Raw genomic sequence first — 144,179 nt, forward strand, 5'->3', positions numbered from 1 at the left:
GGATGGATTCCTGGGCTATTGGCAGACAAAATTAGCATAAATCAGGACTGACTTGGGGTGAGAGTAAGGGAGGGGTAGGTTTCAAGGATTCTGGACAGGTGTTATGCTTGTCACTGAGATAAGGGGAAAAGATGATGAGTTCAGCTTTAGAGGTGTTGAATTTAAGGTTTTATTGAATCTTGAAAGTGGAAATGTCATATAGATAGTGCAATATGCCCATTTTTGCAGCTCAGAGGAGGGATAAATATCTGATACAAATCTGAAAATTATCAACAGTTGAAAGCTGGCGAGGAGAAGGATAAAAGCAGACAGAGAAATAGTGCCAACGGGCTGCTGTGTACTGAATCCAAACCTATTGTTCTGTCTTTATCTGCTTTATCTCTACAATCAGCAGTCCATACCAGTGGCTGCTATCTGAAACACTTTTTCTTCCTCCTGTCCCTCCTAAGCATTCATGTCCACCAAATTTAGTTCAGCATTTTTACCTGCTCTGCTCACCACTGAAATGCTAGTATTCCACACAGTTACAAGCCTGGCCTCTGCCTTGTTCCCACATGTGATGGCGTCCAGACCACCAGCAACACACCTGTCGTTAATCAAATCTGAGTTTATTGGTTTACTTCCATCAGGAGAGAGCACACCTTGAGAACCATGAAATGCTGCAGTAAGAGCATGTAATAGGGGCTTATTATAGGATTTGGGCTTGTGTTGGGCAATTTGGGGTAGAACTCAAAGAATGCACTGAATTGGGCACTGTTGACAGCAGGAGAAATTCCATGATTGCTGTCTCCATAATTCTACCTACAGAGCAGAAGGAACCGAGCAGGGCTGAAGTGGTGAGGAAGCGATAGTTGGTAATATGAGGTAGGAAAGGGGGATGTTTGGCCATCCTGTGGTTTGGCTGGCAGTAGTCTTTTTCTATCCTTACCACAGTGGCCTTGCCCGTGCTGGTGTCGAGTCCTGTCCTGTTAGAACCAGCACAGCCCCAGGCTGACAGAGCACAGGGCTGCGTTTTCTCTCACACATGCATCATTGCTCAGGACTGGTCCACTCGTTGCATGGCTTAACAGCCATCTGTGCCGCAAGCGCCACGTCAAATCCACATGGTCTGTCCAACTCCACATTTGTGACTGCGCCACCCTGCTGAATGCGCTGAGTTATCAGTCCCAGAGAGAGCTAATCATGGCCCGCAGCTACTCCCTGTTGCAGTTCCTGTGACATGACACTCAATACTGCATGAGGGCAGCCACAGCTTCCTGAGAGTGATCTGCACTTTTAAGACTCTAGGCTATTACACCAGCCTGTCCTGTCTGGAATGCTTTCTCCTGGCCTCGGTGCCTGAAACACCTCTGCTCATTTTCCACAGCCCAGGCCACCGTACTCCGCACACACAGTTTCCTGAACACCCCATCAGAGTCCAGAACTCCCCCCAGACCCCAGCTCCCAGGGCCCAGCCTGCATGCTGCTCGCGAAGCTTTACTGTAGGCTGTTGGCCTGACAGCCTCTGCCCTGAGAATGGGAGCCCAGGAGGGCAGGGCTGCCTCATGTCTCTGCTTTCTTCCACTTAGAAAGTTCCCCAGATCGTGGAAGGTGCTGAAGGAAATAACAAAAATGTTTCCAACCCAGCAGGGTTTTCTCATCTGGGATGTTCAGTCTGTGAATTCGTGCCCTGTGCCCCAGTGAATCCCAACCTGACCTTGGAAGCTTCCAGCAGCCTGAACTCTTGGGGTTGGTTTTCAAGCTCCTCTATGCATTTGCCCCAACCTATCTTTCTGGTTCTATTCCCAACGACTTCCCTATGTGCACCCACTTTTCAGGTAATTTGAGCCCCCCTTAATTTAAAACTCTCCAATCTGCTCATGACGTCCACCACCGGGATCCTCACCTGCCAACCCGGCCCTCTGCTCCATGCATCCATGCCCAGGTCCAATGCCATGGTCCTCGTGAAGCCTGTCTGGCCGGGTGCTGATGTGTGAGCACACCCGTGCTGATTACTGAAGGCACTTTCTATGTAGCACCATCTTGGAGTGTGCCTCAACTTCCCTGACTTCCTCTCGTTCCTCTCTTCTAAACAATGAGGAAATAGACTGTGTCTAGTGAGTTCTTTTATCTTTTACAATATTTAACTGTGGCATTTAAAACACAATAAGCACCCAGTAAACACAATGCTTTACATTAAAGACCTTTCAATACATCAAATGCCACTTTCTTATAATACTTTTTACCCTGTTTTATGATAATCGAGTTTCATAATGATGATCTTGAGTCTACTGGAAGACGCTGAAGTTCTTTCTCAATCATCAATAAATTGCTGTTATGGTCAATATAATTGTGATTTTTTTTTAGTATATTTTTTGATACATTGTATGTTTACATTCTTAGAAAAATTAATTAAGGCCACACACTTTGGGACTGGGATTAGATTTTTCTGGAAGCTAAATAAAATCTAAAAGTTAATTTTTTAAGTGTCCTGAGCCAGCAGATGGCAGTAGTTTCATACAGTTTTGGCATAAAGGCTGCTGTTCATATTTGTGATCAGATCTGAGTTGAAGCTGCCTTTTTCCAGAAAGCTTCAACTTTATGTGTACTGCAGTTAATTTTCCTAATGTAGCTGGGTAGCAATAAACTATAGACAAGCACCAGGCAAACGACATGGTTGGTCGTTATTTGTTTAATTTCCATTATCTGGGAACAAAATTAAATGATTAAAACCTACTTATGTCCTAACTTCGCAATATTTATCATTAGTGTCTGCATGAAATCACATTATCTACCAAAGTAAGCAACTGGACTTATACACAACAGTGCATACCAGGGTTGGTTCCAAATCCACTTTTTCTGCTAAGGGAGTTTGTAAGCGATTCAGCCGTATATTATGTAAAATTGGGGAAAATAATTATAAACAAATATATGTGTCTTGTGCATTCCAAGAGATCTGGATGGTCTTGTTGTGATCATTTATCCTATTACTGATGTCTTAATTCTCAAATAATCTCAACCCAGTGTAACATATAACAGAGCAGTTAATAAATATTTTAAAAATATTTAGTACTAATGGCGATGCCAGATTCTTATAGAACTTGCCGCATTTGAGTCGTGAAATCACAAAATCAGAAAGTGGAGCTCTAGCCCTTCACCACGGACGCTATATTTTTCCCTAAACTGTGGGAGCTGTAGGCAGACAATTCTGTCCAGTTCTTCACTCTTCTCGATTGCCTGGAACAGCACCCACTCACCCTGTAAATGTTGGTGTCACCACAGGACCAGGAACAGAATTTGTAGGCCCAAAATACGCCTCTTTGGCATAAGAATTACTTTAGGCTGATTGTTTTCAAGAAATAGCAGACACAGAGGAAAACTCTGAAAACCTAATAGAAGTTACCCATTTGTGAGGGAAATTTGTGTTTATAAAAGAAATCTCCATTTGTAAGGGTGCCAGGAAGGAGAGGAAGAAGAAATCTCTAGAAACTGCCCTCAACAGAAAAGGCAGTGCCTAGAATCTGCACAGCTTTGCCCTTGTTTACTGTGCAGGCTTCATCTCAGCAGCAGAATGTTGAGACTATTTTTCAGGGGCAGAGTCAGCCAGAAGCATGCTCAGAAGAGACAATTTTCATCTGCCAATCAAAACTCATCCCGCTGGTGACTCCGAGTACCAGCCTGCTCTCCCTGATCCCTTAAACCCTACCCTAAGGGCCAGACAGAAGTGAGAGCTGGCCTCCCTTCTGCTTGCCAATGGATTGCGTAATAAACTTTCTTCCTCAAAGACCAACATGCACAGTATCAGCTTCTGTGCACGTGGGTGGAGAGAGCCCTTGCTTAGGTAACATTGGCACTTATAAACCTTTCATTCTAGGCTCGATTTTCTCCTCATCTGTGTGCCTTCCCTGGTAGATTTTATTTACTCTTCTAGCTTGGTTAGCAGCTTAACTTGAACTGAAAAAAACAATTTGTTTTTTAATTTTCCAAATATTTCTTTCCTGCAGTTAGGCGTATTTTGTTTGGCTAGGGGTTTCTCCCACCTCTAGTTGCTATATGGCCAGATGCAGAAAATTATATTATTTTTAACCTGTCCATCTGATTAGAGATATACCTAACCTAATTGTCTTAATTTTACATTTCTTTGTCTATATGGAACTTTGACATTTTTCCTTGTGCTTACTGAGCCCGTATCTGTTTAAATGCATGTATATGTAAATATATCTTTGTCACACTGAAATTAAAGCAAAACTGATGGATGGTTAAGCAGAACAGAGAAGTAGTGAAAGAGAAGACAAATCTGAATATGTTTCTAAGATCACAACACAAAAGAAAATAGATAGGGGAAGGGATATAAAATTGAGGTCCAAAGATATGGAGGACAGAGCTGGAAGGTCTCACACACGTTTTTCAAAGTTCCCATGGGGGCTAATGGAGAAAATGAGAGAGAGGTAACATTTAAAAGACGAAGGTTGACAGTATTCCAAAAGTACTAGAAATATTAATTTTCAAATTTATTCAAGATCCTACCTAGCTTGATAAAGCAAAAGAAATCTACAACTGCAACACTTGAAACTTCAGAAGGCACCAAACAAAGAGTAAAGATGGCAATAGCAGCTTGAAAGAAAAGACAGTTTTCCTTGAGAACAGCAAGCAGAGAAGTAAGTCCACAGTGTAACAGCATCTTTAAGACACTGAGAGAAAGTAACTGTTGACCTACAGTTCTAAATCCAAAGAGAAAGGATGACAAAGCAAGGGTGAAATGAACATATTCTCAGGCTACAAAAATGGAGACAGTTTGATGCCATAAAACACTATAGAAATTTTAGATCTTATCCTCCAGTAAAAAGAAAAATGAGCCCAGGCAGAAGTCTGAGACAGAAGGAATGTGAGCAAAGAAGGAGAAAAACTTGTGGGCAAACAAAACCAGGTGCAAATGTGTGGTGGCATTTTTCGTCTGTCACATGGACTAGAAATTGCTGCTGACAGTAAGTGTCCTGTGCTCAGAATGCTAAACGTTCTCCTGCTGCAAATCATGCCACCACTTCTCACAATCATGAGTGTCAAGATTCACTTGTTGAAGCCAAGGAGCCTGAGCCAACAGACCCACGGATGTTTAACTAGTGAGACAAAAACAAAACTCATACTCCACCAGAAAGTGTGTCTATCAGGGGAGCTAGCTTATTCAAGGCTATCTCAGGTCTCTATTTGGGAGAAGAGAAAAGATACTTTACCATAGAGGAAAAGTCAGCTACCATCTTTGTACAATCTTCTTCCCTACAAGGTTCCAAGATCAATTCTGTCAGAGACAGGCAGTCATGGGAGATATGGAATGACTAATACAAGTGGGATGCCTTTTCTTTGATTAGTATATCATTCATTCTTCTGAAATTTCAACAGATCTGTGTCCTTATGTCTTAGATATGTATGCTCTAAACAATAAAAAATGTATTTTTTATCTGTGTGTGTGGTTTAATTAAACCATACACTGTAGCCTCTGGTCCATTCTAATTCATTCTGGTTTTGGATAAATATGGACTTGTTTCTACGTTCCTATATTGTGCTTGTAGAAGAGGAAGATAAGTCCTCCACCCTCTAGGTCCTTCTGGCTGGTCTACAAATTAAGGGGACGTGAGATAGAATAACCAGAGAAAATCAAACAAAGCTTTGTAACACGTACACATGGGAGAGACCCGGGAAAGCTGAGCAACTCCCCAGAATGGCCACAGCCGCCACCTTAAATACCATCTTCAGCCAAAGACAAAGGATGGGGTTGGAGCAGGGAGAGTCAGTTATGGGAGATTACTAGAAAAAGCACAGTAAACAAGAGTAAAGTTATTACGTAGATTTAAGTTCTTGCCTGCCACATTGATAAGTGTTTCTAGAGATAAGGTCATCCCCCTCTTCTTGGTACAGAGAGGGAGACATCTTTACAGATGGAAATTTCCCTTACAGATGTAAATATCTCTTACAAAGGGTAACTTCTACTTGGTTTTCAGAGCTTTTCCCCTGTCTGCAGTTTCTTAAAAGTAAGCAGCCCCAAATAATCCTTATGCCAAAGTGTCACACTGTGGGGTGGCCAATTTTGATCTCCCACAAGCTCTATATTTGTCCCACGTTATATTTCTTTTTGTTCTCATCATTTGCCTTTTTTTGAATTGATTAGTTATCTTATTCCTTTTTCTACCATTCAGGTTTGAAGGTTATATACTGCATTTGTTTTATTTGAAAAATATATTGTGTAATTTCCCCTTACATGAGATTTTCTTTAATTGATCATGGCTCTCCTCCTGAAAATAAAATAATTTAATCACCTCATCCTGACGTGCACGTCATTGCTGGTATTTCAGTTCTGTCCTTTTAAAAGTATAACAGAGTAGGGCTGGCCCATGGCACAGTGGTTAAGTGCGCATGTTCCACTTCAGTGGCCTGGGGTTCGCCGGTTCGGATCCCTGGTGCGGACATGGCACGACTTGGCATGCCCTGCTGTGGTAGGCATCCCACATATAAAGTAGAGGAAGATGGGCATGGATGTTAGCTCAGGGCCAGTCTTCCTCAGCGAAAAGAGGAAGATTAGCAGCAGTTAGCTCAGGGCTGATCTTCCTCAGAAAAATTATATATATATATATATATATATATATATATATATATACACACATATATATATATAACAGAGTAGGCAGTACTGTTATTTAACATAGAAAATGTTTGTTTGGTTTATTTATTTACCAATTTCCTGTCTCACCATTTTTTCTTGCATCTCAGATCTCTGTACTAGCATCAGTTTCTTTTTCAAGTATTTTCTTTAGAAATTACTTTAGAAAATATTTCTTTTCGTAAACTTAGTTTTTGTTGAGTTCCAAACACTTTTTGCTAACATTCCAAGCTCTGATTTCCACTTATTTCTGTCGCTAAGTCTGCCAAAAATTTTATTGTCAGTCTTTTGCAAGTGTTCTCTATTTCCTCTCTAGCTGTTGTAAAGTTCTGTTTTTGTCATTAGTACTAAGAGATTTCACTAGAATGTGTATAGATTTGGATTTATTTTATCTTCTTTGGTGTAAACTGTGCTCTCTCTGTTTTAGTAGCTTTCATAAATTCTCAGCCATAATCCCCTTAAACGTTGTCACTCCGCATTCTCTCTTTTCTTCTGTGATATTAAGTAAGTTTTGTCACTCCGCATTCTCTCTTTTCTTCTGTGACATTAAGTAAGTTTTTGCTAGATCCTCTCTCCCTTTTCTCCGTGTGACTTCATCTCTTTTCTCTTTCCCATCATGTCATGTATCTGTGCTATACTTTCATTTTAGGTCAGTGATTTATATCTTACTCCTCCCCTCAATTAAGTCTCTATTTTCTACTTTGCCTAATATGTTTTCATCGTGTTTTTAATTTCAGTAAGTGTGTTTTGAATATTGTATAACTGTATTTCATCATTTATAAAATTTTATTTCATTTTTTTCTGATCTTCTGGCTTAGCTCCTGTATTGCTGTCTCTTGATCATTTTACGGATTCCATCTTTTATTTCTTTAGATATTTTTACACAATTACTTTATAGTTTCTAACTGCAAATCTAATAACTGAAGTTCTTGAGGATAAATTTGATGTCTGCCATTTGTTTTTTAGGGCTGTTGGGTCTATTCCTGGTGTTCAATGATCTTTTATTTATTCTGTGCCCCTAAAGAGACTATTAGGGATGTTTTCCTGCAGAGTGGACTTACGTTTGCTTCTACTGGACCACAGTGGCAATACCAACCACAGGACGTTTTGGTCCTATTAGTCTGGGCTGATGGGGTTCTCATTTCAGTGCCCTCCTGACTTAGTCTTGACATTGCCACACTTTTATTTCCATTTGTCCAGCAGAATAAACCTGTCTTTGCTTTGACTGGCTCAGTTTCAGGTCATAAGCTTCTTATGTTGTTTTGTGGGTGGTTCTATTTTGGAGATTTCCCTCACCTCTGTGGGTCCAGCGATTCATTAAACATTCTCATTTCTAAGACCTGGTCTTCCTCATTGCTGAAAGGGAATAAGTCTCTTAGCTACTCACGGCCTTCGATTCTTTCATGTAAGTTTTAGAATATGCAGATTCAGTTTCCCTCTTTGTGAAGTTTATTCTTGAAATTCTTCATTGAACATCTGAGCACAATAAAATATTTCAATTTATATCTGAAAATGTCTATTTTTACCCTCGAAGTAAAAATAAAGTGTTATTTTGAATAATGTGTTGTCTAGAATAAGAGTTGTTTTTTCACAAGCATTGGGACACACCTTTTCTGTTTTTTATGGCCTTGTTGCATTTAAGAAGTCTTATTGCTCAATTGTCATTCCTTTGTAATTATATGTCTTTTCTCATTATGTATTACCTGAATGTGAATTTATTTTTATTCCTGTTTCTTGGTTTTCATTATGCTTTCTGTGTTGTTGATATCACATTTTCCATCAATTCTAGAAAATTCTCAAGGACTTTTTCCCACATTCAGACCCTTCTTTCCTTCTGATACTGTCATCAAATTAGTTGTGGGTCTTTCCCTTTATGATCATCATTGCTCTTAAACTCTCTCTCACGTTTTAGCCTCTCAATAGTCACACACTGCATTGTGGGCTGTCTTTGTCCATGGAGGCTGCTATGACAAATACCACACTGGGTGGCTTAGACAACAGAATTTATTTCTCACAGTTGTGGAAGATGGAAGTCCAAGATCAAGGTGCTGGCCTATTTGGTTTCTGGCGAGGATTCTCTACCTGCTTGTAGACGGCCTCCTTCAAGGTGCGTCTTCACACGTGTGTGTGCGTGTGGAGAGAGCTCTGTGTTTCCTCCTCTTCTTAAAGGGCACTAATCCCACCATGGGGGCCGCACTCTCATGACCTCATCTAAACCTGATTGCTCCTCAAAGGCCCCATCCCCAGACACCATCACAGTGGGAGTTGGGCGTGACAAATAAAAATGGCAAGTAATAGGATATTGGAGTATATGAGGAAGCCATTCTGTGTAAACCTAATTCGGCCTGACCTTGTCTTTCCAGAAGGGCCTGACCAAGGCCATTGAGCATGCATTGTATGTCTGCTTTAGAGATTCCCTATGGCAAGAACAAAGGCCCTTGAGATAAAGGTGCAACTTCCCTCCCCCTCCCAACGTTGGCATCTCCTTAAGGATTAAGTGTCTTTCCTTAGGCTAGAAACTGATTGCTGCACTCACCTGTGACCACCCAGCTTAAGACAATAGACTTGCCTCCCTTCGAGAGAGAGCAGACCCACTATCTGCTGTGTCCATCAAGTGCTGTGCCGACAGGGCAATCTTGTGACTATTGTGGGAGGGACATTTCAATCATATGTGAAACACCCTGTTTGGGGGTATATAACCACTCTGTGCACCCCACTTCTTTGGTGCCCTTTCTTCCTTCGGGAAGAAAGGCCCCGGGCCATGGTCCTGAGATTTCAGCTCAGAATAAACTCACCCAAATTTTCATTTATAGATTGGCTATGGATTATTTTGGTCAACAGGCGTCAGCAGGGGAATTTAGGGGGGACACAGACATTAAGTCTGTAACCCCCCAGCTTCCTTAGTCTCCTCCATCTCCCTGATCACCTCTTCAGACAGTTTCTAACTGATATTTTACTCATTCATTGGGTTTTTCATTTTAGTGACTATATTTATTTATTCCTAGAAGATTTTCTCTTAAGGTTGTGTGTGGTGCGTGCGTGTGTGTGTGTGTGGTGCACACAAGACACGATTTTTCTCACACAAAGCCCTGTTTTCCTGTCTTCCTGTCGATGGACAGGTATTTTCTTCGATTCCACACTTAAACCAGGAGTTCACAGGCAAGAGTGGAGGACTCAGTTCCATAGGTTCTAATTACGCACGCACATGGGCTCCAGTCTGGGGCTGTTATTACAGCATGGGCTATAAAGCCTAAGCCTTTGGTCACCACTTCTGCAGCTGCCACCCCTGCACCCTCCCTGCTGCCACAGGCTCGTGCCCTGCAGTGTGGTTGGAGCAGAGGAGCAGCTCGTTCCGTCCTCAGTTCCTTCTGCTTTTGCCTTCTAGGGATGTCTTCCTATTTACCTGCATACCAAAATATGGCTTTAAATTTGTATTTTAGTTATTATTTCTAAATATTTCTAATAGAAAGTAACATATTACAGTGGATTTTAAGAGTTGACCTTGCTCTGTAATAAGAAATTGTGGGGGATCAGAATTGGCCACCCCAAAATGCATCTCTTTGCCTTGCCTTGACTATTTTTAAGAACTAAAGACTCTGAAAAAAACTTTGAACTTCCCCCTAACTGCCTAAAAGAAATTTAAGATAAAGGCCTGTCCCAGGACAGGCCAGCTCTATAGATGACTCTGGGAATCTAGTAGACTGGGATGGTCCTAGCTAAGCCCACTTATCAAAGTTCTGTTTACCAAACATCGGCTTTGCCATTTCCGTGTGGGTTGCCTTCCTCCCCTTTGAAGTCCCAAACCAACCCCTCCAACATCCTCCTTTGTCTTTAGCTGAAGATGGTATTTAAGACGAGAGCCTCTGCCATTTTCTTGAGTTACTCAGCTCTCCCAGGTCTCTCCCATGTATGCACGTTATAAAGCCTTGTTTGACTTTCTCCTGTTATTCGGTCTCATGTCAATTTAATTCATAGCCCGGCTAGAAGGATCCAGTGGGTAGAGGAAATGTCCTACCTCCTCTACAAAATACATTTTTAAAGTATAGTTCAAGACAAACACATACACAAGATTTCACATAGATGATACATTCTGACATTTTATAATCTCTCCTCCTTCATTTTTAATAATATGGTTGCTGCCATATGGTTTTAATAATATGGTTGCTGCTGATTTTGTGACCCATTAATGGTTCTTGATCCACAAATTGAAAAACGCTCATCTCTCTCTCTGTTTTTCTGGCATTGTTCTAAGGTAATTAGAGAGTTTGTTTATCGCAAAATGGAGGCTCTACAAGGAGCAATGGAAAATGGTGGTAAGGAAGCATCACTCAATATGGGGATCGATGTGTAGGAGAATATGGGGAAAGCCTTGCTTTGGGAGTCTTAGGGAAGTTGACCAGGACAGGAAGCAAAGGAGGTTGAATTCTCAGGTTTCAGGCCAGTGTGGCTTGAGGCTCAGAGGCCACGAAGCTTGCAGCTGATATCGTTGGTGATTAACCTTTTACCTTCATTCAGGTTTAAATAATAAAAGTAGAAGAAAAGTATAATTCTTTTTTTTTTAAGATTTGCCCTGAGCTAACATCTGTTACCAATGTTTTTTTTCTTTTCCTTCTTCTCTCCAAAGCCCCCCCAGTGCATAGCTGTATACTCTAGTCGTAGATCCTTCTAGTTCTGCTGTGTGGGATGCCACCTCAGCATAGCCTGATGAACTGTGCTAGGCCAGTGCCCAAGATCCAAACCCGTGAACCCTGGGCCCCTGAAGTGGAGTGCACGGACTTAACCACACAGCCATGCGGCCAGCCCCAGAAAAGTAGAATTCTGACTAGGTCTTTCCAATAGTTGAGATCCAGCATTTGTTAACAGAGGACTAGACGTAAGAATAAATAGGACTTTGACTGACTTAGAGCATTTGTCTTCACTTAGTAGATGACATACATTGGCTCCCCTGTGCCACAGGACCTTTGATCTTATGGCACATATACAAAATGATCATATTCATAGGAGGCACTGGAATAGCTAGAAGAGACTGCTCCAAGTAGCAGGAGATCAGTGCACGGTTTCTGGTAGCCCCAGTCACAACTCACTTGCCATAAGAGCTGATAAACTGCATATCCATTCAATTGAAGCACATTCGAGACTATGCTGTATTGGTTGGGATGTTCTAATTAGACTTCTAAGCGCCAGCCTTCTCAAGTCATCCCGACCTAATATTTGGGGAATGTGTTTTTCTTGTTCTGATGTTAATGAAAATAATTATAATATATAATTAAGTGCTATTGTGCGTCAGTCTATTCTAAGTGCTTTATTTGCATTCCTCTATTTAATGTTTATTAAATATGTCCTATGAGGCAGTTACCGCTATCTCCCTATTTTTATAGGTAGAGGAACCTTAAGGGTAAAGAACTTAAGTTTAAAAGATTCCAAATGGTAAACATGGGGTTAAAATTCAGGTAGTCAGGTCCTTAGAACATAAACTGAATCCTAGGCCAGCTACCTCTGATGATGCACAGTTTTGGATCAAAAAGTTCATGCTGGAAACTTGACCTTATACATTCAGGAATTTAGACATACTCGACTAAAGAAGGTGTTTTCAACAGATGCCTTCAAGGATGCGCTGAATGGAAGTGAAATGGCCTGCAGCCGCTCCCAGGCGCTGAGCCCTGAGTGCCCTCTCCTGGGTGTCTGGGAAGAGAGTTAGGTGAGTCTGGGGACCCTAAACTTAGGGTGGAGCCAGCACCTCCCGCAGCTGCCAGGGGGCTCTGCCTTCGGTGGGGCCCGAGATGGGCTACAGTGGCTGCATGTGCTCTGGCCCCACCAAGACAGAGGTATCCATGAGATTATACAGAACCGGGGTCCCAACAGAAGACTCAAACTTGGAGGAGGACAGAGCTTTGTCAGCTTGGCAGTTTTGGAAAGGAAGTGACAGAAGTCAGCTATCCTACCAATGCAGAACTCACGTGCCCTTTTTTTGTTTTATTTTTGTTTTAAATGGTTGTCTGTTTCTTTTTAGCATTTTATGTGGCTTAGTGTAATGGTGCCTTAGAGCTATTAAGACAGTCATTTGTGTCTAGATGTGAGGGAACATGGCATTATCATTTCACAGATGAGAAATCTATGATAGAAAAAAATGTGATTTGCCTAAGGTCACAAACCAAACCACAGCTCGAGCCTGAAGGAGCTCATGTACACTTGTCACAGAAGCAACGTCCATGTTATGGAAAATGGAAGAACGCGCATTAGAGTTCCTTGAACTGACTCAAAAATATATTCAAATGCTCATGCTTAGCCAAATCTGTAGCTTGGGGAAAGGAATGGGCGATTTGCAGGGTTCTGTGTTATGAAAGTAATGAGTTTGAATCTCATTTTCCTGGTGTTATTCTTCTTTATGTCAAGTTGGTTACCCATTTTTGTGCTAATCATCTCAAAATGTTCTTCATTTAGGAAGAACTTTAGTTTTGATGAGAAAAAAATTCCAATGTCTAACGCTTTAGAAATTTCTGGAGTTTCTTTTCAAAATGTAGCAAAACTTTGCAGTATTGATATTTTGGAAATAGAGTACAAGTTGAAACTCTGTTTTCATATCAACCGTTGTTTAGTTTTCACTGTTGAAGGGAGAGAAGTTAGTATCAGGGTGTTAAAATTACCATATATTTGAAACCTAAGTGTTTCATCTTCCAGCACTCCACGTTCATCCTAGCCTACAACCCCTGCCCCACGTCAAGAATGAGTTACATAAATGTCAGTTCCACATGGATGATGTGGCAGGATTAATCTCCAACTTCTATTCTGTCTCTTATCTTGATTCTAGCAGGGAGAAAAATAAACAGTGTAAGAGTCAAGGGGAATGTCGTGAGCAGGCAAAAGCCATAAGTAACTTGTCACTGAAACACTGAGCTCACCGTACATATGTGCATTTGGTATGTTCCAGTCATGAAGGTGGACAACATCAAAACTTCTGTTACATCACATTTTTTAGGATTAATAAACTCAAAATCATTTCTAAACAACTTTAGTAAAATAAAAAATGTGCATTACATCCTTCTATTTTCCAATTATGGTCCCAACCTGATGAAATGAACACAAATAAACTATTTCCCTGAAGTGTTTATGAGCGTTAATTCAAGTGTCTCAAAATTTTAAAGTCTTCGGAGGATATATTTGTTACAAAAAACAAATAGGATATAACAATGGATTCGAAATTACTCTTTTCCCATTTGTCATGGTCTAAGATGCTGTCTTCACCGTTACGTCGAATAGTACCCTCACTCTAAAACACATACAGTCATTCCTTCTGGATCAAAATCTGAAAAAATAAGCATTTACATTTATTAGGAAGTGTTTTCACATTGCTGAATCAAAAGATGCACATGCAAATATTGTTTTCATTTGTACCAGAGAGTGAATCTCCATAGAATTTTGGCATCTTTTCCCCACATTTTGTATCCAATCCATGAGGGAACATTGTTGCTCTACCTTCAGACTACCCAGAGCCTCTCCTCTGGCCGTGGCCACTGCAGAGGCTGCAGTTACAGCCATCTTCCCTGGGCTACTGCAACCGTCTTAGCAGTTCCCTCCTTTAATCCTTATTCTCCTACCATCTATTCTCACAAGAACAGCCAGAAAGTTTCCTGTAAAATGTGAGCCCAATTGCAACGCTCCTCTGCTCTCCATCTCAGAGGAAGAACAAATTCCTCCTGTTGAACAGATCCCCAAATGGGACCTGGTCCCTGACCTCTCTAACCTCCTTTCCCGTATCCCTGCCATCATTCTTCTCCAGACAAAATGCCTGCTTTGCCATTTCTCAGAAGTGCCAAGCACATTCCCCTCTTAGCGCTCTCTTTCTAATGACTTCCTTCTGCTGAAACACTCATTGCTCAAGTATTCATTTGGCTAACTCCTCCTCTTAAGTTTTAGCTCAAATGTAACGTTCTGGGTCAAGATCTTGTCCTATTGCATTCACCGGTGTGTCATAAGGCCAAAGAACAAGTAGGCATTCAAGCATTATTTGTTTAATAGGCGAATGGAATGCATGTTAGAATAGTTAGTAAAAAAATCAATAGTTTTTGGCAAGATCAAACCAGATTGTAGGACATAAGGTTCCACAGATTTGCTATAGTTCATAGCTTTCATTTCTAAAGAGCATTTAAGATCGAACTTCAAACAGCAAAGTTTGAGAGAGATAGTAAAACATGTCATTCTCAATCTCTTCATGACAATTACAGTAACGAGTTTCAGAGGTTTTTCTGTGGTGTTCTCTAATGAAAACTAAGTGCAAAACAGGTAGAAAAAATATTAATCCATAATTGATTTATGCAAAAGGTTATTAATTGCCACTTAATTTTATTGTAGCAAAAGATTGGAAACAACCCAGATGTCCATCAATGGGAGACAATGAAACGCTGTACAGCAGTCAAAAAGGAATGGGAGAAATCTCTTTTCACTGATTGAGAATGATCTGCAAGATATACTGCTAAAGGACAAAAACAAGGAGCTGAAAGATTACCAATATCTATATGCATATCAATATTTATTTCTATCTTGCACCATACACACAAAAGTAATTACCTAAATAAATGGGCAGAGAGAGACAATTCTTTATTTACACATTTGTTCGAATCTGAATAAATAACGTTAGGAAGAAAAACCAAACCTATACAAAGTTTTGCCTGTAAGGAAAGAAAAGAAATAGTGGACAAGAACAGAAACCTTTGTATATATATTAATATTTGGAAGCATAGAAATGATTTACACGTTAGAAAACTATAATTAAGTCAAAGTGAAAATGAGCAAACCCTAAAATTTGAAATTAAACCTAAACAAATGAAGCAGTCTATCAAGTTGGTGACATAGCAACAGCCACAACACAGGAATTATTTCCAATGACTTTAGAACCTGATGTTCTGAGTGTCCATCCACAGAGGAATACATTCCAAAGTCAAATAAAGTTACAAATAAGCTTAAGCTTCATATAGTCATTCTTATTGTTTATAGCAATACTGGTAATATATTTCAAAGCTCTTGTATTTATTTTGAGCAAGAAAATTAATATGAATTTATTATAATACATTATGTCAGGAACCAAGATACTCTCAGTAAAGTATAGATTTCTACAATATCATGGAAGAACCAACATTTAAAATTTGCATCTCATGGTTAATGCCATTCACAACTCTTGGGACGTTAGCAAAACTCTTGACTTTGCTGTTACGCTTCATTTCCTTTCACAGTGACCCCCAAGACAACTCACCCTTCCGCCTCTTCTAAGGCAGAATTTGGTCCTAAATTTTTTAAAAACTTTTCCCATACTTTTTTCAGTACTCCTTTTAGAAGAGTAGAAAATCAAATAACTACATATATTGTGTTTTTCGCTTTATTGTGACAGAGCATCCAGCACATGAATATTGGAACGACACACAGGAGCTGTCACAATCATTGCCCTTTTGGGGCAATTTCTCCTCTACTCAATAGCAACCCTTCCTCTACACCCCAGGGAATACTTCCAGGATTTCTCCAAGGAGAGCACTTGTCTCTCTGTTGGCCTTATTTTTAAATTTTATATGCTTAAATGGCTTTCCTTCTAACAAGATAGGTTCAAAAATAGTTGTCTTCTACAAAGTTGAGCAAATGATTTAAGTACAACTTCCCTAGAGTGCAACATTGGGCCACTGCCTCAATTCATCAGAGTGAGAGCCAGTGCAGTCAAACCGTGGGGCCATTATCCCAAAGAGATACTGGGTTCCAGTGAACGCTTGTTGTTAAAGCAAGAATCACAGTTTAAAGTCTGTCTGAAATTTTTAATGAGGTCTGAGGTACACAATACATGTTAAATAGATTACATTAATATCATGTGTCAGTGGGAAATCAAAATCTAAAATTTATAGATAAATTATCTTTACGGGGCTTTCTTTGAGGTCTGAATAAAACCCACCTAAAATATAATTACAGTTTTAAAAAATAATCATATTACAAAGTGCCACAAGTTAAAATATTTAAAAGACATCCCAGATCATTTAAATTTTTCAGTCCTGTTGCATTTTAGGCAGATTTGTAAATGAATCCACGATTACACTCTCTTATGTTTTTAGTAATAGTTAAAAACTTATTTTTTCTGTCCAATAAACCAAAATTAAATAGGAATAAATGTCATCAGGAGAATTGAAGTAATGCTTTTTCAGAATTAAATATGAATTTTCAGTGGTAATGGGAAAATTATCAAGCTGGAAGCAAAGACAGCTGTAGACGTTTGCAGGTTGACCACAATCAGCCACAAATCTAAATGGATTGACAGCTTGTGCACGAAGCTCTCCTCGGTCACCCATTTAGACACTTCATGCCTGGTGTTGGTGGCAACACAGGAGGGCAGCACCAGATGAAGAGACTTCCCAGCAGCTCTGGAAGGATTAGACATGTGTCCCTGGTAAACATTTCAATTTCCTCCCGCTAAGTAAAGTTTATGACTGAGTGTTAAATTGGTACAGAAAGATGCCCCCCGTCGCTGGCTTGTTTTTTTTTTTGTTTGTTTGTTTGTTTTTTTTATCATTTCCAGCAGATCTGCTCTCTAGAAAGCTCCAATTAACCATCCGTTCTCTTCTAAGCAGCCCAAGAGCAGATGTGAACTTTTCTCTTATTTTCTCTTCATTTACCTATTAAGGGACACTGAGCCTGGTGCTTTTGTAGACATGTCACTAAGCAAAGACTAAACCGCTGCGGTTCCCTGAGGGTAAGGCTTCCACCTCTCACACACTGACGTCAAGTACAGAAGCTTGCTGGCAAACGCACCCTCAAAATTGAAAACACTTAATGCAGTCAAAGTGTCTGAAGGATATTGTACAAATTCAGCGTGTTCTAGGGAGATTCACGTCAACATTTCACTAAATGTATTAAAACGCTGTGTCTGTGCCGAGAGCCATGTTTGTTGCTGACAGCTTCTTTGAAGTTATATAAAAATCCTTTCTCTGAATAATATTTTCTGTTAAAATAAGTATATGCTTAATTTCAGAAAATTTAGAAAGATTAGAAAAACGTAAAGAAGAAAAATACAAGGCGAAAAATTTCACTATCGATTAATAACCATTATTATCATTTTTATTTTCTTCTAATCTCCTCTTTTCCGTGCAAATATATACATATCTTAGAGAGTGTGATTCTGAGATACAATAGTGAATCGTACGTTTTCATTTAACATGTCCTGAGTATTTTGTATGGTTACTAGAAAGAATTTTTAATGACTGTTTAATATATTAGTATAAGATAAAAGACTTGCTTCTTTTATTGTGTTATATATAATGATGGTGTGGTAATTCAAGCTTCAAAGTTCTTATTAGTCACAGATTCATATTGGAGAAATATTTAGAGGTGAAATGACACAACAGATTTGCTTGAAAAAACACAACAAAGTGGAAGTATTGATGAACAAATTTGCCAAAGTGTTTATAATTGTTGAAGCTAAAAGATTAACCCACATTCTCTGCAGATCTATGTTTTGTGTGGTATTTATGTAAAAGTGAGACTCCAACCTTATCTGTAAATACAGTAAATTATACTCACGCTTTTGAGAATAATATTCTATTTCTTCACATCTAGGTCCCCTTAATAATGCGCTAAATCCTTCATATTCTGAAGTTACTTTAGATTCTCTAATTGACTCCATTCAACTAAACTATGTTTGTATCAGTGCTGCTCTCTGTAATGATTGCAGCTGTGTGTGTGTGTGTGTGTGTGTGTGTGTGTGTAAGATTAGCTCTGAGCTAACATCTGCTGCCAATCCTCCTCTTTTTGCTGAGGAAGACTGGCCCTGAGCTAACATCCATGCCCATCTTCCTCTACTTTATATGTGGGACACCTGCCACAGCATGGCTTGCCAAGCAGTGCATAGGTATGCACCCAGGACCCCAACCCATAAACCCAGGGCCACTGAAGCGGAGTGTGTGAACTTAACCACTACAACACTGGGATGACCCCATGATTACAGCTTTTAATTAACGTTAATCTGATAATAATAATCAGCTGTCATCATCGTCAACTGTCATTTGCCGTCTTATTTAGTCTGCGTGTAATATGTTGGGGTCTTGCCTCTCAGCTACTTTTCTCAGTAAAGGTTTCTGCTCCCATTTCCTGTGGGTCATACCCCACCATCTGTGGTGTGACTGACAGAGCCTTGTTGAAAAAGCCCTCTGCTGAGCGCAGTCGGTCATCTCCCATCCCTAGTTTTCTTCCATGCCTTTCAGAGGTGTTGCTTTTTCTTCTCGACAGTAAGCTTGGTTGAACATTGCTTGTGTTCTGTGTGCTCAGGGTTGAACAAGGGGCGCTCTCCACCTGCCCTGCACGCGCTGAACAGCAATATCCCTAGCGGTGCCTGGTCTAACCCTTCCAACACCAGGGCACCCAGAGACCTCTCTCTCTGCCTCTCACAGGCAGCCTGCCAACTTGAGCTGCTCTCCAATTAATCCTACATCCTCGAGGGTCTTTTATGGCACTTCTTCTGGACCAAGAAGAGATAATCCTGCTTCCCACTCCCTGGCTCTTTGTCACTTGGCAGTAATGAACTGTATCATGAAAAATCAAATCCCCCAGACTCAGGATCCCCGCTCTCTGCTGCAGAGCGTGTTGAAGGAGATCACCATCTCCAACAGTCTGAGAGCATCCAGGCACCATCCACCCACCTTTGTCCTATCGGTTTCTGGGAGTTTCAGTTTTCAGTGGGATTGTATTAGTTTTCTTTTGTTGTATAACTGATTGTCACACATTTAGCAGTTTATGACAGTACCATTAATGAGCTCACGCTTCAGTAGGACATCTGTCCAGCTGGGTTCTCTGATCAGAGTACTGCAAGCTTGAAATGGAAATGTTAGCCAGGGCTGCGGGTCTCTTCCAAACTCATTCTTGTTGCAAGAATTCATCCTTTATGGTTGTAGAACTAACATCCCCCTTTCCTTGCTGCTGCTAGGAAGAAGTTGCTCCCACACCCCTTGCCACATGGCCCCTCCGTCTTCAAGTCAGGCACATGGATCCTTCCCACACTTTGCATCTCTTACTTCCTCTTCTGCAACTTTTCTCCTAAGTGACTGCTGTGAATAGGTCAGGCCCACCTAGATAATCTCATTTTTGTGGACAACTGTGCCTCAAAATATAACTTGATCATGGGAGTAAACCCCATTGGTATTCCGAGTAACAGCAACTTTATGCAGGATGTGTACAGCACGGAGCACAAAACCTTGGGGAAATCTTAGAATTCTGCCTACAAAAGGCATGGAGAAAAAAGTTCCGATAGGGTATTGGCTGGTGCAATAAGCTGTTATTGTGGGTTTTGCTGGGTTTTCACATCTTCAGAAAGAGTTAGAGAAAAGCTGTGTAGTGGTATAAATGTATGCTGTGCAAGAAATATTTACTTTTTTTATCTTTTTATTTTGAGCATATTGCTGGTTCACATGCAGTTGTAAGAAATTATACAGACAAACCTCCCCCTACACACACCCCATCCTGGTAAGACATTACAGAACTTTGTGGTCCATATCATAACCAGGACATGGACACTGATTCAGTCCAGATCCAGAACATTTCCATCACCACAAGGATGTCCTTTTATAGCCATACTTGCTTTTCTCCTACCTCTGCCCCTTCTGGAACCCCTGGTAACTGCTGATCTGTTCCCATATCTATAATTTGGTCATTTCAAGATGTTATGTAAATGGAATCATACGATGTTAATCTTCCTGGTTGGTTTTTTTCTCTCAGCATAATTGTCTAGAGATTCATCCAGCTTCTTGAAGGCATCAATAATTTGTTTCTGTTTGTTGCTGAGCTGTATGCAATAAATATTTATTTTTATAAGTCAACTTTTTTTCACTCAAGTGCCAAGTTGGCCATGCAGGTAGTCAACACCACATTGTTTATTCGTAGTCTCAGGGAAACCTATGTCTCCCACAGGCTCCTGACCAAGGCACTCGTGTATGCTTTAATCTCCTTCATGTAGGACCAGGCTTTTGGAGAACGAATGCCAAAAGCCTTGCCATTCTTGTTTGCAGCCTGCCACATATTAACCTGGGGCGAGAAACACAGAGGCTGCACAAATGGAGGGGCAGCTAGGAAAAGAGAAAAGTCAAACACAAGGAGAAAAGCACATCCCAAATAAGACCTTGCCACAGCTGCATGGGGTGGCTTGCCAAATGTCAATTTAAACCATCAGCTCCAGTCCTATGCTAGGCCACAAGGTCACACAGGCCTTGTGCAGTTTGCATCAACCATGAGGCACCTTGGGCACAGTCAGCGCTGGCTGTTTAGGGAGAAGGAGTTGAGCGTAACTGTGTGTGTTGTAACAGTGCATTCGTACATCAGCACAGTTTCCGAGGCACGGCCACGGAACAGCTCATTTGAAGCTCCCAATCTGCTGTAAGATGGAGTATGAGATAATTTTTCTCATTTTAAACATGATAAAAATTCAATTTAATGATTTACACTGTAAATTTGTGTGAGATAAGAAGATATGGAATAATACAAAAAATAGTATAGAGAAATCTTCTATTTAGCTCAGTATTTATTTTTCCACTACAGCAACTTACCTACCCCAAATTTTATTGTCCTATATAATATTCTGAAAGTAAATAATTATCTTTTCTATGGAAAATTAAAGAACAATTACTAGATGTGGTATTTTGGATGGGAAAAAAGTAAACATATAGTTCTCTGGAATGAAAAAGAAAGAATAAGAAAGTAAGATAAATAGAAAAAATAAGAAAAGCAACATTAAGTAAAACACTCATGATTATCCTATGAGTGTAGGGGCCCTGTCTGTCTTTTGTCACTGCAATATCTCCAGGGCTATCACAGTGTCTTACCAGGTATACAGGTGCGTATTAATACAAGTATACAGGGTGACTAGAGAAAGAAATGGAAAAGTTGGAGAATAAATTCTAATAACTACATATTACAGATCTAATTAAAATACCAGGTAAGTGCATAGAATTGTCTCAATAAAATACATGAATTTAACAATATTATATTCCACAGTTATCATGTTGAATTCTATTCTGTTCTTTTTCTAATTAAAAAGAATAAAATCCAATATAGAAAGCGCATTAAAGATCTTGTCCTCTTCAAATCTAATATATTAAGGGAAGAGCTTATTCTTTTATATTTTTGGTTGACCTTTTGGACACAAAGTTCAATAAATACTTAATTATTAATCGTTTTAAACGTATGGATTGTCAGTGTCAAATTCTGACCTCTGATTTGTATTTTGTCTTACCCTGAAAGCATATCGAGTGATGGGCTCACCAGCCTGGTCATGTCAGGCCTCCTCACAAAGGATATTGATCCCCATTGACACGGCCAGCGTGAAGAGCTGGACTCTGCCACGGGCCATTCATCTGGGCTCTGAGAAATGACCTTCAGATAAACTTGGGAGACTGACAGTTGGCTACTTACAATCATCATTCTTCAGAAGAATTTAAGGACACACCTCTGTCAGTTCCCACTGAAAAAGTCGTGTATTTTTTTTTAAATTTCAGAAAGTCCTACTGTCCATTTCTTTTTCCATCACACACTACAGGTAAAATCTAAAAACTATTAGTTGTTTTCATAACTGTGGAACATATGCCTTTTTAAAAACACATAAAGCCTTTCCCTGTGAAGTCCCGGAAACTTAGCTCGCTCTTTACCCTCATCTCTATCACGTTTTGCTAATGCCTGGGTACCTTCCTGTGCATGGCACACGGCATATTTAAGAGAGAGAGCAAGATAGAGAAAACGCCAGCACCATTACAATTAAAACACAGATTATTAGGGAGGGATTGATTTTCTTCTCAAGAATCCTGCATATGACAGAGTATGTCCTTTCATCACTGGCTACGAGCTACTAATCCATTGTCAACAGCTAAAACTACAACCTATACAAAATAAATGCCCCATACTAACTCATTTTATTTAGTTGATATAATATTTCTCAGCCCAATTATAGGACATTCTTGAAAATATCTGAACTTGCCCCAAGAAAACAATCCACCTGGCTAATACATTGTTTGCTTCTTTATTTACTTATCCTGTGTTTACTCACAAGGCACTGAGACAAAGGCTTTAAACCAGAAAGACAGTTCCCTGTGTAGACTTGGGAATGAGTCAGGGAATGAGGGTGACAATGTGCAAGTAAACAAACAATAAAACAAGTTTGTAAACGAGCACTGTAACTTCAGATGTTGTTAGATCCTGTGGAGGGTGAAGAGTGCATTGTTTGACATTGTGTGGGCAACGCCTTCCCTTCTGAGAAGCAAAGACAGAGCTGAAACATAAATGTCAAAGCAGGAAGGAGGTAGAGATGTCACATAGAACCCTGGGGCACAGGAGACAAGTGTGGCTGCCCATGGCAGACATGAGCTTGGTGTGTTTGGGGAAAACGAAAGCCAAGGTGGCTAAGTCACTGAGAAGCAAGAAGGTGGTCCAGGATGAAGGCAGAAAGGTGGGAAGGGGCTGCATCACAGGACTCAAAGCTTTTAAATCGTTTGGATTTTGTACTAAGAGTGGTGGAAAGTGCTTGGGTCTCTGGGAATTTCTAAGTGCACAAGTTACAGGGTTTTGTTGAAAAGGATATCTGATTGCTGCATGGAGATAGGATGGCATGGGACATGAACGGCGGCAGAGGCCAGTATTTGTTTGGACCTGAAGAGATTGGGACTTGAGCTAGGGTAGGGGGTAGAGGAGATGGAGTCATGTCAATGGTGTTGATATGTTTTGGGGGCAAAAGTTGGTTGAAATTGTCAATGGATTACATGGGGCAGTTGAGGGACAGACAGGACCCAAGGTGACTCCTGGTTTCTCCATGGATGATGAGGAAATGGCAAGGCCTATGCTGAGATCTTGACAAGTTTCATTTAAGGACAGGTAGCCTATCCAACCACAGTGCCTGGACTGTCGTCTCCATCTGAGAGAGGATATACGTTACAGACAAGGGATGCACCTTTGACTGATTCCTCTTAAAAATTGCCCCCTATATTTCTGGCCAGTACGTGGGTACCAAACAGCCTTCTGTGTAAAATGGTGTTTGTCAGAGCAGAGAAAATGCTCTCTAATCTCCTTGTAGTTGAAGATTAAACACAGCTGAGTAACATAAGATAAATACACACATTAAGCCACAGTAAAAGCCATCCAACTAGTTAGAGAAAGTAATTGAAAACCAATGCTTCTTGTAAAGAAGAACATACCCATGAAGAACGTTACACTAAATGATTTTGGAGAGAAAGTTAATGGAAACATTTTTTTATATGAGTGTGAATTTCCAAGAACACTTGCAGGCGCCTTGAAAGTCTGACCCAAATTGGTCATTTCTCCAGTGACAGAAGCGGAACATGTTAATAATCAGGGCAACCTCTCAGCTCTTTTTTTCTATTCATATCCTTCAAGAAGATACTTCAGGGTTTAAGACATCTGAGTATCAATAATTTTCAAAGATTAAATTACATTCCACAACTAGAATAGGAAGCGTTTCAGGTTAACTAGTAATAGAGATGCCAGTACCTGCCACGTTGGAGAGTTTGCTTGTCTGGGAGGGCTGGCCTGAGTTCATTGACTTCACGGTAACCCTGGAGGTAAGCATTGCTATCTCCATCCTATAGGGAGGAAACTGAGGCTTACAGAGTCCATTGTGACTCTAAAATCTTTGTGATTTCCTTGGCTCAGCGATTTCAGTATGAACCTCATCTCCCCTTTTTTTCATATCATTTCTATTTACTCGGTGGGGTGGAGGAATGTTTTAAATGGGAAAACGATTATCAAGGAGGCTTTAAAGTATATTGCTCTTTGCTAGTGCACATCCATTCTCTCAAGAAACTATAAAATCTCACTGGAGCCATTTTCCTTTTTACTTTCATGAGGTGTTGGGAGCACATGGGAAATTTTCTCACATCTGTTGATGGCCAGTACCTTAAAAATGTAGGGAAAACAAAAACAGCTGAGAACAGGGGCCAGCTCGGTGGTGCGGTGGTTGAGTTCACACGTTCCACTTTGGCAGCCCGGGGTTCACTGGTTTGGATCCTGGGTGCGGACCTACGCACTGCTCATCAAGCCATGCTGTGGTAGGCGTCCCACACAGAAAGTAGAGAAAGATGGGCACGAATGTTAGCTCAGGGCCAGTCTTCCTCAGCAAAAAAGAGGAGGATTGGCGGCAGACATTAGCTCAGGGCTAATCTTCCTCAAAAAAAATACAAAAACAACTGAAAATAATCATTCTGCCCTGAGGAAGGGATCCATGACAACCATGCTCCCCAGTGAGGAAAGAGCATAGGCACTTTGTGCAAAATCTCACAAAAAACAACATTTATGGGAAAAGAGGATCAGGAGCACGGCACTCAAAGCCTGAGGGCCTCTGTGACCAGAGTCTTGGAGGACATCATAGCAAGGTGCCCACAGTGACTCTCGGCATCTCCCAGAGCATCACAGCAGTCATTGCAGACTTACACCCGAGGGCTGTGCATCCTACTTTCTCTTGTAATTCTCATGGCATCTGCTTCCAATAGAGATCAAGTTTGTCAAAACTGAAATTCTAATCCAGGTCGGACATCCTTCATCAATGTTGCCTTAATCAACGGAAAACGTCCTTGCTGTTTGCATTTGTTTCCTGTGGCTCTCGTAACAAATTACCATAAACCCGGTGGATTAAAACAACAGAAATTTATTCTCTCACAGTTCTGGAGGCCAGAAGTTTGAAATCCAGGTGCTGGCAGGGCCACACTCCCTCTGAAGGCTCAAGGAAGGATCCTTCCTGATATCTTCCGGCATCTGGTGGCTCTTGGCAATCCTTAGGGTCTCTTGGCTTGTGGACATGTCACTCCAGTCTCTGCCTCCATCAGCACATGGCCTTCCCCTCTGTGTCTCTGTCTCTGTGTCCCAAATTTCCAGTGACATCAGTCTTTGCATTGGGGCCCACCGTTGCTACTCCAGTATGACTTCATCTCAACTCGATTACATGTGCAAAGGTCCTACTTCCAAATAAGATTACATTCACGGGTTCTGGGCCTTAAACATGGACACAACTTTTGGGGGACAAGGTTCTCACCCACCCACTGCATCTTGGTCTGTAGTCGAAGCTTTACCAGGTTACTTAACATAGTGCAAAGTAGTGGTTTTTGAAGACACTGCACTTTCATGAAACCACCTAACACTTCCACGAAACAGGGAGGGCTTGCAATTCATCATCCAAACTTCTGAGTGAAAAAAGGCACTTCTGAAGATTACAAATAGATGAAGCGTGCAAACCAGGACTGCCCCAGGCAGACGGGATGTGTAGTCATCTTAGTCAAGAAGAAAGGTCTTTAGAGTTTCAGCTTTTTTCTTAAGGTTTTCTCATATTGCTAAAATGTTTTATTTATATTTGAGAAAGTTTGCCTCTAGTCAAGATTAAACATTCCCATGCTGGTAAAAATTGCACATGAACAGTTCTAGTTGTCTGTCGCTCTGTAATAAACCTCTCCAAATGCAGTGAAGCAAAAGAACGTCATGCTTTATCATCATCTCTGTTGGGTCCAGGGTGTGATCTGGGCTCGGCTAGCAGCTTCCCTCTCAGGGTCTCATGTGGACCCAGTGATGTGGCTGACCATCTCCAAGACTTTCTCACTCACATGTCTGGACCTGGCCTAGGGAGATCCAAACAGCTGGAGCTGGAGCAGCCGGAGTCGCTGGGGTGTCTCTCTGTCTCTCTCTGTGTCTCTGTGTCTCTCTGCCTCTCTCCTTCCTCTTGTTTTTCTCCTCTTGTTCCTTCTTCTATCTGCCTGGTTTTCCAAAATATGGGCTCAAGGAAGCTGTAATTCTTAGCTGGCCTCTGAAGGCTCCCAGAGAGAGCTCCCAAGAGAAGCCTGCAGGAGCAGCACGAGCTTTTCTAAGGAAGCCTGCACTCCCCATATTGGATCCCTCTGGCATTACCTAGGTCCGAGGACAGGGGCTTAGACTCTGTCATGTAGAGGGAGCAGTGTCAGAGAGTTTGCAGACATGTTTTAAACCTCTATGATCCAGCGTGACTCCCATACGATGCTGACATCATTTCCCTATTTACCAACTGCATGTGAGATGATTTGTGTAAAAAACATGTGTGTGGCGGGGCAGATTGTACCATGTGATTCTGGGCCTGAAGCCAAGGGTGCCTTGTAGTCTCTGAGCGAAGGGGTGGGAGGCTGGAGCTTCCTCCTGGGAGCTGGTCTGCTCTGCACATGAGGACAGACCCACCCAAAGCAGTCGCCTATCTCAGGTGAGTCAGCCCTGCAGAGAAGACTGCTCTCCAGCAGCTGAGGGCAAAGCTGTTCACTCCTGGAACAGACTGATCATCCGTTGGTGAGACAGAAGGCACACACTGCTCCTCCAAGTGCCCATCACGGGGCATCCATCGCTCGCTGGGGAGGAGAGCATTCACCCAGAGTGTGTCTTGGCCGGGGCAGGGTCCCACCCTCAGCTCTTCACCTCTGTGAGGAAGTCGGATCTGTAATCACGCTCACGCATGATACATAGAAGTCTCTGGAAATAAGGGTTTTCCAGGTATGACTTTACACAAAGAAAAGTGGTAATAAATTTACAGAAAAATGAAAGTATCTGCACTAAAAACAATCAAAAGACAAATGACAAATGTGAAATTACATTCAGTATGTAGGACGGACAAAGGCTATCATTAATAAATATACATTTATTATATTTATATAATACTCTGTGCTATATTTTATTTACATATTTATATTAATTATTATAAATATAGAATATAACGTTACATAATATATTTATACATACAAAATGCATACACATGCTTGGTGATCAGTAGGAAGAGATGAACGATCGAACGGGAGAATTAACCAGGACAAGGTGGGAAGGAAACACACAGAGACAGACTTTCTGGAAACCCCCAACTCAGGTGGCTGAGCTGCAGACCTGATGGCACCACGCGGGTCCCAAGAAAGGGAGCAGGAACAGCACAGGTCTGGCTGGCTTCTCCCTGCCCCTCGGTTCTCTCTGGCCACAGCTGCCAGTGGCAATGGTCACCCAGTTAGGATCCTGCCAGAATAGAGACAGCTGCCTGTGAGTTCTCAGGTTCCCAGGACAATCCTGAAGAACGAAGTCTAGCGATCTCTTCACTTCCGCTCAAAGGGCTGCTTTTCTGTTCGTTGAACCCAGCTCAGTGTCTGCAAGAGCATGTCCTCTGAAGGATGACAGCAGAATCAGTGTCCAGGGACCCCATGTCTCCATCTCCAGCCCACCAGGGTCCCAGGCAACCATCCTCCCTGAAAATGCAAACAAGGAATTCGTAGAAGAAGAAGAGGTAATGAGCAATAAGCCCATGGAGTGACTCGATACAATCCCTAAGGAGACACCCGCATTAAATCACAGTGAGGTCCCTTGTTTTACAGCAATGGCAAGTTTTTAAAGAAATAATTTAAAACTTTGTAAACAGTGTAAGACAATTATTTATTTTAACCCCTGTTGGCAGGACTTATGTACAAGGATGAAAATATCGGGAGAACAATTCCAATAGTTCCTTTATTAGCCAAGATAGGCTCTCTGCTAGAAAACTGATTTCCCAAATCTCAATGGCTAAACCCAACACAGGTTTGATTTCTAGCTCACATCCAGTTAATTAAGTTCCAGGGAAGAAGTGAAAGAGGGGCATTCTCCACCCACCCCCTCAGGGTTCCTTTCACTCCGTGACTTCACCGTCCAGGAGGCCAGTCCTGAGTCCTCCAATGGACTCTTTGCATCCGGCAGGTCAGGAGAAAGAGAAGATGCAGAGGATCCAGCAGGAGGTTCTAGTGGCATCGAGGCCAGGCTGACAAAGAGACATTCCATTGTCCAGAACTCAGTTACACAGCTCTGTCCACGGCACAGGACACCTGACAACCATCTAGCTCTATGACTCAGAGAGCCAGGAAACCACATGAAATTAAAAGATTTAGTGAGTAGGGATTTTTGAGGTACATATCTTCCTGGACTTAGGATGGGGTAGCATCCTAAGCAACCCCATCCTAAGTATAAATATCATAAGTCAAAAGTGCAGTTAATACACCTAACCCACCGAACATCCTAGTTAGCCTCGCCTACCTTAAACGTGCTCAGAACACTGACATTAGCCCACAATTGGGCAAAATCATCTAACGCAAATCCTATTTTATAGTAAAGTGTTGAATATCTCATGTAATTTATTGAATGCTGTATTGAAATTGAAAAACAGAATGGCTGTGTTGGAAGAATGGTTGTAAGTATATTGGGTGTTCACTCTCGTGACGGCATGGCTGACTGGGAGCTACAGACCGCTGCCTCTGCCCAGCATCACAAGATTATACCACATATTGCTAGCCCGGTGAAAGAGCACAATTCAAAATTTGAAGTGTGGTTTCTACTGCATGCATCTTGCTTTCACACCATCGTAAAGTAAAAAAATGGTAAGTGGAAGCATCATAAGTAGGGGACTGCCTGCGTATATTTTCTAATGAAGGGATTGGGATAACCATTCTTCAGCAATTCGCTTACCCTTTCTAAGACTTATTTTCTTGCCTCTGTCTTGTAAGACTCAGCGTGTCTACTTCACAGGACTGTTATGAAGGCAAGCCAATCTGACATGTGCAAGACACCCAGCATGGGGCCTTTCTCAACGTTGACTCACAGTAAATGGAGCTGCCATCATTTTCATCACCATCCTTTTTAAAATCTAGTCCCTTTCCACAGCTTCTAAGTGTGTGGATTGTGCCTCATTCTTTACCGCCATGTTAGGTCACTCTTTCCTTCCATCCCTGCCCTCCAGCCACACTGGCCTTCCTTTTGTCCATTGAACATTCCAAGCCTGGTTCTATCTCAGGAACTTTTTCAGAGCACTTTCTCCCCATCTTCTCTTACGTGCCTATTTCATATCACTCAGGACTCAGCTCAGATATCTGCTCCACAGAGTCAATTCCCCTCATCACCCAGTCTAAAGTAAACCTCTGCCCTCACAGCTGTATTACAGCACTTCTCACTAGTCAGATCTTTTACTTACTTGTCTAAATTCATGAAAGTGTAAGTTCCATGGAGCATTTCTTGTCACCATCACTGTGTCGCCAACAACTGGGACTATAGGCATTCTGCAAGGGGTACCACTTCTAGGACATAAACAATTCCTCCACATGACCCATCTTATCCACAAGTTTTCTTGATACATAACTTCTTTTCCTTCCTGTTTATTCCATTTTAGTGAATAAAAGAGATTTTCGCTTGAAACATTCATTCAGTTGACTAATTTCGGTTCTTCCCTCTTTGTTCAGTCTGATGAAAATTATAAGGTTAAAAATCAGGAACACATTTTGATTAATGATTCATTGAGAACATATCATGATATTTAAGATTAAATTTATGACAATTGACACAGTAAATCTGGAGCCATTACATAAAGCCTTTAAAAGTTAAGGGATTTTTATAGACTAATTTATGCATCTACTACTAAATTGTCTTAAAAAATAAGAATTTTAGAAAAAATAATGATAAAAGAAACCCTTAAAATAATACTCAAAAATCATCTAAGAAAATAAAAATATTTATGAGTATTACATGCACATTCTATGTTTCCTCTCTTAAAGATGAACTAGTCTACGCAGTTGTAAATATCATTGAGTCACTTCTAATGTCACTGATTAAAGCAGATTATTTATAATGCAGCTATTTAATGGCAGTAATTGAAAAGCTGATTGGATTTATCCCTTGGTCCTGCAGGTAATAGCGGTGTCTTAGAGCTTAGGGAATGCTGGAATAGGATTACTCTTTCTCTTTTTCTTCAGGTATTAATGGCCTCTTGGCTATCTGTCTAAGTATTTCTTCTGAAACTTTGTATGGATGGGGAGTACGGACAGGGAGATAACGTTTAAAGAATGTATCTGTGAATGCCCAATTATTGTGTCTGATAAAATAGATTGGTAATCATGGGGCACATTGTTCTCACTTAAACAAGAGACCATTACAGTTTCCTTTAGAACAGGATACTCTATGGTCACATTCATTTGTCATGAAAACACCCAAATAAACATGAATTGAGATGACTTTTTGTTTACTTTCATAAGGAGTGATGTACTAAACCCTTTCCGTCAATATTTATTTATTGCACATGTTACAGTCTTTGTAATTAGAAAACGCATTGGACCTAGTCTTCAAGAATGGCTGCTGCACTTTATTTGTGAGGCAACTTCGAATCCCATCCTTTCAGCACATGAGGGATGTTTTTTCAGGGTGTCTGATTTTGACTGTTCCAATCTTTACACCATATTTAAAATAGCTTTTGTCTGTTATCTAGCACTCAGTGGTAATTCAGGAAAAACAAAATTTCTCCCTGCCTATTATGAGCAAGATGCTTCCAGGCACTTTCTGCGCTGCCCAATTTTCAGTTTTAAAAAATGTCAATCATTTAGTTATTGTTATCACCATTTTACAAATAAAGAAAACAAGGATTAGCGAGACAGAATCATTTGTTCTGAGTTGTTCAGCCAAAAGACTTTGTAGGAATCACACTTTTCCATGTGGTCTGTCTCTGTCCCCCAGGGGCAGCACACAGTCAAAACCAGAGCATGCACAACATTTGCTCCTTGACCCATGACAGGTAGGGAAGACGGTGAGGGACACGAGCCCAGTTCTTCTAGGGACAAGACAAAGGTCGTATGCATCACTCTGTTCACACCCCAGTGAGGGTAATTTAGTCACAAGGACAGTCTTGGCAGCAAGGACGACGCTGCAGAGATCACTACGCCTGGGTGGATGTCTTTTACGTAACTTCTAAGAATAAAATGGATATTAAAGTGTGTTCGCTTCTGCAATACAAATAGATCATGACTAAAGTTGATACTAGTCCTGCAAGCTGTCCAACTATTTTTATTGGGCAGAGAAGTAAACATCTACCTTTTTTCAACAAATAGGGGTTGTCGATGAAATGATATTGGCGAAATATTGGTAATTATTAAAGATGGGTGATTGATTTACAGGTTTTGTCATACTCTTCTCTCTACTCTTTGTTATTCAAACATTGCACAATAAAACTTTGAAGAATCGACCCCCTGGTCAGTGTGCACTGCCTCCCTCTTCTGTCCTTAGCTTGTCCTGACTTTGTGGTGCTTCACAGGAAACTTCCAGCCAAGTGGCAATTGTATCCACCCAGACTCTTGTGTGCTTTCCTCTAAATCCTTCACTCTCTGTGAAAAGGTCTTGAAATTGACCCTGACCTAGTCTACTGGCTCAATAGTTATGAAGTCATCCTGTGATTAGAATATTTTCTGATCGATTACTTCATGTTGTGATAATGAATTTCGTTCGTTGACATAACTGAATTTCTACACTGTAGCAAGGTGAATTAGCTGTTTGTCCATACTGTTTTCAGCAAGGCAGTCATTTGGAATATGTAACAGAGGTTAAGGGAATATGTTTGGTGCAGATGGACATTTGCGCCAGTCTCAGCTTTATCACTTACAGCTACATGGCCTAAAGCAAGGCACTGGATCTCGCTGTGTTTCAATATCCTTGTCTTCATAACCAGGACAGCAATTCCAGCTCTGAGTAAACGGCCTCTGCTTCTCATCCACGTGGTCTTCGTATTTCCACAAGCTAAAGCCTTAACTCGTTCTTTTAGTTTGATGAACATATTCACATTAATGCCTTCTCGCTTCTGTATTATAATTCTAAGATAGCTGGCTATATGATGGATAGATGATTACGTAGATTAATTGATAGATAGATTGGCATACCTATCAATCTACCTATCGATAGATAAGGCACTAACCTTGCTGTGAGTTTCTGGCACAGATCAAAATCACGTTTGCTCAGGATTTCTCACTCTAGCTAGTCTTGATTTTACTCTCTTGACTCTCCTCTGGGAAGAGTTCCTTCTGGAATCGTTCCTTTGGATGGTTTCCTGGAGGCATGTATGTGTGGGCTAACATTTGATCATGAGAGCCAGGATGCCTTTCCTTTCTGAAGTGACAGGAGAGTGATTCTAAAAGAAATGGGAAAATTGGACAAGGGACTAAGGACTCTCAGGCAGATTGGTCTTTGGAAAGAGTTCACTCTGAAAGGTGAGGGCTTTAAGCTGGTTCCCAAAAGCCACCCATAGCTTGTGCTTCCTAGAAAGTCGTCCTGTGCTCACTGACCCCTATTCCAGAAAGACACCATTAGAGGCAGGGAGAAGTATCATAAGGCCACTTTAGAAGTATGAGGACTGAAAGGATGGTGGCATAGTCCAGGGTTTGCGGTGGGGGTGGTCAAGAGCAATGGGATTCAGACAGTACTGTGCAGTTAGAGCTAAAATGGACTCCCTAGGGATTGATACGGGGTAAGGTAAAAAGGGTTCAAAGATTGTTTATTGTCCGGGAAAGTGGGTGTGTGGTGCTGCCATTTATTGGCTGGGACGGTGACACACAGAAAATGTCGTTGGGTTAAATCAGTAGTTGTGCTTTGGTAATGTTAAGTTTGAGGGGTTTACTTATTGTCCAAAAATTGGGGCAGTTGGATATGTGTGTCCAGAACTCAGGGGAGTGATGATCCATTCTGGATATGTACATTTCAGAGTCAATCGGTGCACAGCTAATATTTAAAATCCAGTGGCTGAATGATCGCAGCAAGAAGAGAGAGGGGCTGGATACTAAGCACCCAATCCCTGCAGCACATGTTGTCAGAGGGAAGAGGGGGCGGCAAAGACGTAAGACCAGCTGGTCCTGAGGCAGAAGGGGACGAGGTGAGGTTGTACCCTGGGAGCTGAGAGAAGTCCCACAGACATGGTGAATGCTGACTCAAATTGAAAAATTCGTGTACGTGGAAAACGCCGTGTGACATATTCTGAGCTTATGAAGGTGAAGAACAGTTTGTCTAGTTTGTTCCCACCCTTCAAGGAATCGCAGCCTAGTGGAGAGATGGGCATGCATGCAATTAAGCCTCATGTTCCTGACTCCACGGAAGTGTTACACCGAAGTTCCAAGTAGTCAGTGAGGGAAACATTAATTTCCACTCCCCGTGGGCTCGTTAGAGCAATTTGGATATACACTTCCTTGGAAACCTGGGTGGGAAACTTCAGGGGGCTGATTTACAGAGACACATGTTTACGGGGAAGACCAGAGAAGTCAGAAGCACGGACACAGGAGGTGCAGCAAAGAAAACGCCAGATTGACCAGCGATGTTGGAGGGGCAGATGTAAGAGGACAGTGGGAGATGAGGCTGCAGACAGTATCAAAGATCATCTTATTCGAAATGTCACAAAGGCAGAGCCGGTGGAGCGGCTCCTCCACCCCTAACCTGTGTGACTGTCACAGCCATGAGACTCAGTCTCAGTCCTGACAGCACCAGGGCCTGGCTAAGAACACTGGGCACTTCCTCACTGGCTAATTGTTCATAACGTCTGCCTCACTTGCCTCTGAGTGACGCTCAGAGCCTGCACGCAGCGGCTGAGACGTCTGTCCCAGGCACTGTGCACGTGCATGGCGCCACCTCCACAGCCTTCGCATTCTTTGAGTAAAGTGAAAGGAGGCTTAAAGTACTTTAGCTGCATATTTGGATATACATTCTTTTCTCTAGCTGTTCATAATTTCAATGAATAACAGGAATCAAGCAAAATATGGTGCTATCAGTAGATCTTAATTAATAAAGACATGACATCATTTAAATAATTATTCTAAAGTTTAAACCATGAATAAAAATCTGTTTTTCTTAAAAGACGTTTGAGAAAATGACAATGACCTAGTCTTTAAAATTGAGCTGAGTCCTCCAAGTCCAGTTTTCAAGCATAGAATATTCTTAAGACAGAGATTATTACTGTCATAATTAAATCACAGTTTGGCAGGAAAACCTGTAGCTCTATCTAAAGGAATTGTTTCAGGCATCTCAGAGGGGACTGATAAGTCTGTGTTGATCATAAGAAGTATCTCGAGATTTATCCAGGGACAACTATGGCTTATGACAATTCCAGAGAAATGTATGGAAAGATGCATGAGAATGAACAAAGAGAAAAGATGAGCAACCATACAGCACGTGTCAAATGGCCTGATGGTCAGACAGGCCCAAGAACAGATGCAGGGTTCTGGGGTCTGCACTGACCACTACAGCAACACCAATGTCGTGTGTGTTCGTTGTGTACGTAGGACGGTGTAGGTCAGCAGCTGAGGCTGATGGATTAGTGCCCAAATTCTCCACCTCTTCCGATTCCATGACCTCTGACATGTGACCTTGCAATTCCTCCATCTGAGAAGAGGAAGGCGTTTCTCCATTTGTTAACTTTGTGCTTGGCCAGCAATTTGCTTTGCCAATAGAATGCTAGTGGGAGAGACAAGACCGAGGGCTGGAAAAGCACTTGCAGCTGAGTCTGCTTTCTACGCCTTGGCCTTCACCTAGAGGAGAACATGCTCTACTGGCCTACTGAACCCAGGGAGACCCTCATCTGACCCCTGATGCTTGAGCCTGAGCAAAGTTCAGAGTTCAGCCCAGATCAGCAGTCCAGCGACTCAGAAACCCATGGAGTGATTATTAATTCACACATTAGGTGTCTGGGGAAGTTTGTTTTGCCACATTTGAAGCAACAGATAAGTGACACAATGCCAAAGAATCAAAATATGCTTTTAGATATGAAGATAAAGTCAGCCAGGAGATGTAGTCAAGAATCAGGTAGTGTGTGTTTCTATGTCAGTTTAATTACAGAAATTTGTAAATTCTTATAATTCAGGATTACAAATTTAAATTTCCAAAGGCTTCAAGAATAATCAAGTTTTGAATCTACGTAAGCTCTGTGGGAGTCAGAGTACATTTATTTCAACACTCATCGATATTTATGGATGTACAATAGAATTCATGTCAGCATTACAGAAAATCTTTTTGTAGGTTTAACTGACTATAAGCATAGGGCAGATCTCCTGGGAGAATAGCAGTGAAAGCAAGCATGGTCACTTGCTCTGTCTTCCATCCCACCAGCTGCCTACCATGGGACAACATGACAGTATTTTGTGTTACTGTCATCACAATTGGCAGGAGAAAGGACAAGCACTTTCTTATTACTACTAGAACAGGATCCAAAGTCCCATAGGCATCAGTGGATGAACTTTAGGTGGCCTGTGAATACCTCAAAATTGTACACACCATTTTTGGAGTTGGTTGCATTCATTTCTCTAGAGTAGGAATCAATCAGCTTTTTCTGTAATGAGCCAGATAGCAAACATTTTTGGCTTTGTAAGTGTCTTAGTCTCCTCAGGCTGCCATAACAAAACACCATGGACTGTGTGGCCCAAGTAACAGAAATTTATTTTATCACAGTTCTAGAAACTGGAAACCCAAGACAAAGGTGCCAGCTGGGTTGGCTTCTGGTGAGAGCTCTCTCCCGGGTTTCAGAAGGCTGCCTTCTCGCTGGTGCTCCCACGGCCTGTCCACAGTGCGGGCACACAGAGAGAGAGTGAGCCCTTTGGTGTCTCTTCTTATAAGGACACTAATCCTATTGGATCAGGCCCCACTCTCGTGATATCCTTTAACCTTAATCACCTCCCTAGAGGCCCCTTCTCCAAATACAGCTAGGGCCTCAACGTGTGAAGCCTGCGGGGGACACAAACAGTCAGTCCGTAACAGCAAGCACACAGTCTCTGTCCTGAGGACTCAACTCTGCCGTTGCATCATGAAAGCCCTGTTGACAATATGGAAACAAATGATCATGACTTTGTTTCAATAAAGCTCTATTTACAAAGACAGACATTGGCGGAATGGGGCCCCGGGCTGCCGTTAGCTGACCCACCTCCAGGGTGAAAATCCGGTTCTGTGAGATTCTCAGAGCTGTTTGACCTTGTACATGTAGCCATTGTGAAAGGATTCCCCCAGCTAGTTAACTTCACATTCATAATTTCACATTTTTATCTTTTTTGGGGTGGGCGGGTTGTCAAGAAAATTTAAGTCCTACTCTCTTAGCAAATTTCAATTATACAATACAGTGTTATTAACTATATTCATCACGTTTTTTTGTCAATAACACCTCAACAAAGCTGAAATGAAAAAGAAAAAGAAAACATAGAATATAACTACTGCAAAAAAAGAGAGAGAGAGGTTTGACCTTGTAAACAGGTTGAGAATTATCATGAAGGCTTCAAGCAGCCTCTCGAGTTCCCTAGACTTTTCCAAGAGCTCCGCCGAGAGCACTGTCTGAGTGCGCCAGCCTGTCTCCCCTGCACGAGCTCCATGCAGGGGCCTCTGTTGTGTCTCTGATGCCCGTGCTCCCCTGTCTGCAGTCTGCTGCACCAAGAGCCACAGAGAGCAGAGAAGCAAACCCAACCTTTCTCCATTAAAAAAGACGAGGGCTCTCATCTAGTGTGGTGAGCAAGACTCTTAATACACAAACTTGGGTGTATTTATTTATTTATCCATTTTTCTTTACTCGAACTAATTTCTCCTTAAGTCTAAATTCTACCATGTGGCTGAATCTGAATCACACTAAATCATAATGCCCCCATCTCTGCTGCCACCTCAGTCACCTGAATAACTTTGTCCAAATTCAGGTAGAGCTAAGCTACTGTGAAAATGCCAACTGGTTCCTGAATCACTCATCTGCACAGGTCATCCTTCGTGCAGGTGTCACTCCACCTGACCCCAGGTGCAGGCCACTCAAGATGCTGGTGAGATTCTGGTGGCTCCCCCAAGAATGGCCTCTTCATGCCTTTTGTTCTCAACATAGCAAAGTGCTGGAGGCAACCCAAACAGCCACTGAGAGGAGCATGGTTGCGTAAACCATGGGACATCCACACAACGAATTTTAAACAAAGAAGAGAAATGCCCTTATATGCTACGAAGGAGTGGTCTCCAGGAAATAATGTTAAATGGAAAAGAAGTGAATGTGGAAAAAGCATGTAAGAACACTATATTTTTAAAAAGGTAGAAGAAACAATTTTTTTAATATTAAAAACATTATGTAGGGATAAAATTTTTAAATGAAATGAGGAATAGAGTGGAAGGGGCAGGCACAGAGCGAGAATTCTTTAAATATGCCATGTTTTGTGGATTTGACTTTGGAATAACATAAATACTTTAAATATAAATCAAAGTTAAATAAAACAATAAGCAATTTTTAAAATTTGTAAGTAAAATCAAACAAATAAACCTAAATATTTATTCTATTGGTGGCATAATCCCATAGAGATGATTCCAGTTAATTTTAAAACCCAATAAATCAACTGTTTTCAATAATCGTGCTGCTGGTGGTAGTGTTGTTATTGTTTTTCTACTATTGACGCCTGTCTAGGGTGGGATAAAACAGACACTAATTACGTCAGAGTCAGAATGTGGCTGAAAATCAGTATTTTTGTCTTGGGAGAAAGGAGATATAGAAATGGAAAACTGGTGTGTTAAATAACAACCTTGTAGTCCTGAAGTGAATTGTGTCAGTTTAAATTTAAGCTGTGTTTTATCCTCAAAGGAAAGATATATGTTTCCCAGCTCTGTCCACTAAACAAACTAGGAACATAACCAACCTAGCTAAAATAAGTTCTCTTAGCACCCAAATTGTCTTTTGAAATATCCTATTAAAAACCCAGTGCTCCCTGGAAATGGATGATCCCCAGTTTGGGATGGGAAATGGGCAGCATGAGCTCCAAACATCCTGTCATGTCAGAAAGCGAGGACCTCAGGGTTGTGCCATTGACACAGAAGCCAACTTGAAAACTTTCCCAATGGCCAGAGGTGGGACAACTTGAGCATGAATAACTGCACTAGATAGAACCATGCCCAAAACACCTAAATCCATGAGCTTTTAATAACACCAAAACAAACTGAACTCCTTCATCACCTCTGGCTATTGCTAGAAAAACAACAGAGGTTTTGGGAATCTAATAAGTGAAGAGAGAGAATCAAGCATCAGTTCTGCCCTTACTATAAAAACCGAACCTGAAGGTATGCAAACAGTTGATGTGACAACTTTTCTCTTTACAGCTGATAAAGGAAGAAGAAAGAACAGAACCACAATGTCACCATTTTGCAATCCCTAAGGAAGTCGCAGATCTAGGCAACGATCACCCATGGCTATTAGTATAACAAAAAGATAGAAAACCAAACATCATGAGCCTCTCAATGAAAGGACAGAACACCACCACAAGCTGATTTACCAAAAAATTGATCCAAAGTACTTCATTCCTGGAGCTGGAAAGCAAGGCTTTGACTGATAAACCAAATTCAATGGAGGGTCTACCTGGACCACGACAAAGACTAGATGCTGACCACCACTTGCAGCTGGCAGATTACCCCATTGCCGAGAGGAATTGTTCCTGTTAGCTAAGGCAGTGTCACACTGGCTGACCCGTGCATGGAGACCAAGGCTGAATGCTGCCAGGGGATTGTGCCAAAATGCTGCAGGAGTGGCCGAGACAGAAGCAGAGAAATAAAGAACATGGAAGGAATGACTAAGAGGCCAGCTTTGGCGATTAAATTGTCCATGTTCTCAGGGACTGTAACTTGGGTGCTACCTGCCCAGTGTCTAGAGATGTTGATGACTCGGCTTTCAGACCATTTCTTAGAAGGCAAGTTTATAAAAAGGTGTCTGTGTATCTGCAGCAACTAGAAACCCTGAGAGGAGGGCTTTAGACAGGAAGCTGAGCCTGGATCGGAACTGGAGAGGCTGCGGCCGCCCAGTGCTTTATTCTGAGCACAGCTTGCATGAAGCTGCTCACTCTCAGTTCCTTCTGGCTACAGAAGCTGGTAAAGAAACAGAAAGGAAAAGAAGCAATTTTTCACCTTTAGGAAGAAAATCATATGGCAAAGAGCCCATCTCAGTCTCCAACAGCTTCTGCAGATGACGCGCTGTGGCGCTGTGGTCATCACCCAGGTTCACATTTAGGACCAAGACAGGAATTCCCCCAGCTGCCAGGGGTAGGGGGCTGCAGATGATGTGACAGAGTCCCTCTCTAGGACTTGCCCCTGTATGCACACTGCCTCCGACGGTTGGTCCATGTGAGGTGTAAACGGTTGGCCCTGTGCCTCAGATCGGGCCATCTCTGAGAGCCACGGAATGAGGCCCCTGTTGTGTGACAGTCCACTCTTCCTCTGCCTCCTCCTGTTTCCCTCACTCCTCAAGAGCGCTCCTCAGTAAACTTCCATCTCGGGGCCTGTTTCTTGGGAGCCCAGATGAGGGCGGGTGTGGTAATAAGTCAACAGGCTTGGCTGCATCTCTACCAGCATGTTGAGGATGCAAGGCTGTGGAGAGCCAGTAGCTCAGTGCAACTGCCTTTGAAGGACACAGGACAATTCCTTTTCATCTGCTATGATTTTGCTTATATATTTCGCGTGCAGAAAGACTATCTTAAGGAAGGCATCCCAACCTTCATACCTTGCAGATGAGGATCCGCTGAAGAAGGTCAAGAAGAGAATTGGCCTGTGCCATTAGCCATCTCCAGCAGAGCATGTCCCACTAGGAGAGCTGGCAGCTGCTGAACTCCCGGCCTCGGGAGCTTAATGCCAGCTGACCCTGCAGCTGTGGTGGGTGCTCTGATGCGTGCCCACCCTGCAGAAAGTGTCTCCCAGCTCCCCTAGAGCTGCCTCCCTCAATGTTCCTTCCTGGGGGCTCCCACCAGCCCTCAGCTCACACCCTCCCTGTGCCTGATATGTGGGCACTCCCAGGTCCTCCGCACCCAGAAGCCCATTGTGAGGCCATCAGCCCATGTACTTTCATCTCCCAGTATTCAACTGTTGCTCCTGCCTCCAGCTGGCCATGGCACAGGCAGAAAGAGTGCTTCCGGAGGGGTCTGAAGCCATCTTGAGACATTTCCTGGGGAAACCGCCTCCACGTGATGTTCTTGGGTTTCAACGTGTACACTGCAATTCTTCACAAAGCCTCCCTCAGGAGCAGAGGATGGAGAGGAGGACCCCGGCTTCTGTGTGCCTCGCCTCCACTCCATCCATCTTTGCTACATTCCTTGGGCCTGAAAGGCAGGCTGTTCATTGCTTTCTTCTCTCTTCCTAGATGTGCTTTCCTTGTGTAACATTATTTCCTCCTTATAAGAGTATATCCTGTTCCTTCCAGAAACCAGCCCCATGGCTTAGTATTAAAGATAGAAAAGGGCAGGAAAAAGCTTACAGTTAAAGGAGCAAAATTCTATAGTTATTTCAAAATCAATGCCTGTTGATGTCAAAACCGATACCCACTCTACCCATATTCAATGTGCAGGAGACAAGAAAATATAACAGATTACAACACCACCTCCTCCCATCCCCTATCCTGGACTTATTCTGCTTCCATCCTCAAATTAAATAGCAAAGTTTCTATTTCGGGCAATCCTCAATCTGAAAGAGTGGAAAGAGAAAATAATAAGAAACTCCCCACCAAGAGGATTATTTTCTCTCTGTCAATGGGTCATGCTTGGCACGTGCAGTGTGAAATGGAGCTCCATGGCATTGACTCTTTTGAAAAGATCTAGAAATTACATTTTCTGAAATGGTACACTTACAGGAACACACTGAAGAGCCTGTGATTAAGAGAATAATCTGAGTCATGCAGATCCTGTGCTGAACTCCGTTCCCAGGACTGTAAGAAACCAGGTAATGCAGATCGACTATGCGCAGAACAGTACACACAACTAGACCAAGACCCAAAGTTCAGGACAGCTCACCCCATTTTAGGGATTCAGGGGTCACTAGTGCTCTGTTTGAAGAGTGGTCCTTCCTTCATGTGTGAAAAACTGGTGAAGACGAAGAAGATTCCCATCCTAGGTTCTGTGGGATTTATACATTTGAAAAGAGCTCCAGGCTCTCTCAGCAGGTGCGCATCTCTCAGAGGATGATGGAAGGTAATTGGGGCCTGAATTGTCCCAATGCATGCAACTACTTAGATGATACATTTGGTGCTAGGGAACCTGGGCAGAGCTTGAAAGATGAGTCTTTGAAGACAGACCGTTTTGAATTTGTGCCTTGATAAATACCAACTCCTCTGAACCTCTATAAAAAGTGGATTATATTGTGTAAAACAGATGAGAATAGACTCTAGATGTTACAAAACTGGGGCATCCCCAAAGCAGAGTGGGCCTGCAAAGCAATGGAAGCCCATGCTTCCCCCGCCCCAGACCCTAACTCTTTAGAAGGCTCATGGAAGATGACCTGTGAACTGGTGCTCACGGCCCCCATGGCGGATCAGGGGAGGTCCCTGGCACAGTGCCTTTGTTTGGCTCTTCTCAGGATTATGTTTTACACACAAATTCAAGTTTTGATGATCTATGGATACAGGATGATATAATATCTGGACCATAATGGAAAGGAACTTGAGCTTTGCTGGAAGGAAACTGTCCGATACTGAGGATATAAATTGCTCATCATATAGAATTTCTGGTCCTAAAGTTGTTGATCACTGAAAGGTCCTGAGAATATTCTTTATATATACTGAATTCACTTCTGCCTTATTTCTCTTTTGTACTTTGTTTCACTTAAAATACACCAATTGCATTTTCCATGTGATAAAATAATCCTCACAAACATTACTTTAATGGCTGCATAATGTTCTCCTGATGCTCTGTTGAATGGATGTAAATACTATTACTTCCAATTTACTGATGAAAATAACTCAAAGAGGCCAATTAGCTGGTCAAGGGTCACCTGGCCAGACCATGACTGATGGGGATCCGCCTTCTCAAAGCTTGGCCACTTCCGTCCCTGTTTCTCTTGACCCTATTCTGTCGTCCCAAACTTCCATGGATGGCGGCAATTACTTAAAGCCATTACCTGAGGTTTCTCTTAATAATATCCTTGTAATGCAATATTTTAGGGGTAAATCAATTTGGACTTGGCATCCTCTATCTACGTTCCTGTTATTATCTTTTCAGAGGGAAAATTCACATACTATTCCTAGAAAACTGATTATAGTGCTTATTCTGATATCCAACTCTAACCCAGAGGTATGCTTAGGCAGGATGAGGCTGAGCAAGCAGGGTTATTAATTTTTTAAATAATAGGGATATACTATTTTTTAAGGAGTTACTGTGCCCCTAAAAGTATACTGCTTATTTGTGTGTCATCTCCTTTATGCATGAGGTGATTCAGATGGCACCTTCTAGTTGCTTGCAAAATTAAAAACTGCCAGGACTGTTTCGTAGCTTCTCTAAGCAGAATCTGAAATCTGGAGTAACTTTTTGTTGTTGTCACTTTTTGCCTAGTCCTGACCTTCTTCCGTATTTTCCAGACCACCCAGGAATTTCCCCCCTTCCCTGCCTAGGGCACCTGGCCTGACCAAGTGATGATGGCATAAACTAATAACTGAATACATTGATAGTGGATATTAGCTAAGATTTACTGATTATGGAGTACTTCCAGGCTGTTTACATGTCTGATGTCATTTAATCCTCACACAGACCCCACAAGGTAGTACTTCTTACTATCGTCTCTGTGTCACAGGCGGGGAAGTAGGGCTCAGAGGGAAGAAGCATCTTCTCCAGCTTCAGTGACGGGACAACAGAGCAATCCAGGCAGGTGTGTCTGGTGCCAAATCCCATGTTCCTAACTATGGCCTCATATTGCTTTTTGCAACCAATTCTTATGCAAGTTTTTGATTAAAAAGGTAAAAAAGCAAATATAAGCCAAAGTCATTTTCAGTATTCCTTAATAAAAGGTTAAAAAAGAAAAGCCTAAATCCCCACTCAGTCTGTATACAGCTCTCACTAAATTATGTAGCTGTAAATCACGGAGAAAGATCTCAGGTGCTAGCCTTTCAGGAAGTATAAATACGGAGACCTCTGCCTGGGGATTTTCTTTTCACCAGCAGTGGAGCAAAGGGAAGCATTCCAGGTTCCAGGGAAGAGCAGCAGGGGGCAGAGCTGACCTGGGAGGAGAGAGGATGCCCGTACGGCATCTCCCACTGCGCTTCCTCAGATGCTTAACCAAGCATCCTGTACATGTCAGGTACAGTCAGTGGGTGATCTCGACACAAAGGGGTTGGAAAATCAAGTAAACGACTTAATTTTCCAAAAAAAAAGTTTCTCACTCTCTCTATATAAATTCAGAGATATTACTATATATACATATCTAGATAGATGATAGATATGTATGTCTTTCTATATAGAGATATAAATGTAGACAGATGGATAGAGACTGATAGATCGAAAGATAGAGCAGTAATAGATGGAACAGCCATTACATTAGGGGACTATTTTAAGACTTCTTTTAGAGATGGTAATTTAAATCAACATTTTAAATTAATATAGGAACTTTTGAGTTGTATTGCATAGTTAATTTTTATCATTTCACTTTTTCCTACCTTCCCCCCAAAAAATTCTCATGAAAATTCAGAAAATAATGTAAAGCTATAAGACTACTGGAAGTCAGCAATATCAGTTAATGATTATCCAGGCTCAATGACACAATTCCACCCACCAAAGCTGAGACAATGCCCTGGGGCAGAACATCATGGCTGATAGCGAAACACTATGACTGCCTACCTCCCACTGATGGGAAGGAGAGCTCCCCGCAGCCCACAGGTGACATTCTGGTCTCTCAGCTGACCAGAGATTTCCCATCTAATCCTGAAGCCATGCTTGCCTGCCAACAACAAAGTAGATAAGAGTCATCCAGTCATCCGTTGCATTTTAAGGTGGCCAGGGCAAAGAACTATGACTCCAGGCTGTGTGTCCGGATCTCTGCCTTTACACCCAAATGTGAGGTTCCAACAACCGCCACGTAGACAGCAGCTCAGGAATCGCACTCACTCACTCGGTTTGTAGACAACAGTGCACACAGCTCCTGGCTCAAAAACCAGTTAACGGAAAAAACAGTAAGAACGCACAGAGAGAGCGGTAGCAGAAATAAAGGAGAACTGGAGCAGAAATGAACAGAATTCATTTGAAAAACGTGTTCAATGAAATACAAATTCAGTTTCATTCAACAAAATTTAATTCCACAAATGTTGCTTAAGGAACTACCCCGTGCCTGGCACTATTCAGGGCAAGGAATAAAGAGGTCACGAAAGATGAGGTTCCGGCTCTTAGGGACCTTGAATTCTAGTGGAGGAGCCGCTTTCTCTCTCTGTCTTCGTATCTCTCTATCTGCATCTCTCTCCGTATCTCTCTCAATCTCTATCTCATCTGTATCTCTGTCTCTGTCTCTGCTCTCCATCTCTCTCTATCTGTATCTCTGTTTCTCTGGTTATATCTCTCTCTGTCTCTATCTCTATATGTCTGTATCTCTCTCTCTGTCTCTCTCTTCCTGTATCACTGTCTCTGTATCTCTCTGTCTCTGTCTCTCCACATGTTTATATCTCTCTCTCCCTCCTCTTTCTCTCTGTCTCTCTCACCACACGGCTGAGCATTCACACAGTGGACGAGAGCTGAGCTGGTGGGCTGAGCAAAGGATTGAGGGGCAGTAGGAAGGAGTTCACATACACTGGGGGCGTGCAAGGTTTCAACATCCGAGGGGACGGACGGGTTTCCACAGCAGCTTGCTCAGGTGTGGGGCAGGCAGGGAAGAGGGGCGAGTCTAAAAGCTCAAAGGTCAACCGCCGCAAATGGAGTCAGTCTCTAATAGATTCAGGAAGAACTTGTTCCAAGAAAAAAATCAAGTGTATATTGTTTCATCAAATAATCCTCAAAGCCAACCTAAATCCAGCAAAAAAGAATAATAAATAAATTTAAATAGAAAAGTTCTAGTATAATAAGTATATTTGTGACCTCAAAATTAACTAAATATCAAACAAGGGAAAATAAAAATTGTAACTCTGATTATAAAATAAATAAATATAAGTATACTCATCAAAGGGGGAAATATAGTATAAACATAATAATCTAATTGTTATAACTTGGATCTCAAATCCCAATTTTCAGTAACAAGCATAGGAATTGTATACAGATGGAAAAATATGTTAGTTTTTCATCTTATCTGGAGGGCTATGGGGATGGCCGCTCTTGAGGTTGATTATTAGAAACACATACATGGGGTGTGTGTCCAGAGCCTCTGGAAGAATGGCCTCGGAACAGAGAGGAGCAGAGTGAGCCAGCGCTGGTCTACTGCCTGCCCCAGCTCCACCTGCAGGCGGGGTTGTGTCAAGACAGGATGGCATTGGTCCCCCAGATTAGAGGGAAGGGCCCGGGGCATGTGACGTTATTTCTTCCTGCCCCCACTAGTTTAGATGACTTTGTGGTAATAATACCAATGTGAACTTTGGTAAAATGAAGTTTCATGGTGAAAACAACGTTCTTGCTAAAACAGCAATCTATGAATTAGAATCTCACTTGGAACTGTTGTCAGATATACAATTTTTAAGTGTGTCCAAACAAGTTGTAGTTGTCAAAATTACACACACACACACACACACATAGTAACTGGTTCCTGATATTCTGGGAAGCTGATGTTGACATCAAAAACAAAGACTTTTGCATTGCACTGGTGCTTTCTCTCTTTGTTGCTCATCATCAGACAGATTTTAGAAATGTTTGAGCTTTTGAACAATTTACCCTGTAAATCAACCCAAGTGTCCTGTGGCGATTTGGAACACTTTGTGAATGAGTCCTCTAAGTGTTGCTGTCATTTTGTTCAAGTTAGTTGAAAACCGTCCGTGGAGTATTCAAGAAATGATCTTCCAAAAGCCTTCTCCACGGAAACTAGAACACAATGAAGCATATCCTGCAGTAACAATGGAGAAACTGAACAAACTAAATGATGACATCTCCAACTGTGGACGAGATTTAATTTTGAAATTCTTTAATTGAGCTTTGGAATATGCCAATGCAGAAGAATCTTCTGCTGGAGCTCCCATTTTTAATTGGAAAAATTAAATTGGGCATATGTCAAGTCTGAACTCAGTGGAATAATATTGAGAAGGCCTATGATTTTGCAATATCAAAGTTTAACGAAACATTAAAAAATCATAACTAGAGACAAATCATCTGACGCATTTTGCCTTATAAAAATTGACAGCAAAAAGGGGTACATTTAATGAGGGCAAAATATTTGGCCACTGAATATTAGGCTAAAATATTTACATGTCTTAATATGAAAAAATATAGAATTTAAAAAGTCCTGCTTTAGTATCTTGGCTCCAACTAGGCTGGTATCTCAGCACCCATAACAAGAGTAATTTTTTTTTAAATTATAGTCAATTGAAAATGTCAAAACGTGTAGCTGTAATATGTAATCTTGAAAAAGAATCAGATGTTTTATGAAGAAAAAATTATAAGATGAAATTACAAAAAGTATAGTTTCTTTTAGAAAATATGAATGACACAGCGCTAGTGTGGATACAGCCAAGAACTTTTAAAATTAAGTGAATATGTAACAAGAATAATAGTTCTGCTTGTATTTTTTAATATTCAGACAATAATATAAAAACATTTTTATGTTGCTTTAATGTAGAGGAATACATAATATTTTTCTTTCTTAAACAAATACTTCAAATTATATAATTTTTGAGTTTCTTTTCCTCTAGGTTTGGCTGTGCCAGTGAGGATAATGAATTACACAGTTGCCGTGGTTACTGGGCATTAACCCAGCAACGAGTGAAGCAGTGCTCTTTAATGTTTATACTTCCGTGCTCAGGTGGAAGCAGTGACTGGGCAGAGGCCTGGTTTGGGCATTTCTGGCCCTTCAGCCATAAATCTGTTAGGAACCCCAATTCTTAAGGGATAGAAATACAATTTAAAAAAGAAATGAGGGGATTTCCCTACTGGGAAGATGGAAGAGACATACATTTTTCTATTCTTCCCACTAAGTACAACTTATAACCTTGAAAGTAATAGGTAAAAACAAAACAAGAAGACTTAGAAGAAAGGAGACAGGCTCAGGACCTTAAGACCTAAGGGATGGCACAAGGTGGTTCCCTGTATTTTCCAGGCTTAGAGCAGAAGGGTCGGGTAACCCATCAGCACCAGCAAGAAAGCCCCAACAGAAGCCACTCTCTCCAGTTAAAGGACCAGGAAAGGGCAGCCCACTGAGACACAACACTCATAGAGAGCACCACTGCTCCAGCCACACCACATGAAAATTCCCCCAACCCCATCGACAGGGGCTGAGCACGAACCAGACCTTCACCTCGCCTAGGAGTTACAAGGCAACAGCCCCTTCCACTGCCAAATTAGTACCAAGGAAGCCAGTTAAGACAGGTTTAAATAAGACAAATAAGATCCAGATTCTTATATAATAATACTAAAAATGTCCAGCTGTCAATCAATCATCACTCATCATACTAAGAGGCAGGAAGATCTCAAAGTGAATGAAAAGTAGATGCCAACACCAAGAATAGAGATGCTAGAATTATCTGACAAAGATTTTAAAGCAGCCATCATAAACATATTTCAGGGAGCAATTACAAACCTGATTGAAAAAAATGAAAAAAAATAGGAAGCCTCAGCAAAGAAATTATAATCCTCAGAGAAGAAAGAGAAGATATAAGGGACCAAATGGAAATCTTAGAACCAAAAAATTGACCAAAGTACGTTAGTGTTTGAGCGCACAATAACACAGTCAAGAACTGAGGAGTCTGTTTAACTCAATTCCGTGCTATGAAAGTACAAAAGGGGAAACCAATACATAAGCCCATCCATCTTTGAATTCCACAAAAGTAAATTTCTAGAAAAGTATTTTTTAAACTTCCACATTGGGGAAAATCATTTCAGATTCTCCTCCCAATAAGAAGCGTGTTATTTGGTGGGATCAGAGCAGAACTGCCAGCTCCGGTTGAGGTTACATTTCATTTTGTACACACGCCAAAACGCATCAACACGTAATCAGAAGGCTCCCGACTTGCTTTCACACTTTCCCAACGCTAATATTTCACCCACATAACTTCAATTCCACATCTTTGATTCTTGCACTAACACATTTAGCGCTTGTGAGCATACAAAATCAGGCTTTAAAAAAATGTTTGCTTCCTGTTATGCATTACTGAATATTATAATAGCTTTTTAACTCCTTTCTGCCTTTCCAAAAGAAATCCCCTCATATTTACCCAGCACTGATTTGAACATGAAATCCTCCTATTTAAATACTATTGGTGTCTCAGTTTCCATACGATAAATACTTTACATGTGTTCGTACTTTCTGGTTTTTAAAGCATCTTTCGTGGGCATTGTCTCACTTTACTGTCACTAACACTCCTGGAGGGGCATTATCATATATCCATCATCAGGCGAAGATATTGAGTTAAAATTTGTATCTGCCCCTGGTTGGCCGCGTGTCTGACAATGTCAGAAGCAGCCCAGAAAGTCATTATTTCAAGTTTGGGCCGGTGCTTTTTCCACATTTCTACCCATCCTTCCAGTTCCTTAGACAAACAAGCAAAGGAGTCTGTTTTCTGCTCCTTACTTGATCTGCCCGCTTCACAGCATGATCCCAAAGGGGTTTCTGCCCTGTAAACGTGCCTGGCTCTTTCTCACCTCTGCCCACGCACACCCGCCCTGTCAGCTGCTGAGCGCTGCTCTGCCTTCTCTGTGTCTCCTTAAACTCTGCCTCTCAAAGCTCAAGTTCCAGTCCTACTTCCTTCAGAAAGTCTTCTGGAGCCTGCATAGGACCTCCTGATGTGAACAATGTCACAGGAATTAATCTGGCAGTGAGTTTAAAAAAGGATGCTGGGGCCGGCCTGGTGGCCAAGTGGTTGAGTTCCCACGCTCGGCTTCCGCAGCCCAGGGTTTCGCCGGTTCAGATCCTGGGAGCAGACATGGGACCACTCATCAGGCCATGCTGAGGCAGCGTCCCACATGCCACAACCAGAGGGACTCACAACAAGAATATACAGCTATTTACTAGGGGGCTTTGGGGAGAAAAAGAAGAAAAAACAAAAACATTGGTAAGAGTTGTTAGCTCAGGTGACAATCTTTAAAAAAAAAAAGACATTGAGGTATTTTATTTTACTCATGACGTATTTGTATCTTGTTTCTTAGAATTGATCCTGAGGTTTTGTTCAGCAGGGATTTTCTTGAATTTTCTTTGAATTTTCATAATGACTACAATACATAATATATAATAAAGGCACAGGGAAGGTGTTCAATAAATCTTTGTTGATGTTATTTGACATTGAAATGAGATATTCTCACTGGAAATACAATTTATTAATAAAATGTTATCATGCTCTGATTTTAAAAATACGTTTCTTCTTAAATTTTCAGAGGATAGATGATAATTTTGATGCAATTATCTAGAAGAGAAAAGAAATTATTTCCTTTCAAAAGTGTAATAACAAGTATAGCTAACCTTTGTACCCAAAATACCACTATGAGAAATTGAGCCATAGATCATCTTACACATAGTTATTGTGGGTTGGAATTTTCCAGTAGATGGTGCTCAGCAAATCAACAAATAAGACAAAATGAAGGTGCATGGGACTAAAATGTTATCTTTATTACAGATAAAGGCTACTCAGGAGGATGAAGCTTAGCATGAGAGCAAAGTGGGGGTCCTGTGAGCGCCCCCAAACTCGTCAGATCCTCCAGCGGCCACAGGACCTCCCACGGGATTCTTTTCTGTGCTAAATAACCAAGTAAGTGAACTTGTTTTGTTAATAACATAGATATTATATCCACTGTGTTCGTAAAAAAAAGAACAATGAGCATCAGAAGCAGCGACTCTGTTTTGGCTTCCCTCTCATTTGTTTCTGTCAATATCACCTCTATGGGAAAATTGCTTCTAGGGATCTGAAGCAGCTTTCATTTGCAAGCACTGCACAGGCTGCCAATGGGCAGTCGAAATGCCTGCAGTGACCAGAAAATCAGGACAGAGATGGAACCCACCCAGCCGCTCGGTTCTGCCAGGAGCAACCACAAACACTCAGTGAATGTAGACAGACTAATGACAGACTTGGCCAGAATTCGCCTCTTAAAGAGGCACCTTCCCGCTCGTACACCAACAGAAGGTGATTCTTCATCCAAAAAACAATTCCTCTGGGAGACACACTCACTGGGGAATTTCTCTTTTAGATGTAATTCATATTGAACTCCTCTTAAATATAAAAAAGAAGATTATTCACAAATGTGTCTTGCTGAGCAATCCACACTACAGCCTTTCTCTCAACTATGACTGAAAACTTCATGCTGGTCTGCCAACTTCCTCTGCACTCTTCACCTTGGGAACTGCGCCAAGCCAGCGGGATTGAAACCAAGTGTTTGCCAAGAAACACTGCCCCAGGTAGGCAGCGGCGGCTGTTATACAGTTACATCCTTGAACATTCTCTAGATCTCATGAGCAGCCCGCAGATGAGGAAGGGTATCGTGGTGTGTGAGCAAACGCTAGGAAGCCTTGGCTGATGTTCTCAGGAACTCCTCCAGCCACCACGGGAAAATCAAGAAAAAGCTGGGTCTCCTGGGAGCCCCCTTTGCAGTCTTTGTATATTAAATTAAATTCCTTCATTCTGCATTTCTCAGGGCTATCTCCTGCTCTCCTTTCAGTAGTACTAATGACATGTAAAGTAGACATGTATTTCTTGTGCAGTTACAATGGGCTTGTTCAAATGTGTCAACTTTAATAAAAAGATAATTTGAATTGAGGGCAGAATAACAGAAATCCTGAGAGGTTGTTTATGACAACTGAATTGAGCATTCCAAAATTTAAAAAAAAAAAAAAACAGAAAGAAAAAAATCTTGTCTTATCCAGGGAAGGACAATCTAGTGTTTTCTAAGCGAAGGAAAAACTAAGCCATAAACGCCAGTTTCACTTAGAGACCCTGTTCATGCTTCTTGTTCATCATAGAAATCTGGAGGAAGAAGGAAATGCTCATTGCAGAATTTCTAAGTATATATTTTGCATCTAATGGTCTCTGGAGATAATATAAAATAATATAAAGTGTGAACTTAAAAAGGAGATTCATTAACCTGTTTACTGTTTATATTATTAGTATGGTTTGTTATTGTTAGAGTTGCAAGCATTATGCATACTTTATACTATGATGCACTGAACAGAGTGAGTCGGTGACAGTCTAGCGTGGAAATTACCAACCCACTCTAGTTCAGGAAGACGTATTTGAAATTCCAGCCTGGTTACTTACAAGCTGTGAACATGGTACTTAAATATTCTCAGCCTCATTTTCCTCGTGAGTACAATAGGGTTGACAATAACTACCTATTATAAAGAATGACTTAGATAATAATAATAGTCAACAATGATACTTGTGTGCAGCCAAGGAGACACTCTCCAAACTCCTCAAGTGTTCCTGCCTGGCAGCTTAAAGGACCTCTTCATGACCCATGGGTCGGTGCAAATAATTGTTTCTCTTGGCTTCGACTCGACACCGATTCCTCCCACCTGTCAGTGGAGCCCAAAAGTCTCCCTGAGAATTGCTTAAATTAGTAACTGTCAAATGTGGCAGAGAGGGCGGAGGGTGGCAGAGAGCCCAGAGGTGGTCGATGACCTTCGGGGAATGGAAGCATGGAGAACAGAGACTGGAGTCTAGTGTCCAAAGATCAGACGGAAGGACAGACCCCTCCTGGCTCCTCCGACATCCAGTCAAAGCCTCCTTAATTCCTTCAGTTAGCCGGAAGTGACAGATGAGGAAATAATGAAGTCCAGCAGTCATCCCTCTCACTACATCCTCACAAAGATTCCGACGATGCTAACGGAGCACCATCGTCTTTGGAAGCTGTGGACAAAGCTTGCAGGTGCTCGTGTGTCAGGACAGAGGAAGAAGGGCCTGGATGTGATTCCGTGAGCAAATCCGTGATGCACAAATGCAGTTAAAGGACGGTGATCCTGAGCTCTCAAACCAGCACGTGAGCACACCATGACGTTCTTTGCTGAACTAGAAGTTAAAAAGAAAGAGAAAGAAGCTAGAGAAATGCAAGAGAAGAAGGGACAATGGGAAGGAGAGGTTGAAGCTCGAGAAAAAGTCAAGCAAGAAAGGAGGTGGCAGAGAGACTCTGAGGAAAGTCAAGATGGTCCTTTGGACAGCTGGCAAAGCTGCGGGCACACACAAAGGGGAAAAAGAGGTGAAACGCTGGTATTCCTGGCTCCAACAGACACACAAATGGAGCAGTGTGAGGGACCACTTTGTATGCTGGGCAGAATCCCCCTCCCTCTGTCCCCCGTCCCATGTGACAGTCACTCTCTTCCTGCCCCACCCAACACTCAGTAGCATTTGCTCCTGGTTCCATTTTGTTTTCAAAGCAACATCATGGCTCTCAGTTTCCTTCAGAAATCAAAATGAGAGGCTCAGTTAAAAAGTGACTTCTCCCTCCTTACCCCCAGAGCAACAAAGAGTGGAAGGGTCCCACTGTGGCCCCTTCTGCTCCCACGGCCTGTAAGTGGGATGGATCACGATGGTTCTGCACTGTGGGCACAGTCTGTGGATGGCGTCCTGTTAAACAGGGGGTTGCAACTGGTGTGAGGGGACACTGGAGAAAATCCTGGCCCATCTGAAGAAGCTCCTTTCCTTCAGCTGCATGCTTCTGGGGGCAGCATCCTTCCAAGCCCCAGATCAGATGGGAGACGGTGAGGACAGGGGGTCATCACTTTATGCCCTGATCCCCGATGGCGTCTGCATGTGCTCTCCCTTTGAACCAAGCTCTGAGCACCACTCTGTGCATTTTCCAAAGAGCTCTGCCCCCATCACGTGACCTGGCCTGTCTGCGCTCGCAATGGGAGTGTTCCAGATGTGTAACACATTCTTATACTCACTCCCAAAAATGAAGGCAATTTCTGTTAAAACAAGAAGGGCTAAATCATTCACCAAACTCCTACTAGTACGTGAACACACATCTCTTTTTATCTGTCTACTTTTAAAAATTTATGACCCACCTTATTCCAAAAACAGATTTGAGATGACTGCTCTCTTACTTAATCCTCACAACAGAGGATTGTAAAGAAATTTGTAAAGAATTCAATTGTAAAGAAATTTGGTTATCTACATTTTACAGATGGGGTTTGTTAATATGAATTCATTTGTCTAAAGTCAGTTGACATTGATATAGTAAATGGGGACCCAGGCTCAAATCTGGGGCTAAAATCCACGTTAATAACTACAAATTATTTTCGCATAGAAAAATATAAGATACTACTATAACTTCATTTTTTGAGTTTAAGGAAAGGGAATGAATAATCAATTCTCAGTCAAATGTACTTTTACTGAAAAAAGTTCAATTTGTTGCAACAGTTACGTTTAAAGAAATTTCTTTAGAAACGTTATCTCATTTAATCTATACCTGAGAAAAAAAATTAACACAACTTATTCACCCGAAACCATGTTCTGAGCTCAAAGCATTTTACTTACCATTCCCTTTTTTAATCTCTAAGAAACTCTAATACGTCTGTCAGAATGGTAGTGACTGTGAAGTTGATATAAAGAGATCAACATCTTCAAATAGACAGCTATTAGCAAATATCTTCAACCATTCCCAAAGCAACATGCCTGTTACACATTTGCCTGTTATTTTTATGTATGGCTAGAAATATTAGAACAAAGTTCACACCTTGTTTATCTTCTTAATGCATGGGTACATAACTAAATTTAATCAAACAGATACATCTGCTAAATCGTCTACGAACAGTTCTTCGTATATTAACAAGCGCCACTCAACACTTCTGCATTTGCAGAGTAACAAAACTCTTCCTAAACTTCCTAGAGATAATTCCAGAAATCTGTCCTGTGTCACAGGACGGTGATTTTAGAGGGCTAGGGCTTTTACGATAGGAGTCAACCAATGTCCAATTAAGCCATGGGTTCAATCCTAGGGCTCAGGTTGGGGGAATTTTCTTCTAAGCGCTTCATTGGCTTTCTTTCAGCATTTCGTTCTTTTAAAGTATTTCCGACTCCAGCGGCCTCCTCAGCCTTGCGCGTCTGCTGCATCTTGGAGAGCTTTCTCGTCTTCTTCTGTCCCACACAAGGGCTTTGCTCACGATTTCTTCCTGACGTGGTTCCTGGAAAGCTACACTCAAGACGGACAAGATGTGGCTGTGGGAGCACCGCACCCTCTCCTCCCCCATGATGTGGAAGCTCAGAAAGAAAAATCCATCCCATCTTCCGCCAAAGCCGCCCTCTGGCAGCGCGCAGCCTCGTTACTGAGTAACTGCAGTCCGTTCTTTCCTCTTCGCCGTTTGGTTACCTACACACAGGATTTCAAATCCCTGGGAAGGAGGACATTTTCTTTCCTTATCTCATCATGTGTATAATTGCTTGGTACAAATGAGGAGTGAGAGTGATTAATTTCACTTTCCCCTGTGCTCCCCCCCCCCATTAATCTCCCTCCCAGTTACTTGCTTTGGTGTTATTCCAGATTTGTAGAATCTTAAATAGATCCCTTACTGGGAATCTCCATAAATAAAGGAAAATAAATATAACACACAGACACACCTACACTAATGCCCAATGTCTCAGTCAGCTCAGGCTGCTACAAAAGAATGCCCCAGACTGGGGGGCTTAAACCACAGGGGTCTGTTTCTCACAGCCCTGGAGAGTGGAAGCCGAGACCAAGATTCCAGCATGGTGGGTTTGGTGAGAGCTCTTACAGCCACCTGACTTACAGAAACCACCTTCTCGCTGTGTCCTCACGTGGCAGAGAGAGAGAGAGAGAGGGCAAGGTCTCTGGTCTCTTTTTATAAGGACACACCAATCCCACGATGACCTCCTCTAACCCTAATTACCCCTCAAAGGCCTCACCACTTAATACTATGGCATCAGTGAGTACGGCTTCAACACACGCATTTGAGGGAGACACAAACATTCGGTCCACGATGCTTAGAAACCTCAAGTGAATTTTGGTGGAAGAGACAACACAGCAAATGTCTTTGGCCTAAGCAAAGAGGTAAATATGGTTTAAGAACTAGTATCTTCACACGGAAAAAATCTTATTTCTAATACATACCCCTTTAATAAACTGCTTTCTAACTGATAATAATATTTCTATACTGAGCACTCAACATTCCACGCACTGTGCTACGTGGTTTCTACACATTTTCTCGTTCAATTCTTGCAACCAAGTGAGAAGTGGATATAAATTAGCTCATATCAGCAGAAAAGGAAACTAACATTCAGAAATGTTGAGGGCTTTGCCCAAAAGGCAAAGGAAAAGCCCAAACCCGGGATGCCTACTCCAAAGGCCTGCCCGATATTAGAATGCCTTGCTCCTCCAGGTGTCTGTGTGTGACCACCCTGAGGATGGGTGGGGGTGGCACAGGGGCTCTGAGGAAGTGGTGCCTGACACCAGGCCTGCAGAGAGTGCAGCAGGACAGGCCTCTTCCACCTGGAGTGCTTCTTTCTAAGCTGACAGACACCTGCAGAAGAAGCGGGTGGAGATGTTCCCTCAGTGTAGCCCCAACACCTCCACTTCCCATCCTTTAAGAGAGTCGGAGAAATGGAACTCTCACACCAACCCCTGATCTAGAAGGGAGGAAGGGAGAGAGTGAGGGAGGAAAGAAGAAAGGAAGGCATTTTCAGCTTAAGAGAGAATTGGATTAGCAAGAGGTTTGGACCCTGGCAAATAAATTCCTGTTACATGACCCAAACCCAGCACGCTGTAAGTTTGACCCTGTGCTATTTCTATGTATTTTACTACACCTGTGATTTCTTTCAATTTGGCAGGGCAGCTTATCTTGATCATCTCAAATTGTTCCAATTGCACAAAGGAGAAAAAGGAAAGTTTGAGATGGAGACAGTGAATCCCTGTGTGTGGCAGGGAGGTGGCAGTGGAAGTCAAAGTGAACAGACAGGAGCAGCAGAGCGGAGGTGAGCAAATTCCGGGGCAGACCCGAACGACACGACCTCCTCTCCTGAGAACACTTACGTCTTCACACCTTGATGAATCTTGGTTGGATGAGTTTGTTCTAAAAAGAAGACTTATAGGAACCAAACATTGACTTTCAGCGAATAATTCAGAGTTAGCTTCCAAATAATCGAAAAGATGGATGGGAAAAAAACAAAAGGAAGACAGGAGGAAGGGAGAGGAGCCTTCTTTGCAGGGAAAATGGGATCACAGTTTGCAATTCATAGATACAGCGCTCAGGAGTTTAGCAGTCAGTGACTACCTGCCTTATTTCTTCTCCAAATCCTGCCTCCACCGGCCAAGTCCTCTCATTCATTTATTAATGTTAAGTTCATGGAGGCTGCAAAGGGACCTGCTTTGTGATCTTGGAGGGGTAGGCAGTTGCCATGGCAATCCCTTGGAGCTAGAACAGTAAGAACAGGCTACAGGTAAGATGATGGAAATGGATGAAACACATCTTCATCATCCTTTAATTGGATTCTGTGACATCCTCTCTCTGAGGCCAACCTGAAATCTTGCCCGGGTTGCTTGTCCACTCTATAAAATTGACTTATGTTTCTATAAACTATCACTTGCTCACTACAGATCCACACAGGTTAAGGAAGACAACTCTGCAAGCAGGTAAGGCCAAGGTCTCCTGGGCCAGGATCCCTGAGAGTGAGAGCCAGCTCATTACTGTTAGCTTGATCTCCGGCAAGTAATTTAACTTCTCTGTGCCTCATTTTACCTCATCTCTAAAGGTGAGGTCTTGTAAGTATCCACCTCACAAAGGTGGCATGAGGATTAAGAGTTATCATTTATAAGGCACTTAGAATGATGCCTGGGATACAGTAACTGCTACACGTCAGAGTTAAATTGAACATTATCTAAAGATAGAAACTACTGAATTAGCATTAAACTTTGGGTTATATTAAAATGAAATGCATATGATTTCTACTATGTGTTAGGGACCAGTTACATAACAAGTGACTGACCTATCACTTTCTATGAACCAGGCACCGGAATAAGCACTCTACAGGTTTATGTTTTTGCTCCCATTTGTTTCCCAATATTAACAACTCTGAGACGGTGTTATTGCCACCCTGTTCTTTCTCTGTTATCCCACAATCCAGAGAGACTGACATGCAGGGATGAACACAAAATTATATCATACCCAAGGGGAAAATATCACCTCTTTGTTCTTTTGAAGGTCCTTACCCTCAAGAGCTTCCTACTTAAGGCACAGATGCTGAAAATCAAGGATGGATCAGAAGAGGTTCACAGGAAGCACCTTCTCTGCATCAGGACCTCCCAGCCGCTTCTCCTCCACATGCCAAGGCTCAGTTCTCCCAAAGTCTTCCTTCTGCAATGTACGAAACTCCAAATATGTACAAAAAATTTCATCCTCAACATGATGTGTTTTATAAAGTTCTCTTTCTGATTAGGAGCATCCTGAACAGTCCCATTAGCCATGGCCCTGGCCTTAGTGAAAGTGACTGCCCAAACATTGGATTTAACATCAGTGATCCAGACTGGGGCACTGTTAAGAGTGAAACCTGGTGCTCTTTATGATTACGTCATGGAAAGGCAAACCAGGATGAGAGGTCAGCCTAGATGTGGCAAATGCTGCGGCTTCTCAGCTGTGACTTGATGTTCTACTTTGGTTCAACCAGGCCTCGGCATTCTAGCTCACTTACAGGAGGCTATGTTCCTGCTGCACACCCCTCCCTGCTTCATGACCTGCGTGGATCAGAGAAAACAAATTCAATCCTGAGAGCAGGGGCCATATATGTCTATCCCTCTACACTGCTGAGCAAAACTGAGCATTACTGTCATCGATAAACCCTAGTAAACCAATCAGAGGGAAGACAACAAGAGGCAGGAAGTTCAACGCAATCATCTTATGAGCATATTTAACAAAGAAATCAACAATGTTGCTGCTAATGCTTTTAAGACTCCATATTTCAAGACTTATTCGCTGTTAATATACTTTGAAATTGTAGCGATTCTGGAGCATCTGATGAAAAGAATTTGAAGGAAGGACACGGGAAGCTTCTCATCAGCACGTAAACTTTCTGCAAGACAAATATTTTCTTTCTGGACAAACGATAAACTTTGAAAAGAAAACTATTTTAATAGGCAAAGTGCTGGGTTTTCTCACGTTAAGTAGCACTTAAACTGTTAATCCATGGATCAAATGTAACATTTAGTTTTTATCTCACAGTCAATAACATGGATGGTGGGTTTCATAAACTGTGATACTGACTACTCGAATCTCTCATTAAGAAAGCTGGTTCCCAGGGCAATGTGGCTTTATCTGGAGTTAATTTTAGCCCGTTGGAGTTGACAATGCTTATTGACATCCTACGTTAGACTACATTAGGAATAAAGTTAGATTAGTTTATTTATTGACTTTCGGTTACATTACTAAGCCATGGAGAGAAATCTCATTTATCCAACTCAATGAATTGATAAGACAGAAACATCAGAAAAACCTCAAATGCATAGAAAAAATACCCCTGTCCCAATATTAAAGAAATTGCAAGAGGAAATACAAAGCTTCCTTGACCTACATATTGATTTTTAATTATTTCAGCCCAAGGCGGGAAGAGGCAGGAAGAAGAGTCCAGAAGCCGCAGCTCTCAGTCCTGGTGGAGGACCCTTTCTGAGACATTGACTGCCCACGAGGAGCATTTTCCACTCACACAGGAACTTACTTGTTATCTATATACAGCTTACTTATTTGTGTCAAACTGGATGTCACGTTCCACCACATCTGGTGAATCTGCACTGGGGGAAGTCGACCTTAATGAGGGCGGTGCTCTCTGAGTGGACCTGCACCCCAGACCCTTACCATACTTAACTGACCCATGGAAGATGGCACTTGTTTTAACCAGTTGTGAACCGAGCTATGAACTCAGCCGTCCTATTCACAGCTGGTTCTCACTGTTTAAACAGTATCACCAGCATAGCCTCCTCCTTTTGAGAACTTTAAAACCCCCAACTTTCCCCTCTCAGCAAAGAACCAATGGGTCTCTTCACGGGCGTGTCACCTGCCCTGACGAGTTAACAGAGTCTCCTTCATGATTTTCAAGACCTGGTGGTCTTTGTTTTAGTCTCTGACACTGTACTGTTCTCATCTTGCCTTGGAAAGGGATTTAGGAGGTGGAGAGGGGACTGGCCCTGCCAGTCACAGGCCAGAGCCCTGAGCCCACACTGACCTCAGCATGGCAGCCTCGCCTCTCTCCCTTTCAGGGAGGGCGAAGCTTTCTCCTGCCGCCTTCTGAGGTTTTCGTCCACCATCTCCTCGAGACACACTGTGAGCATGAAGATCAGCCACTGGGAGTCCCTGTCACTCAGCCCAGGGCCTGTTCCTCTCTGTACCTTTGCTGCCAAAATCAGTCGCTTCCTTTATCCTCCAACCACTTCAGCTCTTGGTGGGAAGAGCTCACTCTCTGGCTTGCTGAACGGCCCATTGCTAAACCCTGGGCCCATCGTTCCTTCATGACCCAAGTGCTTCCCTCCATGTGGGGCCAGATCCCACTGCAACACGCTTTCTTAAGCAATGCTTTGGAGAACCCCAGATGAAAACCACAGGAGTGGTTCTAACCCTCAAGACACTGAGTCATATCCCCAAGATATGGATGGGCATGTCCTGGGGAAAAACCTGGGCTGTGTAATTAACAAGAACCACAGACGGTTACTACACAGATTCACATTTAATAACACTGGACACCTGCCTTTGGCCCATACTCCTCAATTGAAATTCTCCTGGTTATATGATGTTGGCATTGGGATCTCTCCCATTTAACCCCATGCTTCTGAAATGCAATCACCTAAGGAGCTTCAAAAACTCCTGAAGCTGGAGTGTCCATCGACAGATGAATGGATAAAAAAGATGTGGCATACAATGGAATACTACTCAGCCATAAAAAAGATGAAATCTTACCATTTGTGGCAACACAGATGGACCTTGAAGGTGTTATGCTAAGTGAAATGTCAGACAGAGACAAATACCACGACTTCACTTGTGGAAGATAAAAAACAACAACAACAAACAAACATATGGATGCAGAGAACACATTGGTTACCAGAGGGGAAGGGGTGCAAGGAGAGCGAAAGGATAAAGGTGCACATGTGTACAGTGATGGATAAAAGCTAGACTACTGGTGGTGAGCAAGATGCAGTCTATACAGAAACTGAAATATAATGATGTACACCTGAAGTTTATATAAGGTTATAAATCAGTATAACCTCAATTTAAAAAAATGCCGAGGCCAGGCTACCGCCTCCTTGGAGTCTGATGTAATTGGCTGCGGTGTGACCTCCGGGAGCTCAAAACTCTGCAGCTGGTTCTAAGGAAGAGCCAAGGCTGAGAACCCAGGTTTGACTTCATGTTCTCTGTTGACTTTTCATAGCTTTTGTCCCACTTGGGCAAGTTTCATCTACTCCTATTTTACTTAGAGTTTTTATGAGAAACAGTTGCTGAATTACATCCTATGCTTTTGGGCAACTGTAGATATAATTACAATCTTCTCCCCTTTAATTTGCCAATGCTATAAGCATTATTATATTTTCTAATAATAAAATATATTTGCCTTCCAGTGAAATTTGCTGTATGATGCATCCTAAGTGGACGCACCGAATTGGTTACCACGTTTTCTGTTTCAAAACATCTCTTCTCCTCTAGAATGTTCTTTCTCCATTATGGCCACATAGTGAAATCAGATAAATCAAATTTGAATTCCAGCTCAAATGGTATGGTAATAGCTCTTACTTCAAAAGCTCACTGATAAGATTAAATGATATAATACATACAAGGAATTTAGGTCAGTGCCTGGCACAGAGCAGGACCTCAGTAGATGGCATTGCTGTCATCATATCCACCACATACTATATTTCTTGTAGGAAATCTATAAGAGTTTTCTCATGAGAGATTTTTCCTCATGCTCCACAGAAGACAGGAATTTTTCCTTTGTGCTTTTCCTCCCACTGCCCCCACCCTGCCCCCCACCCTCACCACTCCCCAGCACTGCAGGCCATCTGGGTGCTGGCTGTCCTGGGCTTCTGGGCAAACCCTTCATGTGGGAGCTAGCCTCCTGTCCAGGCCAGTGGGGAAGAATAAGCAGGTACTCGAGGGTAACCAAGCCTCAGGCACAACTCCACACTGGCTGCACAAGATGATGAAATGCTGGTCTTGGCAAATAGAGAGATTTGCTGCAAATGGTGTCTAAAATTGAAAATGCCCTGGAGTAGACAAGCCCTGGGAGAGATTTCAGTTCCTCAGGTGAATGGAGAGAACTAGTAGCTTCTGTCTGGAGAGAGCTCCCTTCTTAATCTATCCATGGTAAACCAGATTGTCTAATTTCTCAGAGTTTGAAGTATTTTAATTAGTTGCATTTTACTGCAGTTGTTAAAATTCATTATTTTCTCCTGCCAATTTCAAAAGACTTTTAAAGTCAATTTAGGAGCAGAATTATTCAGCATTTCTGTTCATTCTGCCATCTTAACTCAAAGTAATAATGCACGTTAGAAACTAGCAAAATTTAACACAATCGTTCCGACTGTAACACTTTCACTATCACTTCCTTGCTCCATTTGCCAGTTGCCATGCACCCTCATTGGCACTGAGGGTTCAGCCACAGGTGGCAAATACATTGTCAGAAGTGGAGTTAGATGTGTAAGGTGAGTCTGCCTAGAATTCCAGAGACGTGCAGCCTAATTGAAAAAGATGAGATCTGTATTTTTCTATGTTAACAAGAATGAGATTTTCACGTAGTAAAAAGATATTTCACTTACTTTTACTACGTCTCACACAAATACTTACACACATACAAGCAATGGGAAATTAGTTCTCTGTAAGAATTCAAATACTCAATTTCTATTTGTTAAAAACAGCAGAAATTTTTTACACATCTTTTTGTGTATTTTCTAAAAATTATTTAGAAATATTCATGGCCTGCATTAAAATTCATTGGAACACATAATGCACCGATGTTCATACAGGCCAGATGTTACTTGGTGAAACAATTTTCTAAGAATTATGTTTTGGCAAGCATGGGTTGACTGTCCTCCTTTTGACTGCTCAGAGCTTTCCAATGGGGCTTAAACATGAATGGTCATCTACTGGATGGGGCAGATCTCATTCTTCACCAAAAATAATGCAATTACTAATTGTTCAGGCATGTGAAAATTGAAATCTCACGAAGCTTTATTTTGAAACAGAAATCTTATCCTTTCCTTCATGCCAATAATTGAATTTCTCCGTTTCACAGGAGAGAAAAAGTTTTCATCCCGTCAGGACCCAGGTTGGTGCCATTGCCCGACACGTCTCCATCCCCCGCGTCTTCTGCGCACGGCTAAGGTGGGGTTCTAAGTCCACGTGGTCACACTGTAGATAAACACAGAAATCCCTGAGCAGGGACATGTCTGGGGAGGCAGATGTAAGAAGTCATTCTTCTGCATCCTCCTCATTAGCCAGAGGTGACTCCCTGGCTGACATGACTTCAGATTTCTTCCTGGAGAATCGGTCCTTTGGAGTCACTAAACATAAACCACTTTTGGCTCTTAAATCTGCCTTCCTGCTCCACGGCTTTGAGAAGTTACTGGGATCTGAGAATAATCGTCCATCACAACAGGTTTTTCTTGGTTTGTGCATGTAAAATGTGTTATTCCACAATTCATGAAATTTAATAGCTACTTATCCCATGTATTTAGGCAAATAAACTATGGTCTTAAAATGAAGTTTTAGCAACTTTAATATGGATAGCTAGAATTTTTAAATATGCTTGTTTCCATAGAAAAAACAAATTGATTCTTAGAACACGGATGTTGTGTTTAAGAAACAGGAGCACTAAGTCAGTCAATCAGAAAGGAACAAGAGCCTATTTTGAAAAATCAAAAGGTAACCTGCTCTTTGTTCGAATGCCTTTAGAGATATTCACAGCACAGCCCTCAGAGAGAAACGAAATGTTAAGTGGGTGCTAATGGCGTGCCCAGTACTGTAGGGACAATATGCCTCTCTCCAGGTTTTTGTTCACTTTTATAACCTTCCAAAATATTTCCCTCCACAATCAAAGCTCAGAGGTCAAACCTCCCTCCTTGTCCCCTCTATCATTTCTGGGAAAATTCCCCAGGAGTCCTGTATAGCTTCCTTCAATGGAATTCAACTCAACAAATGTTTACCAACACCTATTATATGAAGACATAATGGGAGACACGGGAGAGTCATACAGCAGTCCTGGAACCAAGGTCCTTGTAGGAGAAAAAGCAGACACACAGAATCAGTCTCCTCTGTGCCTCCACACATCTGAATTGTGTCACAATGGGACCACCAACCACTTCACATGGGCTGGGCCTCATGCTGACTCTGGGTCCAACAGGGATAGAGGCAGCCGTGGCTGCTGCCTTCATCAAGCTCGCTCTGCCTCAGTGTCCAGATCTCTGAAGCATCTTGTCCTTTTCCATGTTTCACAGTAACTTTCTCCAAATGTGTGTTCCAACAGAGCTTGTGTGCTCTAGATAGCTCGATTATAGAAAAATCAGTGGAGATCATACTTAAAATAATATCCTTTTCTAAGCAAAACTGGCACACATCATTCTAGCAATTGGAAAATTTGTCCTTTAAAAACCCAGATATGGCTATTCTCAAAAATTCCTAGCCTCGTTGACCTTTTATCACTTGCATCTATCCATCGGTGTTTTCTTTGTTGTATGCCTTGGGCAGACAAAAGGTCACCACAAAGCTTGGGCTGTTGTTAACTCTTGGTCCCTGTGCTCCACTGCCCCAGCTTCCCTGGCAGTCCTGTGGTCCCCAGTCGGCTCCCTAACTTCTCATTCACATAGTTGCGATGATTTCAACACAAGCAACAGATGCAGGAACCCCCTGAGAGTAGAAAGAAGGAGACAAGCAGCCTACAGGCCTCAGAGCTTGAGGAAGGATGTGCCCTGAGTCCATGTTCCCTATTGCTTTGGTCCATCCCATACTGAGAGCTGCAGAGGCCTCGAAGCCAGAAACCCTAATGGGCACAGACACAAACTCTGCCAGGAAAGCCTATGCCCGCGGCCAAAGGACCAGGAGAAGGGTCCCCAGCAGCAAGATGCCTGTTTTGGCAAGACTCCTCCTGCTCTAGTAAAATGCCAAAGACAGCCTCCACCCTTGCATCCTGGGGTCGCAGCAGGACGGGAGGGGAGCTGACCTGCCCAGCCTGCCCTTGTAAAAGCAGGTGAGCAGGTGGTCCCTGATCCCTACCAGGTGCAACCACAGGACGAAGTAGTGTGTTGATCTCCCATCCCTTCCTGCGAGGCAGAATTAACCCTGATGGGAGAATGTGTACCACAGACAGGGCTTTCCTGCCACCAAGAACGTTCTTACCAACAAGCACCAGGGAGCTTTCTCCTCTTCAGTCAACGTCCAGCCCCCTCGGTTTGACTGCTTTCTGAAGCTGCTGAATGTGTTTGCTTTTTCGTCTCTTGTGTGGCTTCCTCAGTTAATCTCTGTATAGTAGCCTGTGGTTGCCCGCATTTGTGGATCAGTTCCTCCTGCACCATTGTTCTCCTCTTTAATCCCTTATCCACATCACATCAAGAATGATGTTTCTAAAATGCACGTCTCCCTCCTCAGCTTACATCCCCTCAGAGGCTGCCCATTGCCCTCATGAGAATGGCTAGCACCAGTCAGCACCTGAGGCCTCCACAACCTGCCTTTGCCTCTCCCGACTCAGGCTCGCCACCCCCAGCACCCGCATCCTTCGCTGGTCCCCGTGTCTGAAACACTCCTCTCCCAGCTGCCAGCTCCTGTTCCTAGATCTCAGTGTGGCCCTCACCTCCAGGGAGCCTTCCCAGCTAACTCTCGAAGCTGGGTCAGGGACCCCACCAAGGTTGCCATCACACTCCTTACTTACCCTGTGAAAAACCTTAATTATGTCCTAGGTTCCAACTTCTCTACGCTGGTCTGTGTCTTCCATTAGCCTGAGGTTGCCCAGGGAAGTGACTGTCTTATCCATAGCCCCATTTATGGGAGGAAAAGTGGATTATTAAAAAGAATAGGGAAGCATATCAAAGCATCCCAAATTTCTATTATATTTACCAGGACTTAAGCATCAATCACATTTTACTCTTATTAGCATCTTTACAATATTATGAAATTTCGCCATTATAAAATTCACATTTTTTGATTTATTAAACCTCTTTGCATATTTCTTTTCCCCTGCCTCCTCTCTTGCTTACCTCCACTTTTCCACTTAAAATCTCTGCTGAGGAACCCTCCATCTTTCAAAGTGCTCAATTACCCAGTCTGTTCTAAGCTCCAAAGGTGGGATTCCTTTCACAACACTAACGAAAGTCACTCCTTGAGGCTTTCTGGAAAGTGAGTAAGATTGTGAACGTGGCCAAACCCCTTGAGAAAACATCTGTCAGCAAAAAGAACTGGTGAGTCTCATCATGGCTCTAGCTGGTCGACAGCTGAGCAAGATTTTTGATATAATTAGGATGTCCTCCTTTTTATACCCACTTGGTTTTTATTTCTTCTGGAATTTTGCTTTTCACTTTAACAACAAGGTTCTATGAATTTCATTAAAAACAATCATCAGGGAATGACCCTAATCGTTTTGTCCCAAGGTGGCAAAAATATTACTTTGTACCACTTTGTGGAAACCAGTTTTATAATTTGCATAGAGTCCATATATATAAAAGCTTTCCTAAGAACATTATTTTTAGCAGCAGCAACTTGAAATTGATCAAAATATTCAATATTAGAAGAATGGTTGACATTAATTCCATTGATAATTATTACAACCAATAATTATTACGAAGATATTCTATTAACATAGGAACTTGCTAATGGTCTAGTTCAGAAGGTAAGATCAGATGTGTGTTATCATTACAATTATTAAAAAAAGAATAAGTGGAGAAAAGACCAGACCTGATACCAGACATTTTATACTAAGCGTATTGTTTCACTGGTTCGAGCATCTCTCACTATCGTGGGACTTCCAGCTCCATGCCAAACCCTGTTCTGCAAATGCTTCTTGAACCTCCAAAGTAGCATTGAATGCTAAAGAATAGGTCTCTAAAGACGTGTGTTAACTGCCTCTTCTGTCCTCTCTTTCTGCTGATACAGGTAACCAAGAAACTTCACGAGCTCCCGACTTCAGGAGGTTACCAAGCCATTGATGTTACAGCAGGATGTTGCCAGCCAATACGAGGGGGCCTCCACTTGCTCCCATATCTGGAGCCAGGGGGCTGCCTCCAGCCCCCCTGGTGTGGACACTAGTGGTGCCAGTGTTGGGTAGGGGCAGGCTGCTGACTCTGCTCCCAGAGCTCAGAGTGCCAGGAACACAGCAAGTCCTAAACCTTCTACACAATGGCCCCATTGAAGGTCTGGTGAAGCCTAATCCCCCTTTCTAGGAATAATGTTATTAAATATATAAAACAAAATCAATCCACAGGGTTACAAAAGAAGTCAATTATATTGAAATCCAGTTATCTGAATATAAAGAAAATATTTCATAGTAACAGACGTGCTTCAGCACTAGCACGTTACATAATGAGATCCAGCAGTAAATCCCTTATCTACCGCGACCTTGAAGTAGCCATGAGCACAAACCATATCTTAAAATATCTAGTACAACAGCTGTGATGTGATAGAAATGTATCTGACATTTCTGTTAGGAACAAAGAAATAGACAGATGCTGCTCATAATATTGGGGTGTGCTTCCTGCGTTCACAATAGAAGGACATGCTAAATTTCAGGTTTGAAATAGCAAAAAGGATATAATTTTCTCCCATCCAAGTTTACAGACCCCTTAAATTCTATCCACGGACCCTGGTGGGGTGCTCTGTAGACACTAGATTGAGAATCTCTGCAGTAAAAGTAGATGTCCTTTTCTTGAGTTCCTCTATTATATTGGCCAAAGACCAGGGTTGCCTTGTACTCCCAGGTCTGGCTGAGATTTTGAGTGGAAACCTTCCCTGAGGACACTTGTGTCTAAGCTCTTCCCCTGAGGCACCAGGAGCTACGTTCCTGTACCAAGCTGGTGCCTGCCTGTTCCTGAGTGTGAACCTTTGAGAAGCTCCCTCAATGACAGATTCGTGGCCCATCCATCAGTCAGGTCCTCCAAACATGCCCGGACATCTTATCCCAGGAATGGATAGCAAGTTCAAGCTGAAAGCCTGACTATAAAAGTTTAAATAACAAAGAAAAGTGGATGGAAATCTTGTGACAGAAGCAAGACAGGGAGCCAGCCTCAGGAAATTAATTCCCGTTGATCTCCCAGAGGAGGTTGGAAATACAGCTAATTGCGTACAGGAAATGTTTTAGTCTTGAGTATGTGTGCATAACTCCACAGCACATGCCTCATTGGGAATCCAGGGACCAGGGTACTTTCTTCTAACAAACTATCTTCACCTCACAAAAGTGCAGATTTTAATAGCTTTACTGAAATATGCGCCTACATGTAAAGTCATTATAAAATCAAATAATAATTCTAAGCAAAGGGTACAATACAAATTCAAAAATCATCCCCACTTTATTTCTAAAACCACTGCTAATAAACACAAAGCTTTAAGTGTGTTATTATTTAATATTAAACTCATCAACTGACAAATAGTGCATCGCATGATTAGAACAGTCAGACAAGTAGAAGTTTTTACAGAATAAAATCAATATGTGTCACTATAAATTGTTTTTTAGTTACAAGAAATGATCTAAGATCTTTCTACTTCATAATGTATTTCATAAAAAGGTCTCCAATAATATCGCGTCCATGTTTTCTAATCCATCACCATGGCTGAGTGCTTTGGATTAATATTTCAAGCTGTCAGATACATCTTCACAACAGTCACACTCAATTTGCTTTATAGCATTATATTAAATGCAGCATCACAATGAATTACACTCATAAAATGCTTTGTTTATGAAATTCAGTAATTAAGAAGGATGATCGCATACTCTGAAATAGTTTATCACTGAAAACAGCTTGATATTGAATAGTTCGCCCACTCCTGTGCCTATAATTATGGCATACCTACGTACCATACCAATAATTTGTTTTCTTGAGAAATAGGCTAAAGAATACTAATTTTTTTACTTTTAAAATAGTACTGTGCGGATGAAAAAATTTAGGTGGTATAATCAGAAGACAAAAATCTTTTTTTACTAATATAAAGAATGATTTGTAGTATTTTTTGGTCAAAACTGACCTTCTGGTGGCAACACTCTGAGTAACTGCATACACAATGGCATGGACGATGTACTTTTAATGTTTGAGTAAACAAGATGTGTTATTAGCAAGAAGCCAGGAAAAAGCATAGTTTACTTAGACTGTGCACCTCTGTGTTCTGCGTTTACACCAGGGTTACTCAGATTTCAGGGAAATTCATACATATGCAATTCTTCCACTAGCATGGGCCAGTAACCAATGTCTGAAGGGGTTCATTGCAAATGGCTAAGAAGAGAACTGAAAGAATGCAGACACAAATAAGCTAGGAAAACAGACAAAGATAACAGGGTATCCTGCAGTATTTTCCCATACTTTGCAGATAACAAACAATACTATTAGTGTTGCTTATTACAAAGTTAAAATTCTTCATGAAAATTAAATGATCCTTCTCAAATCATAATTGAAGAATGCTGGGAAGGTTTCTCTACTGGATTAATTTACACTTGTTTCTTACTGGGATATTGTCCCTGGAGAAGAGTCTTTAAAATTCATTGAATGAGAGTTTGGTGTTCTCTCGCTACCCATATTAAACAATCACTGCATTAAACTATGGAAAACAGAGCCAGAGGAGGTCAGAGTCAGAAAGAATCTTAGAGGCCACCTCAGGTGAGGACACTGCAGCCCAGAGAGGAAATTAGTAGAATTCCCTCAGAATATTTCATCAAACGTATCTCTATGGGGTCCTAGAAGCCATAGGTTAATGATGGCTTTGTAGATTCTAGCAAAAATAATTTTTCCTTTTGCATAAAATGTAACTTCCCCACAAATACTTCCATTTTGTGAAATAAAAAAAGAATGCGTGGTCACAATAGTCACATAACTTAATAGCTATTCAACTCAGAGATGTATTGTTACATTTTATAGTAAATAATTAAAAAGTTTTGATATCACATAGTGAAGAAAAAGATTTAGTCTGTAAAGATTTTACTGATGCACCGATTAAGAACAAAGGATGCAGAGAACAAATGATCTCAGGTATTACTAAGCGAAAAAAAACTTCTGCTTTTGTGAAACTAATAACTTAGAGATAACTGTTCCTTTTCTTCAGAAGAAAAATACCCAGCCTTTCACTCAGCAGATGTCTCAGAAATGAAAGTAGTATAATATGTTTTGCATTCTGAACCCAGAAGAATGCCCCAATCCAATTGGGTTCTTCGGCCCCAGTTATGTCGATTCCAGTAGGTTCCTACTCAGGGCAGAGTTCAGTAGAGAAAGTCAAAGTTAGAGCCCTCGGGGTGGAGATTCTCCAGAGAAGTTCACTGACACACAAAGGGCCACCTGCTTGGACTGACAAGAATCTGAGCAGACAACATTCAAGTCATAACCACACTGACTTTTCTACTAGAAAAACATGAGAATCTACTAGTGCCCACATAGATACAGAATTTCTTCATGTTTCTAGGTGTCCAGAAGTAACCAACAAAAGGAGAAACCAAGCTTCCTTTGCTTTTCAGTTCATTGCGGCCATCATACTTACAGATACAGTCATCAATAGGCCTGTGGTAATTGCAGTATGTCTCATGCATTATCCATGGCATATTGTTCCTCAGTGTTCTACCCAATTCTTAACGCATCAACCTGATAAATTTCTATGAAACAGTTACTTTTCAGTCTGCAGACATTTTCAACTCAATTCAGAAGATAAGCCACATCTCCCAGTTGGGTAAACCATCTTCCTTGCTAGTACACGAAACACAAATATTGAGAAAATTTGAATCAAAGTGCTCCACACCAATGATTAGACAAATATTCTTGGGAACTTAAGAAGTGCAACATGGAGGCATGGGTCCACTTTATACTGTTGGTTTCATTATAAGCATAGTCTCTAGAAAGTTCCTTTAAAAAAAAAAAACTACTAAACTTTACTCAAATATTACATGGTAAACTTTGGAGAGTTTCAGAAAATGAAAACACCCAACAGCCATCTAGCAAAAGCTAAACTTAAATGAAGAAAGAAATCATTGTGAACCACCCCCCCGCCAACCGCAGTCTCCACGACAGCTTGCAAGAAAGTGAAAACAAGACAAAACGAGGAAGCCAGTCGTCTAGACGATCTCTGTATTTCAGAAATGTTTGCCTTTAGCTCTATCCTCTCCTCTCCTTCCCGCCAAGAGAGATCAGCTTTATTAAAACAGCCAGCTGAATTTGATTGGAATTTTTTCTGACATCCCCATGTGGCAATTTGACAAACAGTGGTTACCGTGTATGGAGCACTTGCTGCCTACCTGGCATTGCTCCAGGCACTTTACAGTTATTTCTCATTCTATCCTCTCCTTACTGTCGCCCTGACCTCCAGGAAACTGAGGCACAGGTTAGTGACAGTGATGTGCAGAAGGTACAGGGCTGTGAACGGGGAGAGCAGAGGTGCCAGCAGGACAGGCTGGGCAGGGTCTCTAACCTCTGGATGCAACACAGAACCAAAGCTGAGTCCTCCCTAGGTGATGCGAGTCCATGACGAGGCCGTCAGCTTCCACAGAGAACTTCTCCTAATACATGTGCCTGACATGGCCACAAACACATCGCTTTGATAAGCGTGGGGACTGCAGGCCCTTACCTCTATCAGCAGATCGCAGCCTGGAGGACAAGGCACCCCGCCCAGTCTCTGATTCCTCACCTGGTTCACACTCCGTGTGGACACGGCCCCTGCCCCAGTCAACAGCTCTCACAGAGGATCACGCCCACACTGCCTCCACCAACAGACAGCCTCCAGGCCCAGAGTGGCCATCTCTCAGCCAGTGCAGCGCCACCTCCCGTTCCTGAAGACACTCTCCCCCCGCGGCCACACGTTGTTCCCTCTTCAGCTTTTCTGTTTTTTGACTGCTGCTCTCCTTGTTTCCTCTTCAATAGTTTGCTGGCTCTTCCTTCTCACCTAGACATTAGTTATTAATTATTAAATTATTAGTTACTACTAACAGGAAATACCATTTATTAATCACTAATTTTTAGAGGTTTTCAGTCTCTATCCAGGCCTTCTTCTCATCTCCTCTGCATGCTCCCCCTAGGCAATGTTACCCTTTCTCTGAGTTCGTTTACAAGTTTAGGCTTTCAACTGTTAACACGTACACAACTCTGTTCAAGACCCACATGCCCGCACACTCCCTGGCACGTCCATCCCCACGTGGATGCTTCGATGAATATTTCTAGAGCCGAGATCTCTAATCTCCCGCCCACGCCCCACCCAGCTTTAGTATCCTTCTTTTAGAAACAACTTCAACACTCAGAGCTCAAGTGAAGTTCTGAGAAGCCGACCTGGACTTGGCCTCCTCCTACATGGACCTCGTTGGTGCTGCTGCTCCAGCACCTGAGATGTGTTCTTGGCTCCATCCCCACCGTGTCCCTCACCCCTCTTCACCTGCAGGGCAGAACTGCTCGCATCAATGGCTTTTCTTCATCTCCTTTTGTCCTCTTCCACCTACTACTCAGTGAGAATGATCTTCCGTAAGATAAATGATCGGGTCCTTTATCTCACAAACATAACTCCCAGAGGCTTCACCTTTCTCACAGATTCGAGTTTAGAGTGCCAGCCTTGTCCTTGGGCACTGTCCACCTCAGCACCCAGGACTCTGCTCAGCTGGTGCACCGGGCACAGCTTCTCTCCCTGCAGAGCTGTCGGAGTGTTAACTCCTCCACCTGGAAGCTCTGCTCCTCTTTTGCGGCCCAGCTGGCTCTCCACCGTGCTTCAGAACCCTGTTCAAACCTTTCTCTTCAGCGGGCCTCCGTGCCCATCCACTCTCCTCCTCCTTAGAATCTCTGGGACATCCTCCCAAAATGCTAGGTGATTCCATACACGGTGATTTCTACACTTACAGCTATTCAAGTATTTTTAACAACTTGATTAATGCTTGCCATAACTGACCTGCATGGATTGTGAGCTTGTGTCCAGATCCAGCTCACCTTGTAGAATCACCTTGTAGACTCAGCTTGTAGGCTCACCTTGCAGTCCCAGCTGCCTGCACACACACAGCAAGCACAATAAACGTGAGCTCTGACAGGCCAGTTTGAATCCCATGGATTCCCAGTAAAATAGAATTAGTTAAAGCAATTTGAACTTCAAGTGAAATGTAGAAAGAATGGTTTTAGATGAGAAAGGTATTAATCACAAACACAATTTGGTCTTCTGAGGCTCAGTGAGGCAGAAGTAAAAACAGTATTAGAAACCAGAAAGCAAACTTTTGTCACTTAAACGTAGCAAAATGTTAAGGACAGGAAACATGCAAAGAGCCAAAAGAGGCCAAAGCGCATTAAACACAAATTAGTGAAGCAGGAAAAAGAGACTAAAATTAAATTCTAAAATGCTTTATCTCACACTGAAATCAAGCTTGTGTTAGGGACACTGAAGACAAGGGGCTTTTGAAAAATCTATTCGGAGATGGTGGCTTATTGTACTTATAACCTATTAAAGAAATAAAGCCCAAACTGCTGAGTTCTAGCAAACCATTATTTCACAGATGAACAGTAGACACAATTGTGCAGGGAAGTGTGACAGATTTATCAAATGCCAAAACTTACATGAATATACCTGTGTGTGTATACTATACATGTATGCATAAAATGTTACAAAGCTAAGAAGCGTCTCTCATGTGGTCACTTTGATTTGTTTAACTTAAATGTGTAACTCCTTAGAGCAATAAATATAAAGATTTTATATTTTGATATTAAAATAATATTTAAATTTTATAGCATCATTTCTGTGAATAACTCAAAGAATTCTAAAATTTGTATCTTAATGGTTAGTAAAATTATTGTGAAACCAGGAAACCAGAACCCAACAATTAACATCTAATGAAACAGACTTTGAGGCCTATGGCATTACCTGATTAGCGTCTGACCGTCAATAACTTTGTCCTCTCTTCAGTCCTGCTGCCCACACACACTCACACAAAAACATGCTGTGTCCATTACAGAAGCTTTCTTTAAATCACATCTTGCTTTTCTATAGGGAAGTAGTGAAAGTATCTAAGATGTGAGTTGGTAGGGCCATCGTAGGGGAGGGCGGATGCAGAAGATTTTATCTGGAGAATTGTCCACGACAAATTTTCAAAGCAAGGTAGCAAAAACAAAACGAAAAATTAGTAGGGATGCGTCCCATCCTTTTTCCATAACGTAAGGATTTTGGAACATTTTAACCCTTCGGCTCAGTGGAGCAGACAGAATCTAGCTAGTGGTGGGCAGTTCTGGTCACATGGCTTTTTGGTGGCTATGGGTCAGAGCTTCACCTCTGTCAGGGCCAGTAGTAAGTAGCCAAGGGCTGTTTCTCCAACAGTGCGTCATTCTCCACGGTGGAGCCATGACCTTCCTCCCCACCTCGGGCCTCCATTTTCCCCTTGGTGCTTTCCATGAACTCCGCGCAGCATCTTTTGTCACAAGGGAGACTCTAAGAGCATACTGAATGCTGGGCCGTATGGCCCAGGTGACGGGCCCTTCTCTGCTCTGGTCCCACTCAGGTGGCAGCCTTTCACATCACCTGGTATATAGGCTGAAGCAATATCCCCTGGTAGGGAATATTCTGCCTCCAGAACCTAAGGGACCCGGGAGTTGGTCTTCCTTCTTGGCAGTGGGAGCTACAAGAAGAGATGAGTTGTCCCTTACTTCAGAGAGGATGTCTCTGGCTGGCCCTGGCTGGTGGTCTCCTAGTCACTGTCCTGGTGGGGTGGGCCCCTGAATCTCTGTAAGCCTTAGCTTACACCCTCTGAGGCACGAATGTCTTACAAAGACTTCCTGAGCACTTGCCACTTCCTGCCCATTCAGTCCAAGTAGTATGATGTCATCAACACAGTGGACTGAGTTGACGTCCAGCTGGTTCAGGTCCCTGTGGGCTACATGTGACAGCAGTGGGAACCACAGCCCCAGGAGGCCTACAGGTGTGTGCTGCTGTTCAGTCCCAGTGAACGCAGATGCCTCTGATGCCCTTTCCTGGCAGAGATGGAGAAGACCACATACACTAAATCAGTGGCTGTTTGCTCTGTGTCTGAAACCATGAGAACCTGCCAGGGTAAATATTCCACATCTGGCACAATTATGTGAGTTTGGGCAGTCCATAGTCATCCTCAGTCCGTCTCTGGTTTCCACCAGGATGGGCAGGTGAATTAAATGGAGCACAAGGGTCACCACCCCTGCATCTTTTAGGTCTTTTAGGGTGGCACTAATTTCTAACCTCCCTCCCTGCGGAACGCAATATTGTCTCTGATCTGCTTTCTTGGTAGAATCAGGACATTTTAGCAGCTTTCACGTGACCTTCCAAACAGACACAGGAATCAACATAGGGGTTGGAGTCATTACCAAGCATACATGTAGGACTAGGGAAAAGACTACCACTTGGCCCCATAGAGTCGATGAACTGCTGTAGATTGAACCTGGGCAGCTCTCCATTCGTCCCCACGCATCCCCACTCCAATGGGGTGTCATGGCCATGCTTCAGGTCTCGGTTTCAGTTTCAGAGGCCCTCTGTCCTACCGTCCTGGCAGTTGTGGGAGACTCTCCCTAACCAGGGTGCAGCTGCTTCGCTGCTGGTAGACTCCTGTCAGTGGGGAAGGACAGGAGAATCATTACTGTGTGCATTTCCCACAGCGTTGCAAGATCCTTCCTCTGGGACATGGCCTCTCTTTCAGTCCTGCGTTCTGGAACTGAGAACTAGGTCAGATCTGCAAACTGGGGAAGGGATTGTGAGCATTTGCTGGGACAACTGCCTTCCATCCCGTGACCATCCATCCTTTGTTTCTATTATACAGATCGAGCCATTGTCGTCTGACCATCAAAGCGATTGCCCCCGGGAAAGCTGTGTTCTATACACCATCCCCATGTCTCTTTGTAGCCCAGTCTGCAACTGATTATGATCATTGCTGCCATGTGGCTTGGGACAGTTCCGCCCACCCTCTGTTGTTCTGGGGCCTTACACCCCTCATTGCTATCAGTAATCCCAGTTCAGTAAAAACAACTCCTAACATCAGAGTCAGAGCCCCTTACAACCTGCCTGTGTGTGAACTACACACATGCACATCACACGCGCACACACACACTGTAATAGCTTAACTATTTTAAATCCATCTCAAGTCAGCTATTTACTAAATTAAATCATGTAAGCGTGGTTTATAAACCCAAAAGTGTAAATTTTCTTGCCGTTGTTATATTCACATACAAATATTCATCACCTAGCAGGTAGCCTAGAGGAAAACAAACATTGGCCGAACAAGTGAACATTCTGGGCACCCTCATATTTCACTGATTTGGTGACCTTCACAAAGAACAAGTCCAGAATGATGTGTCAGCAGCCAACGTAACTTCCCATGTCTCTGGTCTATTACAGTTGAATGTGCCTATTTGGTTTTTTCACTGACATGCTTATGCATGTCACCGCATTCCTGCCACCAATCTATTGCCCACAGGGATGAAGGGCAGAGCCAGTGTTTACTGGATATAAGGTAATGGTGGCAGTAAAACTTCAGCGTTATCCATCTCTTCCTCACTGTGTTGTCCATCAGCTTCTCTCACTCAGCTTCATGGCTTCCCAACCTTGTCACTTTGGTCAATATTTATAAATTCACATCATAGCCTAGAGTTCTTGACCTGGCAGAATGGTCATAGTCTACCCATATGGGCAGGTTTCCTGTTTATTAGGTGATCAATGGTTCCTATCATTATTACTACTATTAGCCATAGAACAATAGACCAGACAGCATGTCCCTTGGTAAATTCTGATACAGAATAACTCTTGCATCATTGCTTCATCTTAAATCTTTCCCTAGAGATCTTGCCATGAAAACTATGTTCATTATTTAACCAGATATTAGGATTCCCGGGGAAAAGATTAAGAACACACCTGTTGACAATTAGAACATGGATTCCTAAGGCTGTGAGCTCATTTCTTTCCAAAAGACCAGATTTTCCACTGTCGTTCCCACTCTTGTGTCTAAGGAATGAAAAGGTATGTCTCTGTGATGCAGCTGTACTTTCCAGTCCCTACATGAGAAACTCATTTGCAAAAGAACTTCAGATTGAAATATTACAGATTTTTTATAACGTGGAGATTGTTGGCGCACTGCTGGAATGAAACTCATCTTGCACTCACAGGGCTGCTGCATGCATGAAGATATGTGGAGGCAGGTTGTGCAGCATTAGTTTTATGTAGATTATACAGCCCTTGGGTTTTATTTGTGTAAGAAAAGCTGGAGTCAGATGACGAAAAGGTCACGTTAGCTCTTGCACGCACGTGCCACATGCTTCCAGGGGACACCCTCTCTGCAGAGCTTACATGTGCTCCTGGAAGCGCTCTGGTCAGAGCAGGCCTTGGTGTTTCAGAGCTTCTCAGACTGTCAGGACAATTTCTTAACCTATACTCCAGTGATCTTATTGAGAAAAAAAACATTTTTAGCAGTTTTATATTTGCTGAAATTTGTTTTCCCTAAATTTATTCTAATGTTGTCTGATTGGCTAAAAGCTTCTATGAATTATTATTAATGTAAAAATTGGTTCATTCAAGAGTGTTATTGAGTGTTTCAATATTAATGTGGCATGTGTGACTGTACAATAACTACGACCTCCAAAACTATAATATTAAGCAAGGTTTTAGTTAAATACTCTCACTAGACTCTAATTTTCTCTAAAAAAATGACTGAATAGGTGGATTAAATTTTAGCTCCAGTAAATTCACAAATGTTTTGATAGTCCTGACCACTAAATTCATTCAATTAAGTAAAGGTGATAAGCTATCTTATTCTGGCACAGATATGCACCTGCAGAATTCTAGAAGCGCAGCTGAGGAACTCGATTTCTCTCCCGTCAAGATCAAGTTAAAAGTTCCTGGGCATATGCATCTCATGAAACGAGAGACCTCAGACCAGATTATTTTGTTCTAGTCAGAAATATTTTTATCCAGGGGGGCCAGCCCAGTGGGGCAGTGGTCAATTTCTCATTCTCCACTTTGGGCAGCCTGGGGTTTGCAGGTTCGCATCCTGGGCGCAGACCTAGAACTGCTTGTCAAGCCACACTGTGGCAGACATCCCATATAAAGCAGAGGAAGAGTGGCACAGACGTTAGCTTAATAACAATCTTCCTCAAGGGAAAAGAAGAAGATAGGCAACAGATGTTAGCCAATCTGCCCTCACCAAAAAAGAAAAAGAATTTTTCCAGTATATGTTGAGTTTCCATAATGGAGGTATTCTCTTTTAATTCATTCATCCATTTAATTCTGTTCAGCAGTTATTCTGGTTTGTAATTTCCCACTGAATTACACATCTCCCTACACTATAATCTTGAAGGAATGCTTGCCTTCTCTGTCTTCATTTCCCACCACATAACCCCATGTCCCGTGAACTCTTGAGCAATCTAGCATGCTCCTCAGAAAACAAATATAAACCAGAATTTGGCCAGAATTTAATTTGATCTGTTTTATCTTGGCTTAAGAAAACTTAGTTACTGAAGAGGACATCACACTCAGATTAATAGGTGTGCAAGTGAATTGAGCATCCAATCGCAATTTTAGATAAGCTTTCAATGGGCAAAATTGATTCCATTACTAAAGGTTATTCCCCTTTTAAAAGACTTCTAATTACAGGTTCATCAAAATCTGTGTACTTGATTATTCATTGCGCAGACCTTATTTAAATGTTTGTTGAGAATCTATGCGCCAGACACTGGGAATAAACATAAAGATATAACATACAGAAACTCCGAGTCTGGTGGGGGTGGCAGGTGCATGAATAGATCATCTCAGCAGAGTGTTATAAATCCAACAGAAAGGGTAGCTAGGGAGGACACAGAGGGACCCAGCCCAGCAGGGAGGAGCCTCGGGAGCGGTGAGGGAAGGATTCTCCTCGGGCACGACTACTCTGAGTCTTACAGAATAGGTCTGGGTGGAGGATGAGGAACGGAGATATTCTGAGTAGAGGAGTCAACAAGAATAATAAATGGTGGCACCAAAACCAGTGGCTGGTGCTTCAGAAGTGAGGCAGGGACAGAGGAAACGAGGCGGGGAGAGGGGCCTGCAGTTGCTCGACGCCACTCTGAAGAGCGCGGACTTCATGCTGTAGTCAACAGAGGCAGTGAAAGGAGGCTGCGCTGTGATGCCTGAGTCACAACAGCCCTGTAGGTTATGGATGTCATTCCACCATCTTGGCCTTGGTGTGGCTGTGAAGAAGGGTGAAGCTTCGCTGGTGTATTTCCTCCACATCAGTAACCTGATTAGCTACGGGCCCTGGGAATCTCACCGTTACCTTTAAAAGTCAGTGGATTGGCCAGGACAGCTCTGTGGTAATTGATCCGAGTCTTTATTTTCTCCTAGAGCAGGGCCTGCCCTTTAAATCTTTAGATCCAATCTTCTGTTTTAGAGGAATGTCATGAATCATTTTGAACGTTTTTGTTGGTACCTTATCTTGTTCTCTTTTTCAGAAACACAACAGGCTAACATTCTAGGCGCTTCTCTTTCACATCGGTTATTCACTTCCTAAGTATGTTAAACACTTAAACACGCTGTTCTCTTCAGTGTTCTCAGGCCTCTCTTTCACGTTCTGACTACACATTTAGCAGCTTCCGGACCACATCTGCTCTCAATGTGATCTTCATCTTGCAAAGGCTGTGCTTTTCTCTTCTATTTCTTGCTTGAGTTTTGCAGCTCACTTCTCATCTCATCCTTTTGTCTTGGAATGACTTACATGATTCCTGCAGAAACCAGTCTCCAAAGAGAGCCCCACACCGTGATCTTCTTACAATGACTGGAGCATCTCTCCTCTCCCTCCCTCCTGGGTGGGGCTGGGTGAGCACTTTGACCAGTGGAACACAGAGGAAGTGACACCCGGATGTCCCCAGACCAGGCAGGAGGGAGGTCTGGCAGCTCCTCTCTCTGGGAAACACATCACCGTCTATGTTAATGGTATACTCTAATTTTACTCCTTAAATAACATATTTAAAGAGCAGATGTCAAAAGATGCAGTTCTTCCAATAGTGTTTAAATTGATTTTTTTTTTTTTTGAGGACGATTAGCCCTAAGCTAACCTCTGCTGCCAATCCTCCTCTTTTTGCTGAGGAAGACTGGCCCTGAGCTCACATCCGTGCCCATCTTTCTCCACTTCATATGTGGGACACCTACCATAGCATGGCTTGCCAAGCGGTGCCATGTCCGCACCCAGGATCCAAACCAGCCAAGCCCGGGCCGCTGAAGCAGAACATGCGAACTTAACCCCTGCGCCACCGGGCCGGCCCCTAAACTCTTTTTAAAGGGAAAAAAAACTATATGCATTTACCTAGTATAAGTTTTTTCCTCTTGTGTTCATTTCAAATTACAAAATATCAGAGTCAAAGACTGTAAGAGAATTCATATGTATTTACAGCAGCGGCTGCATGTTCCAGAAAGAATCTTTTACCAGGTAAGGTCTCCACAATGATCATTTTTAACCATTTTCTTCCCCCAAAGACATGAGGAAGACTCACTTCCACTGGCATTTTTGACTCCCTCTCACCAGTGGAGGAAAGGTCTGGGTGGCGGGGCGGAGGACTTCCTGGGAAGGTGTTAGAATTTCTGACTCTGGCATTAGCTCCACCCATTAACTGATGGTCACTGGCTGTACAAAGCCACATTGCTTTTACTCAGTGTAGAGTCAGAAATCTCGACAAACACCAAAGCCCGTAAGTTTCAGCTGCGATTCTCTCTACATTGCTGTTTGTGAAATAAAATCATTCTACGGAATGTTTATTGTGTCAGAGGTCATCGGAGAAGTATCAGGGCCCCGTCAGTTCAAGAATAGGTTAAACGTTCAAGGATCCTGATGACATCAGTTTAGTCCTGATTTAACCATGGTGATTTGCAAAACAGAAACAGGAAGTATTCTAAATTAATTTACGGAGAGCTCTGGTTCGCAAGCTCTGAAGACGTAAGGCACACAGCTGTGGCCAGGACTGAGGCGGAGCTTACGTCTGAACTCAGAGACCAGACTTTCAAGTCCCAAGTAGGGACCTATTGCCGATATCAATCAGAAAACCAAACTTTCCCAGCAGGAGAGTTGACATTGAAAACTCTGGGAGCCCCTTCTCAAATGAAAGGAATTTTGGTGTCCCATGGGGAAAAACCTTCACTCTATTACTGATCATTCTGTCAGATCTTTTATAAAAATCTCCAATTCTAAAGATATGGTACTTTAGACCTTCTCACGGAATGGTGTTCATCCCATCGCATCTGTTTTTGTATCTGTGAATGTAATAAATGACTATACTTACAGAGACGGCATGTACGTAATGTACACATCTGGAGTTTTTTTCTATACTTGCCTTGGAGCAGAGCTCAGCAATTCTTTTCCTTCTCAAAAAGAAAATCCGTTCTACAAGACGTTCCTGAGAAAAGATTCTTTTACTAGTAATTCTATGGGAAGAGATCAAAGAGGGAGCAAATTATATATGATACAACACACGGTATTCCTTGATTCTCTGTTAAATGCATCTTTTCTTTATAATTCTCCCCTTTAGTACCTTCGAGCCCCAGCTCTTCACCTCCTGTCCCCCCCGCCTCTGGCCCTGGCTATCTCGCTCCCCCGGAACAATCCTGGCTTGGTTTGTCCCATCACGGTTGTCATGCTACTCCGTGAATGATCCATGGTTTACAAGTAGCCATTCTCCTTAGAAAGCAGCAGGAAAACTGTAAATAACCTTACAGCAGGTTGAATCCCTCATTTTTGTTGTTCTACACATAATTGTACAATCAAAATATATGTGGGAAAAAATCTACGTTCATAGAAACTCTTTCAACTAATCTTCTGAGCTGATCTGTGTCTTCCTCCAGAATAAGACTGTATCTTTTTCATTTTTGCAGCCCTGAACATGTTTCACACAGAATTGGACCTCAATACGCATTTGTTGTTTTAATTTTATTGAGAGGACATCTCACTTCTCTTTGGGCAGGTGCACAAGTATATGTTGGGAACCTCCCGTGTGCACCACAGAAACTGGACAGCCTGAGTCTGCAAAATTAAAACCTTCAAGCTTAAGATTGCAAAATGTGCCTGTATCCCATTGACAAGCCTGGAAATGTCCTGCCTAGACCTCCATTCAGGCGTGTAATAAGTCTGAATTCCTCTGTGACCTTTTACAAGCTGCCAATCTGTCAGGAATCCCTGCTCACTCTCCTCTGGAAATGCCTTCTGTATTTATTCTATCTCCTCATTCTTGGTGCAACTTGAGCTCCAGGCATGCAATACTGAAAGTGTGGAAATCAGCTCACGAACATGTACCTACCTTTTCAAGCTTCCTCCACCTTCACCCATGCTTTCCCTCATCCCCACATCAAGGGTATCAGGCCACTGCTGAGAAAGGAAAATAGGATTGTACTTATTCCTTTTATTGTGGCATTGGATTTTGGATTTATTACTCTGTTTATTCCACGATTATCTACTAGATGCACCCTATGTTATATTTTTTTTAAAGAAAAGTATAAATATAATTTCCCAGGCTCGTAACAAAACATACAAATAAATAAGGGTCCAAAAAGAGGTGTACAGAAAAGAGACATCACTGAACTAGACTCCCCACGGGACAGACTCAATGATCTTTATTTCATTATTACTACTTCAGGCGATTGCTATCTCTGGAAGTCTGGGAAACACTGAACTATATATTATTTCCCACCATTAGTTCCTAATAGAAAAATGCATGAAATGAGCCAATACTCCTCGTTAAGTTTGTACTGTTTTTATAAAGAATCTAATAGTTGATTTTTTTGTTTCTCCTTGATCAAAAAGTTTCCCCAAATTCAATACATTCAACAAAAACATTTTCAAAGGATGTGTCTACAAAGAAGGATGCTTCAGCAACTGTCAGCCAGACAAAGAGTGAGCAGCACAATTCTGTCAACAGTGACATTACGCCATTTCACGATTTGCCTTTTCTTCCTCCCTCGGCATTAAAAAAAGGCATTTCTCTCTGAAAAGAACTTGGCAGAAAAAATACCAAGAGAGGAAGAGAGTGTTGTATGACAAGTGGTTTCACCATGTATGACTCTCCTCCATTGCTGTAGGATGCCCATCCCTGAACCCGACATCTGGAGAGTCTCTGCCATGTGTCCAGCTGTGGAGATGTGAGGGTAGATGGTTAGAAAATGTGGGAGAGGATCCAAGAAGGATATAACCATGCAAACAAGGCTTTTTTCACACATCGAAGGACTGAAATCTAACCCAGCTTCTGAAGTGTTCCTAACAATTTGCTTGCACCAGGTGTGTGAACATGCACTACTGATTTTCTGTCTCTTCCATTAGAATCTAAGTTCCTCCAGGTCTGAGCCTCTGTCCCATTCATTTCTAGGAATGAGCACGCAGGATTCTGAGGGCAGGGTCCAGTAATCATGTGTTAACAACCCACCCAGTGATCCCAATGCTCCCTGGTGTCCAAGGACCACTGCCCAGCTTATCTTCCTGCAGTCTCACCAGCGCTGGAAACCTGGGAACTACCATGTTCATTCTGCAGGCGCTGCCTGTCTTTAACCACGGAAGTAATCTCTAACTGAGATTATTATCTGATGGTGTTATTTATTGCAGGATCGCCTGGACCTAGAGAGGACCTTGGCAACAGTTGCCAGACTGACTGTGATGGTTTTCCCACTAACTGTGTTTCAACGTGAGAAATGAATGATCTAAATTGTGAAATTGACTCACATTTCTTACTACTTCATCTTCAAAAACAAATTTATGTGTTTCGTTAACATTTGGAAATCAGGGTTTAACTTTCTTATGGGATAAAAGTTGTCAATATGTTTTATGAAATATAGTTTAAAGTCAGCAAAGTAAATTTTAACTGTAATTAGGACATGTGGATGCAGTATGAAGTCTGTGGAAATCTCGGAACTCTGTAGAACCTTGGCCTTCCATCAATACATTCTATAATATGGTGTTCAATGCAAATAAACCATTTATGCCATATAAAAATGTGTGACATACTCACAGCTGCCTCCGCAAAGGTGAGGCCCGGGATAGTACAGCACAGATGCTGAGAAAATCTGGCCCTACGAGGGGAATATTTGGCCCCAAAATTTACCACAAAAAGTTCACTTTAAGTTTTATTTTTAAGATTTTAAAACTGAGGCACAATTTATTTAATTAATTTGACAAGAATGCTGAGGATTCAGAATATTGTTGTGAAGTGTCCTCTAAGCAATATTGCCAAAATAAGGAACAAATTTCTTCTGGTTGGCATGGTCTAATTAGAAACAGTATCAGTCTAATCAAACTGATAGACCTTGAGGTTCCTATCATCCAAATGTAATAAAAATTAACATGGCTCTATTTCTTTAGATCTTCATTATTATTTTTTGGGAAATAAACCATTAAATGTCAAGCCAAGACCCAAACACATCTCCCATTCTTCTCTTTTCCTATCATAACTAACTATTTTCCCAGAGTTATGTATCCTTTTGTCTTTATTGAAAAAATATTTTTACCATGTATGGAAATATGTAATAGTATGTTTATTTTAAAGTTGCATGTAAAGGATATTGGTTTCCATATTGCATTTCCCAAAGCCTCTGGGATGCCTCCCGTCACCCTTATAGTCCTCCCCTATTCCAGGGTTCATCAGCAATTTTCTAGCTCAGCCGATATACAGAGTTCATAGAACTAATACTTTTGTAGGAATCAGGAATTTAGTCCTGTGAGAAGATAGGTGTCAAGGGTACCTCTGTCTTCTGACATGGATGTACAAGAAGACGTGTAAACGTGGTGTCTACTGAGACGCAGCACGTAAGCGTCTCAGGTGGGAACTCTTGTCCGAGGATGTGGCTGCCCAGAGACCATGCTCTTTCGGGTTGGGAGAGCATGGATCTGCCTGAGGACGGAGATGTCCCTGGGAGCTAGGGTGGGAATGATGGCTTTGTTGCTGCGGCGTTGAGCCCGGAGTTGGGAAAAATCCAGAGTCCATGTCCATTAGATAGAAAAACGTGAGTGTTCAATGGATGAGCGTGTGCTCAGGGCCTTCACGTTTCTCTGCTGCCCTCTCCTAAAGTACTGGAGGCATTCACACCCCGCCAGTGTTCCCACGACAGTCCTGTAATAGACACTCTCCATTGTGTTAATATTTCCGTGGAGAAGCCATGTTACGTCATAACCCATGTCCACAGGGAGTAAGGCCCTGCCAAACCTCGTGGGAAACACGGGGAAGTCTGTGCAGCTTCACACCAGGTCGAGTTTCTTTCTTTTAAAAGGAACATTAATCATAGATACGATACAAACTAAGATGAATTTTATTTTAAAAACAACAAACTGGATGACCAGCTACGAATATCTCATAATTATCTAGTTATCCCAATATGAATCTTTAGTTTTAGGTAAAAACAACCTTCGTTTCTGTTGTAGGATTGTTTCCTTCCCAACCTTGATCTCTCAGCCAATTTCTCCTAATGCTGTGTTTAACCGTGATTCTGGCCTGCATTTAATTGAAAGTATATAATATTTGACACTTTTCATGTAACTTTTGAACCTGCAACATCAAAATAGACAATTTCAGAGTTCACTTTTTCTGGATCCATTTAAAGAGAGAAAATTGAAAATTTGAGGCCATTGCTACAGTAAGCTTTAAAATTATTTGTCTTCTCAATTGTCTTAAAACTATTTAAAGCTAGAAATATAATTGAGTTTGTTACACAAAGCTATGAAGTTATGAGTTAAGAATGCTCTAGAACACTAAAGTCAATAACCTTGAAAGCGTAATTCTAGTACTGAAAATTAAAACATGCCATGAAGTACATGCAATTCACAAAATGAGAATTTATTGTGTTTCATAGAATTTTCCAAACACAAAAATCAACTGCTGCTGATTTTTAAAATACCCTTATGAAAATGTTATGCAATTACCAATTTACATCTTGATTTAATGCCTTGGTTTATTATTATTCCTCTTGTGAAAATTGACATGAGTGGAGCCATTTTAAAAAGTGATCCAGAGCAGCTTCTCCAGAGGAACTGACTTGTTGAAACTTAGCCTGGGCCAAACCTTTGGACTAGGCCAAAAGTCGGATGGTTTTACAAGCAATTCTTTGAGAAGTCAGCAGGAGAACAGAAATCTTGATCACAAGACTGATGATCACGGACTTTCTGAAGACAGAATCAATAACCAACCATATGGAGCCAAGAGTAGCTAAGCTTGTTGGCACCGATGAGTTCTTCATAAAAACATGTTACTTCACCTTCCTCCTTTTTCCTGTAAAAATCCTGAGCCCCTCTGCTATAATCAAGACACTATTCGGAGTTCCTACGTGAATCTGTGCTCTCCAAATTGCAATTCTTTGATCTCAAATCAATACTTTGCCTCTTAAACTGGTTTCTGTTTTTGTAAGTTGACATCTTAAAGAATCTATAATGAGTTATGCCTCTTTTGAGAGACTAATACATGAAGATAGGTTTGACAGCATATAAAAGTTAAATAAATTTGTTGCATCTTTAGAATAATTTACCATCAGACCAGCTTCAGTTTTCTTACCATATGCGATTTTTAGTATATTTCAAAAATAATTATTAAATAAATTTTTCAAAGACAAAAATAAAATGAGAAAAATGATTCAAGTGTTAGAAGTTTGGAAGAACTTCTAAATAGTATTCTAAAGTATTTCTAGAGTTTTTCTGGTGGTAATAACTTTAATCTAGACAGTTTTTCAAGGCAGGGAAACTATTGGAACAAAATCACTCAGAAAGGTTTTAAACAAGATTTTGTCAATCTGCAGTAAGAAAATCACCTCTTCACAGTTCTGCCTCAAATTGCTTCCTCTGGGTTCAATTTTGCTTTAACACAATAAAGAACCTGTTCTTCCTACCAAATCTCACCTTTATTTGTGAATCTTGCTTGGAGGATTCTTGAACGTTCTTTTCTTTTTCTTTTGCAGAACTCCAGCAAGTACATGTGTTACACTGTAGTGAAATTAATGATTGTTTATTGACTGGCATATACTATATATTCAATAAATGAATGAATATTAATTAAGTTAATAATTGTCAAGAAGACCCTGCACTGTAGTAACAAATAAACCCCTACGTTCCAGTGACCTGATGCACGAATGCTTTTGTTCCCTTCACATCGAGCAGATGCACCTCAGCGGCTCCGGTTGATGATTCTTTTCCAAGCAGTGACTCAGGGACCCAGAATCTTGTCATCATGGGCCTACACCTCAGACATGCCTGGCTTACAAAGGCAACACAGAAGAGGATCTGGAGGGATACATTTAGGGGTACAGCCTTCAAGTCCATTGGCCTGAGCTCACTCCCATTTCTGGGCATGGGGTCCTCCCATCGCCCCAGAAAGAACTGATGTGGCAAATACACAGCATTGTCTCTGCCTCAGATGCATTTCATTCTAAATGGAGCTTCTTAGGCTTAATGTATTCAGATATTTGTATTCATTTTCTGTTGCTGCTTAACAAATTATCTTGAATTTAGTGGCTTACAAAACACATGTATTAGCTCACACTTCCCCTGGGCCAGGAGTCTGGGTGTGAGTTAGCTGGGCCCTCCTTGGGGTCTGGCCAGGCTGAAATCAAGGTGTTGACGAGGATGGCCATCTCATCTGAGGCACAGTGTCCTCACACTGGTGTTGGCAGAATTCGTGTCATTCATGTCCTTGGGGCTGTAGGACTGAGCTTCCTGTTTTCTTGCTGGCTGTGGGCAGGGATGTCTCCCAGTGTCTGGAGGCCACTGTCAGGTGCTTGCCACATGGGCCTCCACAGCAGGTCCCATGTGGTTTTTTGTTCCTCAAGGGCAACAGGAAAATCTCACTCCCCCCTGCAATGACAGAGTCTTATATAAGGTGACGTAATAATGGAGTGACTAACCTGTCGCCTTTAGAGGTCTCCCAATGCTCAGGGTGAAGGACCACACCAGGCACTTCCACCAGAGCTTGGCTATCTTGGGGGCCATCTCAGAATCCTGCCTACCACAGTTCTGTTCATAAATGCCATCTGTGCCTCAGCTACCAAGAAGGGATTTATTACGTAAGGATTAAGACTCCTTACACTGATGCAATGAAACCTCCACTGGCTGCTGGATGATCTTCATGCTTTTAATCCCCTATCTTTCCATCAATTCATTCATTCATTCTTTTCACTGAGTGCTTTCCATGTGCCAGACACTGGTATGGATGCTAAGACTTCACATGTGAGCAAAACAATCTGGTTCTTGTCCTCAGGGAGACTGTCCACTCACATGCTTAGAGCTAAGTCAGCGTCTACTGGCCTAGGCTGGCACATACACGAACAGTCCAGTGAACCAGACCTGTACATTCTGTCACATCGCCCAAGAATCCTTCAAGCTAAATGATATCTTACTCTAATAATTCAAGCGATACTAAGTTTTAAATTAATTTTATTTGTGTTCTTACAGTATATTATATCACCATTCTCATTGAATTGGGCAGCCCCACATCAGGATGGCCTCCAAAAGAAGAGTGAGTCACATTCACAAACTGAAACACAAACACAGCTAAGTATTTTAAAGAACACACTTGTAAAATTGCTTACATACCATGGGGAAAACAGCTCAGCCTTAATCATTTGTGTTTAATCTAGAGCAGAAATGCAACTCTTCTAATATAGTCTGGAAAGCTTGTTCAGTCCCTCAGAGGATTATTAAATTAAAGAGAAGGGAGACTCTTAGGCATTGCTTGCTGTGAAGTTGCATTTAGGTATCAACAAAGAATTAAAAATCCCATGTAGAATGTTTGCGATCACTGAGTGCTTGTCCACGCTGCCTAAGTTACCAAACCGTGTACTAATATTCCACGTGATTCAACTCCACTGAGCATGTCTTTGACAACAAGTGTTACCTCTGACATTAGTTTGCATCCTATTGAAACTCCTGATGTAATGTCAATTCAAAGGAGGCTCTCATAAAAGGAGAAAAATTGAAAAGTTGCAAACATAACATTTTCAATGGAGCCTAGTAAAGGATCCACAGATCCATTTTATGCCAAAGCTGATGTGTACAAAACATAAGATAATAGTTGATCCATTAAATTTAACCATGTAAATAGCCACAAATTTCATTTCCACTACAATACTAAAAGTGTTTATTTTGCTCCTACTTCTCTCATTTATATTTATTACCCTTCAGATTGTGTTTAAATAATGTATCTTCGTCCTAGCCCTTTCCTTCATTTGTGTAAATTCCTCTTTTCATTTATTCATCCCCCTTGGTGTATATAGGTTGTGTGAGTATTTTCTTCCCATTTGACTCTTAATTTATAGTGGAAATTAACAGTGTCTAATGTCTATATTCAATAATATAATAAGTGGAGTGCCCTTCACATAAGAGACACAATAAATACTTGAAAATAAAGAGAGAAACTCATAGGTGAGTAAAGTATCTCTTGTAATATAAACACCAAATATCCCTTGGCAGGAAAAGTTAACGTCACTCTCTTAACTGTGAATTGATCCAGTTGAGGAGAAACAAAAATATCATTTGATCTATGATGTGACCAGTTACATTGATGGTGCGCTTTGAAGGATAAACACTTGGTCCTGAGTGGAGACTCAGCTCTGAAGCCCACGTAGTCAATGGCCCTCTGCATATTTATCTGGCTCGTGAGCTTTTGTGGACAGAGAGCTAAGTCTCTTTAGATTTCTGTTCTTGAATTCATATTCTTGGCTCCCGGATAGGACTGTTTTTGTGGTCATTTAATAAATTTCAGTAAGAGAGAATTTTGGCTTCCACGTATGCCTCAGGTTTAGACAGACTGGGCTGAAATATGGAGAAACACATTACCTATTTTGTCCTGAATTTCTGTATAATCCCTATTTTGTATATTTTGGGTTTCCTTCTTTTTCCTTTGATATAAGTGAATAAACCCTGTCTCTCACATACACATACAGATTTTGTCACAACTGTGATCCTGTCAACATGATACTTTTAAAATTTGTTATTATATTGACAGATTCTACAACTTTACAGACATTTCAAGTTCAGTGGATTGGGTCTTGATTGAAGAAAGAATAAAGCTAAATGTCTATTTGCAAGAAAATAAAGCACTAAAACAAAATTACTAGTTCAATGCCTCATAGGGAACTAGGTAATTGTATCCCAGGGTCAATAAAGACTATAAGACATTGGAAGACTTGACTGCTTTTCTTTGGCTCCTTGTCTGTCACTGCTAAAACCAATAGGACAGGACAGCAGATGGTCTGTTCCTTATCTGGTACCCTGCTTCCAGAGCGCTTGCATGCTTTGTTTCTCATTTCACCTTCCCTCACTCACTCTGTGGAACAAGCAGATCGAGGCCTGCCCTGACCGTTCTATCTCCTGAAGGGACAGTCTTGGGCTCATTAACTTATCTGAGGTCACAATACTGCTGTTGATTGGATTGCCCCCCCAAGGTTATATGCTGAAGCTCTAGCCCCCAATGTGACTTTGTTTGGAGAAAAGGCTTTCAGGAGGCAATTAAGGTTAAATGAGGCCATAAGGTTGGGGTCCAACAGGATCGATGGCCTTGTAATAGGAGGAAGATGTCTTTCTTTCTCAATCTCTCTCTCTCCCTCTCCCAAAGTGAGGACACAGTGAGAAGAGCAACGCTCTGAAACCACCTCTTGGCAAGAGGAGACTGTCATCCTTTCTCAAGAACTTTCGACTAGACCTCTACTCTTCTGACTTGTACTACTCTTTTCCCTGGTTTTTAAAAAATTTTGGAATATTCTATAATGGATAATTCAAGAAATACTTGTGTTGTAATTGCCAAATTCTACTTTCTCCCATTGAGTTTCAAACTACGTAGGAATTTCTAAAGCACGTGGGCATCCCGCCCAGCTCCATGCCTCCCCTTCTCTCCAGCTGCCTAAGAACAGTGTCACCAGAAATTCCTCAGGCTTTTAGGATATGTGCATTTAAGCTGTGAAGGGTACGTGTTTGTAACTGGCAGACTTTCGTTTTAAAAATTATCTGTATTTCAACAAATTAAATTTAAAAATAACATCCAAAGTTTCTGTCATTTGGGGTACATAGCATTGCATTACTACAAAAATTGGATTATTTGATGTTTTCAGATAATATTTACTTCCCTGTATTTGGTAGGTGGTGAGTTAAAAGGCAGGAATAAGGCGAGATTTCCTTTCCAGCTCACGTAGTTGGCATGGACTCCAAGGAAGAAACAGAAGATGTACATCTGGAGGTAGTAAAATGACAAACTCAATCTTACAAACGCTCGCTAATTCAATTAGTTAACTTCAGTGAGCCACAAGAGAAGTTAATATTTCCCAGATAGTGCGTAGGTGAAGATAGTTCTGTGAATAAATGTCACATCCTCTTCTCTTTGAGTCCAATTGCACAGCTAAGTTTGTTTATTTTCTTGCATTCTTCACAAAGACTTTGGTATTTTAATTATAAAACCAGAGCATGATGGAACTAAATGCCTGATTTCAATCTAATGGGAAATTTCTTTTTCATTCTCTTTCTGACAGATCAGTGCTCGGCATTTAAAAATAAAGAGTCCACAATAAGTAATCCAAAAAAAGAGAATAATTAACTGCTGGATCCTATCAAATGGATCATTTCCTCTCTCTTTATCTGGAGTTTTAAACAGAAAGCAGGGGTCTACGCAATTAAAATGTCTACGTCACAGGTCATTTAGACAACGTTCCCAGACAGATAACTACCAAAATGATCTAAGGATTTTTTGTGTGCGTACAATGAACAGTACTTATAAAAAAACCCGTAAGAATACTAAGATTTTGAAAACAATATTTCTTCTTAAGTAATTAATAGTTTCTGTTCTATTCCTTCTTTAAAATATCATCACTGGGGCCAGCCTGGTGGCACAGCGGTTTAAGTTCACAGGTTCCACTTCGGCGGCCTGGGGTTCGCCAGTTCCGATCCTGGGTGCAGACCTACACACCACTTGTCAAGCCATGCTGTGGTAGGCGTCCCACATACAAAGCAGAGGAAGATGGGCAAGGATATTACCTCAGGGTCAGTCTTCCTCAGCAAAAAGAGGAGGATTGGTGGCAGATGTTAGTTCAGGGCTAATCTTCCTCAAAAAAGAAAAATCATCACCAATAACATCGCCTGTCCCTCTCTTCTATGGCTTTCCTATTGCTCATGAAATAAAAACCACAGTCTTTAACCTGGCCTCAGGACCCTTAAGGATGTGGCCCTCCCAGACTCGGGTCTCAGTTTTCTCTCTGCATCTCTGCGTTGTCTTTCTGTCTCGATGTTTCAGCAGAGCTGGGTTTACTTCTGTTCCTTCTAGGTGCTGGTTCCTCCTTCTCTCTGTTTTAGCATCACCTGCACCTGCTACCTGGATCACTGTCTCCTCTCTTCCAAGGCTCTTCAGCTGAGTCAGTGGCTCTTAAACAGTGGCCTGCCTCAGCATCACCTGGATATTAGAATGTACGATGTTGGGCCCCATCCTGAGCGGCAGATTCCATAAGTCTGGCTGAGATCTGAGTCTGCATCTCTAACAAGTTCCAGGTGAGGCTGCCACTGATGCTGGTCTGGGAACCACACTTTGAAAAACATTGCCCAAAGTTTACTTCCTGAATGTCAGATCTCGGCTCCATTCTCACATCTCAAAAAACTTTTTATTCCCAGAGAAGTTCACATTACTCTGTAGTATGCTCTCACTGTCCCATACTTTTCCCTCATGGTACTTTAACTCCCCAATCACATTTTGAGGAATATTTTATTAATATCTATCCCTCCACTAAAGTGCAAGATCAGCCTCTAGTCTGCTTTTATCTCGCCCACAGCTGCAGCTCGATGTTTAATACATAAGCACATAGTAGCTGTATGTTTCATTTTTGTCAAATGTCTTATTTCTACTCATTCGTAATAATACATAATACTTCAAAAACGTGTTTTCTTTTGCATTTTAATTTTGTTTCACCTTATGGTAAGAAATTCCATGAAGGAAATGTGGTTCCTTCTAACTCCAGTCCCAAAGACTGGTAACAATTTGATGTGTTACATTTATCGATACCTTACTGTGCATGTTCTCAAACATATTTAGAAGTATCATATTATACTTTAAAAAACTGTTTTGTATTTTGCCCTTTTCGCTTAAAGTATCTTTGTTTCTTTCCTTGTCAGAGTTTAGATGGACTTTTATACCTTATCCTGTATAACAAATACACACAAACAATACAGCATTATTGTCATTTATTTCTCAATCACTCTCATAGAGATCACGTGGATCACTTCCACAGCTTTGCTATGGATGGAATGTTGAACATATTTTTCATAGGCTTGTTAGTTGTTCACGATATTTCTCCTGCGAATTTCCCTTGCACTTTCAAACTTTTTGTGTTCTTATATTAACCTTTTTTTCATAAAAGTAGAAATGATAGTTTTAGGAGCCCCATCACCCGGCCTCAACAACTCATCTTGTTAATCTTGTTTCATTTATGACCATCATGACATGACACTTGATGTGGTTTGAAGCAAATCCCAGACATAACATCACTCGATAAATACTACAGTATGTTTCTTACTATAATATTTTAAATCATGACCATGATAACATTTTTCATTTCCTTCATAAACTTTTATCTTAGAAGAGATTTACATTTACTGAAAAATTGTGAAGATAGTACAGAGTTCTCAATACCCAAAACCAATTTCCCTATTATTAACATCTTAATTACCATGGTACATTTGTCACAATTAATGAACCAATAGTGACTCATTTTTATTAAGGTCTACACTTTATTCAAATTCCTTAGTTTTCCCCTAATGTCCCCTTTCTGTCCCAGGACCCCATCCAGGACATCACACTACATTTAGTCGTCGTGTCTCCTTAGGCTCCTCTTGACTGTGACTTTTCTCAGACTTTCTTTGCTTTTGAAGACCTTGACAATTTTGAGAAGTGATGACAATGTCTGTGACTTGGGATTTGTCTGATGTTGTTCTCATGATTAGACCGGAGTCGTGGTCTTCCGGAGTGGAGACCGCAGACGTGAATTGCCACTCTGATCACATCCTATCAACACGACTTATGACCAATGATGTCAACCTAGATCGTCTCCTTCTTCTCAAGTTTCTCCACGGTAAACTTCCTCTTTTTCCCTCCCACCCTGACTGAACTCTTAAGAAGAAGGAAGTCACTATGCACAGCCCACGCTAAGAGGTAGGGAGTTACGCTCCACCTCCTTGAGAGTGGAGTGTTTACATAAATTATTTAGAATTCTTCTGCACAGATTTATCTATTCTGCTCTGTTTAGATATTTAATCAATCATTTGTTTATATCAGTATTCACTCACGTATATTTATTTTATACTTTGAGTTATAATCCAATACTATATTTTCTTGCTTAAATTATTCCATATTGGCCATTCTGAGCTCTTCAGTGGCTCCGGTGTCTCTGACACAAGGCATCATCGTGTGTGTGTGTGTGTGTGTGTGTGTGTGTGTGTGTGTGTGTGCGCGCACGCGCGTTGAGCACTTCCTTGTTTTCTGGCAATAATACACTCCAAGATCATCTTGAACACTTCCTGTCCCAGTCCTAGAATCATCCATTTCCCCAAGATCTATGGTTCCTTTCACTGGAAAATGGTATTGGGTGTTAGGAGTGTTCATTGTTACCAAAGTATCATTGCTTCTCAGCTGACAAAGTAAAGGGATGTACCTGTGTAAACTACCCCCTGTGTATACACATATCTATAAACTCAAATGACTCTACAGTCCAGCTAAAAAGCATAAACATGCAATGCACTTGAGGTATAAGAACATAGAGGGCCTTGGTACTTGTGCTCAACTGCAACTCACTGATCCCAGAAGTACAGCATCAACTGCCAGCTCCTTGGTTTTGTCCTCTCTAGGACATATCTTTGAATTGGTCATTCATTTCCCTCTTATATTATATTCTCTTATATTGTATTCTACTCTCCCAAAGCAATTAAGAGTAAGTTTCCTAAAGAAAGGGTCAATATTATCACCAATACCAGAGCTAGAGACCCAAAAAGTCAAGTATTAGTATTAATAACAACAGCCATGTAGGTAAAAGGAACAGTAGGTGCACACATCTTTTCTTAACTCGCTGGCATCCTTATTCCTTTTTCTACATTTCTCAAGATCCAATTTCGTGATGTTGGTTCTTTAACACCTCTTGGGTGCTAGAAATACCTGCAGCTAAACTTGAGTCTTAATTGCTTTTCTTGTGAGGTTCTCTGTGACCTGAGAAGTGAATGTCTTTCATATTTAGCTCCAACTTGTCATAGAATATTCAAATAAAGTAATAAAATAAGAGATGGATTAGACTGTTAATTTCTTAATGATAGGAACCAAGTTCTAATAAACTTTAAATCCTCATTACTCAACACAATGTAGCTAACACTCAGAACCCTTCATTAAACAAATTGGTTAAATGTTACAGTTGAACAAATTATTCATCGGGTGTTTCCAACAAGTGACGGGAGCCTAGTAGATACTTGTTTTGATGACTGAATGAATAAATGCCATAGAGTATTTGGAGAGACACAAATAACTCACAGGGCATCTGGAAGGGATGGATTTATTTGGCTATATTAGAAACATATTAAGTTGTTCCCATATGGAAATCTTTGTAAAATTCTATTTGTGTTTATGTAGACTTCAAGACTTGGATTAAAAAGGTAGGTGAGATATCAACCTTTTTATGGAAATTTTCCTAGTGCATTACCAATACTTGTTTTTCTCTTCCTCTTAGAAAATAAAAGGAGAGTTATATTAATGTTTATTTTCAAATAATAAGTATGTTTTGGCTCCAAGTGTATCATAAATCAAGAATAATTGTACTTATCAACATGAGTCAGTCCAAAGAATCTTCTGATTTATTCATTTTTTCTCCCTAAATAAGTTAGAGCAGTTCATTCAGGGGTAATTAGATCCTCACATTTTTTACTGGCTCTTCGGAGGATGTAAAATCATAAGAGATAAGCATTCTTCTCCTGGTGCAGGCTTCTTTGGGGGAGAGGAGACAGCGCAGTGCAGGAGGGGGCACACAAGGTGCAGCGGTCCTGGTCACAGAGCAGAGTGGCTGTGGACACATCCCACTCAACAATGAGAGCAAGCCCAACAGCTGACAGCAAGCTAGTTCTGGTTCAGGAGGGGTTATTGACATTATATTTGTTTTTACTACATCTCTCTCTTACCCTGGAATGGGAGAAGGGGGTGTCAGGGAGATGGGTGGCTGGTTTCACTTCATGCCACTTTTTCCCTTTATATCTGTCTGTGCTTCTAATCAAATCCAGTCAGTCATGATGTCCTTTTACTCTGGATCCCATCCTGTCCCTTCACTCCCTCTGTTCTCATCTCTCCCCCGCACTCTTATGCAGATATTTTCCAGCTTGTCACATCAGCTCTCCTTTCCCCGTGCTTCTTTCACATGTCACTCAGAACAGTTTTTTAATGCAAATCTACTGACATCATTTCTCTCTGCTTCATGCATTCCCCTGGGTTTCTGTTACACTTAGAATGAAGGTCCCAATCCTTAGCAGGTCCTCCAGGCTCCTCCACTTACCTCTCCAGCTGCTCCCTGACCTGCCCCTCCCTCTTGGGATTCCTTGGCATTCTATACTGGCCTTCTTCACATCCCTCATCAGGTCATCTTCATTTCTTCTTCAGAGCTTTCAGCACACCCTGGTCCTCCATGTCAATCTCCCGCTTCACTAAACACACCTCATGTTGCCGCTGAGGGATCACCCCCGTAAAGACGCCCCCCTGCACACTCAGTCGGGAGAAGGCTCAACACTCTGAGTCTTCCTGATACCTTGTCCTTTTCCTCCACGGCCTGTCTGACAGTTTATGTGACTGTTAGTGCAAGCCCCTCACTCCCATTACTATGGGAGGACTACAGCCCCACTCTGGTGCTCACCACCGCATCCTAGCACCTGGACAACGTTCAGTAAATATTTGATGAATGATTGAAAAGAAGAAAGGAATATTCTCAGGTTTAAGTGTCTGCATCAAAGTGTTCTTTTCTATCAAATATTGTGGACAGGGAGGGAGAGATCAGAAGGGGCTATCACGAATTCTTCAAACTGACTGAGAAGTCACCCAGCAGCCATGCTTGGCACAGGAAATGTCGACATACAACCTGAAACACGCTCAGGGACCCCAGGCGCTCTTCCAATGCAAAATGCATTGCTTCCTTCAATTTTTAGGGGCAAATGATGCTTAATTCTAAGAATTTTCCATTTTATATTTGATAAAGTCTTCATACTAGTTAAGTCCTAAAAAATTAGGGTTCACAATATTTGCTATTTATATTGCTAGACCACTCTGCTAGAATTTATTGAAACATCTTGTTAAGTACTTTTCTAAGAAATTGGGCTGCTATGCATCACTTGTAAATATTGCCAACCTCCCACAGTGCATCTGTGCACAGAGTTGGTATCCCCACAGCTTCGCCAAAGGGTGCTTTACAAAAGTCTCTCTGTTATCATTGCTGTCTTAGGGGTCAAGGACTTTTCAGTTGGTGTTATTCTTGCTTTTTCAATGGAAAGGATTGCTTCTTTTATCTCATCATCATCAGTTTAGTTTGTTGAGTGGTGTGTGGTTAACTGAGCAGAGTGTAAGATTGTATATTTATATCAACATTACCTTGATTCATAACTAAATGAGTATTTTGACACAGAAAATAACTACCCATGTAGTTGTGCAGTTCGTATACAACCATCCATTCTTGGACTGCTAAAAATAGATGCTTACGTCACCCAAACCTTCCTTTCTTTTTACTTCTAAAGTAAGAATTCATTGTAGTCACTAATTTATTTTCCATTTTAGGATGGAACAGCTGGGGTAGGTAATCCACAGTCTCTTCTATCCTCCTTTTAATGGTCATTATCTAAGGAAATAATCGTTTGAAAATCACAGCCCCTGCTTATCTACTGGAGTTATTGCTTTCAAGATCATTTAACGTATGGCTCAAAGTCATTACTAAATTAGCACAGTGGATGGAATGATCAAGCTCAGATAATGTCTTCAGAATTCAGTAAGGGCATTGGTGCTTACATTGCACTCTGCTGTGGGAAACGGATGACTAGGAGGGGATTCTGCTCTATGGAAAGAGACAGTAAGGAAGTCAAGACAATGGAAATGCTACTAAAATGATGCCTCTTCAGTAGCAGGGAATGTCTGCTGTCCCTGGGTCTGTTGGCGGGGGGTTATTGTGAAGTTTGGAGTTGATCACACTGTAGCATTTCAAGAAGGAAGATTGTAGATATGTACGTCTGCATTTGAATGGGAATTATTAAATTTGCCTGAAGGCAACAGAGGCAAAATTCTAGAAACTAGTTAAAGCAACATCAACAACAAGAGCAGAAAGCCACAACTGTTACTGGAGACTTTTCGAAAACAATTGTTCAGCAATCAGAGGCTGTATATGGTGAAAGAAGATATAAGCAACCATTTCAAAATTCATGCATTGAAAGGGTCCACCGGATGGTCGAAGAGCAAAAGAGGGTTATGAGTCAAAGACAACCATCCCATAATGTCAGGTGCAGCCAGAACTACTGTGAAGAAGACCACATAGAAAGGACGATGTTGTTGGGAAGCCAAATTCATTGCTTCTTTCCATGTGTAGGATTTCACCACCTGTACAAATAAGCCATCAACGGAAATTATCAGAATAATCAGATAAGAGTGCACTACTATATAAATGATTATAAACAGAGTTGATGTTGGTTTAAAAAGATTTATATTGATGTGTCTCTCAACTTTCTCTCTTTTCAAAGAGATTCCTCATATAAAAACATCAAGAAATAGCATTAATGTGCACAACTGTTCTCCAAGAGACACGAGTAAATCCATTTTAAACCTATGTGTTCAGATAAAGAGAACAAACATCAAAATAGAAAGAGAGGACATCAGAAACCTGAAACCAACATGAGAGAATGAAGTGCGCCGGGCCCTCTGAGCCGCGGTGAAGAGCTAAGGCCTCTATCCAAACCGCAGAGCAGGGCTGGCTGCCGGAGAGACGCAGGGACACTCAGGGCAGCAAACTAAAGTCACAAAACAGAGACAAGGAGGGGATTACAGACGACCAGACTAGAGAGAAGTACACAGGGGAGGTGAGAGACACGAACTGTCCCTGTCCTTTCTAAGCCAGGCAGGGACAAAGTTGGTCAACAGATTGAGTTATTTTACTCTATGAAACAACATTCACTCCGACATTAACTGCCCCGTTCCGTCGGCTGAATCCCTCCATGCTCCCTGAACCATTCCGTGTGCAAACACTGGCCCAGTCCCCCGAGGTCCGTCCCAGCCTTCCCTATCCGACCCAGTCCGCTAACTTAGTCCTTCCTGCACGGCTCATCACCTGCCTTACTAACCACAGGTCAGTTCACCTTCAGCTGGTGACCCGACACCTGGTACGAAGGGAGAACACTCTCTGACGGGAAGGTTATGAGCTCCAGCAGAAGCAGAGTCTGAAGAGGGGAAGGAGAGGACTATTAAGGAGAAAGCGGATTCCCCCAGCCTTCACTCTCCACCCACTCGGTGCCCAAGTTCACAGATCTCGTGTAACCATCTCTGAAATGCCCTACCTCTCTCCGTTCCCAATGCTATTACTGTCACCCAGCACCATTGTCTACTGGGCATTACTTCACAGTCCTTGTCACTCCTATGTGACATCGTAACTGATACTTCCCATTCTTTCTAAGACTCCTTCTATACTCACCCCAGAGTGACCCTTTTAAAACGCACATCTGCTCACATCCCTCCTCACTTTAAAATGTCAGGATATCTGCACAGCTCACAGAGGTGGGGCCTGAACACCTTAACATGATTCCCTTGTTCTGTCATGATTTGGTCCACAGCTATATGTTTATTTCTATTAAAATAATGGCTATAAAATATAATCAAATATTTAAAATATTAGTAGGTCAAATTTAGAAAATACAAAAAAGCACAAAGAGGAAAATAAAAATCCCAATAATCCATTAACCATACATAATCATTATTAATATTTTCATGTACGTCCTACCTCTTTTACTGGACAATGAACTTATTTTTCTTTAATTTGGCTCAGACATTGTATTTATTATTTTGTAACTAGTTTTTTTTCGCTAAACAATATGTCTGATCAGTAAGTATTCTATAAATATACTTGCTTTGGATAATGAGTAAATAAATTTTGCCCAAGTTGACATTTTTTTGCTAACCCTAGCTTATCCAGCTCTCTGTACACACACACACGCACCTATGTGTAAGCATGTATACTTATATTATACGTATATACTTAAATAGCATATATATACTTATATATGTGTGTGCATACACTTATAAATATGTATATTTGTGTACACATAGACACACAAGCCATTATAGTGCGTAGGAAGAATTATTTTTAAACATGTTTCATGGCAATATCAAGCCTACATATAGAGCTCAAGAGACTGCACAGCCCGGATATTGACCTCAGTTTTAAATCGTAACTCCCAACTCATAAAGCGTCCACAGGGGACTGCATTTGGAAATGCCTTTTCTTGTTCCTTTAACTTAAGCCTCCAGTTTCTCCATGATATAAAGTCCTACATTCTAGTTTCTTAGGGCTGCCACACCAGTACCCCTCTCTCACAGTCCTTCTTTGGTACGCTCTCCCTTGCTCATTGCCAAGATTATCCCTTTTTGCATATCTTACACATATTTTCATACCCAAAGATCCCCAGTTACCTTTGGACACTTGTGTTAACTTAGCATCACGTGTGCAAGGTGCTGGACGAAGAGCAGATGGAGCAGATTCCACCTTACTTATTGCTCACTTGATAAGAGCTGTAGAGTTAGGTTTCTCAGACTTTGATGTGCATAACAATGTTCAGGAGTGGGGCGGCCCCATGGTCAAGTGGTTCAGTTTGTGCTCTCCCCTTCGGCGGCCCAGGGTTTCGCTGGTTCAGATCCTGGGCACGGACGTGGCACGGCTCATCAGGCCATGCTGAGGCAGCATCCCACATAGCACAAGCAGAGGCATTCACAACTAGAATATGCAACTATGTACTGGGGAGCTTTGGGGAGAAGAAGAAGAGAAAAAGAGAAAAGAGATTGGCAATAGATGTTAGTTCAGATGTCAATCTTTAAAAAAAAAACGAAAATTATTCGAGAGCTTTTTAACCCCATTCTGGGAATTCTGGATTAGCTGGTCTGCTTTTGAGGTTTGTAACAAGCACATTGGACGGTTCTGAAGCAAGTGATCTACTGGATAAAAACTGCAGTAGAAGTTACCTGCAGCAATCTACAGATAATTTATACATCACAGAAAGAAATTTAATTTTAGCATGTACATTCATATTAGTTACAGATGGGTGCAACATGCAAAAAGAATACATATTTAGCAACGGCTATAGAAACCAGCTGTCAGCATAATCCTATGGATGCCCTGTCTGCTGCCACAGAAACCTCACTGGATAATCAAGCTGCTTCTCATTATTCAGTCTTTAATAAATTACATGTAAAATAGTCTATATTCTAGTCTAAAATAGTGTGCTTTTTTTTTCTTGCAACCCCCCACACCCAGATTGATTAAACTCTCTTTTGAGCAATATTAAACATTCTCTCAAGAATCTATGAATAACTCTCTTTGACTCTTTATAATCTTTAAATTTGTATAAAGTCAAGTACACATTAATGAATATAATCGGCTTTATCTAGCTGTATCCCCAGTGAGCTGGCTGGGTCCTCAGTTCACTTCATCAAATAAACAAAAGGTGGTTACAGAGAAATGTTCTCTTTAGTTGACCTCATAGCTGTGTTGTTGTTTTATTATTATTATTTTGAGGATCTGAATGAATTGAGGGAAAAGAAGAGAAAAAGACAGAAAAAAATTTAAATTTTATCTTTCTTTTTTAAAATATAAGGCCCGTAATTTTTCTCATTTAACGTTTACAACAGCCCTACGATGCTGATATTGTTACTATTATTTTTTAAAGTAGAAAAAATTGTGTATGAAAGTTGAAGATGTCAGGCAATTCACACAGCCTGTAAATGAAAGAACCAAGCTCCATAGTCGAGACTTTCTGATTCTAAGCTCTGTGCCTCCACTACTTCCTTGAAAGGTTGGAAAAATGTTTGAATTAATCTAAATATTGGATCAATTACTTATTTTCACTGGAATGAAGGAGACAATAAAAATTATTCTCTAACTAGACAATTTGGTATTTATCATTATTATTGGCATCACTGTTGTTGTTGCTAATATTCAGTTTGAGGACCAGCCTTCCCAAAACATTTAAATTTGGTGTCAGGCCACCTAAATAAGTATAAAATAACATAAACCTTATGAGTAAGTAATATGTTGAATGCATTCAAAATTCAATTAAAAGTACACTATAATAAATTTGGTTTATTTTTATCTCTGATCCATCCAAGGATGGGAAAAATCACTTCTAAAAGTCAGAAGCAATCAAACGTATAAACCACTAGACAACTACTGTGCAGCAAAACTCACACTAGCGATAAAAGGCTCCTTTCTTTAAAGAGATCAGAGGCAGATTTGTTCCAAGTGTGAAAATTGCACATTTGCAATATATGATGTTTTTTAGAAGTTTGGCCAACAGTACACTAAACTATTTAGAAGCCTGTGTAAATGCACTTGACATAGCAGTGGACATACTTCTGGTGGTATGGACATTTAGCTTACATGTGCATTTACCCGAATTAGATCCTACAACTCAAATGTTTTCCACATTGGAAAAGAACACACCCCTGCCAGACCAGGAGATGTAATCAGCACATGGCGTAAATATGTTTTGTCTTTATAGTTTTAATAAGTAATACAATAAACTAAGTAACGCAGGTTTGTGCATTCTTAAACAATTTTTCTTCCAAATAATTTATTCACAGAATTATAACATTTTAGTAGCTTGGTGAAATAACTGAAGCTTTATATAATCAACAGAGCTTATAATTTAACAATTATTCCAAAGGAGAGATCCTCAGAATATAAAAGTTCACTGAAAAAATTCTAAGGGTAATTATAAGGATAAAAAGTTGGTTCAATTAGTTTAATTATCTTTAGAAGAACTTTCATACTTAATCTCTTGAAATGTGAATATACACCAAGTGTTTGAATACAAACATTAGTGCATCAAGAATATACATATATATAATCACGTGCATAAAGAAAGAAATTCCAGTCTGTACAAACGATCTTCAGCAGTCTTCACCTGGAGGATGCCAAAATATTCATTTCTCCACGGCTGTTTCTCGGCGCTCACTTGACTATATGGCCATCTCGCAGATGGTTATCAAGAGCTCCATTTTAAAGATGCTTTTGCAACATGAACATCTGTGTCTGTCCAACCTTTCTTCCTTTTATTTCTGGAGATCAGCAGCACTCTCCATGCGTACAAACCTGCACTTTTATCAAGGCCAGTGATGTTTCAAGCTATGAGTGCTTTTTGGAATTTAAAAAATGTTTACACAGTGTCAGAGAGAACAAAAATAAAATGTAAAGTATTTGTCTCCAAAATGGGTCATCCTTACAGAAAGTTGCTCATGGGAACCTATGATATTTCAGAGTTTCTGGCGGTAGGTAAAATTTTCTATTTAGTATCAAAAAACTATAATTGTTACACCCGAAAGGAGTTTCAAATAAACCACAACATACATTAATCTTTTAAAAGGAAGATTCTGAAAATGTGTTGTGCTAAATGAACAGATTCAATAAGTCAATTTGAGTAGCTCGCTAGATTGGAAAAGAAGGAAAGGCAAGGAGCCCCTCAGGAAGGCGTGTGGAGCCTTAGATATTAGGGGGAAATCTCTGGTGTGTCGCAAAATAAATACTCATTATCAACAAGTCATTCAATGCAAGAAGTGTTCTAGAAACTTTCAGAAAGCCTCAAGAAAGTTTGACTTTCTGACTACCAAATTAAATTTTTAGAGAATTGTTTTCAGGCTTGCTTTTACAATATCACTGAGACTGCTGAAGAGCATTATATGTTGTAAAATTAAGTGAACATTTATTTTTTATCACAATACATTTTCTTAAGACCCTACTAAAAAATTTCCCCTGAATATAGCAGCCTTTTCCTTGTGGTTCAAAAAGGCAGATTGAAAATATACCTTTCTAAAACAGCATTATTGAAAAATGATTTGCATACACTAAGGTTCATTCATTTAAAGTATTCAATTCTATGAGTTTTAGTATATTTAAAAGGAATTATATTTACAGAATGCTACCACAGTCTAATTTCACAACATTTCAGTATCCCAGAATTGGGCAAAGTTGATGTCAAATAAAGAAGGATTCTATTCATGGAAAGATTTACTATTTTGGCTTCATTTAAGTACCTTCAGTTATAATGGACTGCCCTGTCTATTTTCCCCACTAATTGTAGCCCTAAGAAGCATTGTGGCATCATAATCATGAGGTTGTGAAGTTCAGGTAGGGTCATGGAGGAACTTGTAAGAGCATCTACAACAAAGAGCTCCTCTGCTATCTCTCCCCCTTGCCTGAAGGAAATCAACAATGCTCTGAAGTAGCAATTGTTTTAGCTACTGTGTATATATATATATACACAGTATATAATGCAAAATTATAAATATAATTTCTAGGATTTCCACTTGTTTCTTTTATCTAATCTGTTAGTTCTTATTTCATGATGTCCTATGACCTTTTTATGGATTCTTTTCCTATCCTAAAGTCTTCCAACAATTAAAATATGCTATCTCTAGAGTGTTGTTCAGACCACTCATTTATCTCTACTTCTCACTTTCCTTCTGGCCTTGAACTTTCTCATGTACCCTTCAATCTGTGTCTATGAGCTCACTTTTGGAGTTTTCCATGAGCACAGGGACCAGTTCTTCCCTTCACAAGGGTTCTATAGAGTTCACCATTCTAAATAAGTGTTTATGTTGATTTATAATCTTTAGATTTGACAGTAGACCTACCTTGCAAGAAACGTTAAAAGAAATTCTTTAGATAGAAGGAAAATAATGTGTCAGAAACTCAGATCTACATGAAGTGAGGAAGAGCATTGAAGAAGGAATAAGTAAAGGTAATATAAAGACTCATTTTTTAAATTTTTAATTGATGTAACAAATAATACTTTGTTCAAAACAGTCATACGAACAAGGTATTCAGTTGTGTATGCTTATGGATGTATCTTATGTGTCTATGTATGCATATGGATGTATCTCATGTGTCTATGTACACTGATGTATACTTATAGCAAAATGAGTGACAGCAAGGATATAAGGGATGAAGGCAGTAACTGGAATTATTTTGTTATTATAATGTACTCACACTACCCATTAAATGATATAAGGTTATTTTAAAGTGGATGTGGATTAGCTGTAAACGTATCTTGCAAACTCTAGAACAACCACCAAAAAATCTTTTTGAAACAAATATAACTGATAAACCAAGAAAAGAGAGAAAAAGGAATTATATAAAACTACAGGAGGCAAAAAAAGAGTGGAAGACAAAAATAGGACAAAGAACAAGGGACAGTAACAAATACAGTTGATTTTAATCCAACTATATCAATAATTTCTTTGAATGTGAATGATCTAAATGCACCAATTAAAAGACAGAGATTGTCAGAGTGGATGAAAAAACAAGACCTGACTATATGTTGTCTACAAGTAATCCACTTTATGTATAAAGACATATGTGAATTAAAAGTAAATAGAGAGAAAAATACACCATGCCAACACTAATGAAAAGAAAGCAGGAGCAGCTATATTAATTTCAGACAGAGCAGACTTCAGAGCAAGGGAAGTTTTTAGGGATAAAGAAGGACATTGCATAATGATAAAGGGGTCAATTCTACAAGAAAGCACAATAATCCTCAATAAGTATCAACCTAACAACAGAGCGTCAAACTAACTGAGGAAAAACTTAATAAAATTGCAAAGAGAAATAGATGAAGCTACTACCATAGTTGGAGGTTTCAACAACCATCTAACAGAAATGGATAGATCCAGCAGGCAGAAAATTAGTAAGGAGATAGCTGAAGTCAACAACATCATCAATCAATTGGGTATAATTGACATCTATAGCCTGCTTCACCCAACAAAAGAGTAACATACATTCTTCTCAAGTTTACATGGAATATTCACCAAGAAAGACCACATTCTTGTCAATAAAACACACCTCAACAAATTTAAAGGAACAGAAATCATACAATGTCTGCTGTCAGACTACAAAGGAATTAAACTAAAAATCAATAACTGAAAGATAACTGGAAAATCCCAAAATACATGGAGATTAAACAACACACTTCTAAACAACATATGAGTCAAGGGAAAAATCTCAAGAAACATTTAAAAAATATTTAGAGCTAAATGAAAATGAAAAACAATTTCTCAAAATTTGCGGGATGCAGTAAAAGCAGTGCTTGGAGGGAAATTTACGGCATTGAATGCTTATAATAGAAAAGAAGACAGATCTAAAATCAATCATCTTAGTTTCTACCTTAGGACACTAGAAAAAGAAGAGCAAATTAAATGCAAGGTAAGAAGAAGAAAAGCAATAATAAGAGTAGAGTAGAAATTAAGAAATTGAAAACAGGAAATCAATAAAATCAAAAGCTGGTTCTTTGAAAAGATCAATAAAATCAATCATCCTCCAGGCAGGCTAAGTAAGAGAAAGAGAGAGCAGACACAGAGGAACTGTGGGTGCTGAGACAGGTGGGCATGTCCTCAGGGATGGTGATCTCTCAAGTTCTAATGTCTAATTGTTGTGCATTCATTCATTAATTCATTTATTCAGCAAAAGCTGTGTTCCAGAATGCCATAATATAGCAGGCGTAATCTCTGCTCACATAAAGCTTAAATCTTATCTCCTCAATGTTCTGAAAGTAATCATAATTTCACTCTTGAGATTTGGAGATTGGCACACCAAAGCCAGTGAGGGTATCGACAGAATCTAGTTTGTTGTATTTGTAGAGAATACAAGAGGCCCAAATGAACAGGTTCATTTACGGATCTTCTGAGTTTCAGTTATCCATTTCTGGTTCTTTCATTTCTCCTCTGACATTGAGACCATTTATTGAGCACTCTACATACAAAACACTGAGCTGGGGGACAGCCCGGTGGCGTAGTAATTAAGGGCACATGCTTCACTTCAGCACTCTAAGGTTCATGGGTTTGGATTTCAGGCATGGACCTACACACCGCTGGTCAAGCCATGTGGTAGTGGGATCCCACATACAAAATGGAGGAAGATTGGCACAGATGTTAGTTCAGGGAAAATCTTCCTCAAGTAGAAAGAGGAAGATTGGCAATGGATGTTAACTCAGGGCCAATCTTCCTCACCAGAAAAACCTAATAATAATAAGTAAAAAAATAAAACACTGAGCTGATCACAGCACAGGAAATTCTAATCATTATTATTTCAAAATCCTAGAAATTTATAATCTTTTCCAGAAGGATAGAATATTATAACTTGTGAAAACTAAAGATAATGTGATAATTTCTTTCAATTTTTGTTGCATTTTATAAAGATATGGTTAAAAATAAAATAAATTGGGCCAGATAATAAAAAAGAGAATATTATAACTATACTAGAGTAGCTGTGCTCTGTGAATATATATATCACATTTACAATATAGAGAACAGTATTCCAGTAGAGGATATAAAAGACAGGAGAGAGGCCAGCTCCATGGCCACGTGATTAAGTACGCGTGCTCTGCTTTGGTGGTTCGGATCCTGGGCGCAGACATGGCACCGTTCGTCAGGTCATGTTGAGGAGGCGTCCCACACGCCACAACTAGAAGGACCCACAACTAAAATAATATATATATACAACTATATACTGGGGGCATTTGGGGAGGAAAAGCAGAAAAAAAAAGAAGATTGGCAACATTTGTTAGCTCAGGTGTCAATCTAAAAAAAAAAAAAGACAGGAGATATTCGCTGTGTGTCTCAGTGTATGTGTCAAAATGTGAAAATGAATGGCTTGGCAGGGTTTCTATTTCTTCCAAGAGGCACAGAGGCAAATTGGTAGAGGAAGGATTCAAAGTAAAAATTTGTGTATTATTACTACATGTCCATATTTTACTTTAAAATAGCCAAAGAAGGGATTCTGCAAAATGGAAAAAGAAAAGTTGGAGCTCATTAAACTTGACGCTGTGTCAAATGAGTGGCTTTCACTCAAGTATCTTCTTTAAGAGTTCACAGAAGAATGTGCTCACCACGGACATTTTTGCCTTGAGAAAAGTAGCATATGATGAGAGTAAAGAAGACAGAATTAATTTTCTCTGTAGAAAAACAACAGCAACACAACCATGAAGCAACCAAACATGGTCTTTAGATTCATAGGTCCAGTATATAGAAGACGAATCTGTGAAATGCTATTCTTTCCTGTCCTAGTCTCAATTCAAGTTTAAATAAAAACAAAGAGATCAAGAGCAGCTTCCCCTTCACCTAAAATAATGTTTTCTGCAGCAGCTTTCACCAGGGATGAAATGAGAAAAGTTAAATCCAGAGTGATTGTAAGTTTTCTACAAACACTCAAATGATTAAACACTGAATTGCTTTCAGCAGTATGGGAGCTCCAAGGCTCATAGACTATTGCTAAGCACTTGGTTTGCATCTTATTTCAGATGGGTACATTAGCAAAAGTTTCCAGCAGAGGCTGCAATAACTAGTGAGTGCCATCCAACCCAGCAATTCCCAAGACTACAATAAAGTTTGTCAGCACATTTGCCTCACGAGCTGAATTGTCACACACTAGAAAGAATGGAGAATGTCCTTGTCATGCTGTCCCACCTGAGAGTAGGGTTCAGGTCAGTCTGTGGAAGCAAGTCCTTTGCCTTTTTGTAACCTTTTTACAACTTCCATCTCCAGCCTCGGGCTCTCCCCATGGTCATTGCTCTGCCCCAGGCTTTGGCTTTTTGTCTTAAGCCATTTCTGTAGACATCTTCTCTGGACATTTCCCGGGTGATTTCGCCTTCTGCTTGCTTCTGTTTCCGCCATTTTTTCTTACTCAGTTTTCCAGCAAACCACGCTGTGTCTTCACAACTCAGCCACCAGCATCGTTGGACCATCTAGCTAATCCTCAGTTCCCAGGTTCAAAGTTACAGACTTTCCCACTGACGTTCCCACTAATGCATTCACAACACAGCCCTTTGGCCTGTTGAAACGCCTACTATTCTGTGTAAGATTATCCCCATTTGCCCTCTTTTACAGGATTTAAGGTACAAATTAAATTTTTTGAATACCTAATAAGCTTCAAGTGAAGCTCCCCTTTAATCACTCTTAGGAAGAAAACAATCATTTTGCTCCAGAGCATCATTCATTTTAAATTGACTATTTAAAAGTTGTTTTCAAAGATGAGAGGCATCCTGGTACTGACATTTTGATAACTTAGGGAAATTAAGAGTTGGCATCTATTAATCACTCTTTCTTCCCTCAATATAAAAATAAGATTGCCTTCAAGTGCATTTCTCTGCCCCATTTCTTTTGTTAATATATAAATTCTGAGGACTAGACTGTGAATTCCACTTCCTATAAAGTTTGTCCTTGTATCTCTTAAAACTCAATAGTCCAAAAACAATGAATGCAAAACAATATTAGTTGACCTACAATGAATGCTTAAATCACCATCATTATTTCACTTAGCATTATTGTTGTTTATATAATGAATTCTTCACATCCTTGTGTACCTGTTTCATTTTCTAGTTATTTGCTATCTGTACTCTTTTCTGTAGTCATCCTCTCAAAATTTACAGAAAACAATAATAACACAGCTCATAACTTGGCATTCGTCACACTCACATTAAAATTTAGCGCTAGGCTCATTTGCTGGCAGTAACAGGGTCTGGTACAAAAACTATATTTTTATACATATGCTTCTCACATAATTTCCCAAACTCAGAAGTCTATTTGATTCACTACATTATTTTATAATTCCCATCTCCTTTAGAGTAATTCTGTCACCTGCTCCCTGTCTCTGTCTCCCAACTTACTGTAATATAAAACTCAAACAGTTACAGTAACTAAATAAAATATTTTTATCAATGTCTTGAGTTCTTTTACCAAGTCTGTTATTAGTAGTAATCATAGACTCTTTTTCCGAGATAAATTCATATATTTCTAAGAAGCTAATTCAAAATGTGCATTTGGTTTTATAAACTCTCATTGCCTTTTCCACGTGAGGGATTTGCTGAAATCATAGCAATCTGTGCTGTATGTTTGAGCATTTTGTGCTGGTGCGAAGGCACTTTGTGTGATGACATAGCCGATGATAAGGGACACACCACCCTGTGAGCTGTGAGGCCCTGTTAGAATAAGGGAGACGTCTCCTGAAAGAGACAGGGGCTGTGCAATTGTAAAAAGACAAGCTGCTTCCGTGCAGTAAAACTGTCAGGAAGGAGAAGAAAAATCCAAGGAAGCTGAATAATTCTGAGTGAGGTTGAATATCTTTTCATATGTACCTGGAGAGACGAAAATCAAAACAACAGGGATACCACTTCTCACATGTAAACGGGTGAAATTTAAAATGAAATATGGCCACGTATTCTCTAGCAAAGCTGAAAGAACTTACACTGCTGGTTGGGATGTAAATTAGTATGACCCCGCCAAGGGGAATGTGACAATTCTAACAAAACTGAGTATGGTCTTACCTTTTGACCCAAAATTTTCTCTTCTAGGAATTTACCCTGAAATACTTCAACAATACAAAAATGCATGTCCATGAGGTTAACCAATGCAGAACTACTTACAAGTGCAAAATACTGGAAAGAACATGAATGCCCATATATAGGAGAATAATTGACTGAACTGTGGGACTTCCACACAATCAAACGCTATGCAGCTCTGAAAAAGAATTAGAGTGACTTCTCTGAACAGATAGGGAGTAAATTCAGGTACTTATTGTTCAATATACCAACACGCAGATGCACACATGGAAGCTCGGTGAGAAACCATCGAGGAGAGGAGATGTGCAGACGTGCAGTACCAGGATGGATGAAAAGGGAAGGAATGGAAACTAGGCATAAGGGAGGGGATGGGATGACACCTCTCTGAGCATATCCTTCTGTCTAGTTCTGACATTTAGAATCATCGTATTAATGTTTCAAATACTCCTAACATGAATAATCGAAATCAACCAGGGCACATAAGAATGAAAAGTAAAACACACACAAGACCAACTGTCTGCACATGAACACATGACTGCACTGAAGAGGGTGGGTTATGGGTCCAAATATGTCTCCCAAAAAGATATGTCCAGGTCCTAACTCCAGTACCTGAGTCTGACCTTACTTGGAATGGGGTCTTTGCAAACATAATTAACAGGAGGTCCCTAGGGGGGGCCCTTAATTCAGTCTGACTGGTGTCCTTAGAAGAAAGAGGAAATTTGGACACAGGGATACAAAAACACAAGGAGATTCCATGAGCTGACAAGGGCAGAGACTGGAGTGTTGCAGCTGCCAGCTAAGGCAGTCCAAGGACTGAGGACCACCACCGGAAGGAAGATGAGGCAAAGAAGGATTCTGCCCAGGGTCACGGAGGGAATGCAGCCCTGCTGACACCCTGATTTCAGACTTCCAGCCTCCAGAACTGGGAGACAATACATTTCTGCTGTTTGAAGTGACCCAATCTGTGTTACTTTGTGAAGGCTCCCTAGGAAATAGTACAGGGTCCCTCTCCTTGGCTTACAGACAGCTGTCTCCTCCCTCTGTCCCCACAGGTCTTTCCGTTACCGGCTCTTTGTTAATATCAGCCTTGATATTGGTTCCTCTACAGTGGACCCAGCATATACGGGTTAAAATCAAAAACACTCATTCCCAGTTCCCTGCTTCTTTAGTGACACTCATATGTAAATATCTGTTTCTTTAACCTGTGACTCCCTTAGCCTTTATGACCAAGTAGAAGTTACAGACTGTCAATGCCAGGGTAGCCTGGCGCTGGGCTGACATTAAAGTTTTAGCTAGTCATGCATCCTTGAAGTCTACCACCAGGAAACTGTTGTCTAGAGAATGTCAGAAAGCTGAGGCTTTCCAGACATCAACTCCTCAGCAACCTGACACCAGAATCCACCATCCATCATGAAGGCAAGACAGCCAAGGACGCCCACCTGCAGTCATCCTGTCTCACCATTCCCCTCTCCCTGCAAGCAGCTTCTCGAGGCTGAATGCAGGCTGGTGGGAAAACACTGGACAGCAAGGCTACATGCCCCTCCCCTACCTAAAACCCCAAAGAAAAACCCCTACCCATTTCTTAACAGAGAGATAGCAATTTTTTGAGGCACAAGAAATGCTTTGCCCTCTTTGCCTGGCAAAGAAAATAAAGCCTTTCCTTTTTCACTTGAGACTCTGTTCTTCTTATTTGGATTGGTGTCAGGTTAAGAGACCTAACTTTCAGTAACATTTCCTCTATGTGTCTGTGTCCTAATCTCCTGCACTCATGGAGTCACATTGGATTAGGATCCATCCTAACGACCTCAATTTAATTGAATTAGCTCTTTAAAGACCAAACTTCCAAATGCAGTCACAATGCGAGGTACTGTGGATTAAGACTTCAACATATAATTTTTTTTTGAGCTCATAATTTAGCATTTATTTATTGACTGATTTTTTTGGTATTCATTGTTTAAAAATATAAGCTGAGTATTAAGATTTTAATAAAGGAGAAAGTTTGCTATCTTTACAATGTATTTATATATACAACATCTTTGTATATATCATTTAATATCTTTATAATAGTAATCATGATAATTTAAATGTGCTTATTAATATTTCTTTTGCACAATCAAGTTATAATGTAAGCAGCAAAGATATTTTTGAGGTGTTAAGAAGGTTTTTCTTTTTATTTACTTATTTATTTTTTGTTATTGCAGTAGCATTGGATTATAACATTACATAACTTTCAGATGTACATCGTAATATATTTTGAATTCTGTGTAGATTGCATCATATTCACCACCCAAAGACTAACTATAATCCATCACCACACATGTGCCTAATTATCCCTTTCACCCTCCTCCCTCCCCACTTCCCCTCTGGTAACCACCAATCCGATCTCTGTTGCCGTGAGCTTGTTTGTAGTTGTTTTTATCTTCTACTTATGAGCCAGATCATATGGCATTTGACTTTCTCCCTCTGACTTATTTCTTTTAGCATAGTACACTCAAGGTCCATCCAGGTTGTCACAAATGGCCAGATTTCATCATTTCTTATGGCTGAGTAGTATTCCATTGTGTATATATACCACATCTTCTTTATCCATTCGTCCCTTAATGGGCACCTAGGTTGCTTCCAAGTCTTGGCAATAATGAATACTGCTGCAATGAACATAGGGGTGCACGTATCTTTGTGCCTTTGTGTTTTCAAGTTCTTTGGATAAATACCCAGCAGTAGAATAGCAGGATCAAATGGTAGATATATTCTTAATTTTCTGAGAATACTCCATACTGTTTTCCATAGTGGCTGCACCAGTTTGCACTCCCACCAGCAGTGTACAAGTGTTCTCTTCTCTCCATATCCTCTCCAATATTTGTTGTTTTCTGTCTTGTTAATTATAGCCATTCTGACCGGAATGAGGTGATATTTCACAGTAGTTTTGATTTCATTTCCCTGGTAGTTAATAATGATATTGAACATGTTTTCATGTGCCTGTTGGCCATCCATATATCTTCTTTGGAGAAAGCTCTGTTCAGATCCTTTGCCTATTTCTTAATGGGGTTGTTGTTTTCTTTGTTGTTGAGATGTATGAATTCTTTGTGTATTTTGGATATTAACCCCTTATCCGATATATGGTTTGCAAATATCTTCTTCCAATTGTTAGGTTGTCTTTTCATTTTGTTGATGGTTTCCTTTGCTGTGCAGAAGCTTTTTAGTTTGATGTAGTCCCATTTGTTTATTTTTCTTTTGTTTCCTTTGCCCAGTCAGACATGGTACTTGAAAATATGCTGCTAAGACTGATGTCAAAGAGCATGCTGTCTACGTTTTCTTCTAGAAATTTCATGGTTTCAGGTCTTACATTCAAGTCTTTAATCCATTTTGAGTTGATTTTTGTGCGTGCTGTAACATAATGGTCTACTTTCATTCTTTTGCATGTGGCTGTCCACTTTTCCCAATAACATTTATTGAAGAGATTCTCCTTTCACCATTGTACACTCTTGGCTCGCTTGTTGAAAATTAGCTGTCCATATACATGTGGGTTTATTTCTGGGCTCTCAATTCTATTCCATTGATCTCTGTGTCTGTTTTTGTGCCAGTACCATGCTGTTTTGGTTACTACAGCTTTGTTGTATATTTTGAAATCAGGGAGTATGACACCTCCAGCTTTGTTGTTTTTCCTCAGGATTCCTTTGGCTGTTTGGCATCTTTTCTTGTTCCATATAAATTTTAGGATTCTTTGTTCTATTTCTGTGAAAAATGTTGTTGGAACTTTGATCGGTATTGCATTGTAATCTACAGATCACTTTAGGAAGTATGGACGTTTTAACTATGTTAATTATTCCAATCCAAGAGCACGGAATATCTCTCCATTTCTTTGTGTCTTCTCCAGTTGGTTTCAACAAAGTTTCATAGTTTTCAGTGTACACATCGTTCACCTCTTTTATGCTGATTACTAGGTATTTTATTTTCTTTTGTTGCAATTGTAAATGGGATTGTATTCTTAATTTCTCTTTCTGCTACTTCATTGTTAGTGTATAGAAACACAACTGATCTTTGTGTGTTGATTTTGTATCCTGTGACTTGACTGTATTAATTTATTATTTCTAAAAGTTTTTTTAGTGGACTTTTTAGGATTTTCTATATATAAAATCATGTCATCTGCAAATACTGACAGTTTTACTTCTTCTTTTCACATTTGGATCCCTTTTGTTTCTTTCTCTTGCCTGATTGCTCTGGCTAGGACTTCCAATACTATGTTAAATAAGAGTGGTGACAGTGGGCATCCTTGTCTGATTCCCATTCTTAGAGGGAAAGCTTTCAGTTTTTCTCCACTGAGAACGATATTAGCTGTAGGTTTGTCATATATGGCCTTTATTAAGTTGAGGTATTTTCCTTCTATACCCATTTTATTTAGAGTTTTTATCATAAATGGATGCTGTATATTGTAGAATGCTTTCTCTGTATCTATTGAGATGATCATGTGATTTTTATTCTTCATTTTGTTAATGTGGTGTATCACATTGATTGATTTGTGGATGTTGAACCATCCCTGCATCCCTGGAATGGAACCCACTTGATCTTGATATATGATCTTTTTAATGTATTGTTGTATTTGATTTGCTAGTATTTTGTTGAGGATTTTTGCATCAGTGTTCATCAGTGATATTTGCCTGTAATTTTCTTTTTTTGTGTTGTCCTTGTCTGGTTTTTGGAATCAGGATAATGTTGGCTTCATAGAGTGAGTTAGGAACACTTTCCTGCTCTTCAATTTTTTGGAAGAGTTTGAGATGGATAGGTATTATGTCTTCTTTGAATGTTTGGTAGAATTCACCAGGGAAGCTGTCTGGTCCTAGATTTTTATTTTTTAAGAGGTTTTTGATTACTGTTTCGATCCCCTTACTGGTGATTGTTCTAAAAATTCTCTACTTCTTCTTGATCCAGTTTTGAAAGGTTGTATGATTCTAAGAATTTATCCATTTCTGCTAGATTATCCAATTTGTTGGCATATAGCTTTTCATAGTATTCTCTTATAATCTTTTGTATTTCTGAGGTGTCCAATGTAATTTCTCCTCTTCCATTTATGATTTTATTTATTGGAGCCTTCTCTCTTTTTTTCTTGGTTAGTCTAGTTAAAGATTTGTCAATTTTGTTTATCTTTCCCAAGAAGCAGCTCTTGGTTTCATTAATTTTTTCTACTGTGCTTTTAGTCCGTATTTTGTTTATTTCTGCTCTGATTTTTATTATTTCCTTCCTTCTGTTGATTTTGGGCTTTCTTTGTTCTTCTTTTTCCAGTTCTTTAGGTGCAATGTTAGATTGTTTATTTCAGGTTTTTCTTCTTTGTTGAGATAGGCCTGAATTACTATAAACCTCTCTCTTCAAACTGCTTTTGCTGTATCCCAGAAATGACGGTATGTTGTATTTTCATTTTCATTTGTCTCCAGGTATTTTTTTATTTCTCCTTTGATTTCTTCATTGACACAATCGTCGTTCAGTAGCATTTCGTTTAATCTCCACCTTTTTGTGACTTTTCTGATTTTCTTCCTATAGTTGATTTCTAGTTTCATACCTTTGGGGTCAGAAAAGATGCTTGGTATTATTTTGATCTTCTTAAATTTGAGACTTGTCTTGTGGCCTAATATGTGATCAATCCTAGAGAATGTTCCATGTGCATTTGAAAAGAATGTGTATTCTGCAGTTTTTGGATAGACTGTTCTATGTATATCTACTGAGTCCATCTGATCTAATGTGTCATTTAAGGCCAATGTTTCCTTATTGATCTTCTGTTTGGATGATCTATCCATTGGTGTAAGTGGAGTGTTAAAGTCCCCTACTATTATTGTGTTACTGCCTATTTTTCCTTTTTTGTCTGTTAATAATTGCTTTATATATTTAGGTGCTCCTATGTTGGGTGCACAGATATTTACAAGTGTTGTATCCTCTTGTTGGATTGTTCCCTTTATCATCATTTAGTGCCCTTCTTTGTCTCTTGTTACAGTTTTTGTTTTAAAGTCTATTTTGTCTGATATATGTATTGCTACCCCTGCTTTCTTTTCAACATATGAATTTTGGGAGGAGATAATTCAGCCCATTATGGTCTGCTCCCCAGTCCCTGAATTTCAAATCCTTCACATGCAAAGTACATCCACCCCATCCCAGTAGCATCAAAAGTCTTAAGCTATTCCAGTGTCAATGAAAATAATCCATAACCAATCTATAAATGAAAATTTGGGAAAGTTTATTCTGAGCTGAAATGTGAGGACCATGGCCCGGGGCCTTTCTTCCAGAAGGAAGAAGGGGCACCAAAGAAGTGGGGTGAACAGAGTGGTTATATACCCCCAAACAGGATGTTTCACATATGATTGAAATGTCCCTTTTACAATAGTCATGAGACTGCTCTGTCAGCACAGCAATTGATGGAAACAGCGGGTAGGTCTGCTGTCTCGGTAAACACAGCAGGGTGGCAGGTCTGCTGTCTCAAGCTATGTGGTCACAGGTGAGCTGGGTGGTCAAAGGTGAGTGCAGTAATCAGTTCCTAGCTTAAGGTAAAATGCTTATCCTTAAAGAAATGCCAATGTGGGGGGAAGTTGCACCTTTATCTTAAGGTCATTTGTTCTTGCCATAGTAAATGTTTTAAAGCAGATATACAATGAGTGCTCAATGGCCACAGTCAGGCCCTTTTGGAAAAAACAAAGTCAGGCCAAATTTGGTTTACATCAAATGGCTTCCTCATATACTCCAATATATCCTATTGCTTGCCATTTTTATTTGTCACCAGCATCAACTCTATGTTCAAAATCTCATCTAAATATTATCTAAACCAGATATGGGTGAGAATCAAGGTATGATTTATCCTGAGGCAAATTCCTCTCCAGTTGTGAACATGTGAAACCAGACAAGTTATCTGCTTCCAAAATACCATGATGGGGCAGGCACAGGTTAGACATTCCTACTCCAAAAGGAAGAAGCCAGAAATAAGAAAGAGTCATGGGTCATAATGAGTCCAAAACCTAGCAGAGTAAATTTCATAGATTTTAAAGTTTGAGAGCAGTCTTCTCTGGGTCAGTGTTCTGCAGCCCCAACCCCAAGGCCCTGGGCCATAGTTTTGAAGATAAACCCATTTTCACACAGAAAGAGTTCATCCTGGCCAAGGATCCGGTTTGGTTCCTGGGAGAGGAGAACCAAAGGCAGGCAGATGGCTGCTGTGCAACTCAGCCTCTGCCCAGCATTGATGTGCTTTGAAAAGCTGGTTCATACTGAGAAGGACTAAGAGAGGGTGGGTCACCACCTGCATCACCTGCAGAGATGGCTGCAAGGACCCAGGCTGCCTCCTGCCTTGTTCTGAGCAGCACATCTGCACTGGAGGGAAACCCTATTTGTTGTGGCTGCTGCAGGGCCTCCCAGTCCTGTCTGGGTCTCACCCCAGGACTCCCACACATGCCAGAAGGGGAGAAAGTCATCAGCCACTCAGGAACTCCTCTGCCTGCACCCCAGCCCTCACCTGAGAAATCCTGCTTCTACCTGCACCCTCGCTTGGGCAGCCCTCCTGAGAACTCTGGGCCCCTGCAGCACCTGGTATGGCTCCAGGCAAAGTTAAGGCTGTGGTGCACTGGACAAGGGTTACAGAGCCCCTCAGCCCTCAAGGGCATCCTCTTACTTACGTAAAACAAGCTCTTAAATCCTTATGACCTTTGAGTTACTCCTCAGTTAAACAGGAAAAAAGCAAATTGAAAAGATTGCCTTCCTTTTATAATAAGGTCAAAAAATAATCTTATTGAATATTTATAGTAACCCTCAGGTACCCAGCTTTACTTACTCTAAGAAAAAGGAATATTAAATGGTTTGATCCACGATATACAGAGTCTTTTTTTTTTTTGGCACTGAAACTCTTGTTCCTTCTGACTTCATGCATTAGCAATGGGAGCTAGATTAGCAATTATTACCATGTTAACAACAGAGTAAGACAATAACAGAGAATTGTCCCCATTTTTAGCAGTAGATTGTAACCTTCAAAAGTGATCTTTACTGCTATCTGGCAATAGAGAAATATTTCTAATTTAGAAATTTGTCCTGTGATTAGATTGTACTAAGTAATTGGAACACCACTAAATTACTTTTCTTAGCTTTATTTAATAAGTTAGGTTAAGAAGTCCTGGGAAATGGATTCAGCTTTTAAAGGTATTCGTTTGGGCTACTTTCTTTCAGGCAAAATCACTAATTTGTGTGTTAAAAATTCTTCAGAACAGATGACATTCTATTGTCAAGACATGAAGTATTCTATTCCATTCAAACAGCCTCCTGCACCTTGTTTATCAACCAAAGGACTCAGTTTACCAAAGTTAATCCTCGGGCATGCTCAATGACACAAACAGTCATTGCTGTCATCAACAGACAGATCCATGTGTCAAAATGGACCATTTATTCACATGAGTGAATTGTTATCCCAGAAAATAAGAAAGTAAAGAGATCCTGGAATTTAGCAAGAAGGCAGTTGAGACTGGAATGTGTTTAAAGGGAAATACTAGATTTTCCACATGTAGACCATAGATCGCTAGCAAGAGGAATAATTATTTGCTGCATTTACTGCATTACTGAGAAGGGTCACGTGGTTGAGAAGACTTAGACTTTTTAAACTTTCTAGCTTTAACCTTTACATGGCAGAGGCCACTGAGTTCAGTGTGGGCTAGCAAGCACTGGTGAGGAGCTGTCTGAACATTTAGGGCCAGTACTGTTAGGCCAGCCCACCGAATTTTACTCCTCTTTAATTTTGTTTTTGAATTTCTTTCAGAGACCAAGCAGGAAACCACAGAGGATTTATCCTTGAATTCATGTGCTTATCTGTAACCCTAAAAGCCAGCCCCCAACACAATTTTCAAATGAGTTCTGAATTTGTTAATTACACGTGTTGTGGTTATGGCAGGCTTGAGATTTCTGAGATTCAAACTCTACATGGCTTACCTAAAGAAGAATTGTGAATGTTATTGAAAGTAACAAAAGGAGTGGGGAAGCAGAAAAGTGTGCCAATTTGTTGAGTTGGATGGTGTAGTGGGTTGAATGGCGTCCCCCAAAATTTATTTCCATCTGAAACTTCAGAGCGTGACCTTATTTGGAAATGGTCTTTGCAATTCTAATTAGCTAAGGATCTCAGGATGAAAGCATTCTAGATTTATGGTGGCCCTAAGTCCAATTATTGGTGCCCTTATACAAGGAGGAGAGGACACAGCAAGATAAACTTAGAGAGGAGAAAGCCACAATGAAAATAGAGGCAGAAATTGGAATTATGCAGTCACAAACTGAGGAATTCCAGGAACACCAGAAGCTGGAAGAAGCAGGCAAGGACTTTCCCCCAGAGCTTCAGAGCTGAGTGCAGCCCTGTTGACACCTTGGTTGTGGACTTCTGAACTCCAGAATGTGAGCCAATAAATTTCTGTTTTTCTAGCCATCAAATTGTGGTAATTTGTTTTGATAGTCCTAGAAAACTAATGCAGTTGGGGAGCAAGTCAATGAAATTTCAAACCCAAGGCAAGGAAGCCTATAAAAGATCTCTGCCTTCAGGAATGGAGTTGTCCAGAGATTCAAGGTGGGAATAGAGAGATTTGGAAAATGTTTCCCTCTTACCAGCAAAATAGGAGCAGGGGGACCATGAAAATAAAATCAAGAAACTCGATGACTGCACTAGGAAAACAAGAGGATTGTTGGAAAGAAAGGATGACACATAAGAAAACAGCCAGAAGGTTGGGGAAATCCAGATTCAGAGGCAGGAATTGAATGATAGCAAAGGGAAAACAGAGTCCACCTGGGTCTAACATCTCTTGTGAGGGTGACAGAAAAGAGGATGTTGTTTAGTTGGTACACAGAGTGATGGGAACCAAGAAATTCTGACAAAATAAGAAAGGAAAAATCGCAGTAACTAGGCAAGTGTGACTGCCAGAAGGAGCCAGGATCCAAGAAAGTATTGATTTGTAAAATTATTGATTTGTGCCTTCTCAAAGTGAAAATGGAAAGTTGTTAAGAGAAATCTGGTCAGGGGCAGGGCTTTGCACAGTGTGACAGCTATATAACGTGGTTTCAGAAAATCTAGACAGATTTGAGAGTGTTTTACCGGAGAAATCAGTGTGAAAACTGAAAGTGTTATGGGTTGTTCATTGGCCATAGTAATTACAGTGGGAGACTCAGGAAGATGGCAATATTGCAAATGCTTCTCTGAAGAGCAGTCGGCACACTGGAGTGGATGGATCCCGCCGTGTGCATGCTCTGCGTAAGACTCCATGCAGCTGGCATTAGACTAAGTAGAATCCTGGTGGGGTGAATTGAGATTTCCCTAAGTGTCCACCTCACTCTGCTTCTCATTCCTCAGATCTCTGCCAGTGTCTTTGACAGGATTGAGCACTGGGTGTTAGAAATCATTAAGTACCATAAGCCTGTTAACATTAATTTGCTTTGGATAACTACTGTATGGAACTGGGTGTTTCTTTTGTTTCCACATATTCTGAGACTGAGGCCGCTGCTGGGATGGACATAGGTGAGGACTCTCTCTGAGGCATGGAGGCAGGCATTATTGTTGAAGGACTGGAGCAAGCACAGCTCTTCCATGAAAATGCCATCCCAGATTTAGGGTGGCTCTAAGTCCAATGACTGCAGCTTGCAGCTGCTGGAAGGACATGTCTCTCCCCACATATTTTTTATTCATTCGTCCATTGATGGGTACTTGAGTAGCTTCCACATCTTGGCTATAGTGAATAATGCTGCAATGAACACAGGGGTGCATTTGTCTCTTTGAATCATTGACTTCATGTTCTTTGGATAGATACCCAGTAGTGGGACCATATGGTATTTCTATTTGTAATTTTTTGAGAAATATCCATACTGTTTTCCATAGTGGCTGCACTAGTTTGCATTCCCAACAGCAGTGTATGAGGGTTGCCTTCTCCTCACATCCTCTCCAATATTTGTTATTTTTTGTCTTGTTAATTATAGCCATTCTGACAGGTGTGAGGTGATAGCTCATTGTAGTTTCGATGTGCATTTCCCTAATAATTAGTGATGTTGAGTATCTTTTCAAGTACCTGTTGGCCATCTGTATATCTTCTTTGGAAAAATATCTGTTCATATCCTCTGCCCAGTTTTTGATCGAGTTGTCTGTTTTTTGAAAAACAAAGGATCTTTTTTAGTTCTTTCCTCAAAATTCCCACAAAATATTTTATAAACAGCTATGAGGATCTAAGTGGAGCATTTTTTCCAAATTTTCTTTCTAATTAATAGAGAGACATGAACCCATGAGGGCTGGTATTTTTATTGTTATTTACCAGCTTTGTGAACTCTCTGAGCTTCATCTCTCTTTATCTGTAAAATACATTTAACACAAAGTTATTTTACAGTTATCACAATGATTTTTGATTATGCCAGGCTCAGGGACCACAGAAATGCATGGTCCAGGTTCTATGCAAAAGGAAAAGGAATATAATCCACTGATACTATGAAGTATGTCCCCAAACTCTGGACTTCTGCTAAAACCTTAAATTGAAAGAAAAAAATAAATAAATACCATGGCATTCATGTGCCGCTGGAGAAGTCCCAGTGCAGCCTCGCAGAGTGTGTGTTGACCAAAGCTGAGCATGCTATCACAGATGGAGAGGCTGATATAGTTGTTTTAAAGTAGTTTTACCATGGACATTTTCCACTTTATAGAAAGCAATGAGAGTGATACAAGGAGCGCCCAATATCAGCTTCATTTCAAAACTAATACCAGACATGACATCTTTTCATTCATAAATATTTTAGTATTTATAAAATACAAATTTTTACACATAACCATGGTAACATCACCAATGCTAAAGTAATGAATAATTCCTTATTGTTATCTAAAACTCAGCGTTTAAACATCCCTGTACGAATCATAAACATCTTTATATGGTTGTTTGGTTCTTATCAGGATCCAAACATGGCCCATACTTTGCGTTTCATTGATATGCCCTGAGTGTCTCCATTAAGCTCTAACGCCCCCCACACTGGTTTATTCGTTGCCACTTTTTTGTTGAAAAACGTAGTGTTGGTTTTCCCACATGACAAATTTAACTACTTCCTCCATCTCTTGTACTGCCTGTTAACTGGTTGGTAGATTCAAAGACTTGATGAATTCTGGTAATTTTGGCAAGAATGTTTCATTGGCGGTGCCCTTTACTTTGTATTCCACCCCCTCAGAGAGCACATGGTGTTAAGGTTGGATGCTGGGTGTTATCAGCCTGCCTCACCCATTACAAAGTTCTCCATCAGCCTTTGACTAATGGTTTCATCCTCTGCTGATGATTCCTATCGACATCCATTGCTATATTACAGGTTATAAAGTCGTCACAATATTCTATCATTTTAGATGCTTTTGATCATTCTGGGCTTCCCAGCGTCTACCATAATTAAATTCAACATTGTGCCTTGAAGAACTTAATTTACCTAAGTTTTAGAAACAATTGCCTTTGGAGAAAAATATGTTGGACTAGAGGGCCCTAAGTCTGTAGTTGGGGGAAACTTGGGACTCAGTAGAGTTATTCTAGGGCAATTAGCCATCATGTGTCAGTCTATCTAATTTGGGTAACTGGGTATAAATGCGCACACACCTATGTCATTGTGTAAACACCAGGCCTTTCTGTGCTGTTCTCATAGGTGCTGGTTTGATGCTTAGAAAAAGAACGGCAGAGAATAAAATTTAAGAGCTTCTATGATTTTGAGCAATACTCTTCTCTTTTGCTTCAATATTAGACCTCTATATGGTGAATATTTTTATCTCTAATAATAGTAATATACACTAAAAAAAGGAATGTAGATAAAGTGCTACGGGGTCTCTAAGGAAGGTCATTAACTGAGGCTTATATGGTTATATTTACTTTATCCAGAAATATACTAAAAGGCATAACTAACCAATCTTCAGGGTCAGTTTTAAAGGAATACCAACTATAGTAAAATATATTGCTGATTTCTTTCTTTCTTTTTTTTGAGGAAGATTAGCCCTGAGTTAACTACTGCCAGTCCTCCCCTTTTTGCTGAGGAAGCCTGGCCCTGAGTTAACACCGTGCCCATCTTCCTCACTTTGTATGTGGGATGCCTACCACAGCATGGGGTGCCAAGCGGTGCCATGTCCGCACCCGGGATCTGAACCAGCCAACCCCGGGCCGCGGAGAAGTGCGAACTTAACCCCTGCGCCACCAGGCAGGCTACTGATTTATTTCTTAATATTTGTGGAATCAGGCTAGAAACTTGGATGTATCTTCAAAGATTACCTTATAATTTCAAAACTTTGGTGGTGTTGAACATTGATGTAGACGAGAATAAGACTGTTTGTAGATATTAAGGGAGAAGATGATACTGGAACTGTCTCATTGTTTTAATTCCGTGCTTGGGGAGAAGGTAATTTCCAACACCATTGACACCAACACTGCCTCTTGCTCCCTCCCTGTCCCCTCTGAGAGCAGAGGTCTGCTTTCCCACAGCACCTTGCCAATTTCCACCACTTCAGCCCTTGCTCCCAACTTCAGCATCATAAATTAGTAGAATCCTGAGATTCAGTGCAGTGTCTCACTCAGGGCACCGATAGTACCAGAAGCAAACACAGTCCTATCTCATTTAGGCTGAGATGAGTGAATATCCAGACACGCCAACTCCTGAAATGGTGATACTGCGTGTGCCTCAGCTCATCTTGCAGGTGGAAGTCAGCCCTGAGGAGCGGGTGATGCATTGCACTGTGTATGACCCATTTCCTTGGAGTTTTAGATTTAAGTCCTGTAACCCCCACCAGTATATCAGCCTTACCTATTTCTATTTTGTTTTAACTCAAAGGCAGGTACAAATGACACCAAAGTCATTCATTTGACCCCCACGTGAAGCGGTAAATGTCGTTCCTTCCTTTCTTTTGACCAGACATTTGTTCCCCAAACCACCCCAGCTGCTTCGAAAGGTTTTCCATTTGTCACAAATGTGGGTGGATTAAAGCAAATGCAGTTGTCTTAAACGTACTTCTTTAAAGGACAGTCTCGGACGTGTATACTCTCCTGATGGTGAGGCACCTCGTTTAGCTTCATATTTACTCATCTTCTCACCTAGCCTTTAAATTGAGCAGCCAGATGCCCATTCAGGCCAAATAGCTGAGGAAACAGCACAGTGTTAGTGTATCAGCAGGGCTCCCGGTTCTGGAGAGACACATGGAATGAAAGTGGGGTTGAATCAGACCCAGTAGCCAGGTTCACGCAGCAGCACACAAAATTTCCGTCAGATTCCCGGCATGGGCTGGTAAAGGATGCCTGGTAGAAACTGATCTGCACAGAAAGAGGCTTCCTATAATGCTCTTATTCACAATACTAGAAAGAAAATCCATTTCTCTATCTGGTACTTTTTATTGGTAGACATCTTAACTTTCCTGTGAAGCTACAAGCTCCTTGAAGACAGAGAGTGAGCCTCACACGTTTGACTGGGGCCCAACATCTCAGCCAAAGGGGCTCAGGAAACACTTGGCTAACTCAGCTATGTCTTCATCTGAATTTTGAATAACATACTTCTTAACAAGCCTGTCCACTGAGGCATATATCGGTTTATATGTCTCAATTCCTTCAGACTTCATAAAAAAAATTCAGTGAGCACTGAATAAAGTTTTTATGAAATATTTAAACTAAACATTAAAATGTGCATATAGACATGGTCATCAGTCTTATTGATTGCTGATATTGTTGCAGTTGGTTTTAATTGTCTTACACAAAACTACTACCACAAAGAAATTTCTTCTGGATCACCAGTATTTAGTTTGCTTAGGGACATGGTTTTATTGGCAATGCATTATATGTCCTATTATTTAATTATATAGGGAAGAATTTAAACAGTTCACCTACATGCTAATTTTTCTTTGAACTCACTTTCAGGAATATCTGTAACACTCTGATAAATGCTACTTTTTCAAATTAGAGACACTGTTCTGTTTCTTTGGCTGATTTTGTTTAGATATTATAGTATTAAGTTGTAGATATGAGCAGGGAAACAGATATGGCAAAATGTTTATCCTAAAGCTACACCACTAATAATTTGTTTTGATTTAAAATGATTTTAGGAAACCAGGATTCTATTTCCATTCTGTCCCAATTAAGTCACATTGGTTCTCTGTATATTACTGTAAAAAGCTGTCCAGTTAGTTTTTAAAAATGAACGGGATGATTATTTTGGTATTTTTCTACCTGTGACATTATAGTTGTAAGACTAGTCAAGTCAATTTCATCAAATCATATTATGTGTATGTGAAAACACAACTTGATTGCTATTAAATTGTTTGTTTAGATACTAAGCAAAATGACTTTTTAATTTACATATCTCTCCTTTAGAATCTCTTAGGAAGAATTCATTTGTTTTACATTTCAAACTTGTATTCAATAGGAAATATAAGAGTAAGTGAGCCAAAACTGGTGCTGCCCAATATGCAGCACAAATTAGCGTCCAAGGGTTTCAAGTGTTGGCAGGAATGATCTCGTGAGAATGGAGCATGTGGGAAGTCGGAGCAGAAGTGAGACTAGCATTAGTCTCACGGGTGGCTCATCATGGACAACCCCCTGCCTGGACATTTTGACTTCACTTTAACACTAACTGCTTAGAGAAATTATTTAATTCTTTTCCAAGGTGTTGTTTTTTAAACTCTATGCTATAGTGATCCTGTGCCTAAAAACCAGCTCTGGGTATACGATGTTAAGAGAGGTGTTAACAAACGAGTTCAGACACAGTCTGCGAAGCTAAAGGAACACTCGAATCGACTTCTTTCTGATCACAACAGACGCTTTCTCGCATCTCCATTGTGTTTGCTATTTACTTTCATCTCTCTTCAGCTGTAACATTTTCCCCTATATTTTATAAATTCTTCAAATTAATTAATATGATTTAAATACACACAGCATAGAATCATCCTCTCACAGCCCCACTCAAAAGGGAATCTGTGATCATAGACCATAGAAACCTTATTATCTGTCTCACAATTTCAACATTCCACTATATGTCAAAATCAGTTATTTTATATCAAACCTTGTAAGATTATTGGTCAAACTTTTAAAGCACCTTTCTTTAGGGAACTAAGAAAATTGAATATCTTATTGCAGTATTGCATTTACCCAGGGTTATATTTAAACATTATTTGGTTTATATTACTTAAGGCTAAAATGCAGATACAAATTTGCACATGAATTTCCTGTTTCTAAAAAAGATAGTTCAGGGAATTTTTTTCTCATGTGGAAAGATTGGATGGTTTGAATTGAACTCAAATGAGATTTTTAAATACTTTTCTTATTAGACATTTTCAAGAGTTTGCTCTGGAAGTTTCTTGAGTCTTGAATATATGCCTTTTTCACATATTCAAATTGTTACCAGCTAAAAACACAGGTTCTTTACCCACCACACAAGAGAGGCCAAATAAAAACTGGAATGCCAGGCTTATGGCAAGGAAAGTGTTTTTATTTTGGGTGACATCAGCTGGGAGATGACGGTGAGCCCCCAAATTTGTCTCTCTTCGTCTCCCAGAAAGATGAGAGGTAAGAGGTTTTTAAAGGTTGCGAAGAATGTGGCTGCTTGTGGGGAGGGGGATCCTGTGGGCTTGCTGGTGGATGCTTTCCCACCAGCCTTCAGCTGCTTGTAAGAAGGGGGAAGAGGAGATAACAGAATCCAGAGATACCTAGCCTTGGTTGTCTGCCTCCATGGGGAATGGTGGATCCTGGTGCCAGGAAGACAGAGAGTAAGTGGGGGAAAGGGGACTGAGTACTTTGATTTTAACACCTTACATGGTGGGTTTAAAGTAGGAGAACTGTTATCAGGGCCAGTATCAAAATGATAACAGAGAGTGCAAAGAGAGAGAGTTCCTATAATTCTCTAACTGGAGAAAGTAACTAACTGGAAGGTATGCTAACTAGAGAAGACAATGGATTTTTCCCACATTATAATTGTAAATACGATGTAAATTTTCTTTTTTTGGCGAAACTATGTAGTTTACACATTTGGCAATTCTTTCTTTTTTTCCCTATGTTGACTCCAGCAATGTCTACTTGGATTTCTTTTTCTGCAGTGTTGGTTATTCAAAAACAGTCTCATTTTCCTACAAAGAGAGAAAGTACATGGACTGGCTTATGATGTTCACAGAAATTCACCTACATTCTAAAATCTCAGTTGCATTTTTCAATGTTTAAATGTTTCCACTCAGAGCATGATTTGGAGGAAGGGTTTGTGCAAGCTTAGAGTAAGAAGCTGAAACTGTGTAACCTGGGAGATAAAGACCTGATGAGACGCCTTCCTCATTGGCTCAGTCCAGGTAGCAGTTAAATAAACTCAAGGACCTGGAATTTATGAGCCTCTCTTCTCCTCTTTCAAGCAATGATACTAATACCTAACTTACAGGGTTGTTATGATGGATGTTAGATTAGAAAATGTCTTGTTATGTTAATGAGATGGCTTTTATGGTTGGGAGCTTGTTGCCAGGAGAACCAACCAAGTGATTTAAGGGTTGGGAAATTCAGTCCCACCCGTGACCTCCAGGGAGGGGAGAGGACAGCTGTGAATCAATTGATCATGCCTTTGTAATGGAACCTTCATAAAAAACCCAAATGACAGAGTTCAGAGAGCTTCAGGGTTGGTGAACATGTGGAGCCTGGGGTACAAAGACACCCTGGAGAGGGCATGGAAGCTCCACGCCCTTTCCCCATACCTCACCCTTACATTTCTTCCATCTGGCTGTTCCTGCATTGTACCCTTTTGTAATAAACCAGTAATTTAGTAAGTGAAATGTTTCTCTGAGTTCTGGGAACCGACCTAGGAAATTAATCGAACCCAAGGAGGGGGTGGTTGGAAGTTCCCACATGTAACTGGTAGGTGAAAAGCACAGGTGACAACCTGGATTTGCAGGGTTTTCCTGAGGTGGGGGTCAAGGGCGGTCTTGCAGGACTGAGCCCCTAACACGTGGAATCTGACACTGGCTCCAGGTAGATTGTGTCAGAATTGAGTTGAATTATAGGACACTCAGCTGGTGTCAGAGAATTGTTTGTGCTGTGGAGACCACCCCCCATACACACAGACACACACACACACACACACATGCCCGCGCACACACCCCTAGGAATTGGTGATCAGACCCTTTTACTGCCCCTCATTAGCCTCCTGACTTTCAACAAGCCACTTAACTTCTTGGTGCCTCCTCTCTTAAATAGGGATGACAACAGTATCTTTTAGGGTAATTGTGTGGATGATCATAATCACACATGTGAGGTTTTCTGACAGCTCTCGGTAAGTGTTGAATAAATGAAGGCTATTTTTGCAATATAAACAAATTTAGCCATAGAGGGAAGACGTAATTATTGTCATTGATCAATGCCGATAGTGGGGAGGTAGTTAAGATCTTTTTCCAATTTAACAAAAATTATTTCTAATAACTAGAGTGCCTACAGATAGACACTGGAGTATTTGCTGTTCTCTTTTCCCAGCATTGTTAAACTCTGAATTTTAGTCCCACATGATTGTTTTTAAATTATGATTTCAAACTGAATGCAATTTGATTCATTTTTGTCACATGTCTTAAATGTTGCAATACTATTTACACGATTATTCAGAATTAATTCCATGTTTAATGAGTTCCAAGGATTAACGACCCTGTTATTCTATCTGGCAATAAAATCTTAATTCTTGTAATTTTTAAAATTTTTAATTTTCAATCATTTTTCAGTAATTTGCAGCTAACTTTTAAAGATTTTTCAAGAAGGACTTTTTGGTATAAGCTGGAGAATGTTGTCTGTTATTTTCAAATATATGCATCAATTTATGTGAATATAAGATTGTCAACTTTTTCCCTTATATTTGTTTTATTGTCCATATCTTCTAGTATTTTTTACTATGGAAAAGAAGTGGGAGACTAACTAGATTTTGTGAGTTTTTCTGGTAAAATTAGCTTACATAATTATTTTTAATTTCAGCCTAGATAATTAAATAGTTTATCCTCATATCTTCAAAATGTAAAAGAGTAGAAAAAGGGATATGACCACCTCCAAAGACAGTCCTCACCTATGTTGAAAGTCCTGCTCAGTGTTGGGCAGGTATAAACCTTGGCACCTTGGACATGTTTTCAGTTATTAATTTGGGTTCGTCTACCCCTCACCCACATCCCAAGCACGTGCCAGCAATAGTGCTTGGTGGCCTCCCGGTTGATGCAAAAAGCCAGAGCTGCTGAAGACAATGACCTTGGGAGCCTATGTTCTGTGAAATCTTAAACTTTCCCAGAGGTAAGATAGGTTCCCCAGTTTGGAAGGTGAGAGAGAGATGGGTGCTTTGGAGAGCAGTGAATAAGGAAAGAAAATTTCCCCAGACTGGGAAGACGACAGTGTGCCAGCACTCTGGCAGCAGGGACCCACACACACAGGGCGTGGGAAGCTTCTCTGGGGGGCTGGCCCCCATCACATGCTAGCATCCACTAGTCATGCATGGCATTGATGCACCAGAATGACAGGGGAAAAAACAGGCCACAAGTGTTTTTCAATTATATACTTACATATTTAACTTTTAACCTACTTTAATTTTACAAATTAAAGATACTTACTAGGTATTTGACACTTTTTCCATAGAGAGGTGGGGTGTATGTTTCCTTTTCTTAACTCTCAGGTGAGAGGTGGACCAATAGAAAGTGGTGGAAATCCATGCCACATTAACACATTGCAGCTTCCATGTTTTGTGCAGACTAACATATTGCAGGTGCAGACATTAACATATTGCAGCTTCCATATTTTGTCTTCTGGAATATTCTCTGGGTGACAAGAGCCACAATGAAAGAAGTCCTACCCTGAGACTTTCCTCTGGAAAGTTACATGTAGGCCTTCTGGTTTACTGTCCCAACTGAATCCATAGGTTCTTGTAAAGAAAAAGTGAGAGGGGAAAGTGGGCAATTCAATTTCTTAACGATGCCAGAAAGACAGGATCACCTGGGACTGATGAAACTTTCAAAACCCACCCTCTGCAGAAACTCACAACAGAGTGTAAACATCTTACTCATATTTCAGTAACTTCCTGCTTACGAAATACCAATAAAGAATCACGAGTCGGTAGAGAAGGCAAAATAAGTTCAATATAATTCCTTGGTGTTTCATCTCTTTCAAAAGTAATAGCTCTCTGGTTCATTATGCATTTTCTTCTCTATTTTCACCTTGATAATACACCAAATTTCTATATCCATTAAAAGGAACAAATCACTTTCTTTCTCAGCTGATCATTGTGAATTCCAGATTAGACTACACAGGTGAGTGTTTCAATGGCAGAAACTAGGGTAGAGTCAGAAGCCTGGCCCCAGGCAGCGCTTCCTGGGCAGTAAGAGGCAGAACTAGGACTTGAACACTGGGCTCCTAAATCAAGCCAGCATTCTTGCTCCACCGCTCTCCTCCGGGTCCTGAATCAACACTACACTCTGAGGGTGCTGATTGCAGTGCTGAGTCAGTGGAGAAGATGAGCATTGTCTGAACACACGGGTCCGTTTCCAGAAGTAAACAGAGCCACAGCTGACAGGAGGAACTCAAGGTTTCAACTTGGGCCAATATTTTAAAGAGTTGCATGAACTTCCTCTAAATGTTATTATGAGAGCATTTTTTAAATTATGATATATCGATGGCATTGGCACTCACCTATGTTATGGCAAATTATCGCTCCTCACATTATTCTTCAGACACCATTCAGATCACCATCAGGTCGCACGCAGTGAAGTGCACATTACGTTGATTTTTCTCCTGTTTGTGGGAAAAGGCCCTAGACTTGAAGTTGTAAAATATGAGTTCAGATCTTGCTTCTGAAATCTGTTGTTGATTAAAGCCTGTCTAAGGCTGGGTTCTTCATATTGGTAATGGTGACAGAAATGCCTGCCTGGCCTGCCTCACAGGACTATTGTAAACACTGAAATATAAAACATGTGAAAACACCATCGAAACAACAAAGGTCTATAAAGATAAGGCATTCTTACTGTTGTTATTATATTAAAGTCTTATTTCTTATTTTCTTTTCAGAGAACTATTTCCAGAGACTTTTATAAAGCTACCAGGATGTAAACAGTATGAAACTACATATGATGAAAGGAAGGTAGAATAACAGTGCTTTCTAAGAGAAAAATGTTACCTACACACAATGCAAAAGCAAGAGACTTTGACACAGGAATACACACAAATCTCACGTTTCCAAATGCTTAGCACAAGCTTGACTAACTGGCATAAATGCTAATAAAGATTTTTTATTATCAATGCAAAACACTGATTCTTTTTTCATCATGATTCCTAAAGTAAATTACATTTATTAATAGAAATATAGCCAAAGTCTACATTTCACATCTTAGTAATATAATAGGTACCTTTTCGCTGCTAAATGTGCTGTCTGTTTAGAATCATTAAAGCACTGAAAACGCATCTATATTTTTATAGATATAGATACATATTTTTATTGGTACTGTTGAATCCCTAGTTATAAAATTTGAAATATGGAACTGGACATTGTACAGTGTTCTCTAGGGACAAAACAACCGTGTAATTAAAACAAACAAAAGCTTCAATTATGTTCAACTGAATGTAAAGATTTTGAAAAACGTTGCACAGAACTGTTGCCATCATTGTTTTGTTGAAAGGCAACCCAAAGAGAGAGATGTTTAAAGGACCAAGGCCCTGAAGGAGACTAGCTGGAGTCATGAGCAAATCAGAGAGCCAGAAAAGGCTGGCTGTGTGTCCTCCCCCTCCAGTCCCGCTGAGAAATCTCCTGTTTCCAGTGCAGCCAGTAACACACATTTAGGAATGCTTTTAAGGAGAAAAAGATTGACAGTGGAGGTCTTGGAAAACACATGGCAAGGCCAGAGGTCAAGTGCCGACAGAATGCAACGTTATTTGATTTTAAAACTGTCTCTTTGAAAGACATATGCTTAGACAAAAACTCATCCAAACGTTGTGGTAATCGTTAAGCCCATGTTTTGAAACTGTTAGTTAACTGGACAGCTTTGGCAAGTGATTTTCCATTCAAGGACTTTGTTTCATCGTTTGTAAAATGCTAAGATGTATTATATGCCCTTAGATAACATTCCTTGGAATCTCCGGTCCTCTTTTGTTTATGTATGTTTTTTTTAAGATTGGCACTTGAGTTGACATCTGTTGCCAATCTTTTTTTCTTCTTCTTCTTCTTCTTCTCCTCCGCTAAACCCCCCAGTACATAGTTGTATATTCTAGTTGTGAGTGCCTCTGGTTGTGCTACGTGGGACACTGCCTCAGCATGGCCTGATGAGGGGTGCCATGTCCGCACCCAGGATCCGAACCGGTGAAACTCTGGGCTGCTGAAGCGGAGCGTGTGAACTTAACCACTCAGCCATGGGCTGGCCTCTGGTCCTCTTTCAGAACTGTCTTCAGAGGTCATTTTCTAGCCACAGAGACTGTGTTCTTACTCTGTGGTCACATCATATGTTGACGTCAAAGTCCCCTTTGATTTCCCAGGAAATCAACATTTGTCAGGAAACTGCATTCATGAGGGCTCTCCTAGCTTGAGAGTCTTCTGCTTGTGTTAGAAAGAACTGCCCATCGTCCCACCTTTACTTAAAAATGAACGCTTGATCAATAGAGGAAAGGAATGACACATGAGGGTCCCCATGTGTTATTTCGGGTAGAGCTTGTCTCCTTTCTCTGACGATCCCTCCTACCATATCTTCTACTCTTAGGACTCAGTGCATTTTTTTGCTCACAAATGCCATTCAGTAGTTAATGGATGAAAAAAGGATAAAAAGAGCTTTTTTAAAGAACTATTCTGAGATACTTAGATGAGTTTAAACTGAATCTAGGTGAATCCAGGTGTTTTCTAGAAAACATAGCATAATTAAGAGAATGAAAAGTCCAAAAGAGCAAACTCTTTTTCCTTTTTTTTGGAGGGGAAGATTCAGTCTGAGCTAGCGTCTATTGCCAATCTTCCTCCTTTTTTTTTCTCTTCTTTTCTCCCCCGACAAAACCCCAGCACATAGTTGTGTATAGTTATAAGTTCCTCCGGTTCTCCCATGTGAGCCACTGCCACAGCATGGCTACTGACAGGTGCAGTTCCATGCCCAGGGACAGAACCAGGGCCACCAAAGTGGAACATGCCAAACTTTAATTGGTAGGGCTTCAGGGCTGGCTCTAATTAGTCTTTTTAAACAATGAAATGAGGGAAAACAATGCCCTATTTTCCGGAGAATTTTCCATTTTAGTTACCTCTGTTTGACATTTATTTCACCCTTTATAATAGCCAGTCCAAAGAACGATGGAATTTTACAGTACAGAAAACAATCTTTCCCATGAATTCAACATTTGAATCAGAAGAATAATGTATCTTTGCATTTGAGTACCCACAACATCCATTTGTTTTTCTCGTTGCCCTAGAAATATAATTTTAGTTTTTAGAAAAGTTTAAATTTCCCTGAGGGACGTTGCGACTGGTTCTCAACACCATCTCACCATGCGTGATAAATCTTTAGACCCTTTTCTGCATGGATCAGTGACTTGCTCTCACCTTTTTGTAGGATATGGAACTTGAGAAAAGCTTTTCTTGGGTAGTCAAAAATTGTCTTTTACTTTGAAGCACAATAATTCCATTTACATTGAGTCGCCAGACTTAATAGTAAAGACAATCAGTAAAGAAATACAGATATCATTCCATTAATAGATATCATTCCATTAGGGCGGCAGCCATCAAAGTCCGCAATAGGCCAGGGAAGATGTTCCCCTGGGTGATATTGGTTGGTGCTTTGGAAGTGGGGATGGGGGAGAGATTACAGCTGCTCATGTAATTAGTGCTATTATTTTTTCTACGGAAACTGCAAACTGAAGAAGTCAGATAGAACTCCACTGCACAGACTTTCCGGCTCCGCTACCACATCCAGCAGTGGAGCAGCTGAGCCTTCCAAACCAGCCAGGAAACTGGCCAGCTGCGCAAGAGACAGAGCAGCGCCAGCCCTCGGGTTGATGTGCATTTTCCATCATACCTTGGACGGGACTTTGACTGGGCTCAATCCCCTCACCTCTCAGACTGGCACTTTTTTCTATTACTCACTTGAGCCATCTTTGCACTCACCACTCTACAACATTAGCGCGAACCCCACTGTACACAGCGGGGTGTGTTTCCAAACCAGTACCCCATGATTCAAGGCATCAGGACTCTGACCTCCACTGAAGCAGGGAACTCTCAGCATTACTCTTGCTCTTTCCTCCTGCTTCCCCCCAGGGGGAGACCAGTTAGAACCATTTAGAACAACTCCTGGCTTGACGCATACTTTGGGCTGTGAAGCGTAATTTTGGGAAAAAGATACTCTGCGGGAAGCCAACAGATCTCGTTTCTAAGCCCAGTAATTCCACTGACCACCTGCAACTTTCAGCAAATCACCACCCCTTTCTGAGTTTCAGCTTTTTTTCAAACTGTCCACATGCCCCAGAGTTGTTGAGAGGATTAAAAGAAATCATTGGTAAAGGCGTTAGCGCTGTGTGTGGTAAACAGTACATGTTTGGTAATTACTAACATAGATGGGACATTTGCCAATGTGCCGAATGGGCTCAGATTTCTTGATATTTATAGGTCTCTGAACAATTAGGTAGAGCCTGAGGACGACGGTTGTCGGAGAAAATAGAGGCTGGCAAATTAAATTTAAATTTCAGATAAAAAATAATCATGTTTAGTATAAAAGCACATCCAATGCTGATACTAAATATTTGAGATATACTTCTATGAAAATAATTATTTATTGTTTATCTGAAATTCAAATTTAACTGACCATCCTGTATTTTCTCTGGCAACCCTGCTCACTGGGCACTCTGGTAAATTGTAGCTAAATCTGGTACTCCTCCTGAAGGACACACTCAAGGATCTAGCTTCACTGTGTCACCATCTTAGGATCTCCAACGCCTTCCTATACCTTCTCCAACTAGGATCTGTGTCTCAGAGCCTGCACATGTCATTAGAGGGAAGTGCCGGCATGCGCACTGCCAGGCTGCTTTGGAGGTGAAGGCAAACACGATGGGAACGATGCTGGGTATAAAATCAGACAAGTCCCGGCTGGCCCCGTGGCCGAGTGGTTAAGTTCGCGCGCTCCGCTGCAGGCGGCCCGGTGTTTCGTTGGTTCGAATCCTGGGCGCGGACATGGCACTGCTCATCAAACCAGGCTGAGGCAGCGTCCCACATGCCACAACTAGGACCCACAACGAAGAATATACAACTATGTACTGGGGGGCTTTGGGGAGAAAAAGGAAAAATAAAATCTTTAAAAAAAAAAAAAAAAATCAGACAAGTCCCAGGGCAAAGTTGGCTTGGCCCCAGGGCTCTGGTAGGAATTCAGGCAATAGCTCACCTGCTTGAGTTTCGCATATTCCAATGAGGGGATTTGGATGAGATCCGATGATTCTATCAGAGAACTAATTCTCAGAGGTTATATTATGGGTGCAATTGTAAGGATTATCATCTTAGACTGAAATGGGCAAGGCTGCCGCTGACATCTGCCCAGGTGGTTCTCTGCCCAGCATCGGGCTACTCCCTCCCTCCACCCATCACAGCAGGTGACTCGGAGCCTGGAGAGCAGCTCCCATCTCACCTGTTATGGACCCTCACCTCTACTCTACTGTTGGGTCCATCCACTGAGGTTCTTATCACAGCTGCTGTATTTCTCAGTTCTATGTTTTCCATTTGGTCATTTTTTATAGCTTCTATTTCTTTGCTGAGGTTTTCTATTTTTGTGTTTGTTTCAAGGGGAGTCATCATTGGTTATTGAAGTATATTCACGATGGCGGCTTTAAAATCCTCCTCAGGTAATTCCAACTTCTATTTTTCTTGGTGTCAACTTCAGCTGATGATCACTTCTCATCCAGATGGTGGTTTTCCTGGTTCCTGGTGTGAACAGTGATTTTCGACTGCACCCTGGACGTTTGGAGTATTAGGCTGGAGACTCTTGATCATCGAACTCCTCCATTTCAGTGGGCAGTCGCCCTGATGAGGGCCAGCTATGGGTCCCCGCCGACTCTGGGCGCTGTAGTTCCAGTGCGCTTTTGTTCTCGGAGCCCTTGATACTTCATGCTTCTGGTGCCACTGGGGCTCCAGCTTCGTCTCTGCTGGTGCACCGCCGGGCCTTATGTACTTCCCTGGGCCTCCCGATGTCACTGGGCTTGTCCTCTGACACTGTGGAGGTTGTGGAGATGCAGGCTTGGCTTCCATGTGGTGGGACCACCCCTGGTGCCCAGTTGGGGTGAGGCAGGCCATGCTGCTGGGCCATCTGGGACTGCCTGGAGCGCCCCTTGTGGAGTGGTTGTTGGGGCTCCCACTACCCTCCGTCAGAGTGCCCCCTTCCTGGCCCTCGGGCTGGAGAAAGCAGGCTTTTGTTCATCTCATCTTGCCTAAGCCCACTGACAGTTCTGGATTGAAGACCTTTTGGCACCAGGTGCAAAAGATGTGGGGACAGAAAGGAAACCCAGGAACTCACCATAACATCGTTCGAATCCCGGTCCGCAATCCTCCCTCTTTCTTTCTGGCTCCAGAGTCCTCTGCTGTCCTGTTGCCTGATTCCAGAGGGATTCGGTTGTATTTACAGGGGAGCAGCAGGGCAAAGGGAGTCTGTGCCATCTGGTCCAGACTCTCCTACAACTTGTTAATTTTTATGTCAAAACTTTGAGTAAGATCAGACAGTAACCAATTATGCTGTTGCGTTAACTATGATGCTTTATTTTCCTGAACTTCTGTTACATTATTTCATGTGGAGAGGCTCATAGATGAGGAAAAATTTGGTCTGGAAGATTGCGATAAAGATAAGGAGCCAAGGTCAATGGTGACTGTCTGGTTTTGCCGTCATCACATCCCTGGTGCCTGGTACACAATGAGTGCCAGGGCTGGATATTTGCCAAGATTGTCCTAACTCTCTGAAATGTACATGATTTCAGGACAAGCATCTCTTACAGGAAATCACAGATCAGGAGAAAAGTTTCTTCTTAGCCTTCATTGTTAACACATTTTTCTTTTGGCCTCAGGCATTATCTCATGTACTTTAATGTACACAGAAAACTTAGACTGTATTATCATTCCCATTGACAGGTGAGTAAACAGAGACTCCGAGAGTACATTGCTTAAAACAGCCAGGACTTGGTGGAGCCAGGATTTGAGTCAGGATCTTCTGACCTCAAGTTTTAGTACAGCTTTGTTATTGTTTAGTCTTGGCCCACAATCCTGCAAAACCCTCATACCAAGGTTTGGGATTCAACAAACCGATAATTGTCAGTAAATAATGTCTCTCCCTCAGGAAAAAGAAAAAAAGACTTTAAAGGCTTGACAAACTGCTTTTATGAGGAATTACCAGAAAACTCTTTTAGGACTCAGCTTCCTCAGCCCTCCAGGCCTTAATTAACTGAACAAATATGTGACTAAGAGAAGAGAAAGGAGGGAAGAAGGAAGGCGTGTAGGGTGAAGTCATTCTCAACTTGGATTTGCGCAAGAATCAGTGTGGAGGCTGGTAACAAATTCAGATTCCTGGGCCCGCCCTAGAGCGCTTGCTAAGCTGCCCTAGGGCAGTGCGCCACATGGGCGTGCTCATGACGTCTCCAAGATAATGGGCAATTCAGATATGATGCTCTCATGAACTCTGCTCTAAGATTCCAGAAGCAAAGAGGTCTGTATCCAGGATGCAATTAATCAAAATTTTAGCTTGAAATTGAAATATTAAAAAACAGTCAACATTTGTGACAAGAATTAAATCTAAATAAAAGTTTTTAGTTTCTTCTGTGCATGCCATGCATGTTTTTCTCTGAACACCACATACAGAATTAATACTTTATCAATGGGTAGACAAAGAGGACAGGTTGAGAGTTACTTGATTTTTCCTTTTTTTCCCCAAAGACTGTTTTATTCCAGCTACCAAGTAAAATTGCATCAGGTTTAAATTTACTTTGTCAGTGGACTCCAATTGCAACCCTTGAAGACTGCCAAGGGTTATCAGTTGAAGTCATTTAGGTCATAATCAAAAGGGGAGAAACCACAGTCAGTCTAGTACCACCCCTTCCACTTCTTAAAAACCGAAACCATCACCACAAAACCCTGCTAGAGACAAGGATCCATCACAAATCAGAGTTGACTGACTTATGTTAATTCTGTCTGTAAGTGTTACATCATCTTCCTCCTAGCTGTCTCCTAAACCTTCGCCTTCTCTGGTTTTTCTCTCAGGGCTGATAAAACAGATTTACAACCAGTGAGTGACCTTCGCTCGATTTTCAAGTTATCTAAGCATTTTCTGAAACACAGTGGCCAAAAATGACCTTCCTAACACGAGAGTCTAATGTTCCACCCTCCTGCTCACACTCCAGAAGTTCCTCCACACAGCCGGAGGGAGCCCGCCAGCTACACTCAGCGTGTTCTCCAGGCTGAGCAGCCATCCGCCTCCTTGCTGTCCCAGGCCCTCCACCCACCACTCAGACTCCACGCCCTCCAGGAATACCCACCTGCGCGTCCCCCAAGAAAACACAAAGGACGAAATCTGATGTGCTCAAGGTCCTGGGGGTGATATCACCATCTAGCCTACTCTAAATATTCTATTAAAAAAATAAATCCAGACAGAAGAGAAATGCTTTAGAAATAACAAATGTCAAGTACAGGGAAGTTGAGCATAAAAGAAGTCCAAGTGAATTTGGGAAACATTTACACACAAAATCAAGTGTAGTAAACTGAAGCTTCTAAGTACATCCACATTTTAAAGACAACACAAACAAAATTAAGACATCCAGCAGACTGGAAAAAATATCAGCAGCATATAAGACAAAGAATGATTGAGATATATATGGTTAAATTATTAAAATATTAACATTTATGCCTGTGAAACACAAGCTAGGTAGGCATTCAGTAAAACTGGATACAGTCCTGATGAACAGAAAATATTGCAGGGCCGGCCCTGTGGCCAAGTGGTTGAGTTCGTACGCTCTGCTTCCAGCCCAGGGATTCGCTGGTTCGGATCCTGGGCACGGACCTGGCACCGCTCATCAGGCCATGCTGAGGCAGCGTCCCACATAGGACAACCAGAGGCACTCACAACTAGAATATACAACTATGTGCTGGGGGGCTTTGGGAAGAAGAAGAAGGAAAAAGAAAAAAAAAGAGAAGATTGGTAAGAGATGTTAGCTCAGTTGACGATCTTTAAAAAAATAAAAAATTTTACAACTTTTTAAAAGCAATAGAATATAGATTTCTCTTAAATAACAGGAAAAAATATTGTTCATTCATATGTTATATGCAAAAACAAACTATTAGGAAAAAAGCCAACTATCCGGTCCCAAGGACAGGATTGAATACACGGTGCTTTGATTCAGTAGATGATCAGATTGTCTTTAAAATTACAATTACATGGAAAATTTCTAAGTTTTATTGTTGAGCAAAACAAAGCTGTGCGTGGAAGAGTGGGTGCAGTGGACACACACATGCACGGTCTTGTAAGTGGAGGAATACGTCTGCCACGTTATACAAGAATATTGTAACAGCGGTTACCTCCCGGGGAAACATGAAATCAGATGGACAGGCGAAGTTTGTTTTCACTTATATTTTCACTGTTCACAATGCCCATACCTTAACTTTAGAAACTCTCTTTTAGTTATTCTGTTTATAATAGAACATTATATGAGACCAGAAGACAAATTTTTATATACTAAGCATTCAACTAAGTTAAATTTTGTATATATTAACGGACTTATAATAACCATTTACCGAATCTATTGAATGAATTTATCATTCAAAATATTTAATAAAACATATTTTATTAAAGAAAGCATTACTATCAAATATAACTAAAACAAAACTCAAGACAAATGCTTGAGGCAAATATGTATGATATCAATAACATTTTTTTAACTATTAAAATTCTCAAACTATATCACCAAACCAGGAACTGAAATGAGATAGTTTAAGATGAAGAAAAATTTTGCATATTGTCTTATCTTATTTAGGAAAACCCATTATTAAATTGTTTCTTATTTTTTCATTGTGAAAAGAAAGATATAAATTCAGATCGATTTATTTTAAATGTGATTTTGAATACTATTAAGGAATTTTAATGATTTTATGATCTTTTAAAAAACTACAGAGCAATAGAAATGGACACAATTTACATTCATGAACTTAGAAACAGTAAGGAAGCATTTAAAAAAATCTCAGAATAAAGATGAAATAAATAGGCCCAAATGATAATAAATGTCTATGAGACATTGCTGTTTTACAAAGGCCAATACTCTGTTTAATTTTTCTTTAATCCAACTTAGAAATAAAAGTAGCAAAAAGTGTACAGAAGCTATATGAGGAAACAATACAGATGACATAAAACAAGATGAAAAGTTGAAAATCATGCAGTATTACCAAGTGGACAATACTCAGTGGCAAAAATATTTATCAACTGTTCTCAAGTTCGTTTAGAAATAAATTCCAATTCCACTGAAGATTCTAGAGAGATATTTCAAAAATAAAATCATTCTGTAGTTCACTTTGAAGTTATATGAGCAACAATTGTCACAACAGTATTTAGAAAAAGATTAGTGAGAATAAGGGTCTGCTTAGCCAGACATTAAAGTGTAGTTTAAAGCTGCAAGCTTCGCAGAGCTAGTTCAAGCACAGATGGCAGATTAAAGGAATAGAATAGAAAGATAAGAAACAGAACACATATTTTAAAACATATATAACTGTCCAGTGGATGGAAAAGTTGGCATTTTCAAACCAATGGAAAAAAGATGGGTAATTGAATAAATTGTTTAGGAATAATCTATTATTTAATATATATATATTTATTTTACATTAGATACCAAAACAAATGTCTGATATATTATCAATAGTTGATTGAAAAATATGAAACTCAGAAGTCTCTGAATTAATATGTGAATTTTTGATATTGGTAGAGGAAAAAACACTTAAAGCAAAAAATAAAAAAGAAAACTTTCAGTTATGTTTCTAAATAATAAGTTATATTTTATTTCCCTTCACTGTACAATAGCATCATAGAGAAAACCATGCATTTGGCAGAAGAGTCTTAACTCTAGTGTTGCTCCCAACACAACTGCATGAATTTGCTTAGTCTCTTAACTTCTCTGAATTCAACTGCTCTCATTAGTAACATGATAATGATATTTCAAATGTTTCTTTTTCTTACTCTTCTCTGAGTGTTAGGTGTTGTGTTGGTGAAATGGAAGTAACGCTTACCATTTGAAGTTCCTTGATAATTTTGTGATGACTACCTTGTCCAAAGGTTAGGAGAGGTGTAGCAATACACGTCCATTTTTGCATTCCAAATATCAGGAAAAAAAGAGAGGAATATTGTATTAGCCAGCAAGACAACAGCAATCATGCTAACAAGTCTTTGAATACCAAACGGTTTTCTTAAGCAAGATGCAGCAGGTGAGCAGATAATTATTATGCTCAACAATTATGAAGACCCTGAGTGAGTCTTGGGACTGAAAAAACACACAAAGATTTGAAACTTTGGATAAAACAATCATGTGGGGATGGGTCTCGAAGAGTCACAGTCCCGGGAGAATCAGAAAGGATCAAGCCCCAGTCATGAGGTGGCAACTGGGTTGGGTGGCACACCCTCCTGGACAGATGACCCCTAAAACCGAGGCCAGAACCTCAGACTTTCATGCACAGTTCATTACATCAGCGGGGTTGAGAGTGTGACAGCCGGATGTGGCCATTCTGTCCAGTGGGAATGCCTACCACACAACTTTACCTTCTCCTCCAGAGGCCCAGGCCCGGGAAAGGCTGGGAAAAGGTTGGTGGGAGGACAGTAGCTGGCTCACTACCTCCTGGAGCTCCTTCTTTTTCCCAGCACACCAGCAAATAGGTTTTGTTCTTGATGTTATGGTAAGTGCTCAAGTCAAACTTTCCACAAGGTGAGATAAGGAAGATTTGGATCAACTCTTTTCTCCTTAATTCCTCAGTTAGACGGTTATTCAGAAATCCCCCCAATGGAGACACTGATAACAAGGTGCAAAGGCAATGGGAATTTTAATTGTTACTGAATTCTAGGAAGTTTGAAGTTGTTAATGAGGGCACACTTGGAGGTTTAGCATGAGGCTCTGGGACAGAGGTAGGAACAGCGAATTGGTTGTAAGAAAATGGAAAGTCAAATTTGTTTCCTACTGAACATTGTTTCCTACTGAAAACTGAGCTATTTCAGCAAATGGAGAAAAATCCAGCCAGCCACACGTGTTTTCCTTCAGCACTGCAAAACATTGATTCATTTGGAAAACAAGCTTCAAAGGTTGAGGATCCTGTGGACAGGAATAACCAGCAGAAGACATTTCGTACATGTGTGTTGTCCATGTTCTCACCACTCATGTTCAATTCAAAATTAGGGAGAATCTCATGGAAACAGAGCCTATCTATCTAAGAATTTGTCAGGAAATGATACGATTTTAGAAGCTCAACTGTTTAGGAAATGTCATGTAAAAAAGCACGCTTTTTTGAACAGAGAAATTGCTTAATAGTTTGATCAGACTGTTATTGTTTTTAATCAACAAGAAGTCCCAAAATGAGAAGAGGGAGGAAGAAAGTGAACACAACCTGTGGACATCTGACACCCTCATCAACACGGAACTGTAGATTCAGCTAATGTCAGACAGGGCTATGCAGTGCTAACTGGAGTCGGCAGTCTAACTTAATAACTAGGGCGGCCTCTCAACATGGATTCCATGACAACAAGTCATGCCTGGCAACCAGTCTTTACTTCCTTAGTGATAAAGGAATCCAAATTTGTTTTCTGTTTATGGCAAGGCCAGTTCAGTGGAGGAAGTCACATTGTCTTCACAAAGGAGAGAGAATCATATCTGAAGGGGAAGCTCTGATAGACAATCAGCTCTCATAGCAACACAATTAGAAGTGTATGTGGTCTGCGTGCTGAGTTAGCTGACAGGAGCTGGCCTTCCTAAAATACTGGGCTTCATTGTTTAGACAAAGTCCTATTTGTGCCATTTCTATCACTGATATCTGTGGTAAGTTCAACCTGGTCAGAGTAAGCACATTCTTAGTTCTCATTCTCTGAGGCATATTTTGAGTGCCTATTTAAATTTTAAAATGCATCAACACTCAAGTAAAGAAATAAAAAGAAAAATAGGTTAGATGCAGACTTTTTGTTTTGAGGGAAATCATTTCCTTCTCTCAAAGGTCACCTTAGAATTGGTTCAAAGTTTCCTTTCACTTAATGGAAACTTGTACATTTTTGTTGTATTTGGATTAGGGAAATATTTTATTGGATCCCTTCTCCTCTGGGTATGATATTTACCTGGAGGACCTTTGTCACTTTTGATAGAGCTCACATGAACACAATTGCTTTGAGATCCTCAGTAATTTTTAAGGAATCAAAGAGTCTGAGAACCATTGATCTAGATTTTTACCTAATTTAATGGCATATGGTTTCTCCATTTAGAGAGCCAGGCACAGCATTAACACACCAATTCAAATCCCATCGTGAAAGATCTTCTGGCATTTGAGTAATGGTTTATTTCCCTCAAGTGTTGGAATATAAAATTGCTATGGGCATATTGATAGTCACCTTGGAATTCTCTTAACTTAACAATAATAACTTCATGGACCATTTTTTCCCAACCTTTTCTTTTTTCCAACATCAGATTCCTGCAACTGATTAACTAGAGCTCTGCCTTTTAAGCTAAACTATTTGCCAGAATATTCCCTGCATCATTAATTTCTTCTTACTTTTTAGTTCCTTCCATTTGTCAAATAAAAATGGCAAGTAATAGGATACATTGGAATATATGAGGAAGCCATTTTGGTGTAAACCTAATTCGGCCTGACCTTGTCTTTCCAAAAGGGCCTGACCGAGGCCATTGAGCATACATTGTATATCTGCTTTAGAGATTCCCTATGGCAAGAGCAAAAGGCCCTTGAGATAAAGGTGCAACTTCCCTCCCCCTCCCAACGTTGGCGTCTCCTTGAGGATCGGGCATCTTTCCTTGGGCTGGAAACTGATTGCTGCGCTCACCTGTGACCACCCAGCTCGAGATGGTGGACTTGCCTCCTGCTGCGCCCACGGAGATAGCGGACCCACTGCCTGCTGTGTCCATCGGGCGCTGTGCAGACAGGGCAATCTTGTGACTGTTGTGGGAGGGACATTGCAATCATATGTGAAACACCCTCTTTGAGGGTATATAACCGTCCTATGTACCCCCACTTCTTTGGAGTGCTCTGTTCCTTTGTGGAAAGACTCTCCCAGGTTATAATCCTCAG

The sequence above is a fragment of the Equus asinus genome, chromosome 7 (assembly GCF_041296235.1).
Source record: "Equus asinus isolate D_3611 breed Donkey chromosome 7, EquAss-T2T_v2, whole genome shotgun sequence".
NCBI lineage: Eukaryota > Metazoa > Chordata > Mammalia > Perissodactyla > Equidae > Equus > Equus asinus.